At 46.7% G+C, this 144,179-nt stretch overlaps 2 protein-coding genes across 6 annotated transcripts; one reads left to right on the top strand and one right to left on the bottom strand.

Annotated features, from left to right (window-relative positions):
• Nucleotides 1–50,579: 50,579 nt before the first annotated feature.
• Nucleotides 50,580–96,183, bottom strand: LOC123447860 (disease resistance protein RGA5-like). Of its 5 annotated transcripts, XM_045124564.1 has the most exons (13): nt 95,769–96,183; nt 93,847–94,703; nt 91,452–93,548; nt 90,754–91,293; nt 90,587–90,674; nt 82,720–82,782; nt 82,477–82,640; nt 78,901–78,976; nt 58,681–58,740; nt 57,956–58,075; nt 56,772–57,028; nt 56,593–56,671; nt 50,580–51,216 (listed from the first exon to the last, which is right to left on the bottom strand). In XM_045124564.1, exons 2-13 carry the CDS (start codon nt 94,695–94,697, stop codon nt 51,145–51,147), a joined length of 4,467 nt encoding a protein of 1,488 aa, XP_044980499.1. In that variant the 5' UTR covers nt 94,698–94,703; nt 95,769–96,183; the 3' UTR covers nt 50,580–51,144. The 5 variants fall into 5 exon arrangements, with proteins under 5 accessions (XP_044980499.1, XP_044980498.1, XP_044980500.1 ...); XM_045124563.1 differs by lacking the exon at nt 50,580–51,216 and having other exon boundaries at nt 56,239–56,671; nt 95,769–96,180; XM_045124565.1 differs by lacking the exon at nt 50,580–51,216 and having other exon boundaries at nt 56,239–56,671; nt 90,754–91,287; nt 95,769–96,179.
• Nucleotides 96,184–96,250: 67 nt separating this feature from the next.
• Nucleotides 96,251–99,602, top strand: LOC123447862 (disease resistance protein RGA4-like). The gene is made up of 2 exons (XM_045124568.1): nt 96,251–97,175; nt 97,299–99,602. Exons 1-2 carry the CDS (start codon nt 96,340–96,342, stop codon nt 99,427–99,429), a joined length of 2,967 nt encoding a protein of 988 aa, XP_044980503.1. The 5' UTR covers nt 96,251–96,339; the 3' UTR covers nt 99,430–99,602.
• The last annotated feature ends 44,577 nt before the right edge of the window (nt 99,603–144,179 follow it).

Here is a 144,179-nt window from a genome sequence, read left to right as displayed (position 1 = left end):
CATTCGTCAACGGCCAGACTTCCACTCCTTGTCTTCCAGTGAGGTGTTGGATGAATTCATTGCAATGTCAATCAGGAACGAAACAGCCGACAATGCACTTGCTCGTGTTCGCTCAAAGACAACTTCACCCAACCTTGCGTTGAAAGCAAAAGCAATGCCTGAAGAAGAAGAAGAGGATGCTGAAGAAGAGAGCTGCCCTGAAGACACAAAGTATGCTTATCATGAGCACATGACTCTTGCATCAAGGCAATTCTGGGGAGAGGAACTCAAGACCCACCTTCACCAAGAACAACTCGAGTGGATTCAAACCCAAACAACGAGTAAGGACATGTTACAACTGTGGTAACGTGAGTCACTTCGTGGCCGAATGTCCCTATGAGAAAAGGGAAGACAACGGGGGCAAGCTCATTCACAAAGACAAAACCAAATCATTTCCAATCAAGAACAACTTTGTGAAGAAACCCCACCCAAAAGGGATGGTGGCCCTTGAAGAGTACCCTTCTGATGATGATGATGATGATACAGTGGCAACGGCAACTGTTGCTATTGCCACTACCTCTCCCCAGAAGGCGTCTCTCTTCAACGCCCCCAACGAGAACCACATCACCAAGTGCCTCATGGCAAAAGGTATCAATCAGGTAACTCCCATCATTAAGACCAACATCGCTTCCGCCCCTTCATTGTTAAATTGTGTTGAAGATAGTGATGTTGGGGAACTTAATGAGCATGATCTTGACAAGTTTCTGTGCACTATTAAGGGAGAACCCAAGAAGCACTTCGTTGCTCTCTTGGAACAACTGGGTGAGGCCACTGACCTCATTGAGTCTCATGAGGAGACCATCTCCGAGCTTCAGGGACACAGTCGTGACTATGCTCATGAAATTGCTGAATTATCTAATGCTCTAGAAAAGGAGCGCACTCTTCGTTTGGCCCTTAAGGAGTCATATAACGATGACTGCGCTAAAATGCAAAAGAAACTAGATCATGATGTTGTTCTTACTCGTATGCTTAAGTCTGAAAAGTATGCTCTTGGGGTTGGCCATGACAGACTCAAAGAGGAGTTTGACACACTTGACAAGGCCCACAAGGTCTTGAAAGGTGTTCATTTCTCTCTGAAAGAGTCTCATGATCAACTCCAAGCAAAGCTTACCAAGGAGATCTCTACTTGTCCTCCCTTTGTGTTAATTGATAATGCTTGTAAAACTAACCCCTGTTGTGAGCATGTACATCTTGTGGAGGAAAATGCCAAGTTAAAGGAGAAACTTGAGAAGGGCCTTGTGGCATGCATACAAGGTGAGAAGAGCCTGAACGACCTCTTGAGCACTCAAAAGGGTGTTGTAGGAAAGGAGGGACTTGGACTTACCTCCAAGTCAAAAGGTAAAAGGAGGAACAGGAACAAACGATCTCCTACCCTCATGGACATCTTTGTCAAAGAGGGTGAGGGGACTTAGAAGGTGAACAGGAACAAGGTGGACTATGGAAACCTCAAGAAGGGCAAAACCATTCCTACTAACACAGCCGGCAAACTCAATTCTTCTTATGTCTTATGTTGTGCTAGTGATGGGCATGTTTATGCTAGATTTGTTGGTTCCTACGATGAGTATATTGAATGGGCTATCTGGGTTCCTAAGACCCTTGTCTCTAACATGAAAGGACCCATTAAAAATGGGTACCTAAAACCAAGCCTTGATCTATTGCAGGAGTTTGCTTCCGGTGGGGTGTCATGGTTGCTCGATAGTGGAGCAACAAATCATATGACTGGAAGCAAGGACTTCGTGGTGGATGTGCATCCTTCTCCATCTATGCCCACCCATGTCCAATTCGTCGATGCATCCTCGTCAAAGGTATTGGGATTTGGTAAGGTGGTCGTCTCTCAAGATTTATCTATTGAGAAGGTCATGCTTGTTGAGTCACTTGCCTACAATTTACTTTCGGTTCGTCAACTCGCAATTATGGGTTTTTCCACATTCTTTAATCTTGATACTGTGGTCCTCCTGAGGAGCAAGACTCTTAAAGTAGCCTATGTTGGATATGTCGAAAATGGTCTTTATGTGGTGAACTTCTCAAAGCGACCCACTAAGACCGCGACATGTTTAATGGCTAAAGTTGATGTGGGCTGGCTTTGGCATCGCCGTTTAGCTCATGTCAATATGACATCTTTGCAAAGCCTTCTGACTGGGGACCATATTCGTGGACTAACAAATGTGAGTTTTGCTAAAGATCGTGTTTGTAGTGCCTGCATTGAAGGAAATATTCATGAAACTACTCATCGTCCAACGACTCTTATCTACACTAAGAGGCCATTGGAGCTTCTCCATATGGATCTGTTTGGTCCTCCATCATTTCATAGTCTTGGAGGCAGAAAGTATTGCTTGGTGATTGTTGACGACTACTCAAGATATACCTGGGTATATTTCTTTAAAAAGAAGAGTGAGACTCAACAAACGGTCATCAACTTTGCTAATGAAGCGCAACTGCAACATGAAGCAAAGATCTTGATGATTAGAAGTGACAACGGCACCGAGTTCAAGAACTACACCTTGGATGAGTTTCTAGGTGATGAGGGAATAAAACACCAATATTCTGCACCATATACCCCTCAACAAAACGGCATGGTTGAAAGGAAGAACCGGACCTTGATAGACGCTGCAAGGACAATGATGGCAGAATTCAAATCTCCATATAACTTCTGGGCAGAGGCCATCAACACAGCATGTCATGCATCCAATCGGCTCTATATTCGCAAAGGCTTGAACAAGACTCCGTATGAGATTCTAACTGGAAACAAACCCAATCTCAAGTACTTCCGGGTATTCGGTTGTAAGTGTTTTATTCTCAAGAAAGGTGCACGGTTAGCTAAATTTGATTCTAGAGCACATGAGGGCATCTTTGTTGGTTATGCTACAAACTCTCATGCTTACCGTGTCCTCAACAAGTCCACCGGACTCATTGAGGAGACGTGTAACATGGAGTTTGATGAAAATAATGGCTCCCAAGTGGAGCAAAGTGGTCTTTGTGATGTAGGTGATGAAATTCCTCCCCAAGCCATAAGAAGAATGGGGATTGGTCAAATACTCCCCATTGAGGAACCCCTTGTGGCTGAAGGAGAAGGACAATTCTCTACTCAAGTGGAGCCATCACCTCCACAAGTCCCACGCGCTTCCGATGAACAGAGAGAAGCCTCTCAACAAAATGAACAAGCTCAAGGTCAAGATAAATTGCCCAACAATGATGATGTGTCTCAGGATATTCAAGCACTGTCCCAAGACTCCGAACCTGCTCATGATCAAGATCAACTGCAACCACGAGATCCAGACCAAGTAGAAGCACAAGATCAAGATCAAGAGCAACCACAAATACAAGAACAAACTAGTGAACCTTCTCAAGACGAAGGACAAGATGATCAGGAGACTGTCTCACAATTCCCTTCTGCAGCACCAACAGCCGGCTCAAGACGCAAGGGCAAGCAAAGTAAACAAGTCGATGCTCCCCCGTTATCTAATGAAGAACTCTTGGAGCATCGAGCAGCCAAGATTGCGAACAAGCTGAGAGTCAAGTCACATCTTATGAAGAATGTACTTGGCAGTTTGAAAAGGGGAGTATCCACCCGTCAACAGATTTCGAATTATTGTGAGCATCACGCGTTTGTTTTGTATTGTGAACCTCAACAGGTACAAGAAGCGCTCGATGATGAGGATTGGCTTATGGCCATGCATGAAGAACTTAACAACTTCGAGCGCAACCAAGTCTGGGATTTAGTGCCTAGACCAACGGAGGAACATAATGTCATCGGGACCAAATGGATATTCAAGAACAAGCAAGATGCCAATGGGATTGTGATTCGAAACAAGGCAAGATTGGTGGCTCAAGGCTACTCCCAAGTCGAGGGTATCGACTACGGTGAAACCTTTGCCCCTGTTGCTCATCTAGAATCTATTCGCATGTTGCTTGCATTTGCTTCTCATCATAACTTCAAATTACAACAAATGGATGTGAAAAGTGCCTTTCTTAATGGTCCTTTAAATGAGTTGGTCTATGTCAAACAACCCCCGGGATTCGAACATCCCAAGCTCCCCAATCATGTGTACAAACTTAATAAGGCACTCTATGGCCTTAAACAAGCCCCACGTGCGTGGTATGAGTATCTTACTGAGTTGTTACAAGATCGTGGGTTTGAAATTGGGAAGACAGATCCCACTCTTTTTACTAAGAGGCTTAAAGGGGATTTGTTCATATGCCAACTATATGTTGACGATATTATCTTTGGCTCTCCTAACATTTCCTTCAATGAAGAATTTGCTGCACTAATGACTGAGAAGTTTGAGATGTCCATGATGGGAGAGTTGAAGTTCTTCCTCGGGTTCGAGATTAAACAAGGTCTAGAAGGCACATTCATCAAACAAGCCAAGTACACTCAAGACATGCTCAAACGGTTCGAGCTCGAAGATGTCAAACCGGTCAAGTTCCCCATGCCAACAAGATGCAAGCTTGACAGTGATCCCAATGGTAAAGTAGTGGATCAAAAGGTATATCGCTCCATGATTGGATCCCTCCTTTACCTTTGTGCATCTAGACCGGATATTATGTTGAGTGTAGGGATATGTGCACGGTTTCAATCCGCACCAAAAGAAAGTCATTACATGGTTGTTAAGCGAATCTTTCGATATTTGGCTCATACCCCAAACTTTGGCCTTTGGTATCCCAAAGGAGCAAACTTCAATCTAGTTAGCTATTCTGACTCAGATTGGGCAGGAGATTGTGTGGAGAGGAAGTCAACGTCTGGAGGATGCCAATTCCTTGGTCGCTCATTGGTAAGTTGGTCGTCAAAGAAGCAGAATTGCGTCTCTTTATCATCCACCGAAGCTGAGTATGTGGCAGCTGCAAGTTGTTGTGCACAATTGCTATGGATGAGGCAAACTTTAAAGGATTATGGTGTCACTTGTGACAAAGTGCCTCTTCTATGTGACAATCAAAGTGCTATCAAGATTTCCCTCAACCCAGTGCAACATAGCAAAACCAAACATATTGATATTCGTCATCACTTCATTAGTGAACATATCAAGCTAGGTGATATTGAGGTTCACTTCATCCACACTGAAGAGCAACTTGCAGATATTTTCACTAAGCCTCTAGATGAAGCAAGGTTCCGGGAGTTAAGGCATGAGCTAAATATCATTGATTCAAGTAATGTGGATTGAAACTAGGCATGTTGCACCTCACTATGCATTCTATCTTGGTCTAGATGTGGGCATGGACATAGGGGGAGTGTTGTTCTCTCAATGAACTTTTCCTCCCCCCATTATGCATAAATCGATCTAGTCTTTCACTTTAGCCATTGTCAAATGGCACTTGTGCTTCAAAGACGAGCATTGGTCATGAACCCAAGGATAATTCTTCGCGGTGTCATACCTTGTCTCAAACATAGGTGGCCTCGGCCACCGCCCCCCCCACCTTTCTCTCATATAGAAGAAAGGATATAAAATGACAAGTCAGTATATATTTCTGGTGCTATCTTCCTTTTCCACTTACTTGTCATTTGCCCACGTTCTTCTCTTATTCTAGGTCCCGTTGTGACATTTGCAGTGGTACTACCACCAGGGGTAGCGGTACTACCGCCAGGACCCCAGCGGTACTACCGCTAGGGATAGCGGTACTACCGCCAGGATCCCAATCTAACACGACCCAACTAGGAAATTTTTAGGGTTGTCTCAAGGGGGAGCGGTACTACCGCCAGGACCCCAGCAGTACTACCATGCATCCAGTCGTCCTACCGCCAGGTAGCGGTACTACCGCCAGGTCCACAGCGGTACTACCGCTGGCCCGTACCCCTTGGGCTATAAAAAGGAGGGGGAGCCCGTTTTTCCCTGGCTCTTTCTTCTTCCTCGCGGCTCCTCCCTCCCCAACCCCGAAATCCCCCTATTTTGATCTCTATTCGTGGAGCTCCTTCTCTCCGTTGGATTGGAGGGTTTGCTCCACTTCTCCTTCCTCCTCCAAGGGCCATGAATCCCGGTAAAGCTCCTCCCCTTCTTCTCTTGGTTGATGTTCTTGTTATAGGGTTAGGAGCATTGGTGGTTTGGATCCATGTCTTTGATCTTGTGCCTTGTTCTTGGATGGCATGAAGGAGATATTTGAGGGGAGTGTAGGTCCTATGAATCTTTGTTGTTTATTTTGCCATGCCCTAGGATTTACATGTTTTAGATCAAGCACTTGAACTATGTTTGGATTATATCTAAAACTTGTTATCTCTTGCCTAGGCATGTACTTATTTCGGTGGTACTTGTGATCCTCATGTGAGTAGGGCTGTGGTGGAGTTCTTAGTGTTCATACACAGCCCATGCCCCTCGTAAAATTCATGTAGCCATATCTATGGGGTCTATTTTATCTGTCAGATCTGAAAATCAAACCCCAACGGTACTACCGCCAGGGTAGCGGTACTACCGCTAGGACCCCCAGTGGTACTACCGCCAGGGGTAGCGGTACTACCGCTAGGACCCCAACGGTACTACCGCCAGGGGTAGCGGTACTACCGCCAGGAGGATTCCATGTGTATTCTTTTAATGTGCTTGGCAATGAGTGTTTACTTTTCTGCCTTTTCTAGTTCATTTCCTTGACTCTTTTTGTCACTCCTTTTAGGTGTGTGTTTTGTGTCACAGGTGGTGCTCACCGCTTGAACCCCTCACGGGACACGCAGTCAAAGAATTATCGCAACCCAGAGGCTCCAGAGGGCTCCGCCACTTCAGGTCTACAACCCAAAAAGCAGGCCTTCAAGAAGACCGCTCACAAGGACAAGGGGGTCAATGTCCGCACAATGCCCCCTAAGGACTTTCTGCGGTTCCGCACTCAAAACCATTATCTCCAAGAGCGGGCTGTGATCAAGAATGTTGAGCATGTTTGGGCAAGGGATCACTGCAGGATCTACCGTGATATTGTCATGAATTTCAAGAACTTTGTCCCCGTTCAGTGGATTGACCTGGCTCACCTTCAGCGGAACCTGGACTACTTTGGTGATGCTCTTTCTCTGATTGACAAACTGGGCATCAAGGACATCATCACTTTCAAGACAGATTTTGACCCCAATGTTGTTGCCCAGTTCTATGTCACGGTTCACTTCACTCCTGATGACGAGCGCTCCGTGGTGTGGATGACTGGGACTCAGAAGATGACCGGTACCTGGCGTGAATTCATGGCATTCCTCATGGTTGAGTTCCATGGAGCTGACACTCCACTTGGGTCACGTCCTCAGGCTGCAGCTCCCACTGATAGGGCCCCCGCCAAGGACAGATTGCAGCAACTCTATGTGAAGAAGGGTGTGCTCCCCAAGCATCTGGACATCATGCATCGGATCTTCTGCAACACCCTCTTTCCTCGCATTAGCAACTTCGACGAGGTTCATGGCTCTCTGGATGAGATGCTACTGCTCTATGAGGAGGCTATGACTAAGGATTCTGCCCCTCTTGATATTTCTGATGTGATGTTCATTGAGCTCTGGAACTGCATCATGATGCGCAAGGTTCCCATCTACGGGCCCTATCTGTTCGCTTATATCCATCAGAAGTGGCAAGACACCTATCCGCAGGAGGAGTTATACATTCACGCTGACTACATTGTGCACGATCCTGTCAAGCTTCGCGTCAAGGATAAATGGGCCAACCCATCAACTTCCTCTCAGCACATGGATACTGACACAGAGACTGCTGCTGACAGGGGAACCGCCTCTCAGTCCCGCTCTTCTGCCATGCCATCTTGGGCCATCAAACTGCAGGATAAGATGAAGACTCTATTCTGTATGCAGGCTAAGGGCCAGTACCAGACGCACGTGGCTCAGAAGGAGAGCCGCCAGAGGCACAAGCGTGTCCTAAGGACTCTTGATGTTGACATCTCAAGCGGATCAGATACGACATCACTCCAGAGGCTACTTGGATGCAGGCTCAAGGTTACGAGTGGTCTGGCGCTGAGGAGGAGCAGGACGATCCGGACGGTACCGACGAGTCTAGCGATGCTGAGGATGAGGAGTAACCACCTGTGGCATTAGGTGTGCCCCTTTTTGGTGTCTTGTGCCAAAGGGGGAGAGAATCTAGGAGCTGGATTTCCTTTCAGAGTCGAACTTTGCTTTGCTTTGCTTTCTTTCGTGTTTTGCTTCGAACTTGGTTTGCTTCTAGTTTGCTATCGTTTGTGAGATATGAACTTATGTGAGATTTATTTCCATCATATGATGTGAGTCATATGCCCCGTATTGTCATATATCTCTATCTTTTTGTTCTCATATTATTCTCTGTGTAAATCCAGTATTGTCATCAATCCACCAAAAAGGGGGAGATTGTTGGGGCATAGTTTATGCCTAAGTAATTTTGGTGATTGATGACAGTACCGTAAAGGACTAACCGTGTGTGTTAAGGTTTCAGATAACACACGTTAAAGGCACAAGATGACTCGCCTCCTCGTTCATGGAACAGAAGCACGGCGTTCTCTACGATTCTCTTTATTTGAGTCATAAGAAAGCCGTACTATTAAGAGGGGGACCTTAGTGGAAAGGTTTGGGTGGAATCAATCTTTGCACGCGCACACTTCACATATTTTCCCTTGCCGGCAACTTTGGAGTGGCTCCCACTGACGGGGATATAGCCCTAGGGTAGGGTCATAGGTCTGACCAATACGTCCTACCCAAGGGCACCTCATTATTAGTTTAAGGGCTACAAGGGAAATTCCTACTGGATCGTGACAACATCTAATCCACTCGGTACGGATCCACTCAGACAAGTACATTCCATCCACTCGGATGACAGTCAACCACTCGGTCGTATGACTCACTCGGTCATGCAAATACCAACAGTCGCCAAGACATCTGTAGTGGGCTGACATTAGGGCATCAATGCCCCATCTTGTAACATAAGAGGTGAGGAGGTGGCACACTCTATATAAGCCACCCCCCTCCACATAGCTAAGACATCATCTTCTTCTTCTCCTCCTTCGGGCTCATTCTTTCCATCGAGCTCTGGCTCTCTCTACACCATGTAACTCATGTCCATGAGAGATAAAATAAAGCCTCTCCGGAGCACGAGACGTAGGGTTGTTATCTCCACTGTGAGAGGCCTGAACTCGCTAAAACCACCATGTCACCCATGTGCATCTTGATAGATCATGCTCCGTTATCCTACCCTCTTTCTATTGTCGGAATCGTTACCACGACAGTTGGCGCCCACCGTGGGGCGTGGCGTCTATCGAGCCATGATGCATATGGTTATTTCTTCAGCCACCGGCGGCAGTTCGATTCCTGCTGGTGCCCTCTATTCAGTTTGATCTTCATGATTTAACACCTTTGTTTTGTACTGTTCATCTCCAAGACAAACGAAGCACCAGGGAAACAAACATCCATTCATTCACGCCTTCCGCTACCTAGCATAGCACACCACCACCATCACATGGCGCGCTGGGCCATTGCCATCCACGGCGGCGCGAGCATGGACTCGAACCTACCGGAGCACAGGCAGGAGGGAGCCAAGCGGGTGCTTACCCGCTGCTTGGTGGATGTGCTGGACCTGTCTCTAGTGGACATTGCGTGCTGGACGTGGCGGACCTGTCTCTAGAGGCCAAGCGGGTGCTTGCCCGCTGCCTGCTCGACCTGCTGCGCGCCGGCGCCACCGCGCTGGACGTGGTGGAGGCCGTGGTGCGGGAGCTGGAGACGGACCCCTGCTTCAACTCGGGCCACGGCTCCGCGCTCACCCGCGCCGGCACCGTCGACATGGAGGCCAGCATCATGGACGGCCGCGGCCGACGCTGCGGCGCCGTCTCCGGTGTCTCCACCGTCTGCAACCCCGTCTCCCTCGCCCGCCGCGTCATGGGTATATTCGCCTCATTATATGGCTAATTGCATGGTGGACCGTTTCATTGAGGTTTAATCGCCTCATTATGTGGCTAATTGGTGAGTATTCCAAACGTCAATTACCTATTTATTGTAGCGTTAACAAGCATGCTCCTTTCGCGCCAATTAATTTGTACATGCATGCATATATTACCACCCAGCGTTTAATCCGGCTAATTAGCATCAATACACGGTCGTTTTTGTCTGGCACAAAGAATAGTGGCTATACTTGCTAACTTGCAGGGTCACTCGGCTAGCTGGAAACCATATTATCCCTATAACTAAGAGACTCGTCACTCGGACAACAAAACGTCCACATGACAAGTAAAACGTTCAAGTTTAGTTTGGTGGTATTTCCATCCAGATGACTAATGTGCAGGGTCACTCGGCTAGCTGGAAACCAGATTATCCCTATAACTAAGAGACTCGTCACTTGGACAACAAAACGTCCACATGACAAGTAAAACGTTCAAGTTTAGTTTGGTGGTATTTCCATCCAGATGACTAATGTGCAGGCACTCTCTAGCACCGCGCGTCGCTACACAACGGGACGCGACATCATCACTCAGTCGAAAGCATCGTAATCACTCGGCCGTTCTGCGCGTCGTCACTCGGTCGGACGCGCGTCGTTGCTCGGTCGGACGCGCGTCGTCATCACTCGGCCGCCCTGCACATCGTCGTTGAGTTGGACGTGCGCCGTCATCACTCGGCAGCTCCGCGCATCGCCTGTCAGCCAAACGCTCCATCGTCACTCGGCCACTCCGCACGCCATCACTCTACTGGACGCGTCGTCATCACTCGGCAGCTCCGCGCATCGCCACTCAGTCGGACGCTCCATCCTCACTCGGCCGCTCCGCGCATCGCCACTCAGTCGGACGGTCCATCCTCACTCGGCCGCTCCGCACACCGTCACTCTACTGGACGCGCCGTCATCACTCGACCGCTCTGCGCGTCGACGCTTGGTCGAACACGCGTCATCATCACTCGGCCGCCCTGCATGCTGTCACTCAGTCGGACGCGTCGTCAGCGCTCGGCCGCCCTGCGTGTCGTCACTCGGCTGGAGACTCCTTCTTCACTCGACAGCTTCGCGTGTCGTCACTCGGCTGGAGTCTCCATCGTCACCTGGTTGCTCTACGCATCGTCACTCAGCCGCCCCGCGTGTCGCCACTCAGCTAGACGCGTCTTCATCGCTTGACCGCCCAACACGTCGCCACTTAGCCGGACGTGTCTACTTCGCTCGACCGCCCCGCGCGTCGTCAGGCAGCTAAGTCATTTTTTCACAGACTGCATGCTATTAAATAATCGTTTCTACATTATCGAGTGTCGAGGAAGTCGCACATGACGTTCACTCGGAGGCCACGCCACTGAGTGTACCTCTGCACTCGGTTGTTTATTTTTATGTGGGAACACTTCACTTCGCTTCGTTTGGGTACAGTACTCAAACGAGTTCAGCCGGATCCTTCACTCTTTTAACCTTTTCCTGGTTCCGAACCAGCAATCACGTGGCACACCCAGCGGGTGTCTATGGGTGCAATTTACACAAACTATTTCAGAAAAGATCATATTACTTTGATAATTTTTTATGTTGGATTGTGCTATTTTTCATACACAGGTTACTCGACGCATCCGTGCGCATCCTCGTCGCTGCTCAGGCTCAGTCGCCGCAACGATCATTCATGCGTTTTCACGTGTTCGGAAGCCCTTTCAATGGCGTAGTGGACACGGCCGCCCCGCGTGCCGTCGTTGGGTCGGACGCCTCCTCGACGTACATCACTTGGCCGCCCCATGCGTTGCTACTCAGCCAGAATCGTCTACCTCACTCGGATGCCATGCGCATCGCCACTCCGTGTGGCACGTCTTCATCATTCGGCTGCCCTGCGCGCCACCGCTCAGCTTAGCTGCGACTCCGTATCGCCTAAGTTAAAAACAACTCCGAGTGCGGACATGCTCCACACTCGGGGGCTTAGCTGCGACTCCGTATCGCCTAAGTTAAAAACAACTCCGAGTGTGGACATGCTCCACACTCGGGGGCTTAGCTGCGACTCCGTATCGCCTAAGTTAAAAACAACTCCGAGTACGGGCATGCTCCACACTCAGGGACTTAGCTGCGACTCTGTATCGCCTAAGTTAAAAACAACTCCAAGAGAGGACATGCTCCACACTCGGGGGCTTAGCTGCGACTCCGTATCGCCTAAGTTAAAAACAACTCCGAGTGCGGACATGCTCACTCTCGGGGACTTAGCTGCGACTCCGTATCGCCTAAATTAAAAACAACTCCGAGTGCGGACACGCTCCACACGCGGAGGCTTAGCTGCGACTCTGTATCGCCTAAGTTAAAACTACTCCGAGTACAGACACGCTCCACACTCAGGAACTTAGCTGCGACCCCGTATCGCCTAAGTTAAAAAATACACTCGGAGACTTGACTTTGATCCAGAAATCATATAATGCAGATTCAACAAACATTCAACATGACGAGCACTGGAAGTCTAAACCCTCTGCCGGACTCATCTAGTCCGACAGAGGCTCGGGGACTACACCCAGTGGGTGCACTGAGCGTGCCCCCACAGGAAGAGAAATACAAAAAAGAAACATTCTGCTTGGTCAGATCCACCAACAACATCCAAGTTCAACAGATTCAACAGATTCCAACCGACTACCAGCAGTCAGTCAAAGTCTCAAGATCCTGTTGGTCACTCGGACCTACTTCAATTCTTAAGTTCACTCAGACGTACTACTCAGCGGAATCGATCAGGGCGAATGATGAAGACTTCAATCAACGCATAATTTCGCAAGGCTCTGAAGCACGTTCAAATTCGGTCTGCTGCTACAAGATTTACATCGACACCTTCACCACTCGGACCCTGATCCATTCGGGGGCTAATGACAGGGATATAGCCCTAGGGTAGGGTCATAGGTCTGACCAATACGTCCTACCCAAGGGCACCTCATTATTAGTTTAAGGGCTACAAGGGAAATTCCTACTGGATCGTGACAACATCTAATCCACTCGGTATGGATCCACTCAGACAAGTACATTCCATCCACTCGGATGACAGTCAACCACTCGGTCGTATGACTCACTCGGTCATGCAAATACCAACAGTCGCCAAGACATCTGTAGTGGGCTGACATTATGGCATCAATGCCCCATCTTGTAACATAAGAGGTGAGGAGGTGGCGCACTCTATATAAGCCACCCCCCTCCACATAGCTAAGACATCTTCTTCTTCTTCTCCTCCTTCGGGCTCATTCTTTCCCTCGAGCTCTCGCTCTCTCTACACCATGTAACTCATGTCCATGACAGATAAAACAAAGCCTCTCTGGAGCACGAGACGTAGGGTTGTTATCTCCACTGTGAGTGGCCTGAACTCGCTAAAACCACCGTGTCACCCATGTGCATCTTGATAGATCATGCTCCGTTATCCTACCCTCTTTCTATTGTCGGAATCGTTACCACGACAGCCGCCTTTGTGTTTCCTTCATCTTTGCAAATGGTCCCCCAGCGGTAGTACAGCTAGCCCTAGCGGTAGTACCGCTGGATTGCTAGCGGTGGTACCGCTGCAGCCAGCGGTGGTACCACTAGCTGGCGGTAGTACCGCCCCTGGTCAGCGGTAGTACCGCTCCAGGAGCTTTGTACCGCCTGCCTAGCGGTTGTGCGTGGACGGACTTTTTTGCGAAGACTTTCTTGGCGGTGGTAGTGCTTGCACTACCAGGGGCCCAGCGGTAGTACCGCTGGAGTGCCAGCGGTAGTACCGCTGCACCCAGCGGTAGTACCGCTAGACACGGGCTGTGAGTGGGAAAACGATTGGATTCCCCCCCCCACTATATAAAGGGTTCTTCTAGCTGTGGAACCTCATCTCTTATCCTCCCAAGCTCCATTGTTGCTCCCTAAGCTCAAAGGTGCCCGATCTCCCTCCCTAGCCAATCAAACTTGTTGATTCTTTAGGGATTGGTTGAGAAGGCCTAGATCCACACTTCCACCAAGAGAAAAGTTGATTCCCCCACCAATCCCTTGCGGATCTTGTTACTCTTGGGTGTTTGAGCATTCTAGACGGTTGAGGTCACCTCGAAGCCATATTCCATTGTGGTGAAGCTTCGTGGTCTTGTTGGGAGCCTCCAAGCTTTGTGTGGAGTTTGCCCCAACCTTGTTTGTAAAGGTTCGGTCGCCGCCTTCAAGGGCACCTATAGTGGAATCACGGTACCTTGCACCTTGCGAGGGCGTGAGGAGAATACGGTGGCCTTAGTGGCTTATTGGGGAGCATTGTGCCTCCACACCGCTCCAACGGAGACGTACTTCCTGTCAAAGGGAATGAACTTCGGTAACACATCCTCGTCTCCATCGGTTCCACTTGTGGTTATCTCTAACCTTTACTTTGTGTATGCTTATGTTGTTGTCTATATCTTACTTGTCTTAATAGCTCTCGTTGTTAGCTTCATTAGGGTTCACCTCATTGTCGTAATATTTGTGAACCCATATGTTGTTTACCTTAACTTGCTAAGTTTATTTAAAAAGTGGTCGTTGTCTATTCACCCCCCCCTCTAGTCAACCATATCGATCCTTTCAGCCGCACCACTGCGCTACGACTGGGAACCTGACAGAGGAGGATAGTTTGGCAAGGTAAACTTCCCCTACCGCGAGCTCTGCCCTGCACGTATAGAGACGCGCCTTGACAGGAAGGAACGCCGGCTCCTCGTCGTGCTGCTACTTCTGTTGCGCCATGACAGAGAGGCGATCCCTACAACTGATCGCTACCAGGGGAGGGAGGAGCCCCTGCTATGCCGCTCCCTACCACACACAAGCCTGACAGAGAAGATACACGCACACATGCATCACTACGGCTATTGTCTACTCTGCATCAGAGAAGAACACGGTGAACTCTACCTCGTATCCGACCGATCTACGGGGGGGGGAGAAGGAAGGGGCAAGGTACCTCACCTTGGGGAAGGAAGGAGAGGACCGAACGGAGGAAGAGGCGACGGAGAGGAAGCAGACCGGCGTGGAATAAGCTCCCTGCTGCAGGTCGATGGGGAGGAAGAAGTTCACCACGGACGTCGCGGTGACGAGCTCCTGGCCGTCGAGGAGGGTGCTCCCCGGCCTCTGCGAGGTCGGGAATGGGACGCGGGGAGTCTTCCCGAGCTCCTGGACATGGTGGCCTCGTCGGACGGCGACGAAGGCGGGGGTAGAAGCGGCGAGCACTTCCCTCTCTCTCTCTCTGCTGCTAACCTACAGGAACTTACCAGGGGAAGAAGAAGAAGAGATTGAGATGGGGAAAGGTGGCGGCGCAGATGGGAAGAAGAGGGAACCCTAGGAGAGGGAGGCACGGACGCCAACGCGTTATAAGGGGGGACCTCGACGTCCGTGAGACCTCACGGCGTGCTCGCTCTCTCTGATGCTGACGGAAAGCGGCAGAGAGGGGGAACGCCATCAGGGAGAACGAAGGCACGCGCGCTGGGCTCCTGTGCGTGGAGGTAAGGGAGAGATGGGCCAAGCTGCGCGGGAGTGAGCCCACCAGTGCGCCACTTAAGAGAAAAATAATAATTCCCTGGTGCTTTTCTATTTAACTAAAGCACAGAGAAAAGAAAAGGCCCACAAGGCAAACCATTGAAGATAAAAACAAAACAAAAATGACCCTGGACCTGAAAATAAATACCCCATTTAAATAAAATACTAAAGGAATTTTTGGGGCAAACTAAATAAATACAAAACAGCATTAAAGTTTCTGTTTTGTGTTTATTTTGCACCCTTTAGAACTTTTTTTCAAAACAACAAATTTAGCACCCCAATATACCCACATTATTTCCTAAACAAAAGACATTTATAAATCAGTTTAGGAGCAAGTGGAATTTGAACTTGAGATTAAAAGAGAAAAAGGGGGTTTTGAATTAGAAAAGGGTTTTGAAGTAAACAACCACCACATCACTTCTACTCACCCCAACATCTCCTGAGCATCACTCAAGAATTCACAAGATCACAACACAACATGGTAAGACCACAATGCAACAACACAAGACATGGCATGAAATGTTATGTTATGCATGAATGGAAGGGAAGGAAATAATGATGAGCCAACACATCAAATGATAGAAGCAATAGGACTCTCTCATAACAATGTCAAGGTGGTCCCACATGGAAGGTTACAAATAGGGAAGGTTTACATCTGGGGTACCACAATTGTACACCTCCAGGATTGTCTCTTTGCACGACATGCCTATGATGATCTCTTCGGATCGCGGAAGTATCTTCACTTCCAAGTTCTCGGACTCCTTTCAGTATGCTATGGACACGAAGATCCTCTTCAGCACAACATTCCATCCTCAGACTAGTGGTCAAGTGGAGAGAGTGAATCAAGTTCTTGAGGATATGCTGAGAGCATGTGTTATCTCTTTTGGCATGAAGTGGGAAGATTGTCTGCCTTTTGTGGAGTTCTCGTATAACAATAGTTATCAAGCTAGTTCTGGCAAGGCTCCGTTTGAAATTCTCTATGGCAGGAAGTGTCGTACCCCGCTCAACTGGTCCGAGACCGGCGAGCGTCAGATCCTTGGGAATGATTTGGTAGAAGAAGCTGAGGAGATGTGTAGAGTCATTCGCGACAACCTCAGAGCAGCTCAGTCCCGTCACAAGAGCTATTATGATAGCAAGCACCATGACATGTCTTATGAGCTTGATGACTTCGTCTATCTCAAGGTGTTGCCTATGAAGGGTATGTAGCGCTTTGGCATCAAAGGCAAGCTTGTGCCTCGGTTCATTGGTCCGTTCAGAGTGGTTGGCAAGAGAGGCGACCTTGCGTACCAGCTCGAGATTCTGGCAAACTTTGCAAATGTCCATGATGTGTTCCATGTTTCTCAGCTTCGGAGGTGCTTCAAGACCCCCGAGCACACTGTTCATCTTCAAGACATTGACCTTCAGCCTGAACTTTCTTATCGTGAGCATCCAGTTGCGGTTCTCGAGGCGACTGAGCACAAGACCCGCAACAAGACCGTCAAATTTCTAAAAGTGCAGTGGTCACACCATTCCGATAAAGAGGCTACTTGGGAACGCGAGGATCACCTCCGTTCTGAATTACCCGATTTCTTTCAGTCTTAGATCTCGAGGACGAGATCTTCTTTGTAGTGTGGGAGAGTTTGTAATGCCCCAAGTGGGTAATTGCCATATTTGGAACCTATATCATGTGGGTCCACCTTGCCATGGATATGAGAGTGTCATATTGTTTCTATGATTTCATGTGACTCTTATTGTCTCCCTTGTTTGCATGCATGAGGTTTCATTCTATGTCATGTTGTGATTGCATGTGATCTTGCGAGGTGTGATTTTGTGAACTTGTGAATTCATGTGTTGATGCACATGTGATGATGTGGTGTGAAGTAGTGGAGTCTGGTGCTTGGCATTATTTTCAAACCCCCTTGTTAGCTTCAAACCTTTTCTCTCTTTTATTCCCAAGTTCAAAACCTACTTGCTCCTATGTTGTTTTAAAAATGTTACACCTTTAGTGCATTTTAGTTGGAGTGTGGGCATGTAGGAGAGGGGTTTTTAAAACCTATTTTGTTTGGGGTTTTCCTTTATTTCAGATTTAATTAAATCTGATTGGCAATTATTTCTAGTTGCCCAAATAGTCATTTGGGTATTTTATTTATTTGGGGCATAATTCCCTTATGCCCAGGCATATTTTATCTCTATTTTTATGCCCTCAGTTTTTCCTAGAATTTTAGTTGCATGTGTTGTTGTTTTTATATTAGAAAGGGCCTCAGGTTTTTCCCTCCTTCTCTCTTGGCGCTACCGTAGCCCATTATCTCCCAGGCCCATACCCCTTCGCAGTTCACCAGCCCACGCGGCGTCCTTCTTCCTCACTGACGCCGTATTCCCCCCTCTCTGCTTTCCCGTCAGACACCAGAGAGAGCACGCGCAAGTGCCGTGAGGCACTAACGTCGAGGGGACCCCTATATAATTTCGGCGTCCGTGCCTCCCTCTCCTAGGGTTCCCTCTTCTTTCTCAGCCGCCGCCGCCACCTCTCTCCTTTCCCCATCTCTCCTCCCTCTTCCTGGTAAGTCTATGTACGAGTTAGCAGAGAGAGAGAGAGAGAGCAGCCCCGCCGCGGTCTACCCCGCCGTCTCCGTCGAGCAGCTCCGGCGGCCATGTCCAGGGGCACGGGGATGGTGCCCGTGCCCCATTTTTGTCCTTGGTGAGGTCGAGGAGCGTCCTCACCGACGGCCTGCTCCTCGCCAACGTCGCGGTCGCGAAGCTCTTCTTCCCCTGCTTTGGTTCTACGTCACGGGCTTCTTCATCGTCGATCTTCTTCCCCTCCAGCGACTTCTCCTCCGATCGGTGCCCTTCCTCCTTCCCCTAGGTGAGCGGCCGCCTTCCTTCCCTCTCCCTCGAGCAGATCGGCGCTAGGAATCCCGGCGAAGTCTCTATCCCGAGCAGTAGAGTAGTCGCGCGCTTCTCTGTTCACGGAAGAAGTGACAGTTCCTTGTAGTTGATGTGTGTGTAGGGAACTAGTGTAGGTGCTTGTGTTGTGTAGTTGTCGTAGCGGTCTCGTGGCGTAGCAGTAGATCAGCAACCGTTTGGTGTTGCCACTCGTAGCGCAGCAGCGGAAGCAGGCCGGCCACGGCGAACTCCCTGTCGTCGGCGCAACTCTGCGTGCTAGGCAGAGCACTAGGTGCTTGGGCCAAGTTACTTGGGTTCAGTTCCCTGTTCTGTCAGTAGTCGCAACGTAACGCAGTGGTTGGGAGTCCTGTGAGTCACCGAGAGGTGCAGGGATCGAGTCCCCGGTGGTGCACCCCCTTTTTTGATTTATTTTCCCGTGTTGCCAGTAGTTTAGCTGCAGCAGAGGGACATCTCTGTAAGCCCCCTTCTCTGTTGAATACAGTGGCAACAGCAGGGTGGCAAGAGTAGCAGAGTATGTCGAGGGGGTCTAGGGTTCGAAACCCAGATCTACCCTTTTATTTTTTTGTGCTTCCTTTGCTTTATTTCCTGTTTTGGTTTGATAGTTTAGGGCTGGTTTGATCATCAGCTGTTGTAGTATTTTTTTTGTTAAGTTCTAAACAGTATGTGGTGCTTGGTGAACTAGCTAACTTGTAGATACTTTGGTGTAGGTTGTGTGGTTGGTCTTGCTTACATGTTAGAATATGTTGGGTAGTTGATGTGTGTGTGCACCTTGTGGTTTGCACATACCTAGAGTTGTCTGTGTGTGAGAAGCTCATCCTCTTGGGGAGGAGTTGATGCACTAGTGAATGTAATTTGGTGATGTGTGTGTGTTTGTTTCCCACATACCTAGTGTGTGTAGATTTCATGTATAGGTGATACCTTTATGAAGGGCTTGTTGCTTGTGATGGTGTGGTGATGTGCCAAAGCACATAGTCATGAGGACAACCTCTCATGTACCCCCATTGATATTGTGATGATGTGCATGCTTATGTAGGTGTGATATAGTTAATAGCACATGTGATGATGCACTATTCACTATATGTATGATTCCATGTGGATTTCCTTTCCTAGTTTGAGCTCTTTTGTTCCAAGCAAGTGCATAGGTATTATATATGATTTTGGGGTAGAATCTCCCAAAGAATCCATTGATGAACTTAGTTTTGCCATTGGAACATTTTCTGGAGATGACATATTATCATTTTCTTTTATGTTTAGAGTTTGGTTCCATGTGATTTGTTGAGCACAAAGGTTTGCTTCTTGGTTGTGCTAGTAGAGGGTGACCCCCTCTACCTCATGTTGGTTTCATCTCATGATTAAAATTCCATATGTGCAAGTTATGCCCACTCAAAGTAGGCATGTGGCTGAAATTCCAGATTAGTGAAATCTGAGATTTTCACTAAGTCTGAGAATCTGTTTATATTTTCTTCTCCTATTGTTGAGGTTGTGCAGGTCAATGTGTTGTGATCTAACCTTAGCTTTCAACTAGAAAGTTGGACCTGATATGTTTGTCTAGCACCCTGTAAAATTTCATGTCATTTACAGTCCTGTAGATATTGTTTTGGCTGCTGTAAAAATGCTTCAGAGCATAGACAGAAAGTGAGAATCTGGAATTTTCACGAAGTCCGTGAAAACTGATATTTTTGGGCAAGTTTGCAACCTTGTAACTTTCTGTGTTTAATTCCTTTTTGTGTAATTCTTGCTTGTGCTTGTATTATTCCTGGATAGCTACAGCCACATATATTATTTGTCATGCTTGGGTGGCTGTAGGTGCTTTGCATGTAGCTCACAAAGTACTATGTTGCAGTTTATGGCAGATTGTGTAGTTTTGTCATTGTGATGTTTGTGAGTGCTTAGTTGGTGATGTGGTATTCTTATTTGCTCCACCCCATCCATGATGGTTTGTTTTATGTCTTGGCAACCTGGAAATACCAGATTTGTGCCATTTGAGTGTGTGGTGATGATTTTGTTACGTAGGGCTTCATATCTTGTTTCGTTGATTCCCGTTGATCCGTAGCTCCGATTGTAATGTTCTTTATATGGTTTTGCATCGTTTTCACGAGACGCATCTGATCATGCCATTCTCATGCATGTCCAAATATCTTAGGATGCAGTTCTGTCCAGGAACATGTTTTTACTCGTTATGCTTGTGCTAGTGATAGAAATAGTGATGCATGCTCATATTCATCTCATGCATCATGTGATTGTTGCATCTTGAGGTGATGTTGTTCATTGGATGTTATTCTTATGTTGGGTAGCACCGAGATCGGAGAACGAGTAAGTGGATTCTGGAGAGTACGTGCAGGACGAACCATTCCAAGCTGAGGATATCACAGGCAAGATGATATGACCTTGATTCCATCTCTAGACTTGTTATGCTAGATTACGTTTCCTTGTCATACGCTCGCTGCCTAACAGTAAAATATTTGCCTCTTGATATGCCATGAAACCAAACATTGATTCCTTCCTAGCAAACTTGAATGGCTAAGTAGGCTTTGCTCAGCTACTAATGTTAGCGTTGCTAGATGCAGGTGCTTTGCCTCATGTGATAACATGAGCTTGATATCATTATCGTAAATTCTATTATTTAATTAATGCACCTATATACTTGGTAAATAACAGAAGGCCTAGCCTTTTGCCGGGTGCTTTATTCCGTTATTGCCGCCATAGTTACCGGCTATCGGTGTTTGATTCCATATTGATCGCTCCTAACACGTTCGGGGTTGTTATGGGGACCCCCTTGATAAATCGCGTAGTGCTAAGGCTTGTCCGGCAGGACCCAACATTGGTGTTAATTTGCTAATCACTTAATAATAATATGCATAGGGAATGGCCTACCCGAGGAATTTAATCAACAACCCGGACCAGTGCTCCTCATGAGTGTTGGTCCAAACAAGAGCACCGTGCGGGGCCATCCCGGGGCAACTCGGGAGATTTCTCTGGCCACTGTACGCTTCGCTTATCCGGCGTGTCCTGAGACTGAGATACGCGGCTCTTATCAGGGTCATCGACACGTCGGGAGGTCCTGCTAGTCTTGTCTTACCTTAGCGATATATATTGCGTATAGGAATCCCGGTGAAGCTTTGGTTCTCCCTAGAGTTGAGGTTTTCCTCTAAGGAATCCGACGAGATCACAAGATTCGTGATAGAGGTTTACTTTCCGGCCCGTGTACATTTGTGATGGACTAGTTGGAGCACCCCTGTAGGGTTTAATCTTTCGGAAAGCCGTGCCCGCGGTTATGTGGAAACTTGGAATGTTTTGTTAACATCCGGTAATAGATAACTTAAACATAAGCTAATAAAATTGCCAACTGTGTGCGTAACCGTGACTGTCCCCTCGAAGATCTCTCTTCGATCGGGAACATGGTGGGGTTATGATTGACGTAGGTAGGTGTTCAGGATCACTTAGTGATCAAGTATTCTCGACCGCTAGTATAGACCACCTTCATAAATGTTCTACGTAAGTTAGCCACCAAATCAAGCTTAGGATGCTGCAACCTTAAACACTCTACCCTATCCAACCTAATAACTTGACTAGTTCTGGCACCGAGGTCATAGATTGCTGAGTCCCCATGGCTCACAGATTCCTTCACAACACCAACAGGTTCAGGTACCCTAGAGACAGGTGATCCCGACGGCGCGCAGCTGGCATGGCAGTACGACGAGGAGACCGACCGCATGTACGTGAACTATCCAGGAGATTGAGGCGCGGTCGTGATCGTGGTCCAGCAGGCAGGGTAGCATAGCCATTTCCCTTGTTTTGTAGTCCGTATCGGAACTACTTTGATTGTATGCGTGATGTACTCTGATATATTTATGAGAAGGCAATAGAACCCCTGATTGTCCATCTCTTATTATTATGTATGTGCTGTGATACCTTGTTTGCGAGACGCTTAGATGCCCTCCTTTCCAATTCGAGGCCTCGATCCCCAGATCGGAAAGGACCGCATCTTAGTCGTTACAAGTTAGTCCCAAAAAAGATATAAAATGTACATAAAACATCCAAAGATGACAAGATAACAGCATGAAACCATCAAAAATTATAGATACGTTTGAGACGTATCAGTGAACTACTCACGCATCATCGGAGAGGCAATGATGTTGATGAAGAAGCCCTCCGTGTCTGAATCCCCCCTCCGGCAGGGCACCAGAACGTGCCCCGGATGGGATCTTGCGGAGACAGAAGCTTGCGGCGGTGGAAAAGTATTTTCGTGGCTCTCTCCCGTGGTTTCAGATTTTTAGGGAATTTATAGGCGGAAGAGGTAGGGAAAAGGAGCCACGGGGGGCCCACAAGCCTCCTAGGCGCGCCCCCCAGGCCGCGGCTAGGGGGCTTGTGGCCTCCCCCGGAGTCCTTTGCCTTGGTTCTCAAGTTCCCTGCGTATCTTCTGTTCTAGAAAAAATCTTTCCGTATGTTTTATTCCGTTTGGACTCCGTTTAATATTCTCCTCTGAAAAATGTCAAAAACACGGAAAAAACAGGAACTCGCACTTGGCACTGAGTTAATAGGTTAGTCCCAAAAAAGATATAAAATGCATACAAAACATCCAAAGTTGACAAGATAATAGCATGGAACCATCAAAAATTATAGATACGTTGGAGACGTATCAGGCTTCGCCTAAGCACCGTAGAAATCCAATCTAGAGAAAGAACTACAGACTAGAGGAGAGGGTAGCACGTGGATGAAATTGTGTGTCTCAAAAACCCTCAATATCTCTAGTATATATAGGAGGGAGGGAGGGGAGGAGGGAGCCTCAAACCCTCAAGGTTTAGCCGAAATTGGAGGTGGAGGAGTCCTACTCCAATCCTACTAGGAGTAGGATTCCTCCTTTCCACTTGGAAACCCTTTCGACCTTTTCCACCTTTGGGTTTTTGCCTCTCAAACCTCATGGGCCTTAGTGGGAGCTTATGTCAGCCCACTAGGGGCTGGTTTGTATCCTCCCACAGCCCATAAGGCCCCTCGGGGCGTGACACCCCTCCCAATGGTCCCGGGTACCCTCCCGACACTCCCGGTACACTACCGATGAGCCCAAAACTTTTCCGGTGACCAAAACAGGACTTCCTATATATCAATCTTTGCCTCCGAGCCATTCTGGAGCTCATCGTGACGTCCGGAATCTCATCCCGTACTCCAAACAACTTTCGGTTACCAACACCTATAACTCAACTATACTGAAACATCGCCGAACCTTAAGTTTGCACACCCTGCGGGTTCGAGAACTAGGCAGACATAACCTGAGATATTCTCCGGTCAATAACCAGTAACGTTGCGACGTTTGATACACACAAGGTATTCCTCCGGTGTTTGGTAGTTGCATGATGTCATGGTCATAGAAACAGATACATTGACATGCAGAAAAATAGTAGATATAAACTGACACGATCATATGCTACGTTTATAATTTGGGTCTTGTCCATCACATCATTCTCCTAATGATGTGATCCCGTTATCAAGTGACAACACTTGCCTATGGCCAGAAAACCTTGACCATCTTTGATCAACGAGCTAGTCAACTAGAGGCTCAGTAGGGACAGTGTGTTGTCTATGTATCCACACATGTATTTGAGTTTCCAATCAAATACAATTCTAGCATGGATAATAAACGACTATCGTGTACAAGGAAATATAATAATAACCAATTTATTATTGCCTCTAGGGCATATTTCCAACAGTCTCCCACTTGCACTAGAGTCAATAATCTAGTTCACATCACTGCGTGATTGTAATGAATCTAACACCCATACAGTTCCGGTGTTCGATCATTTCTTGCTTGTGAGAGAGGTTTTTAGTCAAGGATCTGAACCTTTCAGATCTGTGTGTGCTTTACAAATTTCTATGTCATCCTATAGATGCTGCTACTACGTACCATTTGGAACTATTCCAAATGACTCCTCCACTATACGAATCCGGTTTACTACTCAGAGTTATTCGGATTAGTGTCAAAGCTTGCATCGACGTAACCCTTTACGACGAACTCTTTAATCACCTCCATAATCGAGAAAAATTTCTTAGACCACTAGTTACTAAGGATAATTTTGACCACAATTCAGTGATTCAATCACGGATCACCCTTTGTACCCCTTGACAGACTCATGACAAGGCACACATCAGGTGCGGTACACAACATGGCATACTTTAGATCCTACGGCTAAGACATAGGGGATGACCTTCGTCCTTTCTCTTTCTTCTCCCATGGTCGGGCTTTGAGTCTTACTCAAATTCACACCTTACAACACAACCAAGAACTCCTTCTTTGTTGATCTATTTTGAACTCCTTCAAAAACTTGTCAAGGCATGCATTTCATTGATAGTTCTATTTAGTGTTTTGATCTATCTCTATAGATCTTGATGCTCAATGTTCAAGTAGCTCTATGCAGGTTTTCATTTGAAAAACTCCTTTCAAACAACCCTTTATGCTTTCCAGAAATTCTACATTACTTCTGAACAACAATGTGTCAACCACATATACTTATCATAAATTCTATAGTGCTCCCACTCACTTCTTTGGAAATACAAGTTTCTCATAAACCATGTATAAACCCAAAAGCTTTGATCATCTCATCAAAGCGTATATTACAACTCCGAGATGCTTGCACCAGTCCATTGAAGGATCGCTGGAGCTTGCATACCTGTTAGCATCCTTAGGATCGACAAAACCTTCTGGTTGTATCACATACAACCTTTCCTCAAGGAAACCGTCGAGGAAACAATGTTTTGACATCCTATGTGCAATATTTCATAAATAATGCATCAACTGCTAACATAATTCCAACAAACTTTTAGCATCGCTACAAGTGAGAAAGTCTCATCATAGTCAACTCTTTGAACTTGTCGGAAACATCTTTGAGACAAGTCGAGCTTTTCTTAATGGTGACTTTTCACCATCATCGTATGTCTTCCTTTTAAAGATTCCTATGTACTTAATAGTCTTACGACCATCAAGTAGTTCTTCCAAAGTCTACACTTTGTTTTTATACACGGATCCTCTCTCGGATTTCATGGCCTCCAGCCATTTGCCAGAATCCGGGCCCACCATCGCTTCTCTATAGCTCGTAGGTTCATTGTTGTTCAACAACATGACCTCCAAGACAGGGTTACCGTACCACTCTATAGCAGTACGCGACCTTGTCGACCTACGAGGTTTGTAGTAACTTGATCCGAAGCTTAATGATCACTATCATCGGTTTCCACTTCAATTGGCGTAGGCGCCACATGAACAACTTCATGCGCCCTGCTACACACTGGTTGAAGTGACGGTTCAATAACCTCATGAAGTTCCACCACCCTCCCACTCAATTCTTTCAAGAGAAACTTTTCCTCGAGAAAGGACCCGTTTCTAGGAACAAACACATTGCTTCCGGATCTGAGATAGGAGGTATACCCAACTGTTTTGGGTGTCCTATGAAGATGCATTTATCCGCTTTGGGTTCTAGCTTATCATGATGAAACTTTTCCACATAAGCATCGCAGCCCCAAACTTTTAAGAAACGACAGCTTAGGTTTCTTGAAACCATAGTTCATACGGTGTCATCTGAACAAAAATACGTGGTGCCCTATTTAAAGTGAATGCGGTTGTATCTAATGCATAACCCATAAACGATAGTGGTAATTTGATAAGAGACATTATAGTATGCACCATATAAAATAGGGTGCGGCTATGACGTTCGGACACACCATCACACTATGGTGTTCTAGGTGGCATGAGATGTGAAACAATTTTCACATTTGTCTTAATTGTGTACCAAACTCGCAACTCAGATATTCATATCTATGATCATATCGTAGACATGTTACCCTCTTGTCAGGACGATCTTCAACTTCATTCTGAAACTACTTGAACCTTTCAATAATTCAGACGTGTGTTTCATCAAGCAAATACACTAGTATCTACTCAAATCAGCTGTGAAGTAAGAACATAACGATATCCACTCGTGCCTCATCACTCATTGGACTGCATACATCCAAATGTATTACTTCCAATAAGTTACTTTATAGTTCCATCTCACTCGAAAACGAGGCCTTCAGTCATCTTGCCCATGTGGTATGATTTGCATGTCTCAAGTGATTCAAAATCAAGTGAGTCCAAACGATCCATCTGCATGGAGTTTCTTCATGCGTTTATACCAATAAGTATGGTTTACATGTCTCAAACGTTTCAAAAATGAGTGAGTACAAAGATCCATCAGCATGGAGCTTCTTCATGCATTTTATGCCAACATGACTCAAGCGGCAGTGCCACAAGTAAGTGGTACTATCATTACTAATTTGTATCTTTTGGCATCAATATTATGAACATGTGTAGCACTACGATCGAGATTCAATAAACCATTGAAGGTATTTATTCAAGCAAATAGAATAACCATTATTCTCTTTAAATGAAGAATCGTATTGCAATAAACACGATCTAATCATGTTCATGCTCAACGCAAACACCAAATAACAATTATTTAGGTTTAACACTAATCCCGATGGTAGAGGGAGCGTGCGATGTTTGATCACATCAACCTTAGAATTACTTCCAACACACATCGTCACCTAACCCTTGCTAGTATCCATTTAATCCGTAGCTATAATTTCGAGTTACTAACACTTAGCAACTGAACCGGTATCTAATACCCTGGTGCTACTAGGAGTACTAGTAAGGTACACATCAATATCAGGTATATTCAATATACTTTTGTCGACTTTGCCAGCCTTCTCATCTACCAAGTATCTAGGGTAGTTCCGCCTAAGTGACTGTTCCCCTCATAAAAGAAGCACTTAGTCTCGGGTTTGAGTTCAACCTTGGGTTTCTTCACTAGAGCAGCAACTGGTTTGCCGTTTCATGAAGTATTCCTTCTTGCCCTTGCCCTTCTTGAAACTAGTGGTTTTACTAACCATCAATAATTGATGCTCCTATTTGATTTCTACTTTCGCGAAGTCAAACATCGTGAGTAGCTTAAGGATCATCATATCTATCGTTGATATGTTATAGTTCATCACGAAGCTATAGTAGCTTGGTGGCAGTGACTTTGGAGAACCATCACTATCTCATCTAGAAGATTAACTCCCACTCGATTCAAGCGATTGTAGCACTTAGACAATCTGAGCACATGCTCAACGATTGATATTTTCTCCCTCACTTTGTAGACAAAGAATCTTGTTGGAGGTCTCATACCTCTCAACAAGGGCACGAGCATGAAATCCCAATTTCATCTCTTGAAACATCTCGCATGTTCCGTGACGTTCAAAACTTCTTCGGTGCCTCAATTCTAAGCCGTTTTAGCATTACGCACTTAACTATCATGTAGTCATAAAAAACATGTACATGAGATGTTCGCAACATCCACAGACGACGCTCGAAGTTCAGCACACCGAGTGGTGCATTAAGGACATAAGCCTTCTGCGCGGCAATGAGGACAATCCTCAGTTTACGGACCCAGTCTACATAATTGCTACTATCATCTTTCAACAAAATTTTCTCTAGGAACATATCAAAAGCAGTAGAGCTACAACGCAATCTACAACATAATTTGCAAAGACCTTTTGACTATGTTCATGATAATTGAGTTTAGCTAATCATACTACTAATAACTCCCACTCAAAATAGACATCCCTCTAGTCATTCGAGTGGCGCATGATCCAAATCCACTAACTCAAGTCCGATCATCACGTGAGTTGAGTATAGTTTCAGTGGTGAACATCTCCATGTTGATCATATAAACTATATGATTCATGCTCGACCTTTCGGTCTCTTGTGTTCCGAGGCCATGTCTGTACATGCTAGGCTCGTCAAGTTTAACCCAAGTGTTCCGCGTGTGCAACTGTTTTGCACCCGTTGTATGTGAACGTTGAGTCTATCACACCCGATCATCACGTGGTGTCTCGAAACGACGAACTGTCGCAACGGTGCACAGTCGGGAAGAACACAATTTTATCTTGAAATTTTAGTGAGGGATCACCTTATAATGCTACCGTCATTCTAAGAAAAATAAGGTGCGTAAAAGGGTTAAAATCACATGCAAATCATAAGTGACATGATATGATCATGATCTTGTTCTTCTAGATCTCCATCACCAAAGCACCGGCATGATCTTCATCATCACCGGCGCCACACCATGATCTCCATCATTGTGCCGCCATCGAGGTTGTCGTGCTATCTATGCTATTACTACTAAAACTACTACCCAGCAATATAGTAAACGCATATGCAAGCACAAACGTTAGTTTAAAGACAACCCTATGGCTCCTGCCGGTTGCCATAGGATCGACGTGGAAGTTGATATTTAACTATTACAACATGATCATCTCATACGTCTAATATATCATATCATGTCTTTGGCCATATCACATCACATGCATACCCTGCAAAAACAAGTGAGATGTCCTTTAATTTGTTGTTGCAAGTTTTACATGGCTGCTATGGGTATCTAGTATGATCGCATCTTACTTACGCAAAGCCACAACGGTGATATGCAATTTGCTATTTAACCTTCTCCAAGGACCGCCTCGGTCAAATCTGATTCAACTAAAGTTGAAGAAACAAACACATGCCAGTCATCTTTATGCAACAAATCGCATGTTAGTCGATGAAACCGGTCTCTCCTAAGCGTACGAGTAAGGTTGGTCCGGGCCGCTTCAATCCAACAATATCGATGAATCGAGAAAAGACTAAGGAGGGCAGCAAATCAAACATCAACGCCCATAAAATCTTTTGTGTTCTACTCGAGATATCATCTACGCATGAACCTAGCTCATGATGCCACTGTTGGGGAATGTAGCATGGGAAACAAAAAAAATCCTACGCACACGCAATACCTATCCATGGTGATGATCATCTACGAGAGGGGAGAGTGAATCTACATACCCTTGTAGATCGCTAAGCGGAAGCGTATATAACGCGGTTGATGTAGTGGAACATCTTCGCGATTCAAATCGCAACCCGTCCCACGATCGCATCACGATCTGTCCCGCGATCCCATCACGATCCATCCCGATCTAGTGCCGAACGGACGGCACCTCCGCGTTCAACACATGTACAACTCGATGACGACCCCCGCCTTCTCAATCCAGCAAGAGAGACGGGGAAGTAGATGAGTTCTCCGACAGCGTGACGGCGCGCCGGAGATGGTGGTGATCTATTCTTGTAGGGCTTCGCCTAAGAACCGCAGAAATACGATCTAGGGGAAGAACTGCAAACTAGAGGAGAGGGTAGCACGCGGCTGAAATTGTGTGTCTCAAAAAACCTCAATACCTCTAGTATATATAGGAGGGAGGGAGGGGAGGAGTTAGCCTCAAACCCTCGAGGTTTGGCCGAAATTGGAGGTGGAGGAGTCGTACTCCAATCCTACTAGGAGTAGGATTCCTCCTTTCCATTTGGAAACCATTTCCACCTTTTCCACCTTTGGGTTTTTGCCTCTCAAACCTCATGGGCCTTGGTGGGAGCTTATGTCAGCCCAGTAGGGGCTGGTTTGTATCCTCCCACAGCCCATAAGGCCCCTCGGGGCGTGAAACCCCTCCCAATGGTCCTCGATACCATCCCGCCACTCCCGGTACACTACCGATGAGCCGAAACTTTTCCGGTGACCAAAACAGGACTTCCTATATAGCAATCTTTACCTCCGAACCATTCCGAAACTCCTCGTGACGTCCGGGATCTCATCCGGGACTCCAAATAACTTTCAGTTACCAACACGTATAACTCAACTATACCGAAACGTCGCCGAACCTTAAGTGTGCAGACCCTGCGGGTTTAAGAACTATGCAGACATGACCTGAGACATTCTCCCGTCAACAACCAATAGTGGGACCAGGATGTCCATATTAGCTCCTACATATTCTACGAAGATCTCTATCGATTGAACCTCTATGTCAAGGATTCAGCTAATCCTGTATGCTGTTCCCTTTGTCCTTCGGTATGTTACTTGCCCAAGATTCGATTGTCGGTATCTCCATACCAAGTTCAATCTCGTTACCGGCAAGCCTCTTTACTCAATCCGTAATACAAGATCTCGTAACTAACTCCTTAGTCACATTGCTTGCACAAGTGACAAGGAGGTATTACCGAGTGGGCCTCGAGATACCTCTCCGTCACACGGAGTGACAAATCCCAGTCTTGATCCATGCCAACCCAACATACACCTTTGGAGATACCTGTAGAGCACCTTTATAGTCACCCAGTAACGTTGCAACGTTTGATACAGACAAGGTATTCCTCTGGTGTCCGGGAGTTGCATGATCTCATGGTCATAGAAACAGATACATTGACATGTAGAAAAACAGTAGCAATAAACTGACACGATCATATGCTACGTTTATAGTTTGGGTCTTTTCCATCACATCATTCTCCCAATGATGTGATCCCGTTATCAAGTGACAACACTTGCCTATGGCCAGGAAACCTTGACCATCTTTGATCAACGAGCTAGTCAACTAGAGGCTCACTAGGGACAGTTTGTTGTCTATGTATCCACACATGTATTTGAGTTTCCAATCAATACAATTCTAGCATGGATAACAACGATTATCATGAACAAGGAAATATAATAATAACAAATCTATTATTGCCTCTAGGGCATATTTCCAACATTATTTTGGTCTTCATTTTGGCAGATGCTTCTGCCAATGCGGATGAGGGGTCACGGGACTACCCTTAAGATGGTGTACGATGAGCGCTACGCGCCGTTCTACAAGCGAGCCCGACTGTTGGGTTTCGTCCTGCAGTTCAAGCGCAGCTTTGATCGACTGGTGGCGGCGAGTGACCCATAGTTTCCATCTTCCATGTGGGGAGATTACGGTGACCCTAGAGGACTGGGTGATGATTACGGTCGTACCGATCGATGGTCGTGCTCTCACTGGCCGAGTGGACAGGGGATATTGGGAGGATAGGGTTATCACCCTTATCAGCGACTGCCCTCACACTAAGGCTAACCGGGCTTCCGACATACCGCTGCCCTGGCTTCTGAAGCACCGGAGCAAGTGCCCGAATGATGTCGAACCCCGGGTGGTGGAGCAGTACACTAGGGCCTACCTATGGAATCATCTCACAGAGGTCGTGTTTCCACACTGCTCTGGGGACACAGCCCTATGGATGTTTCTCGACTTCCTAGCCGACTGGGATGCAGGGTAGAGCTCGGGGTCCGGCGGCCTCGCCTACCTATACCATTCGGTAAGAGAATATTTCACTGTTTTACGTTATGTCACATGTGCTCTTTTAAGTTATGTCATCTTATCATGAACACATTTTTTGTAGCTTGATGATGCAACCCAGAGGACGGAATCATCATCCGGTATGTGTGGATGTTCCTGGGCCCTTTCCTTTTGGATGTGTGAGCGAATCCCGGTGGGGCGTCAGGAGAAACTCAAACTGCGGGAATGGGAAGACTATGGCGAAGATGACGGCGACGAAACTCGAACCCGACCGTTGCGTATGCTTGGGACCGGGTGGCCGTCTACACGGGCACATCCAAGGCTTTGTACAAGGTCTTCACCAACGAGATTGATGCTCTGACGCCTTTCCAGGTATACGAACTAGCTTCTGAATATTTTTGACGACACTGTCACGTGAGCTTACCATTTTTGGTATTAGGTTAATTGGGAGCCTTATGCTGCTCGAGAGTGGGGGTTCCAGCTGAATGTGATGTGCACGCATAACAGGCTTCTCTGGTGGTGCATGGTGCCCATGATTTGTGTCTATGCCGTCGAGTACCACATGCCATATAGTGTTGCCGCACATTTGGTAAGGAGCAACGTACCTGTGACAGCCCGAGACCGACGCTCCAGAAGATTCCCCCTTTATTCCGTTTTCGTCGTGTGGCTTATTTGTTTATCGCATCATCATCGCATCATTCGCATCACCGGCATTCATCGGCGTCCCATTGCCGCAAGTTTTCATACTTACATCCGTTATTAGTTGACGGTTCTCTCTGTGTTCCTCGTTGACCGTGTTGAGCCCGACCACACACGCACACGACCGCAGCATCGTTTAAATCCTTGTTTTTAAAAGTGTGTTTAAAACTTTCTATGATTGGGTTGAAACTTGGTGTGCGGTCTTATTTATATATAAGTAGGTCGTCTGCCAAATTTCGTCGCAATCGGAGTCCGTCTGGTACCCGAACGGTCGACCGTAGCGGCACCGTCTTCGGTCTATCGTCGGACGTTTTTCGGTGTTTTAAAAATCACGTTGTCGGGTGCCCGTTTCCCTCTCATCTCCGGCTAGCCTACTCTACATGGCCACTTAGCCTTTCCCCCGTTCGAAACCAGTCGATTTAGATCACGCGGTTGAAACCGGGGCGAAAAACTGCTAAACCTAGCCGCCCCCATTGTTATAAATAGACCCCCATGCCATTTTGGACAACCACTCTCTCTCTCTCCCTCGAAAACCGTGCCCCCACCAAACCCTAGCGCAGCCTCCCTCCTCTCTCCTAGCGCCTCCAGCCGCCAGGGCCGGCGAGCCCAAATCCGGCCCGTCGGGCCCGGATCGTCGCCGCCGCCCGGCCAAGGGGCGCGCAGCCAGCGCCAGCGCCCCGTGCTCCCGAGATGCTCTGCCCCGCCGCCCTAGGCCACCCGCTGCCCCTGCCCAACCGCGCCTCCTCTCCAGATCCGCCGCTACTAACCGGATCTGCCGCCCTGTAGTCCCCGCCGCCTCCTGCCTCTGTGCCCCGCCGGCGCCGCCGTAGGAGCAGCAACCACCGCCGCCTTTGCTCGCCAGATCGAGCGGGAGGCTCGATCCAGGCGCCCGGTGCCCTAGCCATGCTGCTGGGCCGCGTCGGTGCCGCGCCAGCAGGCCCAGCGCCTCCTGCTCGCCCGCGCGGGCGAGATCGGCCGCCTCCTCCACACGCTTCGCCCCGTGGGCCCCTTCCTTCGCCAGCTTCATGGCCGAGCTCCTCCTCCCCACTAGGCCGACCCGTGGCCGCAAGGTGAGACCCCCTGCCGCCTATTCCTCGCCCTAGGCGATTTTTTAGTAGTTTTGCGCCCTCAGATTAGGCCCGGTAGTTTATATTTTTTTAGGGATTTTCAGAATTATTAATTCCAGAAAATTGTCGGATATTAAAACGCCCGTAACTTTTATCTCGTGCATCGGATCGGAACGTTTTATATATGAAACTTGTGTAGTTTGTCGCATAGTTTCATAATTCGCAACTTGCATGCATGTGTTGAAGTGATTTGACTTGTCATATGCCTAGAAACGCGTGCTGTCCTAATAGGTTGTTTATCCCGTATTTATTTTCGTGCGTGTCCGGATTGCTCAAATCCCGTAGTTTAAATGCTCATGTTTTAGGGACCCTTTTCCATGTATTTTAGAGTAGTTTTTTGCATTTGTGCATGTAGGTTCCGTCGCTAGTTCGTTATATCATGTTTAGGACATATTCTCGCATATTCGTGTGGCGTTATTTTTTTTGCCACCCCACATGTTATATATTTTTTCGGGGTAGAAAAACCCGTAGAATTTAACTTTGCATTTAGTTTTAACTTTTGAGCAAGTTAGTGCACGTGATATTTTGCCATGTTGCCTTTTGTTTATTTTGTGAAATTTAATCCGTGCATGATATGAAGGAGTTGTCAACTAGAGATATGCCCTTGGAGGTGTAGGATAGCCTCTGGTAATTTTGGTTGCACTAGAAATCCATGTTTAGGTGTGGTTCCCTTGTTGCCAACATGCAAGGAAATAATGTTGATTTGGAGATGCTGAAATATTTCTAAGTCTGAAATCTGTTATATTTTGTTGTTGTCTTATCACGAGTTTATCTGGTGATCTGTAGCTCTTTTGAGGTTGGTACAATGGAGTTAGTTGTAGTCCTTAAGATTCTCTAGCATGCTATGAATTTTCATGTCATTTTGAGTCCTGTAGCATATAGTTTTATTGCTCTCAATATGCCTTCAGATCGAAAACTGCACTATCAAAAACTGTTATTTTAACTAAGTCTGAAATTGTGTGTGAGATGCCATTTTTTGTGAGTTATTTTCCTAGTGATCCATGCTTCCGTGCTAAATGTTAATAGTAGTATGTTGTAGTGCATCTTGCCCTCTACTATCTCATGCCTTCGTTGAGCATTTTGGATTTGTGTAGCTAGTTGTTCGAGGGTGTGGAAAATGCTATGTGGCTGATTTTGGCAGATTATGTCTATTTCTTGTTTAGCTTGTATTAGTTGAACCGTTGCTCCGTTTTGATCATGTCCTACATGAAACTTGCTCAGAATCTAGTGTAGTTTTATAGTACCTTGTTGTTTGTATGTTTTGGAATGCTTGTGACTGTCATTGCACACATATTGCATTCATGCCATCATATCTTGCGGTGTTCGTATCTTTTGAACCGTAGCTCCGTTGGAGATGTTCTCTATGTGTAAATTGATTGGAAAGACGCGTAGAATCACGTGAACCTATTTATTTTGTTATTTAACAAATATTTAAAAGTTTTAGTTCAGATTTGGACAGAATTATAAATTAACACATGAGGTCATCTCGGAGATGCTATATGTCGTTTATGACCTCATTTAAAATGCCTAGATAGGTAGACTAATTACGTTTCACCTTTGCCATGTTTAACCACATTCAATATTGTCGTGTAAATAATCGGGATAGAACTATATAATTCGTATATGGAGTTTTGTCAATATGCAACTCGTGGCATATTGAAGTTCACTTAATGTGTAGTGTTTGGTTGTTGTGAATTGCCATGGCATGTCTTGCATATATTCAACTGTTCATGCATCATATGTGTTGTGCATCGGGTGGTGAATATTGTGTGTTGATTCTTGTTTTCGGTTTGCTTCGTCTCGATAGAGTTCCGACCGCTTCGGAGAGTGAGGATCCATTCGCCTACATCGGTTCGTCTGCTTCACGGAGTCATTAATCTTCCAAGCGGGATCTTAGGCAAGATGACCATTTCCCCAGATACCATTACTATCATTGCCATGCTAGTATTATCGTTTTTGTCGCTATGCCTCGCTTCCTACCACCTGTTAAATATCAGCCTCCGAACATTACCATGAAAACCTTCAACCTGTTCACAACCTAGGAAACCAGTAATTGGCTATGTTACCGCTTGCTTAACCATGTGTTAGCGTTGCTAGTTGCAGGTGCAGTTGCTTCCATGTGAAAACATGGGTTCCTTGTTATATCACCATATTAATGCTATTTAATTTAATGCACCTATATACTTGGTAAAAGGTGGAAGGCTCGGCCTTTCTAGCCTAGTGTTTTGTTCCACCTTTGCCCCCTTAGTTTCGGCTACCGGTGTTATGTTCCATAATTGAGCGCTCCTAACACGGTCGGGGTTGTTATGGGGACCCCCTCGATAATTCGTTTTAGATTAAGACTGGTCTGGCAAGGCCCAACTTTGGTACTACATTTGCCTAATAATCTAATAATAATGCATAGGGACCCGCCGGCACCCGGGGATAATTAATCAACCCCCAGACCAGTGCTCCACATGAGTGTTGGTCCAAACTGGCAGACTACGGGGCCACCGCGGGGCTACCCGAGGTTTGGTTTCTCCTAGTGTGACCCATCCGTCGTGTCCTGAGAACGAGATACGCGGCTCCTATCGGGTTCGTCGACACGTCGGGCGGCCTTGCTGGATTAGTTTTACCTTTTACGAAATATCTTGTGCATCAGGATTCCGGTGATGCTTTGGGTAATCTCAGAGTTGAGGTTTTCCACTAAGGAGTCCGACGAGATCGCGAGCTTCGTGATCAAGAATTTCTATGCGGCTTGTGGTAATTTGTGATGGACTAGTTGGAGCACCCCTGCAGGGTTAAATCTTTCGGAAAGCCGTGTTCGTGGTTATGTGGCAACGTGGAAACTTTGTTTAACACGGGTTCTAGATAACTTGAAGTTAACTTAATTAAAACATGCCAACTGAGTGTGTAACCGTGACTGTCTCTTTCGTGATTTCCTTCTCCGATCGAGGACACAATGGGGTTATGTTTGACGTAAGTAGGTGTTCAGGATCATTCATTTGATCATCAGTAGTTCACGTCCGTTGTGCGTAGATCATCCCCTCTTTATTTCTCATACTCGTAAGTTAGCCACTAAATAAATGCTTAGTCGCGTGCTGCAGCCTCACCACTTAACCATGCCTCACCCTTAAGCTTTGCTAGTCTTGATACCTTTGGAAATGAGATTGTTGAGTCCCCTGCGGATCACATATTACTACAACACCAGTTGTAGGTACAAGTAAAGGTTACTTGACGCGAGCGTGTTGATTGTTCATTTGGAGTTTCTTCTTCTTCTTCATCGATCTAGGATGGGTTCTAGGCCGGCAGCCTGGGATAGCAAGGATGGACGTCGTTTTCTTTTCTCGTTTGTTTTCGTCCGTAGTTGACCCCTGCTCTTCTTCATGAAGTTTATGTATTGTACTGATGTGACTCTGATGTAGCAAGTGTAAGCCAATTCCATATATCTCATCTTTTCAGTACATGTACTTCTAACGATATTCATTCTTGCGAAACGACGAGATGCGCTTCTATCCCTGTCGAGGCCCTCGCGCCAAAATAAGGATAGGATCGCATCTTGGGCGTTACAGTACCTAAAGAGGTGGTAGTTTGTTTTCTTGTGCTAATGATATCGCGAGTTTCTGTTTAAGTTTTGTGTTGTGAAGTTTTCGAGTTTTGGGTGATGTTCTCATGGACAAATGGATAAATAGTTGAAAGAGCTCAATCTTGAGGATGCCCAAGGCATCCCAAGCCAAATTCAAGGACACCAAAAAGCCTAAGCTTGGGGATGCCCCAGGAAAGCATCCCCTCTTTCGTCTTCAATCCATCGGTAACTTACTTGGAGCTATATTTTTATTCACCACATGATATGTGTTTTGCTTGGAGCGTCTTGTATCGTAGGAGTATTTTCTTTTTGTTGTGTCAGAATCATCCTTGTTGCACACCTTTTGAGAGTGATATGCACTCATCGTGAATTTGCTAGAATGCTCATTGTGCTTCACTTATATCTTTTGAGCTAGATAATTTTGCTCTCTGTGCTTCACTTAGATCTTTTAGAGCACGGCGGTGCATGACTTGGTAGTTGGCTTGTGCTATGAAAGTAGTCCCAAAGATGATAGGTACCCAAAGGGGATACAAAATCTTCCATCTTCATGTGCATTGAGTAGAAAGAAAAGTTTGATTCCTCTCAATTAGTTTTGAGACGAGGATTTGGTAATATTAAGAGTTATGTTAGTAGGGTGTTGTCAATCTAGAAATACTTGTGTTGAAGTTAGTGATTCCCGTAACATGCACGTATGGTGAACCACTATGTTAGGAAGTCGGAGCATAATTGATCTATTGATTGTCATCCTTTGTGTTGCGGTCGGGATCGCGCGATGGTTAACACCTACCAACCCTTCCCCTAGGAGTATGCGTTTAGCACTTTGTTTTGATTACTAATAAAAACTTTCGCAACAAGTATGTGAGTTCTTCATGACTAATGTGAGACCATGGTATATATGCACTTTCACCTTCACCATTGCTAGCCTCTCTAGTACCGTGCAATTTTCGCCGGTGCACAAACCCACCATATTCCTTCCTCAAAACAACCACCATACCTACCTACTATGGCATTTTCATAGCCATTCCGAGATATATTGCCATGCAAATCCCACCGTTCCGTCTCATGACTTGTGCAGTCACTCTCATATTGCCATTGCATGATCGTAAGATAGCTAGCAAGATGTTTCAACGTCATACGCCAAGCTAGATCGTTGCACATCCTGGTACACTGCCGGAGGCATTTCCTATAGAGTCATCATTGTTCTGAGCTTTGAGCGGTGAGTAAATAACAGTGTGATGATCGCCATTATTAGAGCATTGTCCCATGTGAGGAAATAAATAAAAAAGAGGCCAAAGTTGCCCACAATAAAAAAAGAGAGAAAAAGAGGCCCAAGAGGCCAAATAAAAAAAAGAGAAAAAGAGAGAAGGGACAATGCTACTATCTTTTTCCACACTTGTGCTTCATAATAGCACCATGTTCTTCATGATTGAGAGCCTCTCGTTTTGTCACCACCATATACTACTAGTAATCTTTACTATATAATTTGGCTTGTATATTCCAATGATGGGCTTCCTCAAATTGCCCTAGGTCTTTGTGAGCAAGCAAGTTGGATGCACACCCACTAGTTCTCCTTTTGAGCTTTCACATACTTATAGCTCTAGTGAATCCTTTGTATGGCAATCCCTACTCATTCACATTGATAACTATTAATGGATATCTCCATAGCCCTTTGATACGCCGAGTCAACGTGACCATCTCCTCCTTTTTGTCTCACAACCACCACCAAACTGTATTCCACCTATAGTGTTGTATCCATGGCTCACGCTCATTTATTGCGGGATAGTTGAAAAAGGTTTGAGAAAGTAAGAGTGTGAAAACAATTACTTGGCCAATACCGGGGTTGTGCATGATTTAAATTAGTTGTGTGAGGATGATGGAGCATAGCCAGACTATATGATTTTGTAGGGATACCTTTCTTTAGCCTTGTTATTTTGAAAGTTCTTGATTACCTTGCTAGTTTGCTTGAAGTATTATTGTTTTCATGTCAATAGCAAACTATTGTTTTGAATCTTACGGATCTGAAAATTCATGTCACATGAAAGAAGTTACAAAGGACAACTATGCTAGGTAGCATTCCACATCAAAAATTCAGTCTTTATCACTTCCCTACTCGAGGACGAGCAAGAGTTAAGCTTGGGGATGATTGATACATCTCCAACGTATCTATAATTTTGATGGTTCCATGCTATTATCTTGTCAAAATTTGGATGTTTTGTATGCCTTTTATATCTTTTTTGGGACTAACTTATTAACTCAGTGCCAAGTGCCAGTTCCTGTTTTTTCCGTGTTTTTGACCCTTTTCAGAGGAGGATTTTAAACGGTGTCCAAACGGAATAAAACTTCTGAAAAGATTTTTTCCGGAACAGAAGATACGCACCAGACTTGAGAACCAAGGCAGGGGCCAGCAGGGGACTCCACAAGCCCCCTAGGCGCGGCCAGGGGGGCCCGGGCCTAGCAGGCTTGTGGGCCCCTTGTGGCTCGTCTGCCCTACCTCTTCCGCCTATAAATTCAGAAAAATTCCAAAACTGCCGAGGAGATCCACGAAAATACTTTTCCACCGCCACAAGCTTTTGTCTCCGCAAGATCCCATCTGGGGCATGTTCTGGTGCCCTGTCGGAGGGGGGATTCGGATACGGGGGGCTTCTTCATCAACACCATGACCTCTCCGATGATGCGTGAGTAGTTCACCATAGACCTTCGGGTACATAGCTAGTAGCTAGATGGCTTCTTCTCTCTCTTGGATCTTCAATACAAAGTTCTCCATGATCTTCATGGAGATCTATCCGATGTAATCTTCTTTTGCGGTGTGTTTGTCGAGATCCGATGAATTGTGGATTTATGATCAGATCATCTATGAATCTTATTTGAGTTTCTTCTAATCGCTTATATGCATGATTTCATATCCTTGTAATTCTCTTCGAGTTGTGGGTTTTGTTTGGCCAACTTGATCTATGATTCTTGCAATGGGAGAAGTGCTTGGTTTTGGGTTCATACCGTGCGATGACCTCACCCAGTGATAGAAGGGGTAGCGAGGCACGCATCGTGTTGTTGCCATCAAGGGTAAAAAGATGGGGTTTTCATCATTGATTTGAGTTTATCCCTCTACATCATGTCATCTTGCTTAAGGCGTTCCTCTGTTCGTCATGAACTCAATACACTAGATGCATGCTGGATAGCGGTTGATGTGTGGAGTAATAGTAGTAGATGCAGAAAGTATCGGTCTACTTGGCTCGGACATGATGCCTACATGTAAGATCATTGCCTTAGATATCGTCATGACTTTGCGCGGTTCTATCAATTGCTCGATAGTAATTTGTTCACCCACCGTATTATTTCCTATATTGAGAGAAACCTCTAGTGAACAGTATGGCCCCCGGGTCTACTTCACACCATATTTTCAGCCTTACACTTTTACGTCGTTGCATTTTCCGCCTTCGGATGTGATACGTCTCAAACGTATCTATAATTTTTGATGGTTTCACGCTGTTATCTTGTCAACTGTGGATGTTTTGTTTACCTTTTATATCTTTTTTGGGACTAACTTATTAATTTAGTGCCAAGTGTCAGTTCCTGTTTTTTCTCTGTTTTTGACTCTTTTCAGATCTGATTTTGGAACGGAGTCCAAACGGAATAAAATCCCCAAAATTATTTTTTCCAGAACAGAAGAAGATCGGGAGGCTTGAGGGCCAAGGCAGTGGGCCCATAGGGAGCCCACAAGCCCTGTTGCCGCGGCCAGGGGGCCCACGGCAACCAGGCTTGTGGCCTCCCTCGCGCTCCCCTTCCCTAGCTCTTTGGCCTATAAATTCTCTAAAAATCTAGAAAAAATCAGGGCATCCACGAAAACACTTTTCCGCCGCTGCAAGCTTCCGTTTCCGCGAAATCTAATCTGGAGACCCTTCCCGGTGCCCTGCCGGAGGGGACTTTGGAGTTGGAGGCCTTCTACATCAACATCATCGCCTCTCCAATGACTCGTGAGTAGTCCACTTCAGACCTACGGGTCCGTAGTTAGTAACTAGATGGCTTCTTCTCTCTCTTGGATCTTCAATACAAAGTTCTCCATGATCTTCATGGAGATCTATCCGATGTAATCCTCTTTGGCGGTGTGTTTGTCGAGATCCGATGAATTGTGGATTTGTGATCAGATTATCTATGATTTATATTTGAGTCTTTGCTGATTTCTTATATGCATGATTTGATATCCTTGTAAGTCTCTCCAAGTCTTGGGTTTTGTTTGGCCAACTAGATCTATGATTCTTGCAATGGGACAAGTGCTTGGTTTTGGGTTCATACCGTGTGGTGACCTTTCCTAGTGACAGAAGGGGCAGCAAGGCACGCATCATGTTGTTGCCATCAAGGGTAACAATATGGGCTTTTATCATAGATATGAGATTGTCCATCTACATCATGTCATCTTGCTTAAGGCGTTACTCTGTTCTTTTGGACGCAATACACTACATGCATGCTGGATAGCAGTCGACGTGTGGAGTAATAGTAGTAGATGCAGAAAGTATCGGTCTACTTTTTTTGGACGTGATGCCGATAGATACAATCATTGCCATAGAAAACGTCACGACTTTGCGCAGTTCTATCAATTGCTCGACAGTATGAGAGAAGCCACTAGTGAACACTACGTCCCCCGGGTCTATTCACAACTATCGTTTCCACTTTCACTTTTACTTTGCTTTGTTTACTCTTTGCTTTAAGTTCTCACTTTGCAAACAATCTATAAGGGATTGACAACCCCTTCATAGCGTTGGGTGCAAGCTCTTTGTGTTTGTGCACGTACTTGTGACTTGAACGCTCCTCCTACTGGATTGATACCTTGGTTCTCAAACTGAGGGAAATACTTACCGCCGCTGTGCTACATCACCCTTTCCTCTTCAAGGGAACACCAACGCAAGGCTCCAAGGCCGCGGGGAAATCCTTTGCATCTTTGCCAAGGAAGTCCCTACAGGCGTAGCCGTAGCAGCAGGATTCCTGGCGCCGTTGCCAGGGAAGGTATGTTGTCGCAGTAGCAGGATCTCACTTTGCAATCAATCTTGAAGGGATTGACAACCCCTTTATAGCGTTGGGTGCAAGCTCTTTTGTGTTTGCACAGGTACTCTGGACTTGGCGCGATACTCCTACTGGATTGGTACCTAGGTTCTCAAACTAAGGGAAGTACTTACTGCTCCTGTGTTGCATCGCCCTTTCCTCTTCAAGGGAAAAACCAACACAAGCTCAAGGGGCGACAGAAAGATTTCTGTCGCCGTAGCACACGCCAAGGCTCAAACTCCTTACGGAGCCGAGACAAGAACTCGTAGACGCGATGAAACTCCAAGTTGGCCTGGACAACCTGGCAACAGGGGCAAGTACGACAACCAGCAGTGCGGAGAGAATCGAGCTGGCGCCAGATAGCAAAACTCTGTGCATAGAAGTCATTAACAGTACAGTCACCCTGCTGAAGAGCATGCTCCTGACGAATCACACAAAGGTATAAGGCATCACCAGAGGGCTGATAGCGCTGACGAAGGCGGGTCCACATCTGAAAGACAGTAGGAAGGCCTAGAAACTCATAGGCAAACTGAGGCAGAACACTAGCAGTGAGAACAGCTGCAGCACGAGCATCATCATCAAGCCACAGGGTGTAAGCAGACAGAGCACCATGATACTTCTGAAGAGCCTCCTCATAAGCCTAAAATTTCTCATCATAAGCACGATCAGCAGCCTCATCAACAATGTTATCCGCATCCTTGGCGGCCTGATTAGCATCCGCAGGAAGAGCCGGAGGGATCGGCGGAGTGGGAGCCTGCTACTTCTTGAGCTTGCGTTGGTTTTTCCCTTGAAGAGGAAAGGGTAATGCAGCAAAATAGAGATAAGTATTTCCCTCAGTTTGAGAACCAAGGTATCAATCGAGTAGAAGTATCAAGATGAGGCACCAAGGCACCTGCGCAAAGACAAACAAACTTGCACCCAACGCGATAAAGGGGTTGTCAATCCCTTTACGGTTACTTGCAAAGTGAGATCTGATAGTGATAATAGGTAAATATAAATAAATAAATAAATAAAAGTGCAGCAAAGTATTTTTGGTATTTTTGTATGTAGATCTGAATATATAATGTGTAAAATAGACCCGGGGGCCATAGTGTTCACTAGAGGCTTCTCTCATGATAGCAAGTATTACGGTGGGTGAACGAATTACTGTCGAGCAATTGATAGAATCACGCAAAGTCATGACGATATCTAAGGCAATGATCATACATATAGGCATCACGTCCGAGACAAGTAGACCGATACTTTCTGCATCTACTACTATTACTCCACACATCGACCGCTATCCAGCATGCATCTAGTGTATTAAGTTCATAACAACAGAGTAACGCCTTAAGCAAGATGACATCATGTAGAGGGATAAATTCATGCAACATGATATAAACCCCATCTTTTTACCCTTGATGGCAACAACATGATGCGTGCCTCGCTACCCCTTCTGTCACTAGGTGAGGACACCGCACGGTATGAACCCAAAACCAAGCACTTCTCCCATTGCAAGAATTATAGATCAAGTTGGCCAAACGAAACCCATAACTCGAAGAGAATTACAAGGATACGAAATCATGCATATAAGAAATCAGAGGAGACTCAAATAATATTCATAGGTAATCTGATCATAAATCCACGATTCATCGGATCTCGACAGACACACCGCAAAAGAAAGTTACATCGGATAGATCTCCATGAAGATCATGGAGAGCTTTGTATTGAAGATCCAAGATAGAGAAGCCATCTATCTACTAGCTATGGACCCGAAGGTCTGTGGTGAACTACTCACGCATCATCGGAGAAGCAATGGTGTTGATGAAGAAGCCCTCCGTGTCCGAATCCCCCTCCGGCAGGGCACCAGAACGGTCCCCAGACGGGATCTCGCGGAAACAGAAACTTGCGGCGACGGAAAAGTATTTTCGTGGCTCTCTCTGTTGGTTTGGGGATTTTAGGGAATTTATAGGCGAAAGAGGTAGGGCAATGGAGGCACGGGGGGCCCACGAGCCTGCTACGCGCCCCCCTCGGGCGCGCCTAGGGGGCTCGTGGCCTCTTCCGTGGCCCTCTGCCTTGGTTCTCAAGTCTTCTGGATCCCTTCTGTTATGGAAAAAATCATCCCAAAGGTTTTATTCTGTTTGGACCCCGTTTAATATTCTTATCTGAAAAGGTCAAAAACACGAAAAAACAGAAACTGGCACTGGGCACTGAGTTAATAGGTTAGTCCAAAAAATGATATAAAATAGCATATAAAACATCCCAAGTTGATAATATAGTAGCATGGAACAATCAAAAATTATAGATCCGTTGGAGACGTATAAAGCATCCCCAAGCTTAACTACTGCTCGTCCTCGAGTAGGAAGTGATAAACACCGAATTTTTGATGTGGAATGCTACCTAACATATTTGTTCTTTGTAACTTCTTTATTGTGGCATGAATGTTCGGATCCATAAGATTCAAAACAATAGTTTAATATTGACATGAAAACAATAATACTTCAAGCATAGTAGCAAAGTAATCATGAACTTTTGAAATAACAAGGCCAAAGAAAGTTATCCCTACAAAATCATATAGTCTGGCTATGCTCCATCATCCCCACACAACGAATTTAAATCATGCACAATCCCGGTATTGGCCAAGTAATTGTTTTCGTACTCTTACTTTCTCAAACCTTTTCAACTCTCACGCAATACATGAGCGTGAGCCATGGATATAGCACTATAGGTGGAATGGAGTGTGGTGGAGGTTGTGAGGCAAAAAGGAGAAGATGGTCACATCGACTCGGCGTATCAATGGGTTATGGAGATGCCCATCAATAGATATCAATGTGAATGAGTAGGGATTGCCATGCAACGGATGCACTAGAGCTATAAGTGTATGGAAGCTCAAAAATAATAACTAGTAGGTTTGCACCCAACTTGCTTGCTCACAAAGACCTAGGGCAATTTTGAGGAAGCCCATCATTGAAATATACAAGCCAAGTTATATAATGAAAATTCCCACTAGTATATGAAAGTGACAAAACAAGAGACTCTCTATCATGAAGAACATGGTGTTATTTTGAAGCACAAGTGTGAAAAAGATAGTAGCTTTTATTTACTTATAACTCGATACTTAGAACAATAATGACTCTATATGAAATGCCTCCGGCAGTGTATCTGGATGTGCAATGATCTAGCTTAGCGTATGACGTCGAAACATCTCGCTAGCTATCTTACGATCATGCAATGGCAATATGAAAGTGATGGCACATGTCATGACACGGAACGGTGGAAGTTGCAAGGCAATATATCTCGGAATGGCTATGAAAATGCCATAATAGATAGGTATAGTGGCTGTTTTGAGGAAGGTATATGGTGGTTTTGTGCACCGGCGAACGTTGCGCGGCACTAGAGAGGCTAGCAATGGTGGAAGGGTGAGAGTGCATCTATACCATGGACTCACATTAGTCATGAAGAACTCATATACTTGTTGCGAAAGTTTTATTAGTAATCGAAACAAAGTGCTAAACGCTTGCTCCTAGGGGAAGGGTTGGTAGGAGTTAACTATCGCGCGATCCCGACCGCCACACAAAGGATGACAATCAATAAATCAATTATGCTCCGACTTCATAACATAGCGGTTCACCATACACGCATGCTATGGGAATCACTAACCTCAACACAAGTATTTCTAGATTCACAACACCCTACTATCATAACTCTAATATTACCATATCCATATCTCAAAACTAATTGTGAGGAATCAAACTTCTCTTACTAATCAATGCACTTGAATATGAAAGTTTTTATTATATCCTCTTCGGATGCCTATCACATTTAGGACTAATTTCATAACACACACCAATTACCAAGTTATTTAGAGAGAGCGCTCTCAAAATGATATAAGTGAAGATCGAGATTTTTTATTTCTACAAAATATGACATCGTCGTGCTCTACAAAGATTTAAGTGAAGCACTAGAGAAAAATTATCTAGCTCAAAATATATAAGTGAAGCACATGCGAGCTAAATTGTCTAGCTCAAAAGATATAAGTGAAGCACATGTGAGCTCAGTTGTCTAGCTCAAAAGATATAAGTGAAGCACATGGGAGCTAAATTGCCTAACTCAAAAGATATAAGTGAAGCTCATTGGGTATTCTAACAAATTCACGATGAGTGCATGTCCCTCTCAAAAGGTGTGTAGCAAGGATGATTGGGATAAAACAGAAAGCAAAGACTCCTATAATACACGACGCTCCAAGCAAAACACATATCATGTGGTAAATAAAAATATAGCTCCAAGTAATGTTACCGATGGATTGAAGACAAAAGAGGGGATGCCTTCCCGGGGCATCCCCAAGCTTAGGCTTTTTGGTGTCCTTGAATTTGGCTTGGGATGACTTGGGCATCCCCAAGCTTAGGCTCTTTTCACTCTTTATTCCATTGTCCATAAGAACATCACCCAAAACTTGAAAACTTCACAACACAAAACTTAAACAGAAACTTGTGATATCATTAGCATAAGAAACAAACCACCAACTTTTTAGGTACCGTAGTAAACTTAATTTCCATTTAGATTGATGTTATATTACCGTATTATCACTTCTCCATGGCTCATACCCCCCGATACGAACCATAGTTTCATCAAAATAAGCAATCAACACAACAAAAACAGAATATGTCAAAAACAGAACAATCTGTAGCAATCTGTATATTTCGTATACCTCTGCTATCCCAACAATTCTGAAAAACTTATGAAAATTAGGGAAATTTGCATATCAATCAGCAGCAAAAAGAATCAACTCAAAAGCTCTTTCTGGATAGGAGTTAAAAATAATTCCCTGAGCACAAAGTTTTTGTCTTTCTTCAGCATGATTAAACAATAATCACCAAAACTAATCATAAAGGTTCTACTTGGCACAAACACTAATTAAAACATAAAAAACACAATCATAACAGAATCATGATGGTGTGATCTCAACAAAACAGAAAGTAAAAAAGAAAAAATAAATTTATTCATTGGTTGCCTCCCAACAAGCGCTATCGTTTAACGCCCTTAGCTAGGCGTAAGGCAATAGAATCAAGTATTGTCATTTTTAGTGCTCAAACCACTCATACCATCATCATTACTAGGGAGTTCTTTAATTTTATCAATAATTATACTCCTAGATAGGCAACAAAGATAATCATTAGTGATGATAGGTTTTTTAAGATATGAAGATAGGTAGGGTGAACACTCAACATTTTAAGATCTTCATATCTCTTACTAGATGGTTCACCATTGTTTTTAGGAACATAAACAAGCTTAGTGGCCTTATTGTGGGCAAAATTTGGAGTGTTCTGAACAGTAGCAAAAGCGGAACCCAAGTTGGTTATAACATCCTCTAGTTTGCCAATTCTAGCGGAATCATGATCTAGTTTTTCGTTAACTATGGGTTCCTTCTCCTTTAAATTTTTCAAAGTCATTCCCACCTTGGATCCATATTGAGTGATTTGATTGTGGATCTTTTTATCCAAATTTTCAATGAGTTCTATCGTAGCAACTTTATTTTCAATAATATCCAGCCTACGCATCACATGTTCCAAAGTTAAAGTAGTTCCATTAACCATGAGTGGGGGTGAGCCTACCAAATTTATTAAAGCACCATAAGAATCAACGGTATGGCTACCCAAGAAATTTCTGCCTACGATGGTGTCAAGAACATACCTATTCCAAGGGGAAATACCCACATAAAAATTGTGAAGTAAAACAGTAGTAGATTGCTTACCAGTAGATCTATTCTGAGCATTGCAAATTCTATACCAAGCATCTTTTAAGTTTTCTCCCTCATTTTGTTTAAAGTTAAGAACCTCGCTCTCGAGAGTAATGATCATAGCGATAGGACTAGCCATAAGGATAAGTAGACTAACCCACACAAGCAAACAGAAAGTAGGCAAAAGAAAGGGGCGAACGAAAAAGGCAAAATAAAGAAAGGCAAATACTTTTGTGAATTTTGTTTTAGAAGTGGGGGAGAGGAAAACGAGAGGCAAATGGAAAATAATGTAAATGCAAGAGATGAGTTTGCGATAAGTACTTGGTAGATATGCTTCACTTGAATACTCCCCGGCAACGGTGCCAGAAATTTTTCCTGCTACTTCTTGAGCTTACGTTTGTTTTTCCCTTGAAGAGGAAAGGGTAATGCAGCAAAGTAGAGATAAGTATTTCCCTCAGTTTGAGAACCAAGGTATCAATCCAGTAGGAGTATCAAGATGAGGCACCAAGGCACCTGCGCAAAGACAAACAAACTTGCACCCAACGCGATAAAGGGGTTGTCAATCCCTTTACGATTACTTGCAAAGTGAGATCTGATAGTGATAATAGGTAAATATAAATAAATAAATAAAAGTGCAGCAAGATATTTTTGATATTTTTGTATGTAGATCTGGATATATAATGTGTAAAATAGACCCGGAGGCCATAGTGTTCACTAGAGGCTTCTCTCACGATAGCAAGTATTACGGTGGGTGAACGAATTACTGTCGAGCACCTGATAGAATCGCGCAAAGTCATGACGATATCTAAGGCAATGATCATACATATAGGCATCACGTCCGAGACAAGTAGACCGATACTTTCTGCATCTACTACTATTACTCCACACATCGACTGCTATCCAGCATGCATCTAGTGTATTAAGTTCATAACAACAGAGTAACGTCTTAAGCAAGATGACATGATGTAGAGGGATAAATTCATGCAATATGATATAAACCCCATCTTTTTACCCTTGATGGCAACAACACGATGCGTGCCTCGCTACCCCTTCTGTCACTAGGTGAGGACACCGCACGGTATGAACACAAAACCAAGCACTTCTCCCATTGCAAGAATTATAGATCAAGTTCGCCAAACGAAACCCATAACTCGAAGAGAATTACAAGGATACGAAATCATGCATATAAGAAAACAGAGGAGACTCAAATAATATTCATAGATAATATGATCATAAATCCACGATTCATCGGATCTCGACAAACACACCGCAAAAGAAAGTTACATCGGATAGATCTCCATGAAGATCATGGAGAACTTCGTATTGAAGATCCAAGAAAGAGAAGAAGCCATCTAGCTACTAGCTATGGACCCGAAGGTCTGTGGTGAACTACTCACGTATCATCGGAGAGGCAATGGTGTTGATGAAGAAGCCCTCCGTGTCTGAATCCCCCTCCGGCAGGGCCCTAGAACGGTGCCCAGATGGGATCTCGCGGAAACAGAAGCTTGCGGCGGCGGAAAAGTATTTTCGTGGCTCTCTTTGTTGGTTTGGGGATTTTAGGGAATTTATAGGCGAAAGAGGTAGGGCAAAGGAGGCACGGGGGGCCCACGAGCCTAGGGGGCTCGTGGCCCTCTGCCTTGGTTCTCAAGTCTTCTGGATCCCTTATGTTATGGAAAAAATCATCCCGAAGGTTTTATTCCGTTTGGACTCCGTTCAATATTCTTATCTGAAAAAGGTCAAAAACACGGAAACACAGAAACTGGCACTGGGCACTGAGTTAATAGGTTAGTCCCAAAAATGATATAAAATAGCATATAAAACATCCCAAGTTGATAATATAGTAGCATGGAACAATAAAAAATTATAGATACGTTGGAGACGTATCAGAGCCACAGGATGAACTGGACGTGGCGGACAACATACCTCGCCAGAAAGAACACCCCAGAGACGGATGCCACACATGTGAATGCACATGAAGCCAATGAACACGATGTAGTTAGTACCATCGAAGATCACCGAAAAACGAGGGACAGCAACGTAGCCCGATGCAGTAGACATTTTTTTGGTCAACGACTGCGTGTAAGACCGATCCGATCTGGAGGGCAGAATTGAGCAGCTGGGCGACGGGATCCGATCTGGAAGGCGGAGGCGAGCAGGAGGAGGTCGCCTTTTGGACTTCGGCGATGGTTGTAGGCGTACGCCGTGGCATGGGTTGGCACGGCGCACAGGCACCAGATGGAACCCGACCACTCTGGCGGCCTCGATCCGGCTTGGCACGAGCGGTTCCTCTTCCGCGTGCATGAAGCCGCGCTCGCCGACGAACTGGAGCGGGGCCTGGAGCATGTCGATCTCACGGGAACGAGCGGGGCCTGCAGCGCTTCTATCCCTCGATCTCATGGGAACGAGCGAGGCCTGCAGCGCTTTAATCCACGGGAACCAACAACAGTTGGAGACGGCTTCGATCTGCACAGGAACAGGAAGGAGAAGGAGATCGAGGAAGACTTCGATCGGGAGCAGGAGGCAGGCGCTGGCACAAGATGACGAGGAGGAGCTGCTGCCTGACGGGAACGAGCCAGAGAGGAGAGCGGCGGCGTGGAGCGGATCAACAACACGAGTTGCGGCGTGCAAAAGTTAACCTAGCTCTAATACCATGTTAGGAATAAGCAACTTGTATTCCCATGAGGCCATTGGCCGGTATATATACATGTACAGGTGGTGGTCTATATGCAGGAAATCCCTTATATATTGGAATAAATACAAAAGGGTACATGACTTATATTATAACTCTAACAATTGCTAGGTATTTTGAAGACAATATGGGGTTCTTTGGTTCAGGATTTACTCAAGTTCTCTCTGTCTTGACTGGAGAACTCATACTCAATCTTCAGACACTTAGAAATTCCAGAGATGATATTTAGAAGTAAAACCATAAGTTCAGTTGTAAATATTATTGAATATGGGTTATTGATAGCACAATAACCGAGGATTTGCAAAAAAATATAATATCTTCTGTTGTACTGCTTTCTCTATGCATTGAACAAATATATTTTGTAGTGTGGGACTGTGGGTGTTATTGATTTGTACATTTTGTTGATGACTCAGGATTTGAATGAAATTTGACACCTACTGAAATCCTACTAAAATGTTACAATGGAACCATCCTAGCTGCAGAGTGTAGATCCCAATGCTGGAATGCGTAAGAATCGGGATTGGAGGCAAAACCTAAATTTATAGGGGGAAATAAGGTGTGGTGTCAGGAATAGAGTTACTGACGAACTGAATATAGTGACTAGCAACGAACTTTGGAGGCTAGAATTAGGTCGGAGAGTGGATATATTGCCCAGGAAAGGGGAAAATGAGTTGAGCACGCCACCGGCGGCCTAGGGTTTCACCCATACAAGATTTACATGCCTCTAAGGGCTGGAACTCGTGGCTTATATAGGCCAACAACGAAAGGAAAAGGAAAGGAAATAAAGCAGCTAAATAACGGTAGTAGGCTTGTCGGGTTTCCAACACCGACGCGGGCGCTGCGCTAGGCCATCGGATGCTGGATCGACGATCGCCACTCCACTTAACTCGAACCGGTATCCTCTTCTCTCAGCCGTCGGATGCGCCATCAACCAACCACGTCTCTTCCGACACAGAGAAACAGGGGAGGCCTCCTCGTGCCTGACAATCCCCCCTGTTAAGCGACAGCTTGCCCTCAAGCTGCAAAAGAAGGAAACACTTTCTGGATAAATGCTAAATCCTCCCAAGTTGCTTCCTCTACTGGCATGTTCACCCACTTGATCAACCATCTCACTACTGGAATACTGATATCCCCCTGAACTCTTGGCACCAACTTCCTGTCAAGAACAGCTTCAGGTTCCATCTTGATTATACCATCGGCCCCAACCAAAGGAAGATCCTTAGAAGGCAACTTGCAACTTGCAACCTTCAGGTAAGAGTAGTTTGTATGCATGAAGTCCCACTCTCTGAAGAACTCTGAATGGACCATAAAACTTGGAATGCAATTTCAAATGCCTGTGAAGACTGAGAGATGTATGCCTATATGGTTGCAACTTTAAATACACCATATCCCCTACTACAAACTCTCTCTCTTTTCTCTTCTTGTCAGCAAACCACTTCATTCTTTCCTGTGCTTTTATCAGGTTTTGTTTGATCACCTCGAATGCCAATTCCCTGTTTTGGAGCAAATTACCATAATCCACAAATATAGTATCAGGTAGTACAGATTCAGCCACCATAGGGGGAGGGAACCCATATAGAGCTTGGAATGGAGTCATTTGTAGGGCAGTATGGAAATTAGTGTTATACCACCACTCAGCTAAGGCTAACCAGCCATGCCATTTCTTTGGTTGCTGAAAACACATACATCTCAAGTAATTTTCTAGGCACTGGTTAACCGTCTTAGTTTGCCCATCAGATTGAGGATGATAACTAGTGCTCATGTGCAGTTTGATCTTCAGAGACTTGAATAGGTGCTACCACAGGTTGCTGGTGAATATTCTGTCTCTGTCAGTTACAATCACTACTGGCATGCCATGTAACTTAAATATTGTCTCACAAAATGCCCTAGCCACAGATTCCACAGTTATAGGATGTTTCATGCCCATGAAATGAGCATATTTAGTGAATCTGTCCACCAGCACCAAGATCAGATACTTGTTTTCGAAAATAGGTAAACCTTCCACAAAGTCCATACTAACATGAGCCCAAGCAAAATCAGGCACACAGAGTGGTTCTAACAGACCAGGGTAAGGACAGTGCTCAGCCTTGTTAATCGGACAAACTGGACAAGCTTTAACAAATGCAGTGACATCTTGCTTCAATCCTGGCCAATGAAATACCAAATTGATTCTCTGATAAGTAGCTCTTTCTCCAGAGTGGCCTCCCAACTCAGAGCTATGGAAGGTTTTCAACAGCTCCTGTCTGAGTGCAGTTGCATTTCCTACTACCACCTTATTTTTGAACCTCAGAATACCATTTCTGTAGGAATAAGAACCATTGTTCTCCTTGTCAACTGAACATTGAGTGATCCAGTCCTTAACTTTCTCATCCTGATTGTAACTTCTCACTACTTCCATGACCCAAGTTGGAGTAGTATTACTAACCACAAGCATGGAAGTCCAATGCTTCACTCTAGATAATGCATCTGCAACCTTGTTCTCCTTGCCCTTCTTATATTCAATAGTGAAATTATACCCCAACAACTTCAGCAGCAGCTTGTGCTGAATACCTTCAGTCAGTTTTTGCTCCCGTATATATTTCAGACTCTCTTGGTCTGTCCTGATGATTAAAGCAGTAGCCAGAAAATAATGTTTCCACTTTTTGACAGCTTCAATAATTTCCATAGCTTCCTTATCATAGGTGGATATAGCAGCAGCTCTAGGCCCAATTGATTTGCTCAAGTAAAAGATAGGCCTTCCTTCCTGCATCAACACAGCTCCTAACCCATATCCACAAGCATCAGCCTCTAGAACAAATGGCTTGGAGAAATCAGGTAAAATTAACACTGGAGAGTGAGTAATCTTGTCTTTTATTTCAGCCAATGCTATGTCCTGTTCATTGCTCCAATGAAAGGCATCTTTCTTCAAACAATCAAACAGAGGTCTGCAAATGACCCCATAACCCTTAATGAACCTTCTATAATAACCACTCAAACCCAAGAAGCTTCTTAGTTCAGTAATGTTTGTAGGAGCTGGCCATTCTTGGATTGCTCTAATCTTAGATGGATCAGTAGCTACACCTTCCTGGTTGATAATGTGACCCAAATATTCCACCTCAGTCTGGCCAAAAGAGCACTTTTCCCTTCTAGCATATAACTTGTTTTCTTGTAAGATATCAAACACTTGAGTAAGATGGTCCTTATGTTCCTCCAAGGACTTGCTAAACACCAGGATATCATCAAAGAATGTTACCACAAATTTCAGCATTCCAAAAAGGAAATTCATCAAAGCTTGGAAACTAGGTGGGCCATTTGTCAAGCCAAAGGACATAACTAGGTACTCAAACAGGCCCATGTGAGTAACAAAAGATGTCTTATGTATATCCTCTTCTGCCATTCTTATCTGGTGGTACCCATTTCTAAGATCAATTTTAGAAAAGAATTTGGCACCTTTCAACTGATCCAATAGATCCTCAATAATTGGAATTGGATATTTTTTTTGACTGTAATAGCATTCAGTTTTCTGTAGTCTGTGCACAACCTCCAAGAACCATCTTTCTTTTTGACTAATAGCATAGGTGAGGAAAAGGGGCTAGTACTAGGCCTGATAACTCCATATTTCAACAATTCCTTGATAATCTTTTCCAAAATTTCCTTTTGATGATGAGGCATTCTGTAGGGCCTCTGATTAACCACCTTTGCTCCCTCTATCAGAGGAATTCTGTGGTCACAAGGCCTATTGGGAGGCAATGCAGTAGGTTCGTGAAATAGCTGCTCATAACTATTCAGCAATGACTGTAATTCTTTAGGTAGCTTCTTAGATGTGCTACTAACTTCCATAGCAGAAGCAGTAAACAACACAAAACCACATATAGCATGTTCCATCAGTTTATCACTAAAATCCTTAGCCTCTTCACGTTGTGCTTGTGGAACTGTCTCATCAGAGAAAGTGACCAACTGTCCATCCAATGCAGATACCTTCATTTCCATTTTGATAAAATCCATGTGCACTGGGCTATATTTCTTCAACCAGTCCACTCCCAATATCATAGCATACCCCTTCAATTGTAACACTCTGGAACTATCACTGAACTGCTGGCCTTGAATTTCATATAAGCAATCCTGCACCATAAATTCACTCCACAACATCTCTCCACTTGCTACAGCTACCTTTACCCTAGGAGTAGGCTTTGTTTTGACTAACATTTTGGTTGCCATCTCTGGGGACACTAATGTGGAAGTACTGCCACTATCCACTAGTGTTGTTGCAGAGGTGTTACCTATCTTAACTGTCAGAATAAAGGTATTCTTCATAGCTCCAAATCCCATAGTTGCATGCATAGACACTTGCAAAATGGCATCAGCTGGAATTTGATCCAAGTTTTCTAACTCTAGATCAGCAAAATCAGTGACATGGATAGTTTCAGGCACCTCTTCTTCATGAGCTTGCAAAGCTTGTACTTGTGCTCTTTGGCTCATCTTGCAAACTTGCGTATGGCCTGGCACCCAAGGCTCCCTGCATTTCTAGCACACTTGGTTCTGTTTGGCCTGCTGTATTACCAAGTTTCTGTTTTGTCCTACAGAAGCCCCTTCAACCTTAGGTTGCTCAAACAGGACCTGCCTTCTTGGTTGAGGAATATAAGGCTTAGTTTGCACCACCTGCACTGAAGGTTGAGCCTTTTTCATTCTTCTAGCATACCAAATAGCAGTTTGCATATCCTTAGGTTTGAAGCATTCCACATGGCTCTTTATATAAGTACTAAGGCCAGATACAAAGCTAGTCACATAGTAACTATGAGGAATTCCAGGGTTTTCCCTTCTCATAATATTCATTAAATGCTCAAACTGCTCCACATACCCAGCCAAGGATGAAGTCTGATGCATAGCATGGAATGAACTCACAATGTCACAAGATGAATCCATAGCAAACCTCTCAAATAAATAAGAGCAGAATTTGTGCCAGGGTACATTACTAGGAGCAAAACCAGTACCTCTCCACCATTGAACTGCAGGGCCTTTCAAGTAAGAAACTGCTAATTCTGTCCTATGTTCAATTGGTGTTCTAGCAGCAGCAAAGTACTGATCCAGATTCTGTATCCATGCTTCAGGATCCAGTCCTTCAAACTCAACAATATTCAGCTTTGCATGTTTAACTGTTAGGACAGGCATTCTATTGTCTGTAGGAGAATACTGCATGTGTCTCTGTCCATCTGGCCACTCCTCCACTGCACCCATTTCCACCTGTTGCACTTGCAGCTGTTGTTGTTGTCCAGTAACCTGATTAGCCTCCATCTTGTTGTTAGTAAAATTGGGATGCCTGTATAGTGCCTGATTAGCCTCCATCTTGTTGTTAGTAAAATTGGGATGCATGTATAGTGCCTTGACAGTACCATCCAAATTGAGCTCCTTTCCAGTGTGATCTCTCAGCACTCCTGAACCTACTGCTAACACCGCCTCTTTCTCTTGGCCATGTACTAAGGGTGGTGTGAAATTGTGCAATAGCTTTGGTCTACCTGCAGGAACCACAGGGGAATGCACCTATTCAACCTTTTACTGGGGCACTACCGTGCTCAGAACGGTCAACTTGACCTTCTTCAGAACCATGATCCAGCAACAGCTTCCTAAAGTTCTCCTGAATTTTATCAAAGTTGTGCTTTGCATAGTGACAAAAAATTTGTTAACCATCGCACGAAACTCCTTCCTATCTTCCTCTTTACTGTTCTGCAAGGTTTTGACATCCAACTCTAACGACGCTAGCTACAGATCTGCTGTAAGCACAGAATCTGCTTGCCCTGCCATCATACCTCAAGAACAAGGTGGGTGGTGGGATTTATCTGAGTACCTTGAATAGGATCTAGCTCCTCCAACCTTCCGCCGATCTGGATCTGATGCGGAACCTCCACCAGCTTCCCTTGTACTCCTTTCTTCTAGCCGAAAATCGACTGCCTCTGATACCAATTGTCAGGAACAAAGTTACTGACGAACTGAATATAGTGACTAGCAACGAACTTTGGAGGCTCGAATTAGGTCGGAGAGTGGATATATTGCCCAACAAAGGGGGAAAATGAGTTGAGCACGCCGGCGGCGGCCTAGGGTTTCAACCATACAAGATTTACATGCCTCTAAGGGCTGGAACTCGTGGCTTATATAGGCCAACAACAAAAGGAAAAGAAAGGAAATAAAGCAGCTAAATAACGGTAGTGGGCTTGTTAGATTTCCAACAGCGACGCGGGCGCTGCGCTAGGCCGTCGGATGCTGGATCGACGATCGCCACTCCACTTAACTCGAACCGGTATCCTCTTCGCTCAACCGTCGGATGCGCCATCAACCAACCACGTCTCTTCCGACACAGAGAAACAGGGGAGGCCTCCTCGTGCCTGACATTTGGCTACCTGGACTGGTTGCAGAGTTAATTGTGAAGCTAATGATTCGGAAGACCTAGCATCATTTGCTCCACTGGCAATAAAAGACAAAGGTATATTAGGATCGGCAAAAGAAAATTGGATAATTGAACCACTCTACTTGACTTAACAATAAATGAAACCAAGCTGCTCACCCAGTTGCAGTTTTCCCTGTTAAGGATGTGTCACAGCTTGCTTGAATGGCTTCCTCACAGCCTGTAATAATGACTTCTTTAACATGCTTGCTGTAATGACTTGAATTCCTGATAAACGGATGGTTCAACAACTGGCTTGCGCTTGGCCTCACTGCTAGATCCCTCTTGAAACAGCATTCCAGAAAATCCTTTGCCTCATGTGATAAATTGTCAGGAAGCGGTGGGTCCTTATTCAAAACCTTGAACATTGCAGCAGGCTGTAGTAGGAAAAAGTTTTCTTAGAAGTAGTAGCTTTTTCGTACAACTTTATGGTGTTGATAACCAGACTACAAGTTACCAACGATCAATAACTCGTGATAACTCCTGCGGTTACCTTCCACGCCTATTTATGTGTGCATATGAACATATGTCCATATTAGGCTTCCCCTGACAATTCATTAATTGAACATAACACTATTATAGCTTATTATTAGGCCCTCTAGGCTGATATTTATGTTCCATCTCTGACAAGAGATTATGAGAACGAAAACTCTGACAAGAGATTATGAGAACGAAAATTCTGACAAGAGATTAGGTAAATGATTCCCTAAGGCTGACTGACGGAACACTCGGCCGGCCGCTCGGGCGCCCTCCGATCACATTGTCCAATTCATACTGGATCACACCCTGCGCTATGCCATGCAGCTGCTGGGGCCACGCACTGCCACACCTATCTCATCTACTCGCGAGGGCTCTCATCCACTCATTTTCGGCCCTCTCTCGTTTTCTTGAGTTAATTGCACAGAAGTACCACAATTGGGACATTACGTGCAGATTCATACTCATTTTCAGCAGAAGAAAATTAGAATTTTTAAATTTGTTGATGACTATTTTTTCGGATTTAACTGTTCATGGCAGGAGCATTTGAACTCGGAATTAGAATGACACGGTGCTGATTCTGATGGTCATCATGTGTACCCAAACAAACATTCAATTAGCTTAAGCACTTCATTTTATACTCCCTCCGATCCAAATTAATTGTCGCTGCTTCAATACAACTTTAGTAGAAAGTTTACTACAGTTGTACTAAAGCTGCGACAATTAATTTGGGTCGTAGGGAGTATTATTTTCTCTATGCCACGCAGACTAGTCATGAAATGCATGCTGATAAGCTTACTGTAAATCGAAAGGCTCCAAGTTATTACCCCTTCAAGACCGCTCCAAGGAGGTTTTCCATTGAACATCTCGATAATGGTGCAACCAAGACTCCAGATATCAACAGCAAGATCATAGCCCATGTCTTTAACAAGTGAAGCCCGAACCATCTGCAAAAGAAGAAACAAAGTAAGCTTCAATAAGCATAAAGGTGCAACCAAGAGAATTTATAGACCCAAGCATGCAACTCAAATATGAATAATAATAAAAACATGAATTGCTGGATAATATAATGGCTTGTTTGTAACATGAAAATTGGAGGTCCATTAGGTACCTAAACTGAAGACAATGCCATTAAAGTTGTTCAGATCATACATATGTCATACTAAACCTGAGTAATTCCAAAAAAGTAGTCACTTAACTGTTCTTACTAAGAAATAACAACTCCTAGTCCCATCAAGTGAAAAACAGATCTTGTTTCTTTTGTTAAACTAATCGTGTTGGACACTGTAACAGTCACATGCTTTATAATATGTACCTTTTCTTCGCAAGGTATTAAATATTACAAGACCACAAAGGATGAAGTCGGATAATTGCAATCCACATGAAGAGAAAGTGAGCTTGACCATCCATGTACAGAAAAGTATGATGTTTACAAAGAGTAGAAAAAATTGCACCCACATGGACTTCAACTTTAAAGCTCTAAGGCGTAATATGATATTTGAAGTTGATAACACGAGAACTTAGTAGTAATGCAAGGAATATATGTGCGCACCTCTGGGGCCATCCAATATGGTGTTCCCTTCAATGAAAGATTAGGGAGCACAGTGCATAACTGATAACAAGTGGCAATAGTATCAACACTAGATAAGAGAGGATGTATAGAAAATGTTTCCAACTATTTTAACTTTAAGCTTGTCTAGCAAGAGTTGGAGTCCCCATTCTCTTACCAAAGTTACTCTAGATAACATAATAGCAATAAAAAAGAAAACATACACAGTTCAGTTACTAGCAACACACAAAATATTCTCATAAAAGACTCTGCACAGAACAGAGACAACTCAACAGGATCACTAATAAACAACACACAGCAGCTGAGATATGAGCGGGGTACAGAGAACTGGGCTGTAGTGTTAGTAAAGCAACTTATCTGTATTGAAGGCCCAAGGGGCATATATATATTACACATGACTTGAGGTGCAAGGAAAGTAAACATAGACTAATAAGGACTCCTGGACTAATACTAATAGACTAATAAGGAGTTCTAGACTAATACTAATACTTCCTAACACCCCCCTCAAATGCAAAACGTATGCAATAGCATTGCATTTGAAGAAGTGTAATACTAAAAAAAATGATAATCCAAATACGCGTCTTGAGAGTGTCATCGTAGCATGAAGAGTCTTCAAAACTTGTCGAGTCGCCGAAGGAGCTAACGAAGAGATGGCACATCAGAGGTAGACACCGCATCACTTGAAGATACAGGAGAAGATGGGTTGTCAAAAGAAGATGGCACATCAGAGGAAGACACCGAAGAGATGGCACATCAGAGGAAGACACCGCATCACTTGAAGATACAAGATAAGTATCAAGAGAAGATGAGTTGTCAAAAGAAGATGGCACATCAAGAGAATAAAGCATTGGCGGAAAATCATAGTCCACGACAACCATCGGCGAAAGAAGCTCGACGGATAAGGCACGATGGACGTAGATCAACAATGCAAAAGAAGTCCAGACAATCCTATAGAAAACAACAAGGGCAAGTAGGCCTCAAAAGTTGCATAGAAAGGATCAGGACCGGAGAAAGGCTGATGGACTAAGGTATGATGGACTCGCATGGCATGAGAAAACACAAAATATCAACGGATTTGGTGGACGCAGCGGAAAACAAGGAAGCTAAAAGCTAGGAAGCATACACGACATAAAGATGCAAAATCCATCGTATATGCAGAAGATGTTGTACTTTTTTTTAAAGCTAAGCTGCGAAGTAGCAGCAGAAAGTAGCTAGCAGTAGCAGCACGTAAGCAGCTAGCAACAGGTAGCACCACGTAGCAGCAGGCAACACCAGGTGGTAGCGAGTAGCAGCTAGCACCAGCAGGCACCATGGGGTGCAGCGGGAACAGAGTATGCAGATGGAACGGACGGGCGGAAGACTGGTGGCGACAGTAGTAGATGCATGGGCGGGTTGACGAAGCCTGAAGGGGCGGCGGGCGTTGACCTGGATGAAGGAGCCCCCAGCAGATGGGATCTCGGTGGTGAGCTCCGCGTAGCAGAAGGACGAGAGCAGAGCGGAGAAGCCCGCGGCGGCGTAGGCGAGCGGGATGGCGGGGCCGGCGTCGAAGCTGGCCTCCTGGCCGGTGAGCACGAAGACGCCGGAGCCGACGACAGAGCCGAATCCGAGGAAGGCAAGGTCGAGGAAGAGGTCGTTGCAGGACTCGACGACGTACGTGGCCGTAATGCCTATCGGGATATGGACGGAAGGGATCCACTGAGGAGGAAAGCGATCCCCGATGCAGTCCGTCTTGCGCCAAGCGGGCGGCTCTAAGAAATCCATCCGATAGACGTGGAGCTCCCCTGGTCGGTCGACGCAGAATCCGTGGAAGGCGATATGGACGCTCAGCCCGCTGCCGTCGGGATTCGAGGATCCGTCCAGGAGACCAGCCACGGAGTCCTGTAGCTCGAGGCTGGACTGCACGCCTAGGACGCGGAGGATCTCTTCCAGGGTCTTCCCATCGGCGCCGGCGGCCAGGAGCGCCAGGACGGCATGGATGGAGATCGGCCCCTGCTCAGCAGATCGATCACGGTAGGAAAGAATCGATCTGTTCGATCGAAGGAGAGGTGGGAAAAAAACTATCAAGCGTGAGTTGCGGGACGCGGAGGAGACCTAAACCTAGGCTCTAATACCATGTTAGGAAAGCAACTTATCTGTATTGAAGGCCCAAGGGACATATATATATTACACATGACTTGAGGTGCAAGGAAAGTAAACATAGACTAATAAGGACTCCTAGACTAATACTAATAGACTAATAAGGACTCCTAGACTAATACTAATACTTCCTAACAGCTGTCATGGGTATTTTCCTGACAATATTGTAGGGTATGAAAGTAGGGGCACCGTGTGTACTTTTGTGAATTCCTACATTAGTGAGCTGGGCCAGCTAGCAATTCCAGAGACTAGGCAAGCTCGAGTGGGACACGACAGGATGATTCCCAGCGATGGATACCACCCCCTGATGGTTGTAGTAAAAATTAATGTTGATGGGGCAGTGGCGCGACATAGAGATGGAGGTGCAGTAGAAGCTATATGACGTGATCATACCGGACTATATTTGGGATCTTCTGTTGTTGTCTATCGAGGCATAAGCAATCCTGTGATCTTGGAGACATACACATGCAGGGAAGTGTTGGCATTAGCGGAAGACCTCCATGTAAAAGAGATGAAGGTGGCATCGGATTGTCCAGGTGTGGTGAATGATATCAACCAGGGGACAGGAGGTCCTCACTCGGCCATCATACATGAAATAATAGGATATAGAACTAGTTTTCCTTTATGTTTTTTTGTTCATGAACGTAGGAAGCACAACTTTGAGGCTCATAATCTCACCAAGCTTGCGTGTAATCTAGGTATAGATAGACATGTTTGGTTGGGCAATCCTCATGACCCAAATCTTGTACCTATGGTTTTGCTATCAATCAATAAAGTGGCGAGATTTCTCAGAAAAAAGTACTAGTAACTGCAATATTTAACAAGATATACCAACGTTGGATAACGGCATTATTCAATGCATCATGGTGATCGTGGGTGTCTCTTGGCGCAGCCGACTGTAGGACATCCAACTGCTACCCAGCCGGGGGGGGGGGGGCGAACGGTGCCTGCTCAATTGGAGGGGTGGAATCCATATGTAGACACATAGTCCGTCGGCCAAAAACACCTTGGTTGATGACCTATTGGGTTGTAATCTTGATGGGCCTAGGCCTTTGGCTGGCCCATTCTTATACGTGGGCCTACCCCGTAAGTATTCCCGTGTCAGTAGCCATCGAGTCCGTCAGGGTCTCGCTGCAGAATCCAACTGCACCGCGACGGAGAAGATTCTGACTGGTCGCTGAACTCAAAGTGCAACTTGTTTGCCCGCTGAGAGACCTTGGTGGAACCGTTGGTCAAACCCCCTCCTCAAGAACCAAGTTTGCGCAGTCGAATATTTGGATTTCATGAGAAATCCAACCAATGCCATGGAAGATACCACGAGCACCCGTCGCTCTGCATATAGAACTGATCTTTAACAAGTGTCACTTCACTCGGTTTTTCTTTGAGTGTGGTGTACCCGAATTTTCATCATGTCGTGTGGACGGGCTTTCTAGCTTGGGACTAACCCTGACAGCCGAATCAATGTGTCCCTTCATTCAGCCGACTGGTCAATTCTGTTAGGAATAAGCAACTTGTATTCCCATGAGGCCATAGGCCGATATATATACATGTACATGTGATGGACTATATGCAAGAAACCCCTTATATATAGGGATAAATACAAAAGGGTACACGGCTATATAATATATACTCTAACACCCCCCTCAAACTCATGGTGGATGAACAACACTGAGTTTGGAGACATAGAAGCCATGCTGTGCTCTAGTCTGGGCCTTCGTCAGAAAATCCGCCAAACGTAACTCGGAAGGCACATACTGAAGAGCAATAACCTGATCCTGCACACCAGCGTGCACATAGAAAGCATCAACACCAATATGCTTGGTGAGCTCATGTTTCACAGCATCGCGCGCAATGCTAATAGCACCTGTACTGTCAGAGAAGAGCAGAGTCGGTGTAGTGACAGAAACACCAAAATCCTGAAGTAACCGCCGTAACCAAGTCACCTCTGCCGTCAAAACAGCCATCGCTCGCAACTCAGCCTCTGCACTCGAACGTGAAACTGCAATCTATTTCTTCGTCTTCCAGGTAATGAGAGAATCACCAAGAAAAACACACTAAGCAGAAAGTGAACGGCGATCTGAAGGATCACTAGCCCACGTAGCATCCGAATAGGCCTGAAGCTGTAAAGAACTGGAGCGAGGAAAGAATAGACGGTGAGAGGTCGTGCCCCGAAGATATCGAAGAACACGAAGGAGATGACTATAGTGAACCGAGGTGGGAGGGGAGACGAACTGACTCAGAATATGAACCGGATAAGAGATATCCGGACGAGTGACAGCTAGATAGACAAGACTGCCAACAAGGTGACGATAACGCGTCGGGTCAGGCAGGGGATCACCATCAGTATCACGGAGGTGAACATTGAGCTCCACGCGAGTCTCAACAGTGTGCTCATCAATAAGAGCAGCACGAGCAAGAAAATCCTGGATATACTTTTCCTGGGATATAAAAAATCCATCAGAGGTAGAAGAGACTTCAATCCCGAGAAAGTAGCGAAGAGGTCCAAGATCAGACATAAGAAACTGCTCGCTAAGACGGGCCTTTACAAAGGCAATATACTCGGGATCATCCCCGGTGATGATCATGTCATCAACATAGAGAAGAAGAGTCCGACCACGAGGAGAAAGGTGAATAAACAATGCTGGATCATGAGCACTTGCTGAAAAACCAGGGACAGTCACCACAGACGCAAAATGCTCAAACCAGGCGCGGGGGGCTTGCTTAAGGCCATAAAGAGAGCGACGAAGACGACATACCATGCCATCATGAACAGAATACCCAGGTGGTGGCTGCATGTACACCTCTTCACCCAGCTCACCATTAAGAAAGGCATTCTTAACATCAAGCTAAGATATAGACTAGTGGCGTGCAGAGGCCACGGCAAGAAGTGTACGAACAGTGGTCATATGGGCCACAGGAGCAAAAGTCTCGTCGTAATCACGACCATGCTACTTCTAAAAACCACGAGCCACAAGACGAGTTTTATAACGCTCAAGAGAACCATCAGAGCGAGTCTTAACCTTGTAGACCCACTTACAAGTGATGGGACGGACTCCGAGAGGAAGGGAAACAAGATCCCACGTACCAGTGCGTTCAAGAGCAGCAATCTCCTCTGCCATCGCAAACTGTCATTCAGGATGAACAACAACCTGACGATAAGAAGTCGATTCAAGAACAGCAGCACCAGCGGTGGGAAATCCAAAACGATGAACAGGCGGACGAGGACGAGAACGCATGCCATAGGTAGGCTGAGACGAGGATGACGACACATCCACAGAGGCATCCACAGGACGTGAATGACGAGTGTAACACTGAGGAAAAGATGGAATAATGCAAGGAGGAATCGCCAAGGTAGAATCGGGGGGTGGCGACGAAGAAGTCACCGGAGATGAAGGTGCGGAATCTGGTGACATGCTAGGCGAGGAGACCGTGGAAGATGGTGGCGGCAAATCGACAAGAGGTGGAGAAGCAGAGGGAGCGGAACGAATAGACAAAGGCTCGATGGGGGTGATAGGTGTGTCAGGAAAAGTGAGGAAAGAGATATCCTCCACTGAAAAGGTCGAGGAAGATGGGCGTGGGTAGAAGGGACGAGACTCATCGAAAGTGACATCCCGAGAGATACACATCCGACGACCGATAGGATCCCAACAACGATAGCCCTTATGCTCATCACTATAGCCTAAGAAGACACACTCAACAGACTGAGAGGTCAGTTTGGTGCGTTCGCAAAGGGCAAGAAGAACATAGCAAACACAACCAAACAAGCGAAGCATCGAATAATCAGGAGAACGATCAAAAAGACACTCGAAAGGAACACCACCCTGTAGAGCAGCGGAAGGCTGAAGATTGATGAGATAGGTGGAGGTGGAGACGGCCTCAGCCCAAAAATGAGGGGGGAGAGAGGCAGCAATCATCAATGCACGAGCCGTCTCAAGAAGATGACGATGCTTTTGCTTAGCCACGCCATTCTGAGCGTGAGCACCAGGACAAGAGAATTGAGAGAGTCCCTTGCTCAGCAAGAACACCACGCAACATCTTAGAGATATACTCGCCAGCGGAGTCAGCACGAAACACACGAATGGGCGAAGAGATATGAGTATGAACCATGGTAGCAAAACGCTTATAAATAGACAACACCTCACTACGAGAAGTCATGAAATAAAGCCATGTGTAACGAGAGAAGTCATCTATGAAAATAATATAGTATTTATCACCCCCTTTCGAAGCGAAGGGAGCCGAACCCCGTACATCAGAATGGACTAAATCAAACGGACGCTTAGACACTGACTCACTATGTGAATATGGTAACTGAATCTGCTTGCCAAGACGACAACCCTGACACTCTAAAGAGACATCTCCTGAGACAGGCCCCAGAAGACCTCGAAGAACTAAAGACAACAAACGAGAACCACACAGATGACCAAGTCGATGATGCCACTGCTCGAAGGAACTAGTAGCGAAGGCGACCGAAGCGGAAGAACTGGCGATAGTGGTGGCAGCGGAAGGAACATGAAGCCAGTCCAACTCCCAAAGACTCTGAGAATCACGGCGGCGAGGGCCAGTCCCAACCAGAGTGTGCGTGCGACGGTCCTGGACAGAACAAGAGTCAACGTCAAGCATGACGCGACAACCAGAATCAGTAAGTTGACCAGCAGAAAACAGATTCATCATAAGTCGAGGAACATGAGCAACATCAGGAACATAATAAGGAGTGGTAAGAGTGCCTCTACTAACGACAGGAAGGGGAGTACCATCAGCGGTGAGGACATGAACAGGAGAATGAAGCGAGCGAAGAGAGGACAGAGTGGAAGAATGAGAAGACATATGAAAAGAAGCTCCAGAGTCCAGAACCCATGGGGATGTACCTGACTGTGTAGAAGGTGGTTGCTCAGTGCGGGAAGCATCAGTCACAGAACCAACAGTACCCGTCGAGAAAGAACCTGAAGCAGCGAGCAGACGCTTAAGTCTCAGAATATCCTGCTCAGTCAAAGCGATGGCTGAAGCTGTTGAGGTAGATGACGAAGTCCCGGAAGATGATGATCGCGCCTTGCGCAGGTGTTTCCGCTTCTGGAAGCACTGGGACTCAATATGACCATCATTGTTGCAGTAGCCGCAATGTGAACGGGGGCGACCTGAGCTTCCAGAAGGAGTGGGCAAGAGCGGCGGAGCACTCGAGCGAGAAGGGGTCGGTGCAGTAGGTGGCGTAGAAGGAGCCCGAATAGCGAGCACAGAGGGAACCTCTAGTAAACGAACACCACGTAAGCGAGTCTCCTCAGCACGAATCTCAGAGAGTGCCTCCATGAGAAAAATACGGCCACGAGCAAACAACTGAGCACGTCGGGGCTCAAACTCCTTACGGAGCCTAGACAGGAACTCGTAGACGCGATAAAACTCCAAATCAGCATGGACAGCCTGGCAACAGGGGCAATTAGGACAACCAGCACTGCGGAGAGAATCAAGCTGGCTCCAGATAGCAGAACTCTGTGCATAGAAGTCATCAACAGTAGAGTCACCCTGCTGAAGAGCATGCTCCTGACAGACCACAGAGAGGTATGAGGCATCACCAGAGGGCTCATAGCGCTGACGAAGACGGGTCCACATCTCAAATATAGTAGGAAGACCCAGAAACTCAGAAGCAAACTGAGGCAGAACACTAGCAGTGAGAACAGCTGCAGCACGAGCATCATCATCAAGCCACTGGGTGTAAACAGACAGAGCACCATGATACGTGTGAAGAGCCTCCTCATAAGCCAAAAACTTCTCATCGTAAGCACGATCAGCAGCCTCATCAGCAAGCTTAGCCGCATCCTTTGCGGCCTGAGTAGCATCCGCAGGAAGAACTGGTGGAGTCGGCGGAGTAGGGGCGACTGGAGGAACCGGACGTGGCGGACAGCAGACCTCGCCAGAAAGAACACCCCATAGGCGGATGCCACGCATATGCATGCGCATGAAGCCAACGAACTCGGTGTAGTTAGAGCTATCAAAAATCACCGGGCAACGAGGAACATCAACATAACCCGATGCAGTAGACATTTTTTTTACTCAGCAGAGATCGAGACAGACCAGCAGCAACGAGGAACTAGCAGAATCTGACAAGATCCAACGAAATCAGGCGAGATCCGGCGAGATTGGGGCAACCAGCAGTTGGATCGGGACCCTTGGGCGGCTCGAGGTGAAGCGGATCGGGGCGGCTGGTGGCGGATGAATCGGAGGCGGCGGCGGCTGGAGGTGGCGGGATCCGGCGACTGGAGGCGGCGACGACTGTAGGCGGCGACGACTGTAGGCGGCGGCGGCAAGAGGTGGCGGCGGCTGGAGGCGACGGGGGATCCGACGGGGCAGCCACGGGAGGATCCGGCAACAGGGGTTGCGGCGGGCGTTCGATCCGGCGACACAGCAGTAGCAGGACGAGAACGGGAGCTGCAACAAGATCGGGAGCAGCAGCAGGAGGAGATTGGGAGCAGCAGCGAGATCGGGTAGGAGCAACGAGACGAACGGCGGCTGCGTGGAGGAGGATCGGAGCACGAGTTGCCTTGGTATGCGTTGTGTTACTCATAGTATGAGTAACTAGCTAAGTTACTCAATTTCTCTCTCTTCACATTAATTAGTTGCCAAATCACATTTTTTGCTTAGGTGCCATCTGTGTTACTACCTATGTTACTCTTATTGTAGGTAGTCTAACACCGCATGTCGTTGGCAGGGGGTGGTCCAGTCCCCTTGCCATAAATAGAGGTGGTGGGAGAGATTAGCCCATTCTCTCCACTTCTCCGCCTTTCCCCACGACGCTTTGGGAGCAACCGCTTGTGAGCGGGTCCATCGCCTCAAGCTCCAAGTCTCCAGCTACAGCCCCTTGTGTAGATGTCCACGACGAAGAAGCTCGAGTGGGCTAAGGCTATCGGCTCCTCCGCAGTCGTCGAGGAGCACACCGCTGCGCCCTATGACGAGCGAGAGCGCAACGATTGGTTGTCCTAGGTGGTGACCGAGTGCGTCGTGCAGTTCAACACCCATGACGGGCAAGTTCCTACCGACGGCTGGCGGGTGCCGGACCCCAACGAGTCGGAGCCCGCCCCTCGAGCAAATGAGCGGGTGATCCTCGCCGATCTTGTCAAGCCAAGTTTGTCTTTGCCTATCCAGTCCTTTCTTCATGAGGTTTTGTCTTACTTTCGTTCCCAGCTCCGCCATCTCAGGCCCAATGGGGTGGCGCATCTCTCGTGCTTCGTCACGCTGTGCGAGGGTTTTGTCGGCATCCCACCAAATTGGGTGCTCTTCAAGCATATCTTTTATCTCAAGCCCCAAATGGTGGAGAAGAACGTCAAGGAGATCTGCGGTGGACTCGGGACCCAGGCGAAAAAGAGCTCGGGCTACTTCAACCTGAAGTGGCTTGACACAGTGAAGAACTGGCAGTTGACCTGATTCTACTGTGTTGGGCCTTCCACCGCGGCTGGACCGGCTGGATCGTTGCCGTACACGAACTCCGTCACCAAGTGGCTTTTCGGGTAGCCCTTCAAACTCACGAAGGGGGAGCACACTAAGGTGAAGATCCTGATGGCGCAGATCAGCGCGCTCTCAGATCACGATTTGACCAACAACGACCTCGTGGCCACCTAGGTCAGTTGGAGGATTCAGCCGTTCCAAGCTCGCATGAGGGGCATGTGGATGTAGTAGGGCTCTGCCGGTCAGACAAGGACCACACCGCTCCGACTGTTTGATGAGGTCTTTGAGACCCAAATGAAGCGGCTCACGCGGGTTCGTAGCAACCTCCACCGAGACCGCTCAATGAAGCCCCTTGGCGTCGGCCAGATCCCCATGGGGGTAGGTATTATTCACTCAGTTTTGTTCACAGTCGAATATATGGTTTGGTAGCAATAATCTTCTATCAGTTTTCAAGCCGAGAAAGCGGGCAGATCCTTCTCTCAGCATAAATCTTTTGAAAATGACAGAGGAGGAAAGCCGACTGGACGGCGGAAGGCGAGCGGCCTAGTGAACTCTAATAAGGAGGAAGACACGGAGGTGGAGGATATAGCTTCCTTCCCCTAGTCTGCTCAGCCTCGGAGGCGTCGGAGGTAAGATGAGCGTGCCACCAGCCCTGGTGTGGAGATCCACCAGAAATCCCCATGAGTCCCACTACCGTTCGCAGCGCACCCCAATTGAAGAACATTCCCAAGTCCGATTGGCAACCTTTAGTGCATATTTTGTTCTTTTTTGTCTGGTTGAATTTAGTTGAAGTCTTGACATTTGACTCTCCATTGATGCACTAAGCAAAAGTCCAGCTTTGCTGGCAGTCGGTTCGACTCTTTAGGGTTTCTTTTGCAGATGATATCACGTGGCGATCCTTAAACTACATGGACTTATCACAATGTACTCATTGACTGATTGACTAGATGATATCAGCACGATGTATGCATTGACTGGCTGATCAAATAGTATCATGTAACCATCCTTGAACTTCATGGACTCAGCTTTTGCAGTCGGTGAACTGTGGTTTGGTCATCGCTCGTGGGAGCTCATATGCTTACTATTGTTTACTGCCAATACACAGGTGTATAACATCCTAAGTGAGGAAATCAATCATTAGGAGTTCGCCAGGGTGACCTTTTGTCCAATGATGTTTTGTCTTCTTGATGGAGGTCCTTCATCGTTTGACCGAAATGGTAGCGACGCAAGGTTTGCTCGCTGTGTCGCTTTATGCTGACGATGCGATGGACTTCCTGAAGCCAACTCGCAAAGATCGCGAACTGATGCCACAACCGCTTCATACTTCCGGTTATGCCTCTAGACTCCACACCAATATTGTTCAGATCCTCACAGACCAACTTGCCTGCCCTCTCAAGGAATATCAGATTCAATATGTTCCACTTTCAATTTGGAAACTCTAACACGCTGATTATCAACCTCTCAATAAAATGGACGATAAGCTTGCCAAATGGAAAACTGGTATGACCACTAAGAGCGGATGGCTAGTGATGGTTAAATATGTCTCTCCAGAGCTGTTGTTCACACCATGCTACCTACAGATATGCCCAACTAGGTGAATACTGCAGAGCAATTGATAAGAAACAGTGAAGCTTCTTCTCGAAAGGGCGTTGAGAGACAAATCGTGGCCACTGCGTTGTGGCATGGAGAGATGGTTGTGAATAAATCGAGGTCGGGGACCTTGGGATCAAAGATATTAAGAGAATGAACTGGGCATTGCAGACAAGATGGTCATGGCTGCAGCACACTGATGAATCTTGGTCGTAATCGAAGTTAACAAGCACACAACTGGTCTGGTTCATGCAGCTACAAAGGTGGACGTGGCAATGGGAAGCGCGCAAGATTTTGATCAGACCAATAGATTTACTAATAGTGATTGTTGATATTGCCCCTATGGTGATCGTGTCAGTTGTGTCGAGGGCTACCAATAGCAGAACCATATGCAAGGAGCTGGGCGACAGAGGTTGGATCGATGAACCTCAGGAGCCCTAAACATGCAAGGAGCCGTTATATTTACCCACACTTGGTTGGGTGATCGATGTCCAATCCTTGTCCCTTGGAATCGAAGATCAACTAACCTGGAAGCTCTCGGCACCCGTTCAATACATTGTAGAATGGGGATGAAAAAGGAGCGAAAATGGACGGAACAAAATAATGTCAAATTTGTTTCCATGTTTTTAATAGAAGCAGAATCGAATATGGAAATTTCATAAAAGAATATGAAAACAAATCGACATAGCCGGTCCCAAGTCCTGGTAAAGGAGGAGGTTTGTGATAGGCTTGGCGAGCCAACGTCAAAACTCAGCCACTCTTACGTGTTTGAAATATGCCATGGAGGTAATAATAAAGTGGTTATTATTATATTTCCTTCTTCATGATAATTGTTTATTATCCATGCTATAATTGTATTGATCGGAAACTCAAATACATGTGTGGATACATAGACAACAGAGTGTCCCTAGTAAGCCTCTCGTTGATCAAAGACGGCTAAGGTTTCCTAGCCATAGACATGAGTTGTCATTTGATAACGGGATCACATCATTAGGAGAATGATGTGATAGACAAGACCCAAACCGTAAGCATAACGTTTGATCGTATCAAGTTTATTGATATTGCTTTCTGCATGTCAATGTATTTGTTCCCATGACCATGAGATCATGTAACTCACTGACACCGGAGGAATGCCTTGTACGTATCAAATCACAACGTAACTTAATGATTATAAAGATGCCTTTATAGGTATCTCCGAGGGTGTCTGTTGAGTTGGAATGGATCAAGACTGGGATTTGTCACTCCGTATGACGGAGAGGTATCTCGGGGCCCATTCGGTAATACAGCATCACAATAGGCTTGCAAGCAATGTGACTAAAGAGTTAGTCACGGGATCTTGTATTACGGAACGAGTAAAGAGACTTGCCGGTATAGAGATTGAACTAGGTATGGAGATACCGACAATCGAATCTCGAGCAAATAACATACCGATGGACAAAGGGAACTGCATACGGGATTAGCTGAATCCCTGACATTGTGGTTCGACCGATATAGATCTTCGTAGAATATGTAGGAACCAATATGGGCATCCAGGTCCTGCTATTGGTTATTGACCGTAGAGGTGTCCAGGTCATGTCTGCATGGTTCTCGAACCCGCAGGGTCTGCACATTTAACGTTCGGTGCCAATATAGATATAGTTGTGTTATTGTATTGGTGACCGAAGGTTGTTCGGAGTCTCAGATGAGATCTCGGACATGACGAGGAGCTTCGGAACGGTCCGGAGGTAAAGACTGATATATGGAAAGTTGGTATTCGAGTTCCGAAAGGTTACCGGTTTTGTGATGGAGGTTCCAGAAGAGTTCTGAGGGTCCACCGAGAGGGTCCATTTGCCCCTGAGGGCCCCATGGGCTGTGAGAGGTGGCGCACTAGCCCTTGGTGGGCTGGCTGCACCTCCAACCTAAGGCCCATGCGGCCAAGGAGGTGAGCTGGCCTAGAGGTGGCCGTCGCCCCTCCTTCCTTGGGGGCCAAGCCACCTCTTGGTGTCCGCCGCCCCACCATAGGGGAGACCCTAGGGCGCCGTCCTCCTCCTCCCCTTCCCCCCCCCCCTATATATACTAGAGGAGAGGGAGGGCAGCTGCACCTGAAAGCCACAGCGCGGCCCTCCTCTCTCTCTCTCTCGTAGTATTTCTCCACCGTCACGATTGTGGCAGTGCTTGGCGAAGCCCTGCCGAGATCGCTCCACCACCACGTTGTCGTGCTGCCGGAGAACTCAGTTACTACTTCACCTTCGCTCGCTGGATCGGGGTGGTGAAGGCGTCATCGAGATGTACGTGTGCTGAACGCGGAGGTGTCGTCCGTTCGGCACTTGATCGGGACGTTCGTGATTGGATCACGAAGACGTTCGATTACATCAACCGCGTTTCTAAACGCTTCCACTTAATGATCTACAAGGGTATGTAGATACACTCCTCTCATAGTTGTTGATCTTCATAGATTTTTCTGGGTGAGTGTAGATTTTTTTTGTTTCCCATGCGACGTTCCCCAACAGTGGCATCATGAGCTATGTCTATGCGTAGATAACATGCACGAGTAGAACACAAAATGTTTGTGGGCATTGATGTTCAGATTGCTTACTTCCTTAGTCTTATTTTGATTCGGCGGTATTGTGGGATGAAGCGGCCCGGACCAACCTTACTTGTCCACGTACGAGAGACCGGTTCCATCGACTAACATGCAACTTGTTGCATAAAGATGGCTGGCGGGTGTCTGTCTCTCCCACTTTAGTTGAATCGGATTCGACAGAGGCGGTCCTCGTAGAAGGTTAAATAGCAACTTGAATATCACCGTTGTGGCTTTGCGTAGGTAAGAACGGTTCTTGCTAGTCACCCATAGCAGCCACGTAAAACATGCAACAACAAAGTAAAGGACGTTTAACTTGTTTTTGCAGGGTATGTTGTGATATAATATGGCCAGAGACATGATGAGATATATGTGATGTATGAAATGATCATGTTTTGTATAGATTATCACGACTTGCATGTCAATGACTACAATAACCGGCAGGAGCCATAGGGTTGTCTTTAATTAATTTGTGCCTTTTTGTTTTACTTTATCACTATGAGTTAGCAATAGTTGTAGAAGCATGGTTGACGCAACAACCCAATGACGACACGATGATGGAGATCATGGTGTCATGCCGGTGACGATGGAGATCATGACGGTGCTTTGGAGATGAAGATATAAATCATAAGATGATGATGGCCATATCATGTCACTTATATGATTTGCGTGTGATGTTAATCCTTTTATGCATCTTATTTTGCTTAGGACGACGCTAGCATTATAAGATGATCCCTCACTAAAATTTCAACATAAAATTGTTTTCTCCCCAAGTGTCTAATGCGAAGGTTCATCTTTCGAGGCACCACGTGATGATCGGGTGCGATAGACTCTACGTTCGCATACAACAGGTGTAAGCCAGTTTTGCACACGCAGAAAACTTGGGTTAAACTTGACGAGCCTAGCATATACAGACATGGCCTCGAAACACAAGAGACCGAAAGGTCGAACATGAGTCATATAGTAGATATGATCAACATGGACATGTTCACCATTGAAACCACCTCACCTCACGTGATGATCAAACTTGGGTGGGAGTTCTTAAGTAATATGATTAACTGAACTCATTATCATAAACAATAATCTAAGTTGTCTTTGCAAATTATGTCGTAGATCAATGGCTCGCGCAGCTTACCACAACTTGTTTGGGACTAAAGGCTTTGTTGTTGTTGTATCAATGGCTCGCGCAGTAGCTCCCCTGAATTTTAATGCGTTCCTAGAGAAAGCTAAGCTGAAAGATGATGGAAGTAACTTTGCGGACTGGGTCCGTAGTCTGAGGATTATCCACACGGCTTAACAAAAGGCTTATGTCCTTGATGCGCCGCTTGGTGCGCCACCCCCTCGAGTGTCGTCTATGGACGTTGTGAACGTCTGGCAGGCGCGTGCTGATGACTACTCGATAGTTCAGTGCGTCGTGCTGTATGGCTTAGAATCGGAACTTCAAAAGCGTTTTAAACGTCATGGAGCATATGAGATGTTCCAAGAGTTGAACTTTGTTTTTCAAGCAAATGCCCGGATCGAAAGGTATGAGACCGATAAATTCTTTGCCTGCAAGATGGAGGAGAACAATTATGTCAGTGAGCACATACTCAAAATGTCTGGGTACTACAACCATTTGACTCAACTGGAAGTTGAGCTTCCACCTGAGACGATCACTGACAGAGTTCCTCAGTCACTGCCACCTAGCTACAAGAGCTTCGTGATGAACTATAATATGCAAGGGATGAACAAGTCCATCTCCGAGCTATTCGTGATGCTGAAAGTCGCAGAAGTAGAAATCAAGAAGGAACATCAAGGGTTGATGGTGAATAAATCCACTAGTTTCAAGAAGAGAAAGGAAAAGAAGGATAACTTCAAGAAGAATGGCAAAGCAGTTGCCGCTCCCATGAAGAAACCCAAGGCTGGACCCAAGCCTGAGACTAAGTGCTTCTATTGCAAGGGAACTGGCCACTGGAAGCGGAATTACCCCAAGTATCTGGCCGATAAGAAGGCTGGCAACGTCAACAAAGGTATATATGATATACATGTTATTGATGTGTACCTTACTAGCTCTCGTAGTAGTGCCTAGGTATTTGATACCGGTTCGGTTGCTCATATTTGTAACTTGAAACGGGAACTACGAAATAAACAAAGGCTGGCAAAGAACGAAGTGACGATGCGCGTGGGAAATGGTTCCAAGTTGATGTAATCGCCGTGGGCACACTCGCTCTTCGATTACCATCGGGATTAGTTATGAACCTAAATAATTGTTATTTGATGCCTGCATTGAGCATGAACATTATATCTGGATCTTGTTTAATGCGAGGCGGTTATTCATTTAAATCAAATAATAATGGTTGCTTTGTTTATATGAGTAATATTTTTTATGGTCATGCACCCAACGTGAATGGTTTATTCTTGTTGAATCTCGATAGTAATGATACACATATTTATAACATTGATGCCAAAAGATGTAGAGTTAATAATGATAGTACCACTTTCTTGTGGCATTGCCGCTTAGGTCATATTGGTGTAAACGCATGAAGAAACTCCATGGTGATGGACTTTTGGAATCACTTGATTTTGAGTCACTTGATACATGTGAACCATGCCTCATGGGTTAGACGACTAAACCCCCGTTTTCCGGTACGATGGAACTAAGCTTCATGCACTAGCCAACTCAACCGGCTAGTGCATGAAGGTTAACATGGTATCAGAGCCTAAGGTCTTGAGTTCAAGTCTTGGCTTTCGCAGTTTATTAAAAAATTACTACCACCCCCTATCTGTCCACGTATAGGCCTCTTGAGCCATACCTCTAAGTTTGTCCATGTGTTGACTTTCCGCATCACACGTGAGGGGGGTGTTGAAGTGTATATGTGAATTGTCTAGCTCTTTCCATTAGTTCGGACTTTTGGTTACGTTGGCTAGTGCATGAAGCTTAACAGTAACGGACAAATGACTTGTTGGAAATCATGCATACTGATGTGTGCGGTCCGGTGAGTGTTCATGCGCGCGGTGGATATCGTTATTTTCTCACCTTCACCGATGATTTGAGTAGATATGGATATATTTACTTGATGAAGCACAAATCTGAAACGTTTGAAAAGTTCAAGCAATTTCAGAATGAAGTTGAGAATCATCGTAATAAGAAGATTAAGTTCCTGCGATTTGATCGAGGAGGAGAATATCTGAGTTATGAGTTTGGCATGCACTTAAGGAAGTGTGGAATTGTTTCACAACTCACGCCACCTGGAACACCACAGCGTAATAGTGTGTCCGAACGTCGTAATTGTGCCTTATTGGATATGGTGTGTTCTATGATGTCTCTTACCGATTTGCCACTATCATTTTGGGGTTATGCGTTAGAGACGAATGCATTCACTTTAAATAGGGCACCATCTAAATTCGTTGAGACGACGTTGTATGAATTATGGTTCGGCAAGAAACCTAAGCTGACATTTCTTAAAGTTGGGAGATGCGACGCTTATGTCAAAAGGCTTCAGCCTGATAAGTTCGAACCTAAAGCGGACAAGTGAGTCTTCATAGGGTAGCCACAGGAAGCAGTTGGGTATACCTTCTATCTCAGATCCGAGGGCAAAGTGTTTTTTGCTAAGAACGCGCCCTTTCTCAAAAAAGAGTTTCTCTCGAAAGAATTGAGTGGGGGGATGGTGGAACTTGATAAGGTTACTGAACCGTCACTTCAAACAGAGAATAGCAGGGCGCAAGAAGATGTTCTTGTGGCGCCTACACCAGTTGAAGAGGAAGCTAATGATGGTGATCATGAAGTTTTTGATCAAGTTACTACCAAACCTCGAAGGTCGACAAAGACGCGTACTACTCCTGAGTGGTATGGTGATCCTGTCTTAGAGGTCATGTTGTTGGACAACGATGAACCTACGAGCTATGGAGAAGCGATGGTGGGCCCGGATTCCAACAAATGGCTAGAGGCCATGAAATCCGAGATAGGATCCATGTATGAAAACAAAATGGATCTTTAAGAGGAAGACGGACGTGGACAGTAATGTTACCGTCTATAAAGCTTGACTTGTTGCAAAGGGGTTTCACAAGTTCAAGGAGTTGACTACATTAGACTTTCTCACACGTAGCGATGCTTAAGTCCGTCAGAATCATGCTAGCAATAGCTGCATTTTTCGATTATGAAATCTGGCAGATGGATGTCAAAATAGCGTTCCTTAATGGTTTCCTTAAGAAAGAGTTGTATATGATGCAATCGAAAGGTTTTGTCGATCCAGAGAATGCTGACAAAGTATGCAAGCTCCAGCGATCCATTTATGGACTGGTGCAAGCATCTCAGAGTTGGAATCTTCGCTTTGATGAGGTGATCAAAGCGTTTGGGTTTATACAAGTTTGTGGAGAAGCTTGTATTTACAAGAAAGTGAGTGGGAGCTCTATAGCGTTTCTAATATTATATGTGGATGAGATATTGCTAATTGAAAACAATATATAACTTTTGGAAAGCGTGAAGATATATTTGACCAAGAGTTTTTCAATGAAGGACCTCGGAAAAGTTGCTTACATATTAGGCATCAAGATCTATAATGATAGATCGAGACGCTTAATAGGACTTTCACAAAGCGCATACCTTGACAAGGTTTAGAAGAAGTTCAAAATGGATCAGTCCAAGAAGGGGGTTTTGCCTGTCCTGCATGTTGGCTTTTGATCGCTAGATCAAATCACCCAGAGCTACGACGTGTAAGTGCAACAAAGCTAACAAGCAAGCAAGCTAGGAGCTTGATGGATTTTGCATGCAAGTACACGTACATACGCGACCTGGTAGAAGTTACCTCGTCCGCGTTGGATCGAATCGATCTCTGATAGAAACTCTTGACGGAAACTCTCGTACTTTAGCGAACGTAACAGGTCGATGGAAAACTGATTTTGTGGTGCCTACAACTTGCACCTTTTCTGATTATTCCTTGCGTATATAAAGGGATACAGACTTGCCACGTCCAACGCGCCGCCAGACTCAGCAGCCAACACGACGTGATCCCGACTCGGTACACACCTCGGCAGGTTTACTAACGTGGACACTTTCCAATACATAATCTAAACCAACTTAGTAAGAAACTAGCTAGGACTCTAGGTGACCTCAACCTTTGTCCACGTATAGGTCTCTTGAGCCATACCTCTGAGTCTATTCAAGTGTTAACTTTTCGTGTCACGCATGACATGGGGTGTCAAAGTGTATATGTGGATTGCCTATCCCTTTTCACTAGTTCGGACCTTTGGTTGCGTTGCCTAGTGCATGAAGCTTAACCAAGTGCATTTCCTCCAATTCCCCATGATTCCCATTTAGCCCTCTAGAAGAAAAAGAAAATATCTCTCTCCCGATTGTGTGTATCTCCTTATAGGAAAAGAAGGGAAGTATCTCTCTCCCGATTGCATGTATCTCCTCCATTCCTGACTTAATTGATTTACTTGCCTCTAACTAACGAATTAGCCTAGGCTAATTACGTCCTAAACTCTCTAAAGTTTCGTGCTTTGGTCATCGTGCCGAAAAATGTGTAAAATTCCAATTTTGGCAACATAACATGTCGACGGGGAGGTTCAGAGGAATGATAAGGTTTTTTGGTGGTAGATTTAGTTGCACCAAAAGTGTATATGGGTTGGACTGAACTGGGCTACAGAGACAAAAGATAAATGAAACTTCCGCACATGCGGATACGGAAGGTTCGTTTCCATTTCCACAAGAAGCTACCATTTCCCTTTCCGTTTTGTAAATTTCCTTTTTTATTCTGATATTTTCTCTCCGTTTCCATATTTTTACGAAACGAACGGGAAGTTTCCGCTCAACTTTGTAAACAGATGCTGGACCACACTGAGTTCAGAGCCGAGGCCGCAGCATCTAGAAGCTTGCACCCTCTGTGACCAGGAAGATGAAACAATCTTGCACCTATGCACCAAATGCACATGCTTGAGACAAGTGTTGGCATCCTGCTCCCTACAAATTATCTGCCCCCAGTCAACAGACTGACTTCAACTATTGGTTCGAGCAGGCTGCGGAGCGAGCTGGTGCAGAAAAGCTGAAGGGAGCGAGGTCGCTGACCTAACTCACCATTTGGAGGTTATGGCAGCTTTGTAATGGCTGTGTTTTCGATGGGGCTTTGCCAAACTGTTCAGCGCTGGTTGACTCGACTGTTTTTTTAGCTGAAGTTGATGTGAGGGAAAACTATGGTTGCCAGCCGGAGCTAAAGCTGTGTGACAGGACGGCTCCCATCGCATACCCAGCCTCCTGACCTCACTGTTTAGACTATCACCCGAGTGCAGTACAGTTCAATCTTTTTTTGCTTTCTTAGACTTATCTCTTAACTTTCTATGCATTCCTTTTGCTTTTGGTTCTTGTGGGGTAGAGTTGTAGGGTTTTGCATCATCTTGACGCTCTTCTATTACAAAACGTAAAATAAAAGGTACCCTTAAAATGATACAGTTAGACACAATACAGTACAATATGAAGATGCTACTAAACTTTTTAAGGATGGACTCACATGCTTAGCCATTCCAATGTCAGCCAATTTAACAACACCGTTAACGTCAATTAGCATATTTTCTCCTTTGATATCCCTGTAAGAGTACATTCATATGCATAAAAGTGTTATATTGATGCAGAAGTGAATACCAGCATAAGAAAACAATTCTTGAAGTTATTTTAGTTGCAAGAAAACTTTAATGGAAGCCATAGAAATAGGAACTCAAATTCGTTTTCACAAAACTTGAGCACAGGTGGTCGGATTGTACATCCACTCTCCCAGCCAAGTGAGCTACACTCTCTTCCTAACTACTCCGTATGTAAAGAAATATAAGATCATTTAGATCACATTCTGGTAGTTGTCCATTGAGACATGTGAGATTTGGCTTTGACATCCGAGCCCTCCACCAGTGTATGTGCGTCTAGAATAACAACAAAAGCAGATAAGCATCCATGTTCCTTCTCAACCTGCCTTCGTTTACCACATTCATATACATGTCTGGCGGAAAAAGAAACAAAAAAATTGCACACAGGCAGCTTCGAAGTCCTTGCTTTTTGTAGCAGTGGCAACTGGCAAGGATGGACATAAAATGGCACTACTTCCGTCCAGAAACAACTGTCGCTCAAACTGATGTATCTAGATGCATTTCAGTGCTAGATACATCCGTTTGAGCGGGAGTTATTTATGGATGGAGGGAGTATATGATTATGGACGCAACATCCTATAGACTCAAAATAATAAGAGTTAACAGAGAACAATGAACAAGATTTGACCTGCAGACCAGGGATATGAGAACATTATATTGACAGGTCCAAGTACAAATTCAAAACCTTTGACTACATCAACCTATCTAAGATGAAACATATCAATGTAAAATTAAACAGTACATATGGACAGCTAAAGAAACAGCTGCATCTTCGACAATGCAACACCATCCATGAATACGCTTCTAGATAGGATCCAGGACGAGGCCCGTTCTTGGGCGGCCGCCGGGGCACCTGGCCTCCGGCTTGTGATTCCACAAACCTGGGATGTCCACTAATTGTAATGTAATTCGTGTCCTAGGACGATTGTACCTGAACTCCTTGTTTCCAATGCAAAGAAACGCAAATGCCTTTTGCGTTTTCTCGAAAGAAGGAAACACGTTTCTCAAGCGAGAAGTCAATCTCCCGGTGAGGATTTGACCTCCCCGGCAAGGATTCATCTCTGCCGGCGAGGATTCAACCACTCAGATGACAAAACAACTCATTCCGACGAGGGATTGAGCTTCTCCGGCGAGATATCGAGGGACAAAGGAAGAGGTAGAGAGACAGCATCATGCACAAGGGAGAGATGACGAGGGGGAGAGGTGGCGTGAGAAGGAAACCTAGGCTCACTATTGACTGTGCACATACGAGAGCTCTAGTAGAAGAATAGGAAGATGGGCATGTGGTTTAATGGGCTAGGCCAACCCATCTAGCTTATTTCTTCACACTACACTACTAACGCCTAATCGCGCCTAATTTCGCCTAATCGCGCCTAAGCTAGAAAAGCGCAAGTAGGTGACCGGACGCATAATTAACGCCTAGCGCTTTTTGAACTTTGGTTAGGAGTACAGGTAAGGAGGTCTAGATTGATACCAATACATAAGGGGACCTAGATCAATACTAATAATAATAATACTCCTTAACAATTGAAACAATAACTCCATCTGTCATCCTATATTTATATATCCAAACGAATGGGAGAACATCAAGATAGATAAAGGTAGTGAGGATAAAGGGGCAGGAATTGCTTCATTTTGGATAAAGTGTGTATTTATTGACTCATAATGTAGCATTAAGGATACGATCATAGTGAGTACACACCCAACCTCTGCATAACAAGGATGCACACAACCAACACACACACACAAACGATCACACCGGCAAAGAGCAAAGTCATACAAGACCGAAATTATACCTAGGCGGAGGGAGAAAAAGAAAAAGAAATCGATGGAACAACGATTAACAATATACACCAGTGACCAACGACACCAACCATCTCTTGACATCACAAGGATTACGAGAATGGTTCTTTAAAAGCGACACCTCCAGGAAGGGAACAACACACAAGCGCCTTCGTCGCCAGATCCAACCGCCGAAGGTCAGATTGTGGATTTTCACCCTAAAGATTATATCCGAGCAAATTCCAAGCAATACATTCATCAAGGTAGCGACACAACTGTTAGAGTATATATTATATAGCCGTGTACCCTTTTGTATTTATCCCAATATATAAGGGGTTTCCTGCATATAGTCCACCACCTGTACATGTATATATATCGGCCTATGGCCTCATGGGAATACAAGTTGCTTATTCCTAACAACAACAAAGGTTGCAATTGTCAGGTATAACCAACTAGGGGCGACTTAGACTCTAATACCATGTTAAGCTTCATGCACTAGCCAACACAACCAAAAGTCCAAACTAATGGAAAGGGCTAGACAATCTTCAACATAGATCATCTTGAGGAAAAGGACACGACCACCACCATGCATCACCCGTAGCGACGCATACCGCGAGCCACCGATGCATGCTGCCAGCCCACAAAGGAATCATCGGTAGCTCCGCACCCACAACAACATATCGTACTGAGCTGACTCATCACCGGCAAATGTTGGTGCCAGATGGGAAGGTCGAAGCTGTTAGGAAAGCAACTTGTATTCCCATGAGGCCATAGGCCAGTATATATACATGTACAGGTGGTGGACTATATGCAGGAAACCCCTTATATATTGGGATAAATACAAAAGGGTACATGACTTATATTATAACTCTAACAGAAGCCACTCAGACGACCGCCATTTAACCGATGTTGCAACTACGGGGAGTGCCAGCCAGCCAGCACCGCCTAACAGCATGCTGGCTAGACCCACATCGCCACCTGACCTTGAACACGAGTCCAAGTGAAGGACCACCATGACCGCCACCTCCTATGGACAAAGGCCACGGCAGCTGCAGCTTGGCCACCGCCTCGACGTGTTGCACGCCGGCACCAAAGAGGCACCCAGGAGCAAAGACCTTGGCATGAGCATGCTCCCCGATTGAATCATGGCGGTTGCAGGTCCTTCCGGAGGTCCTCATGGCGGCTGCAGAGCCCAGAAACCTATGTCTCAAGATTTGCCGATGCCGCAAATTTCCGTCTTCAACAAGGCCACCGGCCAGCCATGAATTGTCATTGCCACTGCCTGCACCTCGCCAAAAAATGCCAAAAACGCCGCGGCAACAGAGCCCCATTGCCGCCAGTGCCGTCTGGCGGCGGCAAGGGGAGGGCACACGAAGAGTTATTGCTTCTAAAAACGAAAGGGGGGAGCAAGATAACCAGCATCAATATTTATTGTTCGTTATCCGGATGAGCAAAATAGATCACATATCACGATCTAGTAAATCAAAATCAAAGAGAATACAAGAAAATGAAGTGAACAAAAGAAGGCGGTTTAACGGAGAATGGACAAAAGTGGAAGGTAAAACATTGCAAGCAGCAGGGAAGAGCAAAACATGAGTTCAGAAACTGCTGACACACTGACCTAGTTAGCGGAAACTATGTAAACAAGGATACATATTTGCACATACCTATGCATAATATTTTGGCCATGCAAAAATGCTAAACCTCTAAGAATATGGCGAGTGAAGTTGCAGACAATCGATTCTGTTATCGCTCCACAATGTTGTTTGATATACTTATTAATTGAACCAGGATAAACATACTCCATGTAAACATAGAGCTGGTCTTTTATCTGCAAGATCCTCCAAGAAATAAGATTACATCATGGGATCATGTGGAATTAATCAACTCAGATTGGAAGGGAAACTTACAGTTTCACTACCATAATACTGAACTATGTTCTCATGCTTAAATTGACTTAGAAGCTTTATTTCCTGAAAAGAATGAAAGTATGTCAACAAAGGCACCTTGAAAAGTTGTTATACATCATCACAGAGCAGAAAAGCGAAGTACCGAGTGATTGTCACACAAAGAGAACTAAGATGAATCCTTACAAGATGGTACAATTAGGGTACTTAGAGACTTAAGTTCCATTTTGGTTGATGAAGATTTTAAGTATTTCTGTGAGCATGTGAAATTACGTTCCAAGTTTCGGGTGCTAGGGTTGGAGTATAATCTATTTTTCTTGTTCTATTGGCAATTTGATGTTACATTGGTAGTCCTCCCTATATAGAGAGTTGGAATGAATTAAAAGCCAATGCAATAACTAACAAGCATGGAAACGAATTAGATTGATATGGAAATCCCAGGGCTAACTTGAAAATCAAACTACCATCGAATGGCTGGCCTTTTCCTTGGTGCGTTAGCCATGCATCCGCTCCCACATGACAGTAGGCATTTGTAACACTTTAAAAAATTATAATATTCAGTAAACAAAATAAGCTAGAAACTTATTTCTCAGAATGAGAAACCTAGAAAAAGAACAATGTCGGTGTACTAAAAAACGGGGTTCCCCCGAGCACACCAAAATGGGCCTCCCGAGGAAAAACTCCACGAACTTAACCAAGTTAAGTTATGGCGTAAGTTGAAGAAGCTTGGCCTCATCCAGTTATGCTACGAGCCAATCAAGCAAATCTTAATGCCTGGTCGGGCATGGCCCTGCTTTGCATTAAATGTGTTGTGGGCAAATTCACTTTACCTGACCGCTTAAGCCCGAGGTAGCCATGTCTGGAGGTTGTTGTGCTCGGGAGCCTTGGGGTGCTTGGGAAAGCATTGCGGAGCTACCGTTCTTTAGCTTTGCTCGGAGTATCTCTTTTGTTCTTGTGAATGACAGGCTATCAACCGTAGCCCGGCAGGCTATGTATTTTAGGGGATTGATGGCGCTTTCATAGGGCGGTATCTCGATTCCACGCGCGATAAGGGGGCAACTAATCAAACTGACGCGAGGACATAGGGCCTCCTTTTGACTATGGCCCTGACGCCCTGACAAGAGCAGCAACCTCCATCAACCACCATACGCTGACATGTGGAGCCCAGAGCGACGCTAGTGACCAGGTGTATCTCTCGACTAGAGATAAATGGGATTCCGGCGGCCATTTACTTGCCACTCTTGGCAAACTCCATGGAGGATCCCAAAAACTTCAGATCTAGGAAGAGGAAGAAGAGAAGGGTGCTCGGGGTAGGTATAGGCCCACCAAAGCACTACCAAAGCTAGCTGCCAATACTCAGCTCCAACTTGTAGTTCATTTGTTCGTCATCCATCAAATACACATAAAGCAGGAGTAAGATATTACACCCACAGGGTAACTGCTTGTGTCATTAGTCCTTAGGAAGCTGTGAGAATCTGCGAGTGTTTTAACCCCTGGCCGAACAACTAAAAGGGGTGTCGGTTTTTACTCACAACATAAGCCATGGGTAGGCTAAAGATGGTGGGAACCGAAGTGACACCGGAGGGCGCTGGGGCCGAGGTTGGTACAAGCAGGAAACGCACGATGTACCCAGGTTTAGGGCTCTCCGTAGAGATAACACCCCTAATCCTGCCGGAGTGTATAATGTATCAATGATGCTACAATGTGCTCCTGGAGTTGTTCAGCGAAGGAGGAAGAAGGAGCAGTCGGCTCGCCTCTACCTCTCCTGTGTGGTGTGTATGTGTTGAGTTGACCGACACTCTGCATGGAGGGGGGTCAGGGGGTTTTATAGACGAACCCACCGAGCTACAATAAGGATAAAAGTACATGAGTGGGACCCGGCTGGCAGCCTCGCCGGCTGGCCAGGGGGCCCGCGTGGGTCTTGTCTTGTCGTTGGAGGGGCCAGCCGGCTGCAAGGTTCGTCTGGCTATGGGACCCGCCGGCTAGCCAGTGAGGCTCTCGCGTAAGGTTGACGCAGGACACGTGTAGTACGTTCGGCATCGTCTTGCAAGATTCGTCATGGGCCGCCACTACGGCCGTCTCCACTGTTCCCACGCCGAGTGCAGTAATGGAGTGGGAGTTTGACGGACCGACACTGTGCAGGATGATGGATCGAAGCCGGAGTAGGTCGGCGGCATGGCCGCCGACGCCGTACCTGCCGTGCACCCCAATCCAGTACCTTGGCTGACGCGTAGCCACCTTTAACCGTAGGGTCTCGTCATGACCTACGGTCTGATGTGACTTGAGCTCCCTAGCCGGCTGGTCGTTTAACTAGCCGGCCTGGGCACGGCCGCCTCGCCTCTAGCCGGCCGGCATGGCCTAGACGGCCAGAGGGAGGTAGCCGTCTCGCCTCTAGCCGGCAGGAGCTTCCTGGCTAGCCATAGGGAGTTGGCCGTCTTGCCCCCAGCCGGCAGGTGCTTCCTAGCCGGCCAGGGGGACTTGGGCTTTGTAAAATGATTCATGTTGTTCCTTCATGGTAGAAGGCAAAGGAATAGGCTTGATGAGCCTACCCCGAGGTTATCCCCTGACAGCAGTCCCCGAAGAAGGGGAGGCCCGCCGCCATGGAGTGGGTGGCCTTGCCGGCTTGAGTTATTTGCCGTTGATTTTCCTTTGCCGCCTGCGATAGGAGACGCCGGCTCGGAAGCCGTCTGGCTTCCAAGAGACGCCTCGGCTTCGTCGTAAGTCGCGCAGATTGCGCCACGTGCCAGGCCCCGGCCTGACGTGATGATGGTTTGCTCAGATGACAGGACGGGGCCTAAGCCCTGGGTCCCGCCACGACGCCCCCTCGGCCCCCGCGCGGAGGATCCTCTGCGGATTTACTCCGCGACGGTTGTGTTTCGGGAGTCGTAATGTCCCCGTAATGATCGGGGAAGGTGGGCCCTGTGCGCACCGGATCCCCTTCCCACGATCCATCGTGGGGCTTAAATGGGGTGCGGGGTACCGAGGAGGCCATTCGCCCCCTTCTAGCCCCGCACTTGCGCCCTCTCCTTCCCGAGCCCAGAGAAAGAGAGAGTTTCGCTTCGTCTTCGTCGTCGCGCAGGCCACCGCCGCCAACCACCAGGCCTCCGCCGCACGCCATCATGTGGAGCGGCGCCCCCAAGAAGGGTCAGCACAACGGTGCTTGGCTTGGCAGCGACACCAGCGTCGACCATATCTGCTTCCTCCCGCATCGGTTGTGGCGGCGCGGGTGCCAGGAGCCGAAAACTCCCCGATGCCGAGGGCGGGAGAGGTAGTCGTGTTCGATGAACACTTCTACCATGGCTTCGGGCTTCCAGCGAGCAACTTCTTCTCCAACTTCCTCATCTTCTTCGGCTTGCAGCCGCACCACCTCGCGCCTAACGCCATTCTTCAACTCGCTGCCTACGTCGTCCTTTGCGAGGGCTTTATGGGCATCGAGCCCCACCTCGATCTTTGGCAGAAACTCTTCTTCTTCAAGCAGCAGTCCATATAGATGGACAAGGCCGAGGCGGAGAAGCTCACGGACCCCCGTCCGATGACCCCGTGCGGCGCGGCACTGGTGCATCACCGGACGACGTGCGGCTTCCCCCAGATGCCGCTCCATGACTCCATCAAGCTGGGCAGAGGGGGTTCTTCTATGTGAAGAACGTCGACCCCTCCCGCGACAGCCTTAACCTGCCACCCTTCGTCATCGCTCCTCCTATGGCGAGGAGGAATTGGAAGGCTTCGTATCCGAAGCCAATCGCCGAGGTGGCGCAGATATGCACCTACCTCGAGACCATGAAGACTCGCGGCCCAGGAGGCCGCGACTTGCTCACCACCATGATGACCCGCCGGGTCCTGCCTCTGTAGAGGCGGCCCCATCTGATCTGTCAGATGGGCGGCCGGCACGATCCTTGCCGGCTCCCCACCAAGAACTTCCAGGCCGGCGCGGTGGGTCCGGAACGTGAACTTGATCTCCTCCGCTAACATGGACGAAGGTGGAGATTGGGAGTGTGGAATGCGCCCTTACGACCGAGCCCATCCGGCCGAGTGGTAAGCGCCTTCCCAAACTTTGTCTTGTTTATCTTTGAACTCGTTGTTCTTTCTTCTGAGCCGGCTACTAACTCCCTTGCTCAGTTGTTCGAGATCCTGCAAGAGCTCAACCCGCCCGCCGCCGACGTGGAGACGTCGGACCCCTCGGAAATCGAGGATGAGGGGGTGATCGAGCCGCCAGCCGCCGCCTCCGATGGTTCGCAGGAAGCGCTCAAGTCGGAGGGCTCCGAGCCGCCTGGTGAGCACCTAAAGCCCTCCATTCTTGACTAGACAGATGATGACGAGACACTGTCTGCTCCATCTGATGCAGCCTTCGAGGAGGATCCAAAGGATTTGGAGGAAGTCACCAGCCCTCCCCTGATGCGGGGCCGTCGCAAGGCTAGCGAGACGGCCAGGAACAAGGGCAAGGGGGCGGTTACATCCAAGTCGGCCCCCAAACGTGCCGCAACGGGGCCTCCAGCCAGAGGACGCGGAGGCGGCGCCAAGAAGCACCGCGTCGGCGTCGGCCGGAAGCGAGTGCCCGTAGTGACGGGGTAAGAGTCCTTTGTTATCTCTTTTTTGTTTTACCGCGTGAGGATGGTTTCCTCAAATGGTGCTTGACAGGGAGGCGGAAGACGTGGAGGAAGAAACCACCTCCGCCGCCGAGCAAGCCGGCTGGGCAGCTGCTGATGCTGCCAAGAAGGCGCTGGAGGACGAGTCCGCCCTTCGCTGGGAGGCGGCGGCGAACAAGACGGCCGCGAGCCAATCCAAGCCCAGCCGGGCCGAGAAGCCGAAGGAGAAACGGTCGAAGGCCAAGCACGACCCCGTCAAGCGAGCCCACGTGGAGGAGCCAGCTAGCGATGCGGCTCCGAAGCGTGCCCAGGGGGCCAAGGCAGCCAAGACCGCTGAGCCGGCCGCCTCCACGCCAGTGGACCTCGAGCTGATCCCCGACACGCCGGAAGCTGACGTAGACGACGTCGCCGAAGATGACCATGGGGGCGCCGGAGGTGACCATGGATGCGCCGGAGACGGCTGATCCACCCCCAGCTGATGAGACGGCGCCGGCCAGGACGTCAAGGGAGCCGGCCACGAACCCACCTCCTGGAGACGGCACCATCGTCGTGTCCAGCCGCGGCCCGGCCGCCCCAGGAGCCGGCCCCATCGCCGGGAGCCGGCCCATGAGGACTTGGCGCGTGGCCAATGCTGAGCGCACAGCATTGCCCCCAGGCACCGAGCTCAGCGGTGTCCCGGAGCTGGTGGCGCTGTTCTCCAGCAGCCGCGACAAGGTGCAGCATGCAGCCAGGGTGGCCCAGTGCGATCTGGAACGCCTTGAAGAGCAAACCAGGATGAGTCTTTTGTCTTCTGCCTTGGTTTGGCTTTTCTCTTTTTTCTGCTCTTGAATCAGTGGGGGCGCGCCAGCGCACCCACTGGGTGTAGCCCCCGAGAATCGGGCCGGCCAAGCATTGGTCGGGCCAAATCTCCTTGTGCTATGTTCATCTTTGCTTTTTTAGTGAGGGCGCCCTAACGCACCCACTGGGTGTAGCCCCCGAGAATCGGGCCGGCTATGAGTTAGTCGGGCCGAATCTTACTTCTTGCTTTCTTTGCTTTGCTCGTAGGAACTTCATGACGCCCAAGTGCAGGCGTACAACACGCTGCGGGCCCAAGTCCAGGCGGCTGACGGCCAAGTTGGCGATCTCCAGGGCCGGCTGGATGCTGCCGTCTCGGAGCGAGACGTCCTGCGCGAGGCGGACAAGCAGCTCCAGCAGCAGCTGGGTCTTCTCCAGACGGATAAGAAGGATCGCGAGGCGGCCCGTCAGGCTGAACTGGAGCAGCTGCGCACCATCCTTCAGGAGAAGGACACCTCCCATGTTGCCGACACGGAGCGTCTCAAGACGGCTCATCTCGAGGAGATGAAGCTCAAGGACGCTGCCCTGAAGGAGGAGGATGCCCTGATCCAGAAGCAGGCGCAGCTGGCCAAGGCGATGGAGACGGCCGAGAACCTCCGAGACGAGCTCTCCCGCGTGACTCGAGAGAGCACGGTGCGGGAGCGCGAGGCCCTGGAGGAGGCTCGTGAGACCGACATCCATTTCAACCGTAAGCCTTTCTTTATCTTTTCTTGATTTTTTCTTCTTTGTTAGTCTCCCCTCTTACTCTTCTTCGCACCACTTCCCATACCCCAGGAATCTTCCCTGGGACACGGAAAGCGGCTGAAACGGCTGTGGAGACCAGCCGTGAGGAGCGTCACGCTGCTGGTGAGGAGGTGGATGCCGACGCCGGCTGGTCTGTGGAGGAGATCGCCGTCGGCATCAGGGTCCGCCTGCTCGTACTGGCCGACTCCTGGGAACCGCTCCAGCGCGCAGGCGCGTCGATGATAAGGGCGTTGTGGCCCGAAGCTGTAGAGTCGGAGTCGATGAGTCGGATGTCACGCTGGCTGGAAGCTGGTGCCGCCCGCCTCGACGCCTGGCGCGCCTCAGCCGCGCGCGCTGGCGCCTACATGGCGTTGCGCTTGGCCAAGTCCTGGTATCGAAACCTGGACTTGGGCAAGCTCGCCGCACAGCGCGACGGCTCGGAGGGTGAGTATCAGGCCATGAAGGACCAACTGCGGATGAGGGCTAGCGACATCGCCTCTTTTGCCGCCTGGGATGAGCTCAACTTGGAGCGTGCTGAAGATGAAAACGTGATCCCTGGGGATTTGTTCCATCTTCAGCCGTATGACGCCGATGGCAGCTCTGCCAAGGCGGCCCTTGAGGAGGAGGCGGCCGACTCCAGCAGCGAGGCTTCTGCAGACTCGACCGCGAGGGACGTAGCTGAAGGCTCTCGTGGTGGAGACGGCGCATCCGCCTCGGGCGTAACCGGCGATGGTGAAGCCACCACTTCAGGAGCTGCAGCCGGGGCAACAGACGGAGCCGCCGCCCCTTAGCTGGTCCTTTTGTTTTTTCATTGTCTGCAATGTATCGTCAGTCCAATAGTTCCAACCACTGGGGGTGTTTATCGTAATGAACTTCGGCCGTGGGCCTTTTGAATGCTTTCGAATGTAATATATTCTGCATTGAATTAGTAAACACCATGCTTGCTGCCTTGTATTTTCATCTTTTGATTCCTGTATGACTCCTTTTTCTCTAACTCCTTTATTCTCTCTAACATCCACCTCGCCAGCCCAACAGCCAGGAGCCGGTCTGTACCTGTCGTGCACCCCAATCCAGTACCTTGGCTGACGCGTAGCCACCTTTAACTGTAGGGTCTCGTCATGACCTACGGTCTGATGTGACTTGAGCTCCCTAGCTGGCTAGTCGTTTAACTAGCCGGCTAGTCGTTTAACTAGCCGGCTAGTCGTTTAACTAGCCGGCCTGGGCACGGCCGCCTCGCCTCTAGCCGACCGGCTTGGCCTAGATGGCCAGAGGGAGGTAGCCGTCTCGCCTCTAGCCGGCAAGAGCTTCCTAGCCGGCCAGAGGGAGTTGGCCGTCTTGCCCCCAGCCGGCAGGTGCTTCCTAGCCGGCCAGGGGGACTTGGGCTTTGTAAAATGATTCATGTTGTTCCTTCATGGTAGAAGGCAAAGGAGTAGGCTTGATGAGCCTACCCCGGGGTTATCCCCCCGACAGGGGGTCTCCTTTGATCCCTAATCTTGACGATCACACGTCGACAAACAATAACAAAGAAAAGTATTAAGACAGAACTTACAGAAATGATAAAAAAAATACTCCCTCCATCCTGAATTAGAAATGGATGTATCTAAAACTAAAAATACATCTAGACACATCCATTTCTGCGACAAGTAATTCGAGGCGGAGGGACTAGATTCTAAGTTACTGCAAAAGAACAGCTTGTAATTACTTAAGAGTGCATAGCCAGATTTAATAACCTGATCTAATTGCTTCAAGGACTCGGTAGATCTCGAATCATTAGGAATTATATTGATCTCTTTAACTGCACAAACAGCCCCAGTGTGCCTACATTTAAATGGCAGTAACCCAACATTCAGAATTTAACATGAATAGATGCAATGGCATACGGATTACACTTCCATACCTGTTGGTAGCTTCATATACACAACCAAATGTACCACTACCTATAAGTTTTCTCTTTTGCCATTGACCAGCTAAGGACATTTCAACTTTTGGAGCGGGTTGATTACTGAGAGTTGTTTTCATTTGGCTTATAGCACTGGGAGGAAGTGGTAAAGGGTGAAAATAGGCAGTACTCCAGGTGCCTTCAGTAGGTGAAATATGGTCTTCTGGGGATAACATCGGGTTCATAGCTGATTGAGGGGCACTGGTATTCCTTGGTGTAAGAGAAGGACTTCTCAATGCCCTTGACCAAGGAGATCCCTCTGGGTCCCATGTATATGTTTCAGGTAAAGATTGATGAGATGATGGAGCTGACCACGATTGTGGACTTTGAACAGATGATGTAGTAGATGAAAAGCTCACTGCTTCAGCTGCAATATTATCCTCTAACTTTTCAGGAAATGCCTTTCTGATGTTACTTGGCATAGTCAGCTTTGTATCGTCTAGGCATAAATCCTTATGCTGAGGAAACACTTGCATGATCTGACTTGTCACCCTGTAACTATCAGACATGTATGTGAGTAATATATAAAGGTTTTGCTGGCAAAATACGGTGTGCATGTTTAACTTGTGGGAAAATGCCGTAAAGGTCATAATAATATTTGCTTTTCGCAACCGGGGGGGGGGGGGGGGGGGGGGGGGAGTGGGTTGATAGCATACCCGCTATCAGCAAACTGCTTTGTATCTTCCTCGGTCTCATTTACCCCACACTCTTTTTGTAGAATTTCATGCCATTCACTTGATGAGCTGTTGACTTGGGTCCTAGACTCATTCTCTTCCTCAATCCAATCTACCCGTTTTACATTGACGTAATTAGGAAACCTTTGATGCTTGCGAATGGTGTCCTTGAACGCAGACTCTGCAGCACTTCTGTCAGGTTCCTCAGCACCCACGGCTGCCCCAATTATTCCATCAATCTTCTTCAGGTTTACCAAGTGCTGAATGCCGGCAATCAAAACATCATGCTGCTGTCCTTTGCGGGCATTGAAACCTAGCTTGAGCTTATGAACATTCGGCAATGCTCCTTCCTGGAAGGCCAGGCACAGTACACCACACATGTATTTGAAATACTTGAGAGCAGGGAATGACCCATTGTTGAAGATGATGCTTTCTGCAGGGGGTTGCCGGACATACAATGAAAGAACAGTGAGGGCAGGCAATCCTGTGATGCTGTCAATATCATTCCTTCGTAGTTCACAGACCACAAGACTCAAATAGCAAAGTTTGCAAACTACTCCAATATCCTTGGGAACCCTGGAAAACATGCAGATTGGGGGCAACAAATCAAGTCTCTGAAGACCCTGAAGAAAGACAGGAGGAGAGCAAACGCTGCTCAAGACATCATGGTAAATGGCTGTGCTTAAAGCTCCAGGAGCCAGAATGACAGATTTGAGGTTAACAAGCTTGATAACTGAAGAGGCCAGAGCTACCATGTTTCTCTTCAGATGCTCATCAGACTGCACTGTGGAATAGGTGAGATGAAGATATTGCAGGTTCATCAGGCCACCGAGGCTCAGTACATTGTCTTCAGTGTTATTGCCAAGATCAAAATACTGTAGTGTACGCAGAGATCTGATGCGGCCAATCCCATCAGGTAGATTTGTCTCATCTCGAAGAGAGAGATGCAATAAGCCTGGGAGATCAATAATATCCAATGGAACAGAAGATATTCTTGCATTTATTTCCAGTGTTTCCATGTATCGTAATCCTTGCATCTGGGCTGGTAGTTCTACAATCATATCGCATGAAATCTTCAAATATCTGAGGTGAACCAAACTGCAAATTCTTGTGAGGTTGAGACTCGTATGCCCATATTGGTTGCCCCAAAACTCAAGGGTCAGAACTCGCAGCAACTTAAACTCCACATCAGAAGGCAAACATCTGAGAAGTCCAAAAAAGAAAAGTGATCGCGATTGCGACAGTATTACGCCTGATGGCTTGGTCGCATATTTGGCACTGCTAAAGTGGAGAGAAAGTCGACGAATCATATTACAGTTTCCTGTGATGGCTTTTGAGTAATCCATGGAAGTGATAAAATTCTCTTCTTTAGACTTGTACATAATAAGATCACGTACAGTGTGGTGCATTGTACAAGAATACACCTCATCATTATGGTTAATTTGCTCAGGTTGGATCATTCCCCTGTTGACAAGCTCAGAAAAATAGCTATCCGCAATTTCCTCTACCTCTTTTTCTTCCTTTGCAGTAATGAAACCTTCAGATATCCATTGCTTTAACAAATCAACCTTCCACATCGTGCACCCCTCCGGATACATAGTAAGATACAGCAAGCATGTCTTCAAATAATGAGGAAGATTACTGTAGCTAAGGTTTAGTACTTCTTTCAGCATCTCTTCCAAAGTAGGACTACTACTTAAATTGGAGCATAAACATTTTTGCAGATGATGCCATAGCTCCGAGTTGTCCGTCTGACTTGCTAAGAGACCAGAAATACAGATGGTTGCTAGTGGCAAACCACCACACTTTCTAATGATTCCATATGAAACTTCCCTCAATTGATCAGGACACCGATGTTCAGAGCCAAAAACAATACTGAAGAACAATTCTGCAGAGGCATGGCTGCCAAGGGGTTTCATGTTCAAAATATTATCAGACTGGTAACCACAACATTCCAGAGCTACACTGTCAGTTTCTGCTGTTGTTATTATTCTACTGTAATTATTACCATCCGGAAAAGCGCTTTTAACAATATCCCATGTTTTTGTTTCCCAGAGATCATCAATTACTATAAAGTATCTGCAAAATAAATTTATATATGACTATATATTTTCTGAAAAATACGAATGTACTCAATGGTTGATCAGCATTTTCATTTCTATCACTAACTACAAGCAAGAAATACAATTAAACATTTACTGTTTTTGTTTCTCCAAATGTTCAAAGAGTTATACCATACATTTGGTCCATCGACTGTGCACATTCACAAAATTCCACTGCACAATCATGAGCACTGGATTTTATATGAGTCGCAGGATAGCTAAATCAACTGATTGCACACGCACTTTCATGGGACAAAAGAAAGTAAATAAGGTACCTCTTATCTTGGAGATATTTCATGAGATTGTCAATGAGATTTTGCACCTCGCAGGAATAAGAGGGTAGTCGACAACACTGAACTTGGGAGAGGATGTCCCCAAGTAGTCTCTTTGTGTCAGACTTTCGCGATGCCCGCACAAAAGCCAAGCAGTCAAACTGCCCTCCAAGCTCATAGTACAGTTGTTTAGCCAGCGTGGTCTTGCCAACCCCTGCAGGGCCATCTATACATGCCACTTTCAGTTGTTGATCAGCATCCTCAGTAAGCCACTTGGTAAACTTAATCTTCAGGTCATCGAAACCAACAAGGAAATCCATCGCCTGTCCATATAGGCCCCGAACCCGATTGTGCCCAGTGAACCCATGGCTAGAACTGGAGGCACAAGCATCAAGATGATACCTCTCACGCCGTTCACTCGCCTCCAGCACCAGGGTCCTGAACTCTGCGATCTTGGATATCCTTGTGGACGGCTTCAGCGACTTGAAAAGCCGAGACACCTTGACACGACAGACCCTGTGGCTGCGGCTGGATCTGGTCTTGATGCCGTCGCCGGTGTGCCTCAGCATCATGTCGTCGATGAAGTCCTCTACTTCATAGGAAAGTTCACGCACCTCATCCATCCAGTATATCGTCTTGTGGTTGGGGATATCCGCCATTGACTGCTCCAACAGGTCGGCGCTTAATTTTTCGAGATCTTCCTTGAGGAGCTCGATTCCGTGCTTCAGTGGCTTGGGCAGCCGGTAGTCGGGGGCCAGCAGCGAATGCAGCTTCCTAAGAAGGGGGCCCATGGCACCCAGGGAAGAGCTCATCGGAGCCTCCATGGCACTCGTGGCGAACAGAGAAGAACTCATCTCTACCTGAAACAAGGAAAGCATGGAGAAGAATGACATGTAAGGGCAAAAGCAGTGTGATAAGAGAAAAACTAGGCACACAACACTCAAAACCAGTTCTGCTCCAACGTCTAGCATTGATTGTGTGGCCCACCGTACTGGAAACTGTCAGCACTTGAAGATGAACGAAGCTAAATTACACCCCCCCCCCACCCACCCACCCAAAAAAAAGGCAAGCATTCACATACCATGCTTATCAATTACTAAGTAGCATCGGATGCGGAGATCAACAACACATATTCGCACACCATGCTTATCTATTGATGTCGCAGATCACAGGCAACTCCCATACTAGATGAATCAGGACGGGGCGGGGGCGGGGGCGGCGGATGGGTTCGTGGGGGACGAGGAGCGATCTCGTGAGGGAAGGTAATGCTTCGTTACCAGGGGGAGGTGGGTGGTAGCGACCGAGACTTGTTCTGGAACCGTTTACAGGGGGAGATGATTACGGTGCATCCATTCCAAACGTCTGGAACGGTTGTGGTTAACGGTGTAAACAGGTGACGGTGCGAATTGGTCGAAACAAACACCTCCTAAGTATGATGTCGCATACCGGTTGTCTAACTATAATGGTATAACATTTTCTTTATAACTAGTCTTAAAGTGGATGTCGCAGCCTTGAGGCCTCGTTTGTTAGAAGGGGGTTGGGAGGGTTTGCAGGGAATTAACCACGCGGGCCTGGTAATCCTCAGAAATCCCGACCAGACCGTTTGACGCGCAGGGTTTTGAGTGGCCCAAACCCTTCGATCTCCACCAACCCCCTTCATTCCAGGCGGAACTGAACCCACCAGGTCCTACTCGTGGAACTAGATAACGAAGAGATCGGGTGAGACGTTGAGATCGTCCGAGTTTTAATCAAACGCAGGGAATTAGGAAGGGAAGGGATTAGTGGGGATTGGGTGAACGGGAGGGAATCACCGAATCCCCTGCAATCCTCGACCTCCTTGGGGCAGGAAAACCACCCTTGTCAAACGAAGCCTGAGTTCTTTTTATTGAATGCACGAGGTTGAAAATTAGGATGGAATGAATAACCTGGAGATATATTCCTGGTCGGAATAGCCTTCTCTCCGCCCTGCGCTATCACCGCCGAAATCCCCTCTTCCTCCCACCAATTCAGAAATCCCCAAATCGATGTAGCCTGGAGCGGGATAGGGACGACAGCCGGCGCGGGCCTCGTTGACGGCGAGGGCGAGGGCGGGGCTTGGCTGCTGCTGCTCTAGATGCGAGTAGATGAGGCGCGGCGGCCAGACCAAGAGCAGCCGCTGGCTTCGGTTTGGAGCTAAGCTAGCTTGCCTGAGTCGATGGGTTGCTCCTCCTGCTAGCTAGCTTGCTTGGGTTGGTGCGGTTGCCGGCCTGCCGGGCAGAGGAGGAGGCACCGCCGCACCGGTTGAAGACGACGGAGGAGAAACTCCGCCCACGGCGACGGAACGAATCTACGATAGAAAGGTTGGGAGATATTTTGGGCTGTCGAGGCACCGGCGGGCCCCACCTCCTAAGTCTCTAGTCCACTCTTCTCCTCTATCCCCTTTCCTTCACATCTTCTCTTCCAGTTCGGCTGCGCTTCCATCCCTCTCCACATTCTCGGCCAGCGAGCTGAGAGGAGATGGAGGCGGCTCTTCTGGGCGGGTTCATCAAGGTCATCCTGCCGAGGCTCTTCGCTCTGATCGACGACAAGTACAAGCTGCACAAGGGCGTCAAGAGCGACATCAAGTTCCTCGTGAAGGAGCTCCGCATGATCGTCGGCGCCATCGACGACGACGAGCTCTCGGCGGCCTCCTCCTCCGCCGCCGCGCGCCTGTCGATCCAGGACCTGCGCGAGCTGGCCCACGGCATAGAGGACTGCATCGACGGCCTCGCGTATCGCGCCACCTGGGAGCAGCAGGCGTCCTTCTTCCGCCGGAGCGTCCGGCTTCGGCCCCCCAAGGCGCTCAAGACCAGTGCGCAGCTCGCTCGGGAGATGCAGCGGCTCAGGCAGATGGCCAAGGAGGCGCACGACCGGAAGCAGAGGTACGCGGCCGACTTCCCCGCCGGCGGCCAGCCCTCCTCTGCCACCCAGCCGGTGGATGAATCACCCTCTTGCCCGTCCGATCCGCGCATCCTTGACGCTGATCTCGTCGGCGTCGACGAGCCCCTCGCGGAGCTGCTGGAGCAGCTGGCTGAGGGGCAGCCCAGCCGGCTGAAGGTGATCGCCGTCGTCGGGTTTTGCGGCTTGGGGAAGACCGCCCTCGCCGCGGAAGTGTACAACAGAGAAACCCGCAGCGAGAGATTTGAGAAGCACGCGTGGGTTTATGCGGCGCTCAGGAGCCCACGGGAGGTGCTGGCGGACATGCTCCGGAAACTTAGCTCCGACGCTCCTTCTTGCCAGGGGAAAAGTGTGCTGGAGACCTCCGATGTCGGCCAACTCTGCGCAGAACTCAAACAACAGCTGGTGAAGAAGAGGTAATCGACTTCGGGCTTTGCCTGATTCATTTCGCCTTTGCACCTATAATTTCAAGAAACATCTCTCTCCTTTATCTGCCACAGATTTGTGTTACTTATTTCTCTTCATGATCTGTCTTTCAGATATTTCATTGTGATCGATGACATTCGAACAGAAGATCAGTGGAAAACCATCAAATCTGCCTTGCCAGCAGATAAGGGTATTAGCAGCAGAATACTGGTGACGACAACTATTCAGTCAGTAGCTAATGCCTGCAGTTCTAGTAATGGCTATGTTCACAAGATGAGCAGACTTGATAAAATATGCTCGAAACAGTTGTTCACCAAGAAAGCTTGTCCAGACAAATATTCATGTTACAAGCAGCCTGATCCAGCAGAAGTTTTGAAGAAATGTGACGGCCAACCTCTTGCGCTGGTGACAATAGGTGAATTCTTGCAAGCAAAGGGTTGGCCAACAGGACCTAGCTGTGAAGATATCTGCACCCAGATAGGTTATCACCTGGAGAATGACAAGAGCTTTGAAAAAATGCGAGGTGTGCTGATTCATAACTACACCACTCTGCCTAGCCATGCTCTCAAAGCCTGCTTGCTATATTTCGGTATGTTCCCAAGTAATCGTCCCATCAGGAAGAAAAGTCTTTTGAGACGATGGCTTGCTGAGGGATTTGTAGAACCGCAACCTTCGCCGAGCTCCCCGGATCCCATAGCTGCTTTCAATGCCCTCATAGATCGAAACATCATTGAGCCAATCAACTTGAGCAACAATGATAATGTGAAGACTTGTCAAACATATGGCATGATGCGTGAGTTCATTTTGCACATGTCCATCTCTCAGAACTTCGTTACCTTGTTTTGCAATGACAAGATAGAGCCCAAATACGTTCGTCGGCTTTCTCTCCATGAGAGCTCTGCTACAGATGCTGACAGCTTCAGCAACGTTGATTTATCACTTGTCCGGTCTCTAGCAATCTTCGGGAAGGCAAGTCAAACTGTATTGGACCTCAGCAAGTACCATCTTCTGCGAGTATTGGATCTTGAAAAATGTGAGGAGTTGAAGGATGATCATGTCAAAGACATATGCAACCTGCTGCTTCTGAAATATCTGAGCCTTGGAGGTGGTGTTACCACAATTCCAAGAGATATTGTTAAACTGAAACATTTGGTATCACTTGATGTAAGGAGAACAAAGATACAGATACTGCATGTAGAAGTCTTCCAGTTGCCGTCTTTAATTCACTTATTTGGGAAGTTTAAGCTTACAGATATGGTCAAGCCAAAAAGTGAAGTACATGAGTTTCTCTCCAAAGGAAAAAGTAACTTAGAAACGCTAGCAGGATTTGTTACTGACGGAAGTGGAGGGTTCCTGCATCTTATGTGTTATATGAATAAACTGAGCAAGGTGAAGATTTCGTGTGAGTCGCCTGCAGGCTGCGCTGACCGAACTCATCTTAAGGAGGTCATTCAGCAGTTCATTGAGGATGAAAAGCAGGCAAATGTTGGTTCTCGCTCTTTATCGCTTCATTTCAGCAAATGCTGTGAAGAGCTCCTGAATTCCTTAAAAGGACCCTGCTACCTCAGCTCACTGAAATTGCACGGTGACTTGGCTGCACTACCTCAGTTTGTTGTGTCACTTCGGGGCCTCAGGGAGTTATGCCTTTCGTCTACTAAATTGACAACCGGTGTTCTTGAAGCTTTGAGTAATTTGAACTACCTGCAGTACTTGAAACTGGTTGCTCATGATCTCGAGAAGTTCATCGCAAGAGACCGGGCGTTCTGCAGGCTTCTACGCCTTTCTTTGGAACTGCAATGTCCAACTTTCCCCACAATAGAAGAAGGGGCGCTGCCATTCCTTGTCACACTCCAGCTGCTCTGTAAAGATCTACATGGCCTTTCTGACCTCAAAATAGAATATCTCAAACATCTCAAGGAGGTCACTCTTGACCCTAGAGTCACTCCAACAACAAGAGGAGAATGGGAGAAGGCTGCTAGGGGGCATCCGAACAGGCCAAAAGTTTTGCTGCTCAAATCTGTTGATGCAGCACAAAGTGAGCTTGCAGGCTACCCTATAGCGTCAGGGCCAGCTGAAAGTGCCATTACGGAAAGTTATGTTGCATCTGAGGGATCAATTCAAGAAACTAGCATTCAAGCACTGCTTAACCAGGGGCTGGTTGGATCGTCCTCTGTGATGAGGAAACAGAACACTTCTGTTTTGAGCAATATGGGGCTCTCAGAGGTTTCTTCTGCTTTAAGATGATTTGGCGACCTCGACGATGGGTATCTGGCCGGCAAAGATGATGGGCTATAAGCTCTCACCGGTCCTTATAGGAGAGCTTGATCGGAGCGTCACTATAAGATCAGATGACCTGAATAAAATTAGATAAACCTGTAACAAACCATTTTATCAGAAGATAGTTAGTGTTTAACCAATGTTCCAATAGCATCTACATCCGGACTGGTTGAATTCCACCCCCCCCCCCCCCCCCCGGCCCCCCGCGGCACGTGGATTACAAAGAAGAGATAATAACAGTTTATATACCTCTGGTTGGCAATGCTTTCGTAAACTACCTGCAAGCTGATCGTTGGAAGGAATTAATGTAATCTCTAACTGTTTACTGACAACATGTTCTCTAACAAAATAAAATTCTATCTCAATATGTTTTGTTCTTGCATGAAATGTTGGATTGGTAGACAGATAATTAGCACTAAGATTATCAAACTAAAGGCATGGCTTTTCAGCTTTTGGAACTCCAAGTTTCTTTAGTATAGGACTGTGACGTTCAAGATGCGATCATATTCTTATTTTGCTTCAAGGGTCTCAATATGGATAAAAGTGCATGTCGTCGTTTCACAAGAAAGGGAATCATTACAAGTACATGTAAAGAGGAGATGAATATATGAAATTGGCTTACACTCGTCACAAGCTAAATCATGATCATATCAATACAATCATCATACATAAAACCAGAGTCCGACTACGGACGAAATCAAACGATAAAAACGACATCCATCTTGCTATTTCAGACTGCCGGCCTGGAACCCATCCTATGTTCAACGAAGAAGAAGAAGAATTCCAAATCAAACAAGCATCCCTCTCACGTCAAGCCATCGCATTACCTGTACCTCCAACTGTTGTTGTAGTAATCTGTGAGCCACATGAACTCAACAATCTCATTTTTAAAGGGATCAAGACTAGCAAAGCTTAGTGGATGAAGTATGGTTAAGTGGTGAGGCTGCAGCAATCACTAAGCATTTATTTGAGTGACTAACTTACGAGGACAAGAATAAGAAGAGTGATCTACGTATAAACTGACGTGAACTAGTAATGATCAAGAAATGATCTTGAACACCTACTTACGAGTCAAACATAACCCCAGTGTGTTCCCCTTCTTGGTTCAAACCTCAGGAGAAGAGATGGTCACGTTTAGGCACACGGTTGATGTATTTTAATTTGAGTTTACTTCAAGTTTGCTATGACCGGGTGTTAAACAAATTTCCAAGTTGCAACATAACCGCGGGCACGACTCTCAGAAAGATTTAACTCTGCAGGGGTGCTCCAACTCATCCATCACAAACTAGCCGCAAGCTGCGGTGGAAAACCTCAACCTCGAGATAGCCCAAGGTTTCCTCGAAATCCGAGTGCACAAGACGTTCGAGAAAGGTAAAACAAATCCAGCAAGGCCACCAAACGTGTCGACGAACCTGATAGGATCCGCGTATCTCGTTCTCAGGACACGACCGGAAGGGTCGCATTACGAGTAAAACCAAACCACGAGTTCCCCCACGGTGGCCCCGCGGTCTGCCCGTTTGGGGCCAACGCCATCAGCACTGGCCCCCTTGTATTATGTTGAATTAATCTATGGGTAGCGCTAATTCCTATGCGTTAATAAAGGTGTTCAGTATTATTATGTTGAGCAAATATACATTGCCATGAGGGCTCCCGGACAGGTGCGAGCAACGGAAGACGGCTTGGTGGAATGGTGTTCCACATGGGTGGGGACCAATTGCACACCGAAAGACCTTTGGGGAAATTTGCTAAGCGGCGAAATACAAGCTGCCTAATAAGTACTCAATTGCATGTGATACATAGCAGCATCATATTTATCACGATGAAAAGAAACATACGCATAGCGTGTAAACAGATAAGCAGGTGAAGAACAATCCTGCTTTAGGGTTTTGGTTTTGGGACAACTCGCGCAAAGCATAACAACGATTTGAATTTTCGAACTACGAAAATCCTCATATCTATCATGTTTCTCACTTGTAGGAAATTCACACTAGCAAAATCCTAACTCCTCAGCTAGAACAATTTCCTCACAGACTAGAAGAGCTTCGTCTCTGTAACTGAAGAAATTGACTGAAGTGCAAGAGATTTCCAAAGGCTTCACTCGAAGGATTGGTTATGTGTAGGCTTTGAGATGAGCATCACTTGGAAATAAATTCCTTAGTATTACCTCGACCCCCTTTAACGGCACGGTGTTCCTATGACTAAAAATAAAGGAAATGAAACTAGGAAAACAAAAGTCTTCATGCTTCAACATCCTCGCATCAATATCTTCAAGGACACACCAAATTCCTCAATTTAAAAATCTTGAGGAAAGTATCAAAGTATTTAGTTGAAGACATTCATTTTTTGGGGTCAAAATTCTTCAAATACCTCAAACTCCCCAGCGACTTATAAGGCATGTGTACACTCACAAACATATTAGTCCCTTAACCTATAAGTCTTAAATACACAAAAATCACTAAGGGGCACTAGATGCACTTATAATTATAAAGAACTCATATACATATTGCAAAAATTTATTAGTTTTATCACAAATCAAAGTACTAATCGCATGCCCCGAGGGAGGGGGTGGTAGGAGTTAAGCATCGTGAATCCCGACCCGAAACAACACTAGGATTTCAACGAGGAATAGAAATGCTCACACATCATCACCGTGCCTTTTTAAATTTTTAGACGAACAAGAAGTTAACATCTCTTAATATCAACACCTCTTTGAATTAATAATAATGCACTCACACCTTTTTCATATCATCGCATCAATATCATTAACCCATAATTTCTCTATATGTGCTACATGATGGTTTTAATTATCACTCATTGAACACCTATTATTTTTGGTCTAGTCTTATGACCCATGCAAATTACCGTCACTATTTATTTTAATCTCAAACAAACATAAGTGAAGAATGAGAGCATAATATTTCTATAAAATCTGCATGCCGTTGTTCTCAAAAAGATATAAGTGAAGTACCAGAGCAACTACTAAGCTCAAAAGATATAAGTGAAGCACATAGAGTATTCTAACAAATTATGATGATGGTCTGTCTCTCTCAAATAGGTGTGTCTAGCAAATGATGATTGTGGCAAAGTGAAAGTAAAAGTAAGCAAAAGAAAATGACGCTCCAAGCAAAACTCATATCATATTATGAATAAAGATGTAGCTCCAAGTGACATACCAATGGATTGAGATGAATGAGGGGATGCCTTCTGGGGCATCCCCAAGCTTATACGCTTGAGTCTTCCTTGAATATTACCTTCGGGTACCTTGGGCATCCCCAATTTAGGCTTTTGTTGCTCCTCATTCCTTTATCGATCGGGATAATACCCAAAACTTGAAAACTTCAATCACATAAAACTCAACAAAATTTCATGAGATCCATTAGTATAAGCAACATATCAAATACTTTAGGTACAGTTATAAGTTGATTATTATTTTATTTTAGCATAAGTTACTATATTCTAACTTCTCCATGGGTTATACCCCTCGATACAATCCATAACATAATCAAAACAAGCAAACTATGCAAGCAAAAAACAAAATCTGCCTAAAACAGAATAGTCTATAAAAATACATTTAATTTACATACTTCTGTAACTCAAAAAATTCTGAAAAAGTAGGACGACCTCACGAATGTACAGAAATACTGTGTAAAAATTCATCTTAAAAAGATGTCTAGTAAAATTAGAGAAATTCTGCACTAGACATCAAAGTTTTTGTTTTTGCATCGTCTACTCATCATACAAAGCACCCCAAAGGCTTTAATTGTCACAAACACTAATTACAACATAAAAACACAATCATTATAGTAGCAACAATCATGTTATCACAAACAAACAGAAATAAATGATAATTTTTGGGTTGTCTCCCAACAAGCTCTTTCTTTATAGCCATTAAGATGCTCACATAAAAGACAAGAACTAAATCACAAAGAGAACATCATAAAACATGTGACAAGAACATTTAAGTCTAACTTACTTCCTATGCATAGAAATTTTATAGGTAAACAATTTATCAAGACAAGAAGTCAAGAAGTGTCTAGCATAAGCAAGTAGGAAGAGTGAAGCATTAACAATTTGAATATCAAGAGCGGTAAGTGAGTAACATGAAAATTTCTATAACCATATTCGCCTCTCTCATGATGACTACATGTAGGATCATATTCAAATTCAGAAATATAACAATCATGCCTTTCATTCAAGAAACTATCATGAATCACTTTGTAAATTTCACAATTTTTGGATTCATGATTTTCAAGCAAGACCTCATAAAGATAATCTAGGCACTCTCACTAGCATTATTTCAACATAAACAAGTCTTTTGAAAAGATAGCTAGTGGATGAGGATTCATTTATCTTAATCTTTGCATTTTACTTTCTGGTTTGGTGTGACAACGATAAAAATAACATAGCTAGGCAAGTAAACTAGAGAGCAAAGATGCAAACTAGTGACAAGTAAAGGTCGATATTTTTGTTTTTTTATGAGACAAACTAAATATACCAGAAAATAAAAATAGGAACAAGTGAATGAAAATTTGTGTGAAGTTACTTGGTAGTTGGTGATGATATTCCCCGACAACGGCGCTAGAAATCCTTCCTGATACTTGTGATCTGTGTTGGGTTTTCCATGAAGAGGAACGGGTTATCGCAGCACAATGTGGGTAAGTATTTCCCTCAGTTATGAAACCAAGGTTTATCGAATCAATAGGAATATCAACAACAACCGTCTTCAGCGGTTGCACACAAAAGAACAAACAACTTGTGCCCAACGCGGGCAAGAGGGTTGTCAACCCCCTTGGTCTCGTTATTTGCAAGCAAGTGAGATGTGTAGATAATATTAGATTGCAAAATAAAATGAAAACAAGCTAATGGCAGCAAGGTACTGAAGGTTTTGTAAATATATGGTGAATAGACCCGGGGGCCATAGTTTTCCCTAGTGGCATCTCTCATGAAAACATCATATGGTGGGTAAACAAATTATTGTTGGACAATTGATAGAAAAGCGGATAGTTATGCGATATTCATGGCAATGATCATGTGTATATAGGCATCAAGTCCATCAACAAATAGGCCGACTCCTGCCTGCACAAATAGGCCACTATCCAGCATGCATCTAGAGTATTAAGTAAAACAGAGTAATGCATGGAGAACGATGACATGATGTAGATAAAGTAAACTCAAGCAATATGAATAAACCCCATTGTGTTATCCTTAGTAGTAGCAACACAAAGATGCATCTTGTCCCCTTCTGTCACTGGGATATAGAAATTCGCCAGGTTGAACCTACTACGACACACCTCTCTCACCGAAGAAATGTAAATCTAGTTGCCCAAACTATTTCAATAGATGGGAGAGGATTACAAAGCTATCACAATCATACACATAAGAATCATATTAGAATTCAGAGAAGACTCAAATATTTATCATGAAAATCTGAACATAAACCGACAATTCATCCGATCCTAATAAACGCGTTGCGCAAAAGGATTACATCATATGGATCAAAGCAAAGATGCGATGATCATTGTATTGAAGATCAAGAGAGAGAGAGAGATTGCCATCTAGGTACTAGCCATGGCCTCGTAGGTTTGTGGTGAACTACTCACACATCATGATGAGGGCAGTAAGGTTGATGAAGAGGCCCTCCATGATTGACCCTCCCTCCGGAGGGGTGCCGGTACGGAGCTCCAGATGGCCTTCCATCAAAACAGAGACTTGCGGTAGTGTAAAAAGTGTTTTGGGGCTACGTTTAGGGTGTTTTGGTATATATGAGAATCGAGAAGCGAGAGAACGGAGTCGAGAGAGCCTCGAGGGGCCCACAAGCCATCACGACACACCCCCTAGGTTGCGTGTGTTGGCTTGTGGGGCCCTCGGGTGGCTTGTGGGACATATCAACGACGCACGCACGTGTAGAAGTCTTTTCATGTAATCCATAAAGCTAATCGATAGGAAGGGTAGACATGCTGGCAGCTATAATCAGACTTGAGTGGGATGAGTAGGGAAAATGAGTAGAAGGTCGCATTGCCTTTGGATTTTCTTTGGGATTTTGCTTGTAGTTATCGATTCTACGGTTTGCCTCTGGTAAATGTGAGTGAGTACTGATCCATCATCATATGGCTGCTGAGATGAGTTGTTTTTGTGATTAAAATTGTGTTGGTGCCCTAGGATTTTATGCACTATATGAGGGAAAGGATCTCCTAATTGATCATGAGGCTTATAAGTATCTCCTTGCCGAATATCAGGTTGTGTTTTCTCTCTACTTTATGTTTTGTCGCATTGCCTTGCCTTGGCGATCGCCTTGGCGTGACAATGTGCACTCCTTGGCACCGGAAATCGACCTGAGGTGAGTAGCCTCGACGATGAAGGTGTATACCTCCTTGTAGTGCCACACCATTATGCATAAGGTTATCCGACCCACATATAAATGTGTCAGCTATGTGGCTAGCACTAACAGAGGGTTGCGGTCCCTTTTGCACCTTCCGGGCGTATCCAGCCATCCAGGATGCCAGTGGGCTAGCTCGGTGTCGAGGCGGTGTCATGGGAGGTTGTTAAAGGGAGAATGATACAAACAATGTCATGGCAGGGAGAGGAGGGGGCTGGCGGCGCAATGGATGAGAGGGCAGATGGTGGGGAGAGGATTGGGCATGCTTCACCATCGCATGGAAGGGAGGTGCGTGGTAGAGGTGGCGGCGGCAACGCTGTGGCGGGGAGATTGATGTGGTGAAAATTGATGGTTGGTTGGTTGTGCGGGTATAGTAGAAGGCAGCTATGCGGTGCGTGAGTGAGAGGAGTGGCTGCTTTTTTCCTATCAAAAAAATAGAAAGGAGGAGTTTCTATATGTTGACATCAATGCCACATAGCATAGAACTCATTTCCAGAAACAAATACCAACCAAATGATCTATATGTATCCTACAATTTAAAATTCATCAAAATCGTGATGCGGGTCACATTGTGCAACACAATGAAGCTCAAGACAACATTTCTTACATTGTACAAAAACATCTTAAACACATCAAGTAGATTTTAGTTTGTAAGAGATAATTAGTTGGATCATTGAAGTGGATTTCAATTACTTCTCATTGTTACATGCTATAATTTCTATGCATGAAATTTTTTATATGCATTATGATTATGTTTGCAACTGATAAAAATATATTGATGACCCATGGCAACGCACATACATTATCTATACTACTATTAAACAAACCAACATTTTCTTTTCTAAGTGCACACCATCTAACGTACACACAACAACCCAGAGTTATTAGAGCCACACAATAATACTCACTCATATAGATCTAACCATCAACATAACAATAATCCCCATGAAAAGTGTACTTAGTAGTTTAACAAAGAGGATGAAAACTCTGCCATATCCCACGCATGCCTCGCGACCGCCTACAATCACGCACGGAAAAAGAGGAAACAGATCCCGATCAAATCCCCTCACCCTCAACCGCGCACTACCCCTCCGGCTTGCCATCGCAAGACCTCCCAATGGCGTGATCCTCCTCCCCCTCCTCACTTGATTTCGTCCTCGCAATTGAGAGGTCTTCAAAGGGGAGGCGCTGATTCCGGTGGTTGTGTGGTCTGCTGGGGATGCAACGATGGTGAGGATCAGCTGCGCACGTGCAACACAGAGCGATATGGTTGTAAGGCCATAGTGGATGAGCAATGTCATGAAGTAGGTGGCAGCAGGGGCCATAGGACTGGTGGTGCGGTTGGCGGCAAGAGAAGATAGGCTGGGTGGCGTCATAGGCAAAGCTATGCCGCGAGTGTGGCACACAGGCGTTGTTGCTGACGTGGTGGTGGTGCAACGCATACTATCTGACTACCAGAGGAGCCAGGGTGGCGTGCATGGCCATGGGGGCAACGTGAGGGGTGGAATGGGAGAAGAGTGAGAGATCGGAAAAGAGAAAGAGGAACAGGAGGAGGAGAGTGATACGTCGCCAACGTATCTATAATTTTTGATTGTTCCATGTTGTTATATTACCATCCTAGGATACTTTTTGGGTCATAATTCACCAATTTATATTATTTTTGAGCACTAACCTATTAACCTAGTGCCGATGGCCGATACCTATTTTGTGCTTGTTTTTTGCTTTTCAAGTTTTCGGTACCAGATGAAATCCAATTGGCACGAAACTTTTTTATGATTTTTTCTGGACTAAATGAAGACTTGGAAGCTTCGGGAGGAGACCTGAAGCCACACGTGGGGCCCACAAGCCAACAGGGCGCGACGAGGGGGTGGTCGTGCCCTGATGGCTTGTGACTCCCCTGTGCCCCTCTTGCTTTGTTCTTTGGCCTATAAATTCACAAATATTCCAAAAACCCTAAAGATAGTCGACAAACACATTTTACGCCGCCAAAGTCTCTATTACACCATGACCCATCTGTAGCTCCATTCCGACACTCTTTCGGAGGGGGATCCATCATAGAGGGCCTCTACATCAACCTTGATGCCCTCGTGATGATGTGTGAGTAGTTCACCACACACCTAGGGTCCGTAGTTAGTATCTGGATGGCTCTCTCTCTCTCTCTCTCTCTCTCTCGATCTTCAATACAATGATCATCGCATCTTCACTTTGATCTATCCGATGTAATTCTTTTGTGTGGTATGTTTGTTGGGATCCGATGAATCGTGGGTTTATGTTCAGATTATTCATGAAAATATTTGAGTCCTCGCTGAGTTTTATGATTCTTATTTGCATGATCATCATAGCTTCGTAATTCTCTTCGATCTATTGAATTGCTTTGGCCAAGTTGTTTGGTATTTCCTCAGTGAGAGGAGTGAGTTGTAATGGGTTCAATCTCACGAGTTTCTATATCCCATTGACATAAGGGGACAAGTTTCGTCTCTGTGTTGCTGCCACTAAGCATAAAACGATGGGGTTTATTCTCATTGCTTGAGTTTACTTTGTCTACATCGTGTCATCATTCTCCAAGCATTACTCTATTTTACTTAATACTCTAGATGCATGCTCGATAGCGATCGATGGGTGGAGTAATAGTACTAGATGCAGGCAGGAGTCGTCCTATTTTCTTATGTACGAGATGCCTACATACACATGATCATTGCCGTGAAAATCGCATAAGTGTTCCTTGTTCTATCAATTGCCCAACAGTAATTTGTTTACCCACCATATGTTGCTTTTGTTGGGGAACGTTGCATGGGAAACAAAATTTTCCTACGCACACGAAGACCTATCATGGTGATGTTCATCTACAAGAGGGAGATTGGATCCACATACCCTTGTAGATCGCTAAGCGGGAAGCGTTAAGAAACGTGGTTGATGTAGTGGTATAGCTTCGTGATTCAAATCACCGTCGTCCCACGATCCGTTCCAATCTAGCGCCGAATGGACGGCACCTCCGCGTTCAGCACATGTACAACTCGATGACGATCGCCGCCTTCTTGATCCAGCAAGAGAGACGGGGAAGTAGATGAGTTCTCCAGCAACGTGACGACGCGCCAGTGTTGGTGATGATCTATTCATTCAGGGCTCCGCCCGAGCTCCGCAGAAATCTAATCTAGAGGAAGAACTACGTGGTATAGGTTTGAGTTGCATATGGCAAAGTTATATCTCAAAAGCCCTAAAACCACCAATATATATAGGAGGAGCGGAGGGGCTAGCCTTGGGGCTCAAGGGAGCCCCAAGGGCGCCGGCCAAAGGGAGGAGGTGGACTCCCACCCCAATTCGGTTTGGGGGAAGGAGTCCACTCCTTCCTTCATGCCTCCCTCTTTTCTTTTTTTTCTTTCCTTTGGTATTTTCTCCTTGGTGGCGCCATAGCCTACTTGGGCTGGCCTCACCAGCCCACTAAGGGATGGTGCGCCACCCTAGTGCTAGTGGGCTCACTCCCGGGTGGGTGGGCCCCTCCGGTGAATATCCGGAACCCATTCATCACTCCCGGTACACTACCGGTAATGCTTGAAATCTTTCCGGTGACCAAATGAAACCATCCTATATATCAATCTTCATTTCCGAACCATTCCAGAAACCCTAGTGACGTCCGTAATCTCATACGGGTCTCCGAACAACCTTCGGTCACCAACACATATAACTCAACTATACTAAAACTTCACCGAACCTTAAGTGTGCAGACCCTGCGGGTTCGAGAACTATGCAAACATGACCCGAGACACTCCTCGGTCAATATCCAATAGCGGGACCTGTATGTCCATATTGGATCCTACATATTCTACGAAGATCTTATCGGTTGAAGCTTTGTGCCAAGGATTCATATAATCCCGTATAACATTGCCTTTGTCCTTTGGTATGTTACTTGCCCGAGATTTGATCGTCGGTATCCCTATACCTATTTCAATCTCGTTATTGTAGTGCCCCAAGTGTAAAGCTTTCCCTTTTTGTATCCTTCCATGTGGGACCACCTTGGCATTGTCATGAGAGCTATCTATGCATGTATGATTTCATGTGTCACCTTGTATTCTTCTTTTGCATGCATGCATCCATGCCATACCATCCTTGCCATACCTTATGATTCTATGTCATGTTATGATTGCATGTGATCTTGCTAGGTGTGATGTTGTGATCTTGTGATTTCATGTGTTGATGCACATGTGATGATGTGGTGTGAAGTAGTGGAGTGTGGTGCTTGGCATTATTTTCAAACCCCCTTGTTAGTTTCAAACCTTTTCTCTCTTTTATTCCCAAGCTCAAAATTTCACTTGCTCTTTACCTGGTTTTAAAATGTCCTCTGTTTACTGAATATTGTGGGTATTATGTTGTGCAAGATTTGGTGTTTTGTTAGGTGTTCTAAAGGTGCAATAAATCACAAAACAGTTATTATAATTGCTGTTTTGTATTTATTTACTTGCCCCATAAAATTCCTTTTGCATTTTATTTAAATAGCTTATGTATTTTCAGGTCCAGGGGCATTTTTGTTTTTATTTAATATTCAGTAGTTAGTACTGTGGGCCTTTTCCTTTCTCTGTAAATATTCTAATTAGATAATAGCACCAGGGTTGTTTTCTCTACTTGTTGCTCTGGTGGGCTTCCTCCCACTCAGAGAGGCCCAGCTCCTCCCCTCCCTCGCAACAGCAGCCCACCCCGTGGCCTCCTTCCCTCCCTGACGCCGTCTCCCTCCTTCCCTCGCTTTCCGTCAGTAGCTGAGAGAGAGAGTTGTTGCCATGTGCACCAACGTCGAGGGGACCCCCTATTTAATCTCGGCGTCCGTGCCTCCCTCTCCTAGGGTTCCTCTTCCTCCTCAGCCGCCGCCGCCACCTCTCCCCATCTCCATCTCTTCTTCTCCCTTCTCCTCTGGTAAGTACAGTAGGTAGCCAGAGCAGTCTCCGCCGTCGATCGCCGTCCCCTCGTCGCCCTCCGGTGCCGCGACCATGTCCAGGAACATGGGGAACTCCCCCGCGCTTCATTTTTGCCCTCGGTGAGGTCGAGGAGCCTCCTCACCGACGACAAGGACGACGTCTTCGCCGCGGACCCGAAGCCCTTCTTCCTGCTGCCTCGTACTGCTTCCAGGAGATCCCCGTCGCTGTTCTTCTTCCTCTCCATCGCCTCGTCGCCCGTTGGGTCCTCTCCTTCCTTCCCCAAGGCGAGGAATGTCTTACCCTTCCTTCTTCCTCCTTCCCTCGGCCTAGATCCGCCGTAGCTCTCCTCGTGCCTCTCTATTCATAGTAGTCAGCAGGAGAGCAGTAGTTCGTGCGCGTTGTGTGTGGTGCAGTAGTTGGATGATGTGTGTGTGTGTTGTGTAGTAGAGGTTCCTCCCCCTCGTAGTGCATCGTTGGATGTAGTGGTGGCTCCCTTCGTGGGCAGCAGAAGCAGTAGCAGCGGTTCTGCCCGACGTCCTCCCTGTCGCCGGCGTGCAGAGCATAGGTTCAGGTGCTCGTGTTAGCTTAGCCTGCGGTACCCCTGTGTTCTAGCAGTTACCAATTCGTAGCGTAGTGGTCGGAACCTTGGGCTTGCTCTCAGCAGGTCGTGGGTTCGATCCTAGGGAGAAAACCTCCCCTTTTTTGTTGATTTCTTCGGCACAGTAGCCGCAGCAACAGGACACCTTAACCTGATAGGTGCCCCTGTTCTGTCGAGCGCATGGGCCGTAGTAGAGTGGTTTCGTTGCAGTAGAACCAGCATCAGGTTTGGAGTTCGATTCCAGACCCTGCCCCTTTTTTTATTTTTATTTTATTTTTTTACTGTTGCAAGGTTTTGCTATTTATTTTTCCTGTGCACATGTCTTGGCAGCATCTTAGCATTTTTTCCCTTTTGTGCACCATGTATATCTTCTTGCAGATTGTTAGTGTATGTAGGTGATCTATGTGAGCTTAGGTGTGTGTGCATACACATGGTGATGATCATGTGTGTGTGTGTGTGGAGATGCTACCTTAGTATATGATGATATGTAGGTGGCTTATGTTCTTTGCTTGTGTGACTAGTTGGATGGCAGTAGATGATGTGCATGTGTGTGTGTGTGTTGCACACACATGAGGTGTTGCTTGTGTAGGTGTGCAAGTGAGTATAGCCTTACTATCATTTGCTTAATAGCCTCCCTTATATTGTTCTTGGAGTCTTAGAGCTTATGATGAGATTGTGGTGTGATTTGTAGGTGGTAAACCAGCCCCATGTGCAAGTTGTGCACCTCCTCATGTTTAATATGAGAGAGAGCATGATGTGTGTGTGGGGGTGACTTAGTGAGAAGTATTTGTGTTGTTGATGTGCATGACACAAACATGGGGTTCAAACCCCCATGTCACTTTGTCATTGTGCACATGAACACCACCTTTGTAGTTGTTGTCTTAGTAGGAATTACATGAAATGATGCCCATTCCCTAGGCATGATTTGGAGTAGTTTTCTCTCCCTTAAATTTGTGGTCACTTGTTCCAAGTAAGTGCCCACATATTATATATGATTTTGGGGTAGAATCTCCCAAGGGATCCAGTGCTGAAGGTAGTTTTTCCATTGGGATACTTTATGGAGTTGACATATTCAGATTTGTTGCAAGTTTGATCTTGGTTTCCATGGAATAGGTGGAGCCCAAGGGCATGAGTTTTTGTGTGATAGTAGTAGGGGTTTTTCTCTACACCATAGTGGTGTCATTTATCACTTGGTGTTATGTGTGTGTAAACTACGCCTAGACAAAGTGGGCATGTGGCTGAAAATTCCAGTTTAGTGAAATCTGAAATTTCACAAAGTCTGGGATTCTGGAAACATTTTCTTCCCTTATAGATGAGGATGTGCTGGTCATTGTATTGAGACCTAGCCTTAGTTCAGTGCTAGGATTTTGGACCGGATATGTTTGTGAAGATCCCTGTCAAATTTCAAATCATTTGGAGTCTAGTAGGTTGTGTTTTGATTGCTGTCAAAAAGGTTCAGAACAAAGACAGAAACTCAGGTGCAGGAATTTTCACTAAGTCCCTGAGATCTAATGGTTTTGGGAAAGTTTGTGGCCTTGTATCTTCTAGAGTTTAATTCCTTTTTGCTGTGATTCTTGCTGGTGTTGGTAGTGTTCTTGGTTGGCAACAGCCACATATATTATTTGTCATGTTTGGAGGTCTGTAGCTATGTTGCATGTAGCTCCCAAAGAGCTAAGATGCAGATTATGGCAGATTATGTAGTATGGTCTTTTTGATCAATGTGTGTGCTTAGTTGATGTTGTGGTGATCTTCCTTGCTCCAATCCATTCATGTTGGGTTGTTATATGTCTTGGCAACCTGGGAATACCAGATTTGTGCCAATTGTGGGTGTGGTGTTGATTCTTCCACGTAGAGCTTCATATCTTGTTTCGTTGATTCCCGTTGATCCGTAGCTCCGTTTGCAATGTTCTTTATATGGTTTTGCATCGTTTTCACGAGCCGCATCTGTTCATTCCATCCTCATGCATGCCAAAATAGCTTAGTGTACAGTTATGTACAGAAACTTGCAGTAGTTTATTTTGCTTGTGCTAGTGATAGAAATAGTGGCGCATGCCCATTTTTCATCTCATGCATCATGTGATTGTTGCATCTTGTGGTGCTGATGTTCATTGGCTGTTATTCTTATGTTGGGTAGCACCGGGATCGGAGAACGAATACGTGGAGTCAGGAGAGTACGTGCAGGACGATCCAGAACCATTCCAAGCTGAGGATATCACATGCAAGATGATATGACCTTGATTCCATATCTAGACTTGTTATGCTAGTTTTCGTTTCCATGTCATATTGCTCGCTGCCTACCACTGAAATTAAATTGCCTCTTCATATGCCATGATCCCAAACACCATTCTCCTTCCTAGCAAACTTGAATGGCTAGGTAGGCTTTGCTCAGCTTCTAATGTTAGCGTTGCTAGATGCAGGTGCTTTGACTCATGTGATAACAGGAGCTTTGATATCATTATCTTAAATTCTGTTATTTAATCAATGCACCTATATACTTGGAAATGACGGGAGGCCTAGCCTTCTGCCGGGTGCTTTGTTCCGTTATTGCCGCCTTAGTTACCGGTTACCGGTGTTTGATTCCATAATGATCGCTCCTAACACGTTCGGGGTTGTTATGGGGACCCCCTTGATAAATCGCGTAGTGCTAAGGCTTGTCCTGCAGGACCCAACATTGGTGTTAATTTGCTAATAACTTAATAATAATCTGCATAGGGAGTAGTTACCCCGAGGACTTTAATCAACAACCCGGGCCAGTGCTCCTCATGAGTGTTGGTCCAACCCAGAGCATCTTATTACGCTCCCCGGGGCAACTCGGTGTTTTGGCGTGGTAACCATCGCTCATTCGGCGTGTCCTGAGACTGAGATACGCGGCTCTTATCAGGGTCGTCGACACGTGGGGAGGTCCTGCTAGCCTTGTCTTACCTTAGCGGTATATCTTGCGTATAGGAATCCCAGCAAAGCTTTGGTTTCCCCCAGAGTTGAGGTTTTCCTCTAAGGAATCCGACGAGATCACGAGATTCGTGATAGAGGATGCCTTTGCGGCCTGTGTTCGTTTATGATGGACTAGTTGGAGCACCCCTGCAGGGTTTAATCTTTCGGAAAGCCGTGCCCGCGGTTATGTGGCAACTTGGAATATTTTTTTAACATCCAGTGTTAGAGAACTTAAACATAAGCTAATAAAATTGCCAACTGTGTGCGTAGCCGTGACTGTCCCTTTGAAGATCTCTCTTCGATCAGGAACACGGTGGGGTTATGAATGCCGTAGGTAGGTGTTCAGGATCACTTAGTGATCAAGTAAACCCGACCGCTAGTGTAGACCACCTTCACTTCTACTTTGCGTAAGTTAGCCACTTAATCAAGCTTAGGATGCTGCAGCCTGATACACTTCACCCTTACCCTACCTAATAACATGACTAGTTCTGGCACCAAGGTCTTAGATTGCTGAGTCCCCGTGGCTCACGGATTCCTCCGAAACTCCCAGCAGGTACAGGTACCCCAGAGACAGATGATCCCGACGGCACCCAGCTGGCGTGGCAGTACGACGAGGAGACAGACCGCCTCTACGTGAACTATCCACAGGACTGAGGCATGGTCGTGATCGTGGGCCTGCAGGCAGGGTAGCATAACATTTCCATGTTTTGTAGTCTGTAGCGGAACTACCTTGATTGTATCTGTGATGTACTCTGAGTTATTAATAAGAAGACAGTTGAATCCCGAATTGTCTACTTTTATTATTATTTGTGCTATGTTACTTGCTTGCGAAACGCTTAGATGCGCTTCTTTCCTATTCGGGGGCCTCGACCCCCAGATCAGAAAGGACCGCATCTTGGTCGTTACAAGTTGGTAATCAGATCCTTACGACCATAGGAGCCTTTGTGTGATCGTACTTGGTCGAGTCGAGTCTAGAAAATGTTTTGAGTCTTAGTTATATCGGAGAGTAGGATTCTTTTTCTCCTCTTCTATGCTCTGGTGAGGTTCTCGTCTTCGGAAGTCTTTAACTCTACTCCTTTTCTCGCTCAAATTGTTTTTTAGGATCACACGAGTATTTGTGAAATCTATATGATTTCGATGTGACGGAATCCTGTCCTGGTGCCTCCTATCTGCTCTAAGTATCAGGGGAGTTGAGCTCCAGGGATTCTTGCGCACATCACCATCATTCAGATTTCTGAGTATCTAAGAACGGAGGGTGTTCGTTATTGCTTCAATACGGGTAGTGGTGAGATAACCCCGATGTCCCCAGTACTGGTGTAGATTGTTCGGGGGTATTACCACACTTTGTATCGTTGTGATCACGAGGATCTGTTGTAGATGAAGGTCCGAGATGCTGGTTGTGTGTTGAAGGATGTGATACAGGTGACGGGTTAGTTTAGGAGTTGTGTGAAATACTCCTTGTATCCGTGTACCTGATTGCATGACCAGTTATTTCGGGAATTCATAGGTGGGATATCTAGTAGTATCTTATAGGACTATCTTCCTACAGACGCTTGATTGAGGTTTGGGAAATCTTGGTCTTATGTTTGTTCCGAGCAGTTCAAGCTCACACTTGTTTGCAGTGGTCCTTATCGGAATTTTGTCGTCTGTTACTTTGAGGATGCACTCTTGCTATGTTGTTCGAGTGCAATGCTAAATTCTGTTCAGATATTCCTGTCTTTTGATTCAGCAATATCGTCAATTATTATGTGGACTAATATGCTGTCCATCTTCAGGATGGCTCCACCGACTCGTCAGACCCCAGGGCGTGAGGATATGCCGCCTCCACCTCCTCCTCCGCCGCCGCCTCCTCCTGCAGAGGCCTGGCAGGCGATGATGGCAGCTACTAATGCAAACACTCAGATGCTGTTGCAGTTGATCCAGGAGAGAGCCAATCATCACCAGGGCAATTTCCAGCAGGATGGCAATCACTTCGCCAATCTGAGTCAGTTCCTGTCAAACCAGCCTAAGACGTTCACTTCTTGCGACCAGCCGTTTGATGCGGAAGATTGGATCCGTGATATGAACAAGCATTTCGAGTGTAGCAATGTGCGTCCTGCGGATTATGTCAAGTTTGCTACGTTTCAGTTGAAGGGGTAGGCTTCTATTTGGTGATAGCAGCTTAAGGACTCCAGAGGTGACAGGGTGATGTCTTGGGACGAGTTTTGTCATGACTTCAGGTCCCACTACATCCCTTCCAGTTTTGTTGAGGAGATGCGTGAGAAGTTCATGCGTTTGAAGCAGGGCAGCAATTCTGTGTACAAGTACAATGTCGAGTTCCACGAGCTGGCCTGTTATGCGTTGCAGGATGTCCCGGATCAGAAGAGCAAGATCTACCAGTTCAGGGGGTGTCTTAAAGGAGGATTTGCAGTTAGCGCTTGCTTTGCACGATCCTGAGGAGTTTGACAAGTTCTACAACTTAGCTCTCCGAGCAGAGGCAGCCTTGCTCAGGGTGGAAAACTCCAAGAAGAGCTTCAGAGATTCCAGCTCTTCCTCGACTCAGGTGGTTCAGAAGCAACAGAGGTTTTGGGTTTCTCCTCCTCCTCCTCGGCACTCACAGCAGCCGAAGCACTCAGGTGGACGTGGTTCTTCCCACCCACCCAACCCTGGCTTCCAGTAGAGATACCAGCATCAGAAGCAAGGGCCTCCTCAGACTCAGTTCCGGCAGCCAGCAGATGTCACTTGTCACAAATGTGGGCAGAAGGGTCACTATGCCAACAAATGTACTTCTGAGCTCCGTCTGCCGCCTCCTCCTCCAGGCAAGCCTCCAAGTAATGCTCTTGTCAAATTCAACCCCAGATCAGCTCGAGTCAACATGGTGAATGCAGCTGAAGCAGACAACTCCTCTGATGTGATCATGGGTAACCTCCTCGTCAATGATATTCCTGCTAAAGTGTTATTTGATTCTGGTGCTTCGCATTGCTTCATCTCCAAGCCTTTCTTAGCTAAGCATGATATTCCTGCAATTCATTTGGATAGTCCCTTCCGTGTGGTTTCTCCGGGCATGCGCATGAGTTCATACATGAGGGTTCCGGATGCTTCTGTCAAGATAGACAGTTATTCTTTTCCGGCGTCTCCTATTGTCTTGGGCAATTCCGACATCGACTTGATTCTCGGTATGGACTGGTTGGCCATGAACAAGGTGTCAATTGATTGTGAAGCTAAAGAAGTCAAGCTTACCCACTCTTCGGAGGATGTGATTATATTCGCGGCGCGCGATGATACAATCCGTTTGTTCTCCTTGAATGAAAACGGTGAGATCAATCCTATTGAGCAAGTTCCAGTAGTCTGCGAATATCAAGATGTGTTTCCTGAAGAGCTACCAGGCATGCCTCCGCACCGTGAAGTTGAGTTCGTCATTGAGCTTGAGCTAGGCACAGAGCCAGTGTGCAAACGGCCGTACAAGCTGGGTCCAGAAGAGTTGAAGGAACTCAAGAGGCAACTCGATGAGCAGGAGCGTTTGGGTTTGATCAGGCCAAGCTCGTCTCCGTGGGGATGTGGTGTTCTATTTGTCAAGAAGAAGGATGGTTCGGACCGGCTGTGTGTCGATTACCGCCCGTTGAACAAGAAGACAATCAAGAACAAATATCCACTTCCGAACATAACTGGGTTGTTCAAACAGTTGAAAGGTGCTAAAGTATTCTCCAAGCTTGATCTCGGAATGGGCTATTGATGGGGTTATAGTCCTAGGGTAGGGTCATAGGCCTGCCCTATAGGTCCTACCCAAGGACTACCCCTCATAAGGGACAAGGCCCTTAGTCAGTTCCGACTGACTAAGGAGTTCCCATCATCCAGTCGGTAACTGGTCCTCGACCATCCAGTCGGAGACTAGCATTCGGAGTATATCAAACTAACCAACTGGATTCCACTATGTGCATCGTAACCCCCCTCGAGGGAAACGGTCATACGTTTCCATGTGCCTTTATTAGCATTTAAGACGTACGTTACCTGTAACATAGGCATTTAATCGCCACTACTCCATCCCTGTACACCGGACCGTTGTGGAGGGCAGCACACTCTATATAAGCCACCCTCCCCCCACTGGTGCGGGGGTTAGCAATTCACTGTATTCTATATTCCACTCGACAACAAGCTCCCTGAGCACTAAGATGTAGGGCTATTACCTCCACCGCAAAGGGGCCTGAACTCATAGAACCTCGCCGTAGCTAAGGCTCTGCCCATCCTTTCGTACCCTACACATCTACTGTCAGGCTTATACCCACGACAGTTGGCGCCCACCGTGGGTCAGGCGTCTAAGCGACTTCCGGCGAGTTTGCGACTACATCATTTCGTCATGTCGTCCGATGGAGATTCAAGCATGGGTCACGAGATCTTCTTCGACGCTCTCTCCTTCATCGTCGACGATTCGGCATGGCTTCGGGACGCCCCTCTCGACGTCGAGGCGCTTCCCCGCCGCGGGGCTACGCACTTCCGTGCCGGCGCCCGCGACATTCTTCTTCTCCAGCAGTTAGCTCTGGTGTCGACCTACACCGCCGTCACGCGCCGCAACAAGCGGTCCCGCCGTCCGCGGCTCCAGTGCTGGGTGCAACACGCCCAGGCGCGCCAGAACGCGTCTTCACAAGTGGCGGTTCTAGAGTCGGTTGTGGTTGCCCCGCCGTCCCAGCGCTCGGACTCGGTTTCGACTGAGTTTCCTTCCGAGTACGCGGGTCGCGGGCCTGCAGCAGAAGTACACATGGCCAACTCCCATGAAGATCCCTGTCAAGCTGGCCGAAACGAGCACGAGATCGGCGAAACGTCTGGCGCGCGTCGTCCGCCTCGCCGTTGTGCCAGTCGGCACACTCGGCGGAGCAACGTGGAGTTGTTCCGCACACCCCTCATCAACTTGGCTGCGGCTGCCAAGATAGCCGATTCCCTTCAGCCGACTGATTCAGAAGCTGGCAGGGGGATCGGGCAAATCCGCGCCCTGTTGCACACGGCGCAACAGCAAAATTCGGCTGTCTCCCAGTCGCACAACAGGATCCACAATAGTTCTGTTCATGCGAATACGCATCGGTCAGTTCACAGCCCTGGTTCTCGTCAGCGACACAGGGGGGGGCAGCCGTTCCATAAATCCCGAAGATCATCGCCGTTCACGCACCCCTCCGCGGGGTGGGCCCTACGGGTCCCGACATCATGATGATCGGCGTTTAGTCGATGGCACTTACGACCCAAGGCCCGACGCGAGAGGGCATATCGCCTAGCGGAGGGTCGACAGGGGCCGAGCCCACCGCGATGGTTACGATATTGACCGTCCGAGTGGAAGCAGGACCATCGTTTCTGGTCCCGAGTGTTTCAGTCGAGCCATCCGTTCGGCTGACATCCCTCCCAACTTCCGATTGGCGACGGGAATTAGCAAGTTTACACGAGAGTCCAAGCCAGAAACGTGGCTGGATGATTACCGAGTGGCAGTCCAGATCGGAGGAGGAGACGACCATGTCGCCATGAAGCACCTCCCTCTAATGCTCGACGGCTCGGCGCGAGCGTGGCTGAACCAGTTGGCCCCCTCAAGCATCTACAGCTGGGCAGATCTGGCCCGAGTGTTCATCAGGACCTTCGAAGGGACATGCAAGCGCCCTGCTGGCCTCGTGGAGCTCCAGCACTGCGTCCAGAAGAAGAATGAGCCCCTACGGGATTTCATTCAGCGTTGGACAACCCTCTACCACACGGTGGAGAACGTCACAGAGCATCAAGCAGTCTGCGCCTTCAAGGCAGGCGTGCGGTACAGGGATCTGTACCTGAAGTTCGGCCGAACATGCGACATCTCCATGAGGAAGATGATGGAGATAGAAACACGCTATGCAAATGGCGAAGAAGAGGACTGCATCCGAAGCGGCAAGCACAAAACAACCGCCGATGGAGATGGGAGTAACACTCGGAAGCAGAAGCAGAAAGCTCCGTCCACTCCGCAGGCAGAAGCTGCAGCCGTAACCAATGCCAAGTTCAAGGGCAAAGGGAAGGCTCAGTTCACCCCCAAGAAGAAGCAGTTCAATAACCCCATCCTGGACCAGCAATGTCCGGTTCATACGAAGATGGATGAAGAGGGAAACCCCATATATGCGAAGCATACCACTCAACATTGTCGCCTCCTGATCCAGGGGTTCAGCGAAGGGCAACCGAGTGAAAAGGACAATGAACAGGATGAGGAGGAGAAAGAGGATCCGTTCCCCCAAGTCCATGCAACACTGATGATTTTTGCTGACGTTGAGAGCAAGAGTCGACTGAAGCTGGTGAACAGGGAGGTGAACAAGGCCACCCCTACCAACCCCAAGTTCCTCAAATGGTCTGAGACTGCGATCACCTTTGACCAGTCGGATCATCCAGCACACGTACCCACCCCAGGGAGACAGGCTCTGGTCGTCGACCCGGTGGTGGAGGGAGTCCGACTGCGCAAAGTCCTCATGGACGGCGGCAGTGGCTTGAACATCATGTACGCCGACACTCTCAAGGGGATGGGAATTCCGATGTCCAAACTCAGCGAGAGCAGCATGCAGTTCCATGGAGTCGTCCCTGGACGAAAGGCCAAGTCACTCGGCCAGATCGCGTTGGACGTCGTTTTCGGCTCCGACAAGAACTTCCGCAAGGAAAAGTTGATGTTCGAGGTGGTAGACTTCCAGAGCGCTTACCACGCAATTCTAGGCCGCCCGACGTATGCGCGTTTCATGGCCCGTCCATGTTACGTATACTTGAAGCTGAAGATGCCAGGCCCGAAAGGTGTGATCACCATCACTGGCAATCGACAGCGAGTCGAAGAGTGTCTGCAGCAGGGATCAAGAATCGTCGACCAGCAGATGGACGTCCTCGAGCTTGACGAGTACAAGAAAATAGTGGACCCCGCTGACTTGATGCGTTCAAAGAAGCCAGCTTCGGAGTCTGCATTCCAGTCGACGGGAGAGACGAAGAAGGTCAGCATCCACCCGACGGACGACACTGCTGCCCCAACGAACATCTCCACCACCCTCGATCCTAAATAGGAAGCCAAGCTCACCCAATTCCTCTGTGAGAACTGGGACATCTTCGCATGGAAACCCTCTGACATGCCAGGTATACCCAGGGAGTTGGCTGAGCACCGACTGCATGTGGATCCCACCGCTCGGCCTGTCCGAGAACGCCTGCGTCGGTCCGCCGCGCATAAGAGGAAGGCAATCGGAGAAGAGGTAGCCAAGCTTTTGGCAGCCAACTTCATTCGCGAGGTTCACCACTCCGAGTGGCTCGCCAATGTTGTCATGGTTCTCAAGAAGGACAAGTCACTCCGAATGAGCATCGACTTCAAGCACCTCAATAAGGTCTGCCCGAAAGACCATTTTCCGCTCCCCCGCATCGATCAAATTGTCGATTCGACTGCGGGTTGCGAGCGTTTGTCATTTCTTGATGCCTACTCGGGCTATCATCAGATCCGTCTGTATGGCCCCGATGAATTAAAAACGGCCTTCATCACCCCATTCGGGTGCTTCTGCTACATCACTATGCCATTCGGTTTGAAGAATGCAGGAGCTACCTTTATGCGCATGATCCAAAAATGCCTCCTCGACCAGATCGGTCGGAATGTGGAGGCGTATATGGATGATATCGTAGTCAAGTCACGCAAAGGTTCCGACCTGCTGACTGACTTGGCAGAAACATTCGCCAACCTTCGTAGGTACGATATCAAGCTCAACCCCGCCAAATGTTCATTCGGCGTTCCCAGCGGAAATTTACTCGGTTTCTTCGTTTCCGAACGAGGGATCGATGTCAACCCCGAAAAGATCGGGACCATCGTCCGAATGGAGAGGCCGGTCAGAATACACGATGTCCAACGGTTCACAGGTTGCCTAGCGGCTTTGAGCAGGTTCATCAGTCGACTTGGCGAGAAAGCACTTCCTCTGTACCGACTCTTGAAGAAATCAGATACTTTCGAGTGGACAGACGAAGCCCAAGTCGCATTCGACGACCTCAAAGTCCTACTTTCCACCCAGCCGGTTCTTACTGCTCCGCTCAGTAAAGAGCCCCTTCTTCTGTATATCGCGTCTACGAATCAAGTCGTCAGCACTGTTCTTACAGTCGAACGAGAAGAAGAAGGCAAAGCATACAAAGTTCAGCGGCCAGTGTATTACGTCTCCGAAGTCCTGACTCCTTCCAAGCAGAGGTATCCCCACTATCAAAAACTTATCTACGGGATTTACATGACTGCGAAGAAGGTGGCCCATTATTTCCAAGACCACTCGGTGTCTGTCGTTTCTGATGCTCCGTTGTCGGAAATCCTCCACAATCGGGATGCATCAGGCCGAGTGGCGAAGTGGGCAATGGAGATGTTGTACTGTGATATCAAGTTCGAGGACAAGAAAGCTATAAAGTCTCAAGCCCTGGCTGACTTCATAGCAGAATGGGTAGAACAGCACCAACCGACCCACATCTACTCGGCTCATTGGACAATGTTCTTCGATGGGTCCAAGATGTTGAATGGCTCCGGCGCTGGCGTTGTGATCGTATCACCAAAGGGCGACAAACTCAAATATGTGCTGCAGATACACTTTGATTCCTCCAACAATGAGGCAGAGTATGAAGCTTTCCTTTATGGACTACGTATGGCCATCGCACTCGGCGTTCGTCGCGTGATAGTCTATGGCGATTCGGATTTGGTGGTTAATCAAGTGACGAAAGAGTGGGACGTCAGGAACCCCACCATGACCACATACTGCAATGCAGTGAGGAAGCTCGAGAGGAAGTTTGAAGGTCTACAACTCCACCATGTTCCACGACTGAAGAACCAAGCAGCTGATGAGTTGGCAAAACTCGGATCCACTCAGAAACCAGTCCCGAGTGACGTCTGCCTCGAGCACCTCCACCTTCCCTCAGTCAAAGAAGACCCTTTCACAGAGGAACCAATACAACCAAAGAGTTCGACAGATCCGACTGAAGTCGACATACCTGCTGTGGTTGATCTGATCATGGAGATTCTTGCTGTCATCACCGATTGGACTGTGCCGATCATTGCATATATCCCGAGGCAGGAATTACGAGAAGACGAAGTCCAGGCCAGGCAGATAGTCCACAGGTCAAAGTCGTTCACTGTCATTGATGGCCAGTTGTACAAGGAAAGCGTTTCAGGCGTTCTTCAATGATGCATCTCCCCAGAGGAGGGACAGTTAATCCTGGAAGATATTCACTCGGGAACCTGCGGTCATCACGCCTCTTCGAGAGCGATCGTCGCCAAAGCATTCAGAGCTGGTTTCTTCTGGTTGCAGGCAAATGAAATAGCTAAAGATATGGTCGACCGATGTGAAGGCTGTCAGTTCTACTCCAACAAGTCCCACAAGCCAACATCTGCGTTGAAGACAATCCCTCTTGTGTGGCCGTTTGCAGTATGGGGATTAGATACAGTCGGTCCATTCAGGACAGGTCAAGGAGGATACACACATTTGTTGGTGGCAGTCGACAAGTTCACAAAATGGATTGAAGCCAAGCCCATCAAGAAGCTCGACGCCCTAACAACCATCAAGTTTGTCAGGGACATCATCTCCAGATTCGGTGTACCTCACAGCATAATCACGGACAACGGGACAAACTTTGACTCGGACAGATTCAAAGGTTTCTGTGCAAGCCAAGGTATCCGAGTGGATTTTGCATCCGTGGCGCATCCTCAATCCAATGGACAAGCAGAGCGGGCGAATGGACTTATTCTGCAAGGTTTGAAGCCCCGACTCCTGCGAGAGGTGGGACATGCCGCTGGCGCATGGGTCACCGAGCTACCTTCAGTGCTTTGGGGTCTTCGCACAACCCCGAACAGAGCTACAGGGCGATCACCGTTCTTCCTCGTTTACGGAGCAGAAGCAGTCCTTCCGAGTGACTTGCTTCACAATGCTCCACGAGTCGAACTCTTCTCCGAAGCTGAAGCAGAACAAGCAAGGCAAGACGGAGTGGACCTTCTAGAGGAGGAGCGCGAGATGGCACTGACTCGCTCAACCATTTATCAACAAGATCCATGGCATTTTCACGCATGACACGTCAGGAGTCGCACGTTCCAAGCAGGCGACCTGGTGCTCCGAGTGGATCAGCAAAGACCTCACAAGTTGGCTCCTGCCTGGGAAGGAGCCTTCATCATCTCCAAGGTGCTGAACAACGGAGCATACAGACTCTACAACATCGACAGGGAGACAGACGAGCCGCGAGCATGGATCGGAGATCTCCTGAAGCGCTTCTACACGTGACCGTCGACTGAAGCAATGTAAAGAACAAGTATTGGTGAAATAATATAAGGCAGATTGAGCTTTTGCAGATCCAAAGTTCTTCCACGGTCGCAGACTGCAGTCTCAAAAAAAAACTTAGCTGCGATCCAGAATCACCTAAGTATTAACTTTCTCCGAGTGTGCACTAAACGTCACACTCGGGGACTTAGCTGCGATCCAGAATCGCCTAAGTATTAACTTTCTCCGAGTGTGCACTAAACATCACACTCGGGGACTTAGCTGCGATCTAGAATCGCCTAAGTATTAACTTTCTCCGAGTGCGCACTTAACGTCACACTCGGGGACTTAGCTGCGATCCAGAATCGCCTAAGTATTAACTTTCTCCGAGTGTGCACTAAACGTCACACTCGGGGACTTAGCTGTGATCCAGAATTGCCTAAGCATTACCTTTCTCCGAGTGCGCACTTAACGTCACACTCGGGGACTTAGCTGAGATCCTGAATCGCCTAAGTACTCACTTTCTCCGAGTGTGCACTAAACGTCGCACTCGGGGACTTAGCTGCGATCAAGAATCGCCCAAGTACTACCTTTCTCCGAGTGTGCACTAAACTTCGCACTCGGGGACTTAGCTGCGATCAAGAATCGCCTAAGTAATAACTTTCTCCTAGTGTGCACTAAACGTCCCACTCGGAGACTTAGCTGCGATCCAGAATCGCCTAAGTATTAACTTTATCCGAGTGTGCACTTAATGTCACACTCGGGGACTTAGCTGCGATCCAGAATCGCCTAAGCATTACCTTTCTCCGAGTGTGCACTTAACGTCACACTCGGGGACTTAGCTGCGATCCAGAATCGCCTAAGTATTAACTTTCTGCGAGTGTGCACTGAACGTCGCACTCGGGGACTTAGCTGCAATCAAGAATCGCCTAAGTACTAACTTTATCTGAGTGTGCACTAAACGTCGCACTCGGGGACTTAGCTGCGATCAAGAATCCCTAAGTAATAACTTTCTCCGAGCGTGCACTACTCGTCACACTCGAAGACTTAACTGCGATCAAGAATCGCTGAAATGGGAAAGCTTCCCGCGACTGTATCCTACAGATACACTGGGGGACTTAGCAGACCCTCATTGAGGCTCATGTGGATGTCAAGACCACTGACAATTACATGAGTAGCAGACCCTCATTGAGGCTCATGTGGATGTCAAGACAACAGACAATTACATGAGTAACAACTCGCTCCGAGTGCAGCATGTCCGTCGCACTCGAAGACTTAGCCGTGATCATGAATCGCCTAAGTACTCTATTACCTTCGAGTGTATCCTACAGATCCTCTCGGGGACTCACCAGACCCTCATTGAGGCTCATGTGGATGTCAAGACCACTGACAATTACATGAGTAACAACTCGCTTCGAGTGCGGCATGATCGTCGCACTCGACGACTTAGCCGCGATCATGAATCGCCTAAGTACGCTATTACCTCCGAGTGTATCCTACAGATCCACTCGGCGACTTGGCAGACCCTCAGAGAGGCTCACACAAATGTCAAGGAAACTGACAATTACATGCTCCGCATGTTTGCCATTGGCTTCAACAAGAAAAGCCAAACCAAAACTCGAGCCAAAATGGTGCCAACAACTCTTTGGCAACAGAAGAGCAAAAGATTTGATTTAAATTCGAAGTTCACCTAAGGATAGTTGACTCGGTGCGGATCAAGCTTACCCGCACCGAACCAAGAATGTGACGGCCAACAGAAGTGGCCAAGGTTTCTTACAACCAACACTCGGCATACCGAGGTAAAAGTTTTCTTAAGCGTCATCCGGATTGGCGCCAGGACTGGAGGGCTCCACGAATGTGTCCAGGTCGATCCCGTCAGCGATGCGGGTGGCACTCTCAAGGAAGGTTTCCACGAAGTCTTCGAATCGAAGTTTCTTCGTGTTGGCGACCTTCAACGCTTTCAGCTTCTCTTCGTGCACCTCCTTGCAATGCACTTGGACCAGGGACAACGCAACGTCTGCACCACAGCGAGCCGCAGATTTCTTCCATGACTGCACTCGGTTTGGGACCTCCTCCAGCCGAGTCATCAAGCCTTCCATCTCATACCGAGACTCGTATTCAGGCCAAAGCTCCTTGTCGATCCGGCCGACGACTTCTCTCAGTCGACAGATGAAAGGCCCAACTTTGCCCACGCGAATGTGCGCTCGGAGCAGATCTCGATTGGCGTCCTCGCCGAGTGGAATGTTCTCGCGAATCGACCGCTCCACGTGAGCTGCTTCAGCCTCAGCGTCCATGCAAAAATCTGCAAACACAGGACAAGCAAACAATAAGCACCGACTGTAACGCACATAGCACAAGCACTCGGAAAAACAGGACTTACCACCCAGACGCGTTATCATCTGTTGGGCCCAATCACTGACGTATTTTTCCTGCGCTATACACCGCTTGTTCAGCACATTCATTTGCCCCATCAGCTCAGCCCTATGCGCCTTCATCTTCTCAACTTCAGCAGTCAGTGCCTTGTTTGCTTCATGGGCCTGCTCCAACGACTTCTCTCGTTCCACCAGAACATCCTTCATGCCAGCCATTGCAACCAGTGCCGCATCCAGCTCACGAGCAAACTGAACCTTTTCAGCCCTAAGAGTCTCGTACGCTGTCCCCATCTCGCAAGTTTTCTGCCAGCCAGCGCCAAGAGACGATCAGCCAAATCCAACAATAAAAAGTCTAAGTTCAGACCCCTGCCGACGCAAGCAGTCGACAGTGGTCTCGGGGACTACACCCAGTGGGTTCACTGAGAGTGACCCCACTAGCATGAAACTCAAACAGGTCCGCCCTATTGAGCTACATGACAACACCTAAGCCTGTGAGGCTACTACTACCCGACCTGAGTAAAATTACTCTCGGGGACTCATCCAGTAGGTATACTCCGAGTGCCCCAACTGTCAGCATTCGAACAGATTAATTTGTGATCTGATCAAGCCAAAGACAATGTGTATAAAGACAACTGCCGGTGCAAGCACTCGACAGAAGTCTCGGGGACTACACCCACTGGGTTCACTAAGAGTGAACCCATTGCAAAAATCATACGATATCCGAACACACCCAGTGGGTTACAAGTGAAAAGTAAATACTTACTAGCCCACTTACTCGGATATCGTCCCGCAGTTCCAAGCTTCACTCGTACAGGGACGCAATGGAGTCGTACGCCTTCTTGGCTTCTCCCGTCATTAGCTCCGCCTGCACCATGGCCCCCTTGGCTGCTCCCACCTGGTCTTCCGAGAGGTGCTGCATGTTGTACTCGACGTTCGACGGGCCTGGCATCGTTGAAGGCTCCTTTGGCATCCCAAGGCCCACTCCAGTCGATTCAGCAGCAACCAGCGCCGTTTTAGTCGACGGCATCGCCTCAGTCGGCGGCACGTCCGCGGCGAGAGCAGTAACTGGCGGAGCAGCCTCAAGGACAGGCACCGCAGCTTGCTCAGATCTTCCCTGGTCACCCTCATCTGCATAAATCGCCCCTGAGAGAAACCCGACCGAGCGGCGTGAGATCCGAAGACAGAATTCGCGATGCAATAATGTAAACTCTCGGAATCGCTATGACGCACCTGGCTGGGACGAGACAACATTGTCTGTGTCCATGGGATCATCCCCCTGGCGCGCCGGAGAGATGGGCGATGGCATTCGGGGGAAAGTGGTGCAGCTGCGCCCCAAAGTGGTTCATTATGCCTTTGAAGAAAGGATGCGGGGGCAGGGAGAAACCTCGATGCACGTGGCTGAGCAGGAGGACGCGCTCCCCCTCCCGGGGCGCCGGCTCGTTCTCACCCTCCTCCGGCAACCTCCATGACTTGTGCACGATCATCCCATGCTCCACCAGCTCCAGCAAGCTCTCCTCCGTCACCGTGGAGGGGAGGAAGTCCCCCTGGATCCACCCCGCCGGTAGCGCTCGCTGCCTCCGCGCAGGAGCTGCCGCCTTCCCCCTCTTCTTCCGCGCCTCTAGCTTGCTAGTCTGCCCCTTGGTCATGGCGGAAGCTGCGGATGCGTGAGGGGGAAGGAGAAGGAAGAAGCTTAGAAGGCGCAGAAGATGGCGAAGGAAGCAGAGAAAAAGCGAGGTGTCCGGCGAGCGTAACGAAAAAACCCTCGCTGCTGTGATTTAAGTAAGGTTCCGACTGGGTCACTGGCAAGTGGCCCCGAAATCTTATCCACCGACCGACCGTGGCCATATCAGTGGAGAAGATGAAGGCGCGAGAATCGAGGCGTCAGGCGCTACTCGAGCGCGATGGCGTCATCCCCGCTGAGCGCGCGATAACTGAAATTTGAAGATCCCGGGAAATCCGCCACTGTAAGTTGACTGGTCACGTCAGAAGATGCCACGTAAGCACTCGGTTTCCGATAGTTTGTTTCGCAACTACTTCCACTCGGATCATTGGTCAGAAAAGATAAAATGGATCGAGGCAAGCAATGCCAAAGTTACATCCGTATCAATCGGATCCAAACTTCAAGCATCGCTTCGTCGTTCCAACCCCAATCCGTTCGGGGACTAATGATGGGGTTATAGTCCTAGGGTAGGGTCATAGGCCTGCCCTGTAGGTCCTACCCAAGGACTACCCCTCATAAGGGACAAGGCCCTTAGTCAGTTCCGACTGACTAAGGAGTTCCCATCATCCAGTCGGTAACTGGTCCTCGACCATCCAGTCGGAGACTAGCATTCGGAGTATATCAAACTAACCAACTGGATTCCACTATGTGCATCGTAACCCCCCTCGAGGGAAACGGTCATACGTTTCCATGTGCCTTTATTAGCATTTAAGACGTACGTTACCTGTAACATAGGCATTTAATCGCCACTACTCCATCCCTGTACACCGGACCGTTGTGGAGGGCAGCACACTCTATATAAGCCACCCTCCCCCCACTGGTGCGGGGGTTAGCAATTCACTGTATTCTATATTCCACTCGACAACAAGCTCCCTGAGCACTAAGATGTAGGGCTATTACCTCCACCATAGAGGGGCCTGAACTCATACAACCTCGCCGTAGCTAAGGCTCTGCCCATCCTTTCATACCATACACATCTACTGTCAGGCTTATACCCACGACAGCTATCATCAGATTCGCATTCGCGAGGAAGACATTTCGAAGACGACATTCAGGTCTAGTTTTGGCTCGTATGAGTATATGGTCATGTCTTTTGGTCTGGCTAATGCTCCTCCGACTTTTTGTCGATTGATGAACTATATTTTCTCACCATACAAGAATGAATTTTTCTTGCTCTATCTCGACGACATTCTGGTCTTTTCTGAGGATGAGGAAGAACATGAGAGACATCTCAGGTTGGTGCTTGATAAACTGAGAGAATACAAGCTGTATGACAAGTTTTCCAAGTGCGAGTTCTGGCTGAAAGAAGTGGTTTATCTTGGGCATATTATCTCTGCCGAGGGCATTAAGGTTGACCCGTCCAAGGTTCAAGCCATTGTTGAATGGGAACCTCCGCAGAATGTGAAGCAGCTTCAAAGCTTTCTCGGGCTTGCCGGATATTGCAGAAGATTCGTTGAGAACTTCTCCAAAATTGCCAAGCCACTCTCTAGTCTTCTTCAGAAGGGTGTCAAGTATGTTTGGTCTCCAGAGTGTCAATTGGCTTTCGATACACTCAAAGAGAAGCTTATCTCCACTCCGGTATTGGCTCCTCCGGATGATTCCAAGCCGTACAAGGTCTTTTGCGACGCTTCTCTCCAGGGTCTTGGTGCAGTCTTGATGCAAGATAGGAAGGTGGTTGCTTATACCTCCAGGCAGCTGAAGCCCGCGGAGAAGAACTATCCTGTGCACGATCTCGAGCTAGCAGCTGTTGTGCACGCCTTGATGACTTGGAGACATCTCTTGTTGGAACGTAAGGTTGAAGTTTTCACCGATCACAAGAGTCTCAAGTATATCTTCACTCAGCCTAACTTGAATCTTCGGTAAACACGTTGGGTGGAAATGCTCTAGGATTTTAATGCGAGTGTTGAGTACACGCCAGGCAAGGCAAATGTTGTGGCAGATGCATTGAGCAGGAAGGCATATTGCAACAGTCTGATTCTGCAAGCTCTCCAACCGGGTCTTTCTGAGTCTTTCAGGAAGCTCAATCTTCAGCTAGTTCCTCAGGGTTTTCTTGTGAACCTTCAGATCTCTCCTACCTTGGAAGATCAGGTCAGAGCAGCTCAGCTACTTGACGCTATGGTGAAGAAGGTCAAGATTGGCGTGGGGAAGAGTCTCCCCAAGTATAAGTGTTTCACTGTGGATGCCAGGGACACATTGTTTTTCGAGGATCGCCTTGTCGTCCCTAAAGGTGATCTCAGGAAGGTGATTATGGAAGAAGCTCATAACTCTCTGCTCTCTATTCATCCTGGAAGTTCCAAAATGTACCATGACTTGAAGCAGACTTTCTGGTGGACTCGTATGAAACGTGAAATTGCACAATTCGTAAACGAGTGTGATGTATGTCGAAGGGTGAAAGCAGAACATCAAAGACCAGCAGGCCTCTTGCAGCCTTTGTCGATCCCCGAGTGGAAGTTTGATCAAATTGAGATGGATTTCGTCACCGGGTTTCCGAAGTCCAAGAAGGGCAATGATGCTATCTTCGTCGTCATCGACAAATTGAGTAAAGTGGCTCATTTCCTTCCAGTCAAGGAGTCCATTTCAGCAACTCAGTTGGCAGAGTTGTACACCTCCAGGATTGTCTCTTTGCACGGCGTACCTATGATGATCTCGTCAGATCGCGGAAGTATCTTCACTTCCAAGTTCTAGGACTCCTTTCAGTCTGCTATGGGCACGAAGATCTGCTTCAGCACAGCGTTCTATCCTCAGACTAGTGGTCAAGTGGAGAGAGTGAATCAAGTTCTTGAGGACATGCTGAGAGCCTGTGTTATCTCTTTTGGCATGAAGTGGGAGGATTGTCTGCCTTTCGCGGAGTTCTCGTATAACAATAGTTATCAAGCTAGTTCTGGCAAGGCTCCGTTTGAAATTCTCTATGGAAGGAAGTGTCGTACTCCGCTCGACTGGTCCCAGACAGGCGAGCATCAGATCCTTGGCAATGATATGATAGAAGAAGCTGAGGAGATGTGTTAGATCATTCGCGACAACCTCAGAGCAGCTCAGTCCCGTCAGAAGAGCTATTATGATAGCAAGCACCGTGACATGTCATATGAGCTTGATGATTTTGTTTATCTCAAGGTGTCGCCTATGAAGGGTATGCAGCGCTTTGGCATCAAAAGTAAGCTTGCGCCTCGTTTCGTTGGTCCGTTCAGAGTGGTTGGCAAGAGGGGCGACCTTGCGTACCAGCTCGAGCTTCCGTCAACCTTTGCAAATGTCCATGATGTGTTCCATGTTTCTCAGCTTCGGAGGTGTTTCAAGAACCCCGAGCGCACTGTGCATCTTCAAGATATCGACCTTCAGCCTGACCTTTCTTCTCGTGAGCATCCACTTGTGGTTCTCGAGGCGACTGAGCGCAAGACCCGTAACAAGACTGTCAAGTTTCTCAAAGTGCAGTGGTCTCACCATTTCGATAAAGAGGCTATGTGGGAACGCGAGGATCACCTCCATTCCGAATTTCCCGATTTCTTTCAGTCTTAGATCTCGAGGGCGAGATCTTCTTTGTAGTGTGGGAGAATTTTAGTGCCCCAAGTGTAAAGCTTTCCCTTTTTGTAACCTTCCATGTGGGACCACCTTGGCATTGTCATGAGAGCTATCTATGCATGTATGATTTCATGTGTCACCTTGTATTCTTCTTTTGCATGCATGCATCCATGCCATACCATCCTTGCCATACCTTATGATTCTATGTCATGTTATGATTGCATGTGATCTTGCTAGGTGTGATGTTGTGATCTTGTGATTTCATGTGTTGATGCACATGTGATGATGTGGTGTGAAGTAGTGGAGTGTGGTGCTTGGCATTATTTTCAACCCCCCTTGTTAGTTTCAAACCTTTTCTCTCTTTTATTCCCAAGCTCAAAATTTCACTTGCTCTTTACCTGGTTTTAAAATGTCCTCTGTTTACTGAATATTGTGGGTATTATGTTGTGCAAGATTTCATGTTTTGTTAGGTGTTCTAAAGGTGCAATAAATCACAAAACAGTTATTATAATTGCTGTTTTGTATTTATTTACTTGCCCCATAAAATTCCTTTTGCATTTTATTTAAATAGCTTATGTATTTTCAGGTCCAGGGGCATTTTTGTTTTGATTTAATATTCAGTAGTTAGTCGTGTGGGCCTTTTCCTTTCTCTGTAAATATTCTAATTAGATAATAGCACCAGGGTTTGTTTTCTCTATTTGTTGCTCTGGTGGGCTTCGTCCCACTCAGAGAGGCTGAGCTCCTCCTCTCCCTTGCAACAGCAGCCCACCCCGCGACCTCCTTCCCTCCCTGACGCCGTCTCCCTCCTTCCCTCGCTTTCCGTCAGTAGCTGAGAGAGAGAGTTGCCGCCGTGTGCACCAACGTCGAGGGGACCCCATATTTAATCTCGGCGTCCGTGCCTCCCTCTCCTAGGGTTCCTCTTCCTCCTCAGCCGCCGCCGCCACCTCTCCCCATCTCCATCTCTTCTTCTCCCTTCTCCTTTGGTACTCTGGAAACATTTTCTTCTCTTATAGATGAGGATGTCCTGGTCATTGTATTGAGAACTAGCCTTAGTTCAGTGCTAGGATTTTGGACCTGATATGATTGTGAAGCTCCCTGTCAAATTTAAATCATTTGGAGTCCAGTAGGTTGTGTTTTGATTGATGTCAGAAATCTTCAGAACAAAGACAGAAACTCACGTGCAGGAATTTTCACTAAGTCCGTGAGATCTGATGGTTTTGGGAAAGTTTGTGGCCTTGTATCTTCTAGAGTTCAATTCCTTTTGCTGTGATTCTTGCTGGTGTTGGTAGTGTTCTTGGTTGGAAACAGCCACATATATTATTTGTCATGTTTGGAGGTCTGTAGCTATGTTGCATGTAGCTCCCAAAGAGCTAAGATGCAGATTATGGCAGATTATGTAGTATGGTCTTTTTGATCAATGTGTGTGCTTAGTTGATGTTGTGGTGATCTTCCTTGCTCCAATCCATTCATGTTGGGTTGTTATATGTCTTGGCAACCTGGGAATACCAGATTTGTGCCAATTGTGGGTGTGGTGTTGATTCTTCCACGTAGAGCTTCATATCTTGTTTCGTTGATTCCCGTTGATCCGTAGCTCCGTTTGCAATGTTCTTTATATGGTTTTGCATCGTTTTCACGAGCCGCATCTGTTCATGCCATCCTCATGCATGCCAAAATAGCTTAGTGTACAGTTCTGTCCAGAAACTTGCAGTAGTTTATTTTGCTTGTGCTAGTGATAGAAATAGTGGCGCATGCCCATTTTTCATCTCATGCATCATGTGATTGTTGCATCTTGTGGTTCTGCTGTTCATTGGCTGTTATTATTATGTTGGGTAGCACCGGGATCGGAGAGTGAATACGTGGAGTCAGGAGAGTACGTGCAGGACGATCCAGAACCATTCCAAGCTGAGGATATCACACGCAAGATGATATGACCTTGATTCCATCTCTAGACTTGTTATGCTAGTTTTCGTTTCCATGTCATATTGCTCGCTGCCTACCATTGAAATTAAATTGCCTCTTCATATGCCATGAGCCCAAACACCGTTCTCCTTCCTAGCAAACTTGTATGGCTAGGTAGGCTTTGCTCAGCTTCTAATGTTAGCGTTGCTAGATGCAGGTGCTTTGACTCATGTGATAACAGGAGCTTTGATATCATTATCTTAAATTCCGTTATTTAATCAATGCACCTATATACTTGGAAATGACGGGAGGCCTAGCCTTTTGCCGGGTGCTTTGTTCCGTTATTGCCGCCTTAGTTACCTGTTACCGGTGTTTGATTCCATAATGATGGCTCCTAACACGTTCGGGGTTGTTATGGGGACCCCCTTGATAAATCACGTAGTGCTAAGGCTTGTCCTGCAGGACCCAACATTGGTGTTAATTTTCTAATAACTTAATAATAATCTACATAGGGAGTAGCTACCCCGAGGACTTTAATCAACAACCCGGGCCAGTGCTCCTCATGAGTGTTGGTCCAACCCAGAGCAGCTTATTACGCTCCCTGGGGCAACTCGGTGTTTTGGCGTGGTAACCATCGCTCATCTGGCGTGTCCTGAGACTGAGATACGCGGCTCTTATCAGGGTCGTCGACACGTCGGGAGGTCCTGCTAGCCTTGTCTTACCTTAGCAGTATATCTTGCGTATAGGAATCCCAGTGAAGCTTTGGTTTCCCCCAGAGTTGAGGTTTTCCTCTAAGGAATCTGACGAGATCACGAGATTCGTGATAGAGGATGCCTTTGCGGCCTGTGTTCGTTTATGATGGACTAGTTGGAGCACCCCTGCAGGGTTTAATCTTTTGGAAAGCCGTGCCCGCGGTTATGTGGCAACTTGGAATATTTTGTTAACATCCGGTGTTAGAGAACTTAAACATAAGCTAATAAAATTGCCAACTGTGTGCGTAGCCGTGACTGTCCCTTCGAAGATCTCTCTTCGATTAGGAACACGGTGGGGTTATGAATGCCGTAGGTAGGTGTTCAGGATCACTTAGTGATCAAGTAAATCCGACCGCTAGTGTAGACCACCTTCACTTCTACTTTGCGTAAGTTAGCCACTTAATCAAGCTTAGGATGCTGCAGCCTGATACACTTCACCCTTACCCTACCTAATAACATGACTAGTTCTGGCACCAAGGTCTTAGATTGCTGAGTCCCCGTGGCTCACGGATTCCTCCGAAACTCCCAGCAGGTACAGGTACCCCAGAGACAGATGATCTCGACGACACCTAGCTGGCATGGCAGTACACAGAGGAGACAGAACGCCTCTACGTGAACTATCCACAGGACTGAGGCATGGTCGTGATCGTGGGCCTGCAGGCAGGGTAGCATAGCATTTCCATGTTTTGTAGTCCATAGCGGAACTACCTTGATTGTATCTGTGATGTACTCTGAGTTATTAATAAGAAGACAGTTGAATCCCGAATTGTCTACTTTTATTATTATTTGTGCTATGTTACTTGTTTGCGAAACGCTTAGATGCGCTTCTTTCCTATTCGGGGGCCTCGATCCCCAGATCGGAAATGACCGCATCTTGGTCGTTACAAGTAGGCTCCTGCTAGCTGCTAGACTTGGGACAGATGAGATGAACTCCGGATGGAATAAGAGAATGCTCTTGACAAATTGGAGAGGATTGAATTCACCGAAGAGAAGCACATCGGTTGAATGGAATTGATACGATGACTCCGGTTGAAAAGAATTGACAAGAGAATCTGATAGAGCAAGAATTAATACTCCCATAAAAATACGAGAACACCACTTAGAAAAGATCTGAAATCACCACTTGACATCGAAGCAACTTGAATTACCATATTCAAACAAAACAAAGGGTGAGGCTTAAGAAACAAGCCAGAACAAACTCATGAGAATAATTTCGTCCAATATTTTCGTGGACAGGAATCCACTAGATGTCGAACCCCAACCTAACATCATGCATTTGTTGGAAGATTGTCCTATAAGCAACTACTTGAATTCCCACCTAAGAATTCCCGAAATATTTGGTCATGCAATCTGGTACACGGATACAAGGAGTAATATCACACAACTCCTATACTAACCCGTCACCTGTATCACATCCGTCAACACACGACCATAATCTCAGACCTTCATCTACTACAGACCCTCGTGATCACAACGATACAAAGTATGGCAGTACTCCCGAACAATCTACACCAGTACTGGGAACATCGGGGTTATCTCGCCACTACTAGTATTGAAGCAATTACGAACATCGTTCGCTCTGAGATACTAAGAAATCTGAATGATAACGATGTGCTCAAGAATCCCCTGGAGCTCAACTCCCCTGAAACTCAAAGCAGATAGGAGGCACCAAGACAGAACTCCGTCACATCAGCATCATATAGATTCCAAAAATATCTGCGTGATCCTAAAATTTTTTTTAGTGAGAAGAGGAGTAGAATAAATTATTACGTCAAGATTCCTCACCAGAGCATAGAAGAGGAGAAAAAAGAATCCTACTCTCCGATATATAACTAGACTCAAAGCAGTTTTTCACTAGACTCGACTCGGCCAAGTTCGATCAATCAAGGGGGCTCCTAGGTCGGTACTGCTGTGATACCAACTTGTCACGCCCAATATGCAACCCTATCCTCAATTTGGCACGAAGGCCTCGTCAGGGATAGAAGCGCATCTCGTCGTGTCGCAAGAATGGATATCGTTACAAGTACATTTATTGAAAAGAAGAGATATATAAATAGAGTTGGCTTACACTCGCCACAAGTTACATCAGAGTCACAACAATACAGTACATAATCATCATGAAGAAGAGCAGGGTCCGACTACGGACGAAAACAAACAAGAAAAGAAGAACGACGTCCATCCTTGCTATCCCAGGCTGCCGGCCTGGAACCCATCCTAGATCGATGAAGAAGAAGAAGAAGAAGCAACTCCAAATGAACAATCAACGCGCTTGCGTCAAGTAACCTTTACATGTACCTGCAACTGGTGTTGTAGTAATCTGTGAGCCACAGGGGACTCATCAATCTCATTTCCAAAGGTATCAAGACTAGCAAAGCATAATGGGTGAGGCATGGTTAAGTGGTGAGGTTGCAGCTGTGGCTAAGCATTATTTGGTGGCTAAACTTACGAGTACAAGAAATAAGAGGGGGAAGATCTACGCATGACGGACGTGAACTACTGATGATCAAATGAATGATCCTGAACACCTACCTACGTCAGACATAACCCCACCGTGTCCTCGATCGAAGAAAGAACTCACGAAAGAGACAGTCACGGTTACGCGCACAGTTGGCAAGTTTTAAATTAAGTTAACTTCAAGTTATCTAGAACCAGTGTTAAACAAAGCTTCCACGTTGCCACATAACCGCGGGCACGACTTCCCGAAAAGATTTAACCCTGCAGGGGTGCTCCAACTAGTCCATCACAAATTACCACAAGCCGCATAGAAATCCTCAATCACGAAGCTCGCAATCTCGTCGGACTCCCTAGTGGAAAACATAAACTCTGAGATTACCCAAAGCATCACCGGAATCCCGATGCACAAGATATCTCGTCAAAGGTAAAACTAATCCAGCAAGGCCGCCCGGCGTGTCGACGATCCTGATAGGAGTCGCGTACCTCGTTCTCAGGACACGACGGATGAGCGATGGTTACCACGCCAAACGCCGAGTTGCCCCGGGTAGCGTTAATAAGCTGCTCTGTTTTGGACCAACACTCATGAGGAGCACTGGCCCGGGGGTTGATTAAATTTCCTCGGGTTAATTACTCCCTATGCAGTTCATTAGTTATTAGGAAAATGTAGTACCAAAGTTGGGCCTTGCCAGACCAGCTTTAATCTAAAACGAATTATCAAGGGGGTCCCCATAACAACCCCGATCGTGTTAGGAGCGCTCAATTATGGAACATAACACCGGTAGCCGAAAACTAAGGGGGCAAAGGTGGAACAAAACACCAGGCTAGAAACGCCGAGCCTTCCACCTTTTACCAAGTATATAGGTGCATTAAATTAAGTAGCACTTAATAGGGTGATATAACAAAGAACCCATGTTATCACATGGATGCAACTGCACCTGCAACTAGCAATGCTACACAGGGTTAAGCAAGCAGTAACATAGCCAATCAGTGGTTTGCTAGGTTGAACATGTTGAAGGTTTCATGGCATTGTTGAGAGGCTGATATTTAACATGTGGTAGGCAACGAGACATAATCGATAGAAACGGTAAAACTAGCATGGCAATGATAGTAATGGTATCTGGGGAAATGGTCATCTTGCCTGAGATCCCGCTTGGAAGAAGAATGACTCCGTGAGGTCGGCGAACCAACGTAGTCGAACGGGTCCTCACATTCCGACACGCTTGCGGAACTCTATCGGAACGGAGCAAACCGTAAACAAACATCAACACAAATATTCACCACACGATGCACAACATGATGCATAACCTACTATGATGCATGATCAGTTCAAAGATGCAAGGGATGGCATGGCAATTCACCTCACGCAAACTCTACACATTAAGTGAAGCTCGATATGCAACGGGTTGCATATCGACGAAACTCCACGTTTAATTATTTAATTCACTCCCGGTTATTTACACGACAATATTAAATTGTCATTAACATGGCAAGGGTGAAGCAACGACCCTACATGGCATCCTAGACGGTTAACACACGGAGCATAGATCGGAGCTACGACACAAGAAACATGCAACACAAGATATATATGCCATGAATGCGTCATGCATGCAAGTTCATAACACGGGCAAGAAGGGAAAGAAACAAGTGTCGCCACGGCGAGTGAGAGGGAACCATGGCGGCAAAACGGAAACGATGCCACGACAACGTTCCTATCCCGATAACTCGACGAGATATCATGCCAACGAGTTGAAGCGCGTGCAGGAACGTTAAATAAAGGTGGGGTGATCCCGATTACCGGGTTCCCATGTGTGGAGCACAACATAGAGGGACAACGTGCAACGGTCAAACATACGGTGCATACATATATACATTCATACATCACTTGTACATGGTACACGACACGTCCCATCGGTATACCTTCGACGCGTGCGAATCGGAGGGGTTCGGTCGAAGCGGACGTCGTGGAGGTCGTGGAAGTAGTTGTACTCGGTCTCGTCGACGGTAGTCGTTCTCTTGTCGTCGTGGTTCACGTCTTCGGCGACGGTAGACGGGCACTAGGCGTCGGAAGACGGGTCTTCGGCGACGGTAGTCGAACTCATTCCGGGGGTCGTCGAGGACGTAGACGGGTCTTCGGCGACGTCGAGGAAGTCGTTGAACACAGCGAACTTGTCGATTCCACGGCAGCGGGGAAGGTGCACACGGCGACGCAAGCGCCAGCAACACGCAGCAACATCTTCTAGCATGCACGCTACGACAACTAGCTAGCTAGCAGGCAACCTAGCATGCTACTGTAGCAGACATTTGGTGGCTGCAAGCAAGCAGCAAGCAGCATAGCAGCAAGCGGCGACAACAACACACGACAACATCATCAGGCAACAACAGCAGTAGGCGGGAGCACAAATAGCAAAGGGCAGCTAGCACGAGCGACAGCAAGCATCAACAACAGCAAGCTTCGGCAGCAGCGGCAACACATAACTGTTTTGTGATTTATTGCACCTTTAGAACACCTAACAAAACACCAAATCTTGCACAACATAATACCCACAATATTCAGTAAACAGAGGACATTTTAAAACCAGGTAAAGAGGAAGTGAAATTTTGAGCTTGGGAATAAAAGAGAGAAAAGGTTTGAAACTAACAAGGGGGTTTGAAAATAATGCCAAGCACCACACTCCACTACTTCACACCACATCATCACATGTGCATCAACACATGAAATCACAAGATCACAACATCACACCTAGCAAGATCACATGCAATCATAACATGACATAGAATCATAAGGTATGGCAAGGATGGTATGGCATGGATGCATGCATGCAAAGGAAGAATACAAGGTGACACATGAAATCATACATGCATAGATAGCTCTCATGACAATGCCAAGGTGGTCCCACATGGAAGGTTACAAAAAGGGAAAGCTTTACACTTGGGGCACTAAAATTCTCCCACACTACAAAGCTTGAGATAAACAAAATCATCAAGCTCATATGACATGTCACGGTGCTTGCTATCGTAATAGCTCTTCTGACGGGACTGAGCTGCTCTGAGGTTGTCGCGAATGATCCGACACATCTCCTCAGCTTCTTCTATCATATCATTGCCAAGGATCTGATGCTCGCCTGTCTGGGACCAGTCGAGCGGAGTACGACACTTCCTTCCATAGAGAATTTCAAACGGAGCCTTGCCAGAACTAGCTTGATAACTATTGTTATACGAGAACTCCGCGAAAGGCAGACAATCCTCCCACTTCATGCCAAAAGAGATAACACAGGCTCTCAGCATGTCCTCAAGAACTTGATTCACTCTCTCCACTTGACCACTAGTCTGAGGATAGAACGCTGTGCTGAAGCGGATCTTCGTGCCCATAGCAGACTGAAAGGAGTCCTAGAACTTGGAAGTGAAGATACTTCCGCGATCTGACGAGATCATCATAGGTACGCCGTGCAAAGAGACAATCCTGGAGGTGTACACTCTGCCAATTGAGTTGCTGAAATGGACTCCTTGACTGGAAGGAAATGAGCCACTTTACTCAATTTGTCGATGACGACGAAGATAGCATCATTGCCCTTCTTGGACTTCGGAAACCCGGTGACGAAATCCATCTCAATGTGATCAAACTTCCACTCGGGGATCGACAAAGGCTGCAAGAGGCCTGCTGGTCTTTGATGTTCTGCTTTCACCCTTCGACATACAGTTCTGGTGTTGATCATGCTTCGCTCGTGGAAGAGGTTTAGTCAGCGGATCTGCTACATTCAGATCCGTGTGCACTTTGCAAATATTTATGTCCTCTCCTTCGACGTAGTCGCGGATGAGGTTGAAGCGGCGTTTGATGTGTCTGGTCTTCTTGTGAAACCTTGGTTCCTTTGCTAAAGCAATGGCACCAGTGTTGTTATAGAACAAAGTTATTGGATTTAGTGCGCTCGGCACAACTCCAAGATCCGTCATGAACTGCTTCATCCATACACCCTCCTTAGCTGCCTCCGAGGCAGCCATGTACTCCGCCTCACATGTAGAATCTACTACGACGCTTTGCTTGGAACTGCACCATCTTACTGCACCCCCATTAAGAATAAATATGTATCCGGTTTGAGACTTAGAGTCATCCGAATCAGTGTCAAAGCTTGCGTCGACGTAACCCTTTACGACGAGCTCTTCGTCACCTCCATAAACGAGAAATGTTTCCTTAGTCCTTTTCAGGTACTTCAGAATATTCTTGACCGCCGTCCAGTGATCCACTCCTGGATTACTTTGAAACCTGCCTGCCATACTTATGGCCATGCTGACATCCGATCTAGTGCACAACGTTGCATACATGATAGAACCTATGTCTGAAGCATAGGAGATGGTACTCATCTTTTCTCTATCTTCTGCAATTACTGGACACCGAGTCTTACTCAACTTTATACCTTGTAATACTGGCAGGAACCCCTTCTTGGACTGTTCCATTTTGAACTTCTTCAAAACTTTATCAAGGTATGTGCTTTGTGAAAGTCCTATTAGGCGTCTCGATCTATCCCTATAGATCTTAATACCTAATATGTAATCAGCTTCTCCTAGGTCCTTCATTGAAAAACATTTGTTCAAGTAATCTTTTACGCTCTCTAAAAACTCCACATTGTTTCCAATCAACAATATGTCATCCGCATATAATATTAGAAACGCCACGGAGCTCCCACTCACTTTCTTGTAAATACAAGATTCTCCAACAACTTGTATAAACCCAAATGCTTTGATCACCTCATCAAAGCGCTTATTCCAACTCCGAGATGCTTGCACCAGTCCATAAATGGACCGCTGGAGCTTGCACACTTTGTTAGCATTCTTCGGATCGACAAAACCTTCGGGTTGCATCATATACAACTCTTCCTTAAGAAAACCATTAAGGAACGCCGTTTTGACATCCATCTGCCAGATTTCATAATTGAAAAATGCAGCTATTGCTAACATGATTCGGACGGACTTAAGCATCGCTACCGGTGAGAACGTCTCAGTAGTCAACTCCTTGAACATGTGAAAAACCCTTTGCGACAAGTCGAGCTTTATAATCGGTCACATTACCATCCGCGTCCGTCTTCTTCTTAAAGATCCATTTGTTCTGAATAGCCTTGCGATCTTCAGGTAATACTTTCAAAGTCCACACTTTGTTTTCATACATAGATCCTATCTCGGACTTCATGGCCTCCAGCCATTTGTTGGCATCCGGGCCTGATGTCTACTATGCAACCTTCTCCTTGTAGATGTTGTTGGGCCTCCAAGTGTAGAGGTTTGTAGGACAGTAGCAATTTTCCCTCAAGTGGGTGACCTAAGGTTTATCAATCCGCAGGAGGCGTTGGATGAAGATGGTCTCTCTCAAGCAACCCTGCAACCAAATAACAAAGCGTCTCTTGTGTTCCCAACACACCCAATACAATGGTAAGTTGTATAGGTGCACAAGTTCGGCAAAGAGATGGTGAAACAAGTGCAATATGGATGGTAGATATAGGTTTTTGTAATCTGAAATTACAAAAACAGCAAGGTAACTAGTAACAAAAGTGAGCACGAACGGTATTGCAATGCATGGAAATAAGGCCTAGGGTTCATACTTTCACTAGTGAAGTTCTCTCAACAATGATAACATAATTGGATCATATAACTAGCCCTCAACATGCAACAAAGAGTCACTCCAAAGTCACTAATAGAGGAGAACAAACGAAGAGATTATTGTCGGGTACGAAACCACCATAAAGTTATTCTTTTTGATCGATCTATTCAAGAGTTCGTACTAGAATAACACCTTAAGATACATATCAACCAAGACCCTAATGTCACCTAGATACTCCATTGTCACCTCAAGTATTCATGGGCATGATTACACGATATGCATCACACAATTTCAGAATCATCTATTCAACCAACACGTAGAACTTCAAAGAGTGCCCCAAAGTTTCTACCGGAGAGTCAAAACGTGTGCCAACCCCTATGCATAGGTTCCCAATGTCACGAACCCGCAAGTTGATCACCAAAACGTACATCGAGTACTCACATGAATCCACTAGTGCCAACCCATATGCATAGTGTCGTGGTTTTGTCACGGCAGATGTCCTCGTGAAAGGACTTAGTATGGGAACCATCGCACTTTGGTGGCGACTCAAAGGGGTTGAACAGGAGGAACGCGGCGGGTTACCCAGGTTCAGCCCCTCGCGTGGAGGTAATAGCCTACGTCCTGCTTGGCATGTATTGATGTGGATTCGATTACAAGAAAGGCGTAACTCGCCTTACCTAGCACTCGATGATTTCTAACCTGCCTATCCCCCTTCAAACTCGCCTTTATATAGAGGTCGAGGCTTTAGGGTTTACAAGAGTCCCTTCCTCTTTACAAATCGTGACCACCGCGGCCTCTGAGTCGCCGTCTTGCAAAACCCAGAGACCTTCCACAAATCACAACCATCTTGCGGCCTTAAACCGCCCAGGCTGAGGCCCAAATGAGTCAAAGGATGAACCGCCTTACTAGTAACCCGACCCATATTGGGCGGGTCACTTAATAAACAATATCCCCAACATTAGGCCCCAAATTGACTTGAATCTTCATGCCAATGCTTCTGTTTTAGTTGAAGGTGATTCACTCCTTTGTGTTCCTCCATACGCCAGAAATTTTAACTCGCCAACTGGTACCGGAAAAAGTCTTTGAGCCGCCAATGCATTTCCCGTCAGCACTTTCCTTAGCCCTCGATTTTTGGGAAATTTAACACAATCCCAACGGATCTTTTAGTGCATCATTATCCCAAAATTTTCGGACGTCATCATGGCGAATCTTTTATTCCCAAGCGGTTCCCGCTCACGGCGCCTCGATTCCAGCGCCCGTCCTGATAAATAGGCGGAAGGGACAGGGCTGACACTGGCCACCTACCAGTCTCGTCAGTCCCCCCCATTATCGCAACAGAAAACCGCACCGCTTCCCGAGGGTTTCACCGCCGGCCGCAAACTCCGCCCCCGTCCGAAGAACTCCAGTGCTGCCCG

This window comes from Hordeum vulgare, chromosome 4H (genome assembly GCF_904849725.1).
Source record: "Hordeum vulgare subsp. vulgare chromosome 4H, MorexV3_pseudomolecules_assembly, whole genome shotgun sequence".
Lineage (NCBI taxonomy): Eukaryota > Viridiplantae > Streptophyta > Magnoliopsida > Poales > Poaceae > Hordeum > Hordeum vulgare.
Note: the sequence above shows the minus strand (reverse complement) of the source record. Positions and strands in the feature narration are given on the sequence as shown.

Coding starts and splice junctions, on each gene's coding strand:
- LOC123447862 (XM_045124568.1), top strand. CDS start 96,340: ATGGAGGCGGCTCTTCTGGGCGGGTTCATCAAGGTCATCCTGCCGAGG. Junction 97,176..97,298: donor CAACAGCTGGTGAAGAAGAG/GTAATCGACTTC, acceptor TCTGTCTTTCAG/ATATTTCATTGTGATCGATG.
- LOC123447860 (XM_045124564.1), bottom strand. CDS start 94,697: ATGAGTTCTTCTCTGTTCGCCACGAGTGCCATGGAGGCTCCGATGAGC. Junction 82,641..82,719: donor AGTATTATGGTAGTGAAACT/GTAAGTTTCCCT, acceptor AGGATCTTGCAG/ATAAAAGACCAGCTCTATGT. Junction 58,076..58,680: donor CATATTGGATGGCCCCAGAG/GTGCGCACATAT, acceptor CTTCTTTTGCAG/ATGGTTCGGGCTTCACTTGT.